The following is a 144179-nucleotide window of genomic DNA, read 5'->3' as shown; positions in this document are numbered from 1 at the left end:
TGAGTTCGGTGGGGTCCGCTATGGGTTTCTTGAGTAGAGCGCTGAGTTCGGCGTGCTTCCAGCTCTCAGGGAAGGTGGCGGTGTCGAAGGATGTGTTGATGATGTCTCGTAGGTGGGGTGCGATGATAGCGTCGGCCTTGTTGTAGACGTGGTGAGGGCAGGGGTCGGTCGGCGATCCGGAGTGGATGGAGTTCATGGTGCGGATGGTGTATTCGGTGCTGATCGGGGTCAGGCGTGGAGGGTGGTGGTGGGGGGTGGTTGTTCGGTCGTGGTGTGCGTTGGTTGGTTGTTGAAGCTGTTGTGTATGTCCGCGATCTTGTTGTGGAAGTATGAGGCGAGGGAGTTGCAGAGGTCTTGCGATGGGGTGATGTCGTTGTTTCCTGCGCTGGGGTTGGATAGCTCTTTCACGATGTTGAAGAGTTCCTTGCAGTTGTGTGCGTTGTTGTCCAGCTGGTCCTTGAATGCGGTTTTCTTGGCGGTGCGGATTAGCTGGTGGTGCTTCCGGGTGGCCAGCTTGAAGGTGGTCCTGTTGTCCGGTGTAGGTTCCCTTCTCCAGACTTTCTCGAGGGCTCGGCAGTTCTTCTTGGAGCGCTTGAGTTCGTCGGTGAACCATGGGGCTTTCTTGCTGCCGGGTCTGCTGGGCGGGGTCCTCAGCGGGGCGAGCTCGTCCGCGCAGTTGCTGATCCACTTCGTGAGGTTGTCGGCGGCCTGGTTGGGGTTCGCTGAGCTGGCAGGAGGGTGCTGGCTCAAGGAGGTGGCGAGCTGGTCTGCTGTGATCTTGTTCCAGCTTCTGCGGGCAGCCTGTTGCTGGTGGTGGTGGGTCGTTGTTCTTTTGAAGGTGAAGTGGACGCAGCTGTGGTCCGTCCATTGAAGCTCTGTGGCGTGGCTGAAGTCGATGTCTGTGCTGGATGAGAAGACTGCGTCGAGTGTGTGTCCGGCGAGGTGGGTGGGGGTGGACACCAGCTGCTTGAGTCCAAGATTGGCGAGGTTGTCGAGCAGGGTGCTGGTGTTGCGGTCGTTGTTGTTCTCCAGGTGGAAGTTGAGGTCCCCCAAGAGGATGTAGTCAGCGGAGGGGAGGGCATGCGGGCTGACGAAGTCGGCGATGTCCTCGCTGAATTGTGTGCGTGGTCCCGGGGGTCGGTAGATCAGGGTGCCTCTGAGTGTGGTGTTCGGGTCGGTGTGGATCTGGAAATGCAGGTGTTCGGCGGTGGTCAGGGTGTTGTCGGTGCTGGTCGTGAGACGGATGGTGTTCCTGTGGACGATGGCGATGCCTCCTCCCATCTTGTTGGCGGTGGGATCCCTCCGGGTGATCTTGTAGCCTTCTGGGATGGCGATGGCGATGTCGGGAGCTGAAGAGGCGTTCATCCAGGTTTCCGTGAGGAAGGCAACGTCAGGGGCTGTGGCGTCTAGGAGGTTCCAGAGTTCGATGGCGTGTCTGTGGACGGAGCGGGTGTTGAGCAGGATGCACTTGAGGTGGGTGCTGCTGGTTTTTGACTTGGCGGGTGCTGGTGCGAGGCAGGTCCGGATGCAGGTGAACTTGCAGGCGTGGCAGCTGAAGGGTCCGTGGGTGCGTCGTGGTGTGGCTTGGTGGCATCCTGGGAGTCGGCCGGTGTTGAGTGCGATGAGGGTGGCGGCGGAGTACGTCAGGCGGGTCGGTTGGGGTCTTCGTGGGCCAGGGGTCCTGGCACTGGGCGCGGTCCAGGCGCAGACGGGTGTAGACGGGCTTACCTTTGGCGCGCCTTCGGCGCACAATCGGCGCGCCCGCTGCGCGTGACCGCTGCGCGTTCGCACGGTCGCCATATAAGGCGAAGTGCGCGGGTGGGCGGAGCAGCTGGGAGGCGGGGAGGGTACAGAAGAGAAAAAGGGGCGGGGTAAGCGGCGGTGGCGGGAAGCGGGGAGGGAGAGCGGAGGGCGGCGAGGTAGACGGGCAAACAGGAAGGAAAACGCTAACACGGGCACAAATTACAATAAAACAGGCACAATGGAGAGCAAAACAAGACAAACAAGCTTACAACAGTTAAGGCAACCGGCAGGCGAGCACGGACCATGCCGCTCGGAGGAGGGGGCGTGGTCAGCGGTAGCGAGGCAGGCGGCGAGGCAGTAGGGCACGGCAAAGGGGCACACGCAGCAGCTGGTGGTCGTGCGGCGCGGGGGTGTCCCACAAGTGGGTCACACTCACCTGCGTCGCACGGTCGCCATATAAGGCCAAGTGCGCGGGTGGGCGGAGCAGCTGGGAGGCGGGAGCGGGGAGGGTACAGAAGAGAAAAAGGGGCGGGGTAAGTGGCGGTGGCGGGAAGCGGGGAGGGAGAGCGGAGGGCGGCGAGGTAGGCGGGCAAACAGGAAGGAAAACGCTAACACGGGCACAAATTACAATAAAACAGGCACAATGGAGAGCAAAACAAGACAAAAAAGCTTACAACAGTTAAGGCAACCGGCAGGCGAGCACGGACCACGCCGCTCGGAGGAGGGGGCGTGGTCAGCGGTAGCAAGGCAGGCGGCGAGGCAGTAGGGCACGGCAAAGGGGCACACGCAGCAGCTGGTGGCCGTGCGGCGCGGGGGTGTCCCACATACAGGACCCCCCATCCCCCGAACATGGAACAACTAAGAAAGACTTTAGGGGTTCAGAATATATCAAAATATTGCGGATCCTCATTTCACAGTGCCACTAGCACAAAAGTCGATTTTGAGAAGCACTTTACTACAATGTGGGGAGTGAAATGTATAATTTCACTAACCCCAGGGCATTTAAAAACCATTTTATAGGGATTCTCCTTATAAGTACCTGCACTCCAGCCCCACCCCTGTGGCACCTAGGGGAGACCTTGGGGGTACCCACCACGCCCATACATTGTAGTCTATCAATGCTAAGTGCTCCAAACACCATCGAGTTTGGGCACCATTTCATTTTAAAAACAGTCCTTCAACACAGGGCTGCTTTTAAACTGTCCTCAGGCTCCAGAAGTGCACACATGTAAGTGCAGAAAAGGCTGCTGGCCTATAAACGGGCCTTCCATATTCCACACTAGGTGGTAGTGGTGATGGTAGTTTTAATTCCCCTGCCCTATATTCAGCAGGACGTTATAGGGGAGTCCTTGCCAATCACAGGAGTCCCCTAACCTAGAGTGTACGTGGTTGTGTTTTCACTGTATTCTACATGTGTCTTCAGCATGGCACTGGCCCTGGGCATGGTTAGGCAGAGCCCAAGGTCAATCAGAGTCAGTTACCATCAGTACCACAGTCAGCAAAAAGTTGGGGAATGCCCGGAGCACAGGGTGGCATTGCAGCATGCACTCTACAAATCATAATGTTTTATTTAATGCACTACATATTGGGACTGCTACTAAAATTTAAAATATAACTGTAACATATTCTTCAGCTGTCTGGAGAAAGCTTAACACTATATGAAATTACTCAAATAACCTTAAAAACGACTTTTATCTGTAACTGTTCAAAACTGGGAAAGTATCAAATGAGCTCTATGGTTTTCTTTGAATTATTTATGTATTCATATATTTATACTGTATTTATATCACCGTTGCTTTCTGTGGCTGATGCAGTGCATGAGCAAAGGTGGGGGAGGGTGCAGAGAATCAGGTAGAGCAAACCAATCCTCAGATCCAACATCTAATGTCAACAGTTGACTCTTACATGAGTAGTCAGTTATGATGTAACTCAAAGGTGTGCCAGAACATATGTGCCTTAAGATATGTAGGTCATGGTTTAGGATGGCACACCCCATGTGCCGGAGAGGCTGTTTCAGAGAGCGCTGGATCCAGGATGGTAGCCAAGAGGATGAAGCTCCTGTTCAATGGTACATCATGATCAGAAGTAAGCTTGCACAGTTATGATATTAGTGGCAGAAAGGTTTTTGGAACAAGGGGGGTATCGATTTTTTTGCCAGACTTCTGCATGCTATTCGATGTCTTCAAAGCCATTTGGCATAGAGTTAAACGCTTTGGTCCTTTTAGCAGTCATATTTTCGTCTCAAAACATGAATTTCCTAGTGATTGAAATGATGTTAAAACTGTCAAAGCAGTGTCTTAAGATCCTGTTAGAGTGGTACCCACAGAAGTAATGTAGGTCAGCCTCTTATATCAAAGTGCATTGTCGTGCTGCAACTCATCATGTAATGGATGCCGGTGCCTCCTGGCAGCCATTAGAGGCATCAGAGGACTGGCTTGATGTGATTAGAGGATTTAAGTTGGAGTTTATTCTTGAGACACTCTTTTGACAGGTCTACACATTTATTTCCAAATATTACATAAAAAATGCAGATTACATCAGGACCAGCTTGGTGAACTTCACTAGCCTAGATTAAGGATTACGTTTTCTCAGAAGGTTCATTGATCTCTCAAATAAACTCCTGGAAGTAACTGCAGTTGTGCCAATCGTGGGTTTCCTTTAGAGAGCTGGCAGCATTTCTCCCATTGCTTGAGGTGCATCTGTCAATGATTCAGAAAAAATACTGAGCTACAACATTCCATGCAGTCTTTGCATGATGTTGATAAGGGTTAAGCACAGTCCTTTGACATGTTCAGTCCAAGAATATAGGTCAACAAAAAAGGGCCATGTGTGCACTTTGGTCCCAATTCACAAAGGCAAACTTAGACCTGAAGTCTAAGTTTAGGCTTAAAGTGTAAGGGCCCAATTCACAAAGATAAACTTGGTCCACGTTTATCTTTGTGAATTGGGCCCTTAGTCTAAATTTAGGGGCATATTAATAAGAAAATGATGCAGTGTGGTGCTGCACCACGCTGCTTCATTGGGAAAGTGCAGGGATGCGTCGTAATTCCAACAATACATCGCATCCCTGTACTTTCCCCTGAGTTGTTGCACAATTGACTGCCTAGTGCCAATGCAGGCACCCTTGCACCATGGTTCAAGGGTGCCTGCATTGCAGGGGTGATTGTGTTTGTGTAGGAAGGGACACCTTCCAGCACAAATCATTGATGGTGTTTTCCTCCATGTGTGCTGCAGAATGCAGCACACATAGCAAGAGCAAAACATGAGGAGAAATAAAGGTATTTCTCCTTGTTGTGCCACATTAATGCCTTCCCTAGGAAGCTGTTAGAATCTGACACATTCCGAAGTTTATGATACCTTGTAAATCTGGGAATGCGTCAGATTCCATGAATGTTGCATAGGAACACCCACAGCAACACCCATGGAACGCTCCTTTAACACAGAGTAATGGATGAAAGGGGCCTTATTAACAAGGACATGAAAAGTCACGCAGAGTGGCTTTTGGGTGGCCTCGTAAATATGGGCCAGCACACTGCGCCACTGGAGCTTCAAATAAGTGACACTCCTGTGACACAAGGGGCTTGTAAATATGCCCATAGACTCCAGGTCTAAACTGAGGGGCAGATTTGCAAGAACTGGTACATCTCTGCACATTTGCATAGATGCGCCAGTGCAATTGCGTGATGGAAAAATAGCCCTCTGCTTCCATGGATGTGCTGCATTTACAATGTGGCGCACCGTGGGGCAAAGACAGACAGATGTGTGACGCATCTTCTGTCAGAAAGGCAACACATTGCTGAAGTCGTGTTGTAAGCACGAAGCAACTCCACCAATGGTCAGAAATGGCTATTCCTACCATGCTGCGTCACTCCTTACGCCTGCTTCAAGCAGGCACAAGGTTTTGACGCAGTGGCATCATAAAAGTCATGTAAATTTCACTGCAACACTTTTACAAGGCTTCCTTGCGACGGAACGCCCACCATGCATACATTATACCTGATGCAGGTAAAATGTAGCGCAGGGAATTACAACGTGACACATCTCCCTAGATGCCTCATCATCTGGGATGGAGATGAGAGAACTGCCCAGCAGTTCCTCACGTGGTTGAATTATCAGGACGAGTTCCTCAAATTCAGCAGTGTCACCTCTAACACCAACTTGGTATTCCTGGACTTGAATATTTTCCCAAAGAATGGCAGACTCATGACGACCACACATTTTAAGAGCACCTCAAAGAATTGCCTCTTAATGTATCAAAGTTTCCACCCAAGACATCTGAGGGACAATCTTCCCTATGGGCAGTTCCTGCGCCTCCGCAGGAACTGCACCGAAATTGACAACTTCAAATCTCAATCCGACGACCTAAGGATAAAGTTACAAAAAAGGAACTATCCACAAAGGATCATCAGTCAAGCGTACAAAAGAGCCAGGAACAATTGTAGGGAGAGCCTACTCGAGGACAAAGTAAAGAAGGCGGACATACAGAGACCAATATGTATCACAACATATAACACGAATTCTGATCAAGTCACCAAAATAATCAATAAGAATTGGAAAATTCTGAACAGTGGTGACCTCGATATTCCAAAACCCATGTTCTCTCACAAAAGGGCTCAAAGTGTCAGAGACATCCTGGTACATACTAGACCAAAAGAGGCCAAGATCTCTGGCAAGTCCAGCTTGGCACAAGGACACTACCCCTGCGGTGGATGCAAGGTATGCTGTCTCACCAAGAAAAGTAAGAAACTGACTTTCAAGAATGGAACTACATGGGAGCAGAGAAGCTTCAGTAACTGTAACAGTTCAAATGTCGTCTATATGATCACCTGCCCCTGCAATCTCGAGTACATCGGCATGACGAGCAGGGCGGTGAAAATAAGAATAGGCGAACATAAGAGCACTATCAAGTGCAAGAAGTCAAGCACGAAACTGACCAACCACTTTCTTGAAAGCGGGCATAAACCTGAAGATATAATGTGGACAGTGATTGAGCAGATCGACCACGAGAAATATCTACTGGAGAAGGAACAAAGATGGGTTTTCCGTGTCCAGTCAAACAAATATGGGCTCAACGATGACATTCCGTGGGCCCAGCTGTAGACTACCATAACCACTTTATCGTCCTACAGCAGTGCCAATATGGGACCAACTATCATTTTGTATCCACCCTGAAGGACTGATGAATCTGATAACCATCGCACTCACAATCACCCTCGTTCCATCAAAGATTATGGGTGTACTTTTTTTAACATGAAGCGCGACCTTCGGGCTTAAGATTGTAAATAATTGTGAATTATTTAATAATGCCACTGCAGATACAAAACGGAATAGACATAGTGAAGAGACTACCTAATTTGCACACCCCGCGTTCCACCAGGGGCGGCCATCTTAGGTGAGCGTTCTAGTTTTTCCACACGTGTCCGGCGCTCAGGGAAGTCATAAGCAGCACTGGGCTTCTAACGCGAGCACTCTCCAGAGCGGCAGGACGGATAGAAGTAAGGTATTAACCTTGCGCGGCTACTGTAAGTAAAAGACGCTACCAGACGTCGTTAAACCCTGGTTTTAAAAAAACGGCAACATTGCAGTAAGGATGCGTGCTCTGACACTATGGGCGCGGCTCTTTTTCCTTACAGATTACCGCATTGAAACACCTATCGACTGCCAGCTCATGAGGCACATTCATTCCGCCTCAGCAGTATGTATGAATTTCCGTAATGACATCTTGTGTGTGTGTCATGGTTTTTAAACGAACATTGGTCATGATATCAGCACGGTAGATAATTTTGCCGGGTGACTAATTGAAAAACGAATTCCTCTTTTTAACCTTGTGTGTGAGCCTATGTGGGCATCGAGTTATGAATGAATGTGTGTGATAATATGAATCCGCCCTCAATTATGTGGGGCAACAATATGTTCGTTAAGCAAACGGACTCACAGGGGATGGCAGATTGCATCATCACTCTGTCCATAAAGCTTTAATTATAACCTTTATGAGTTGGGCATAACTTGAATGACCCGTGGGCATTGTGGCGCTACATATACGTCGTGTCTCGAATTGAATGACAATTGGTAAAGATTTGTCCTTTTTGTTTCCTCCTCTTTTCCTTACAGAGACCTATTTAGGTTCTTTTTGAGAATCTTAGCTTCCCTGGGCCAGCTCATGCCCTGAAGCATAAAACTATCAGTTTATTTTTACTGTTAGTTTTTAGGACGACAGGCTTACTATATTTAGCAACTGAGCTATTTTTTAGTAGGGGCCACTAGAAGGTCCTGATGAGTAAGCAGTAGGGGACTGCTTACGAAACATGTAGACCAGGTAGTGGCTATTTGCTCTACCCCAAAACCCCCTTCTTAACGTCCCCAGCTAGGGAAGTGAATAAATTGTTTTTTTCCACTAGCCAGAGGATTTTTAACTTTTTGTTTTTCCCACACATTATTAGGTCCCTACACTTCACTGACACACCTCACCTTGCACCATCACATAGCCTTGTCACATTATCAGTGCTCCCGCGTAGTTCGCCAGGTCGTAGCACGCCCCGCCCCGTAGAGGGACGGGAAGACCCCAATGATGAAGCATGACACTATTGGATTTTTTTAGTGTGTGAGGGGTATTTTAACAAGCACATTGTGCTCTCATCTTTACCACCTTAAGAGAGAGTGAATCTTCCCACAATTCACAGAAATTAATATTATATTTTTTGTCACTTCACATTGATAGAATCCATTTGTTTATGCATATCTAATTGGAGGGTGATTCTATCAGTACCTCTCTACTTCCTCCTGTGTTTTGGAATTAAAGTGTAAGGGCCCAATTCACAAAGATAAACTTAGTCCACGTTTATCTTTGTGAATTGGGCCCTTAGTCTAAATTTAGGGGCATATTAATAAGAAAATGATGCAGTGTGGTGCTGCACCACGCTGCTTCATTGGGAAAGTGCAGGGATGCGTCGTAATTCCAACAATACATCGCATCCCTGTACTTTCCCCTGAGTTGTTGCACAATTGACTGCCTAGTGCCAATGCAGGCACCCTTGCACCATGGTTCAAGGGTGCCTGCATTGCAGGGGTGATTGTGTTTGTGTAGGAAGGGACACCTTCCAGCACAAATCATTGATGGTGTTTTCCTCCATGTGTGCTGCAGAATGCAGCACACATAGCAAGAGCAAAACATGAGGAGAAATAAAGGTATTTCTCCTTGTTGTGCCACATTAATGCCTTCCCTAGGAAGCTGTTAGAATCTGACACATTCCGAAGTTTATGATACCTTGTAAATCTGGGAATGCGTCAGATTCCATGAATGTTGCATAGGAACACCCACAGCAACACCCATGGAACGCTCCTTTCACACAGAGTAATGGATGAAAGGGGCCTTATTAACAAGGACATGAAAAGTCACGCAGAGTGGCTTTTGGGTGGCCTCGTAAATATGGGCCAGCACACTGCGCCACTGGAGCTTCAAATAAGTGACACTCCTGTGACACAAGGGGCTTGTAAATATGCCCATAGACTCCAGGTCTAAACTGAGGGGCAGATTTGCAAGAACTGGTACATCTCTGCACATTTGCATAGATGCGCCAGTGCAATTGCGTGATGGAAAAATAGCCCTCTGCTTCCATGGATGTGCTGCATTTACAATGTGGCGCACCGTGGGGCAAAGACAGACAGATGTGTGACGCATCTTCTGTCAGAAAGGCAACACATTGCTGAAGTCGTGTTGTAAGCACGAAGCAACTCCACCAATGGTCAGAAATGGCTATTCCTACCATGCTGCGTCACTCCTTACGCCTGCTTCAAGCAGGCACAAGGTTTTGACGCAGTGGCATCATAAAAGTCATGTAAATTTCACTGCAACACTTTTACAAGGCTTCCTTGCGACGGAACGCCCACCATGCATACATTATACCTGATGCAGGTAAAATGTAGCGCAGGGAATTACAACGTGACACATCTCCCTAGATGCTTTTTTTTTTAAGTAAACAAGGGGGACCCACTTAATGGCTTTGGACCATGGGTATCGGCTATTTAAAAGAACAAAGGTCCTAAGCTCAAAACAATTTTTAGAAACATGAATAACATATGGACCACAATCGGAAACCATATACAGTTCTTCTAATACCCAGCCGGGCATAGAGTTTATTTTAGAAATGTTTGACAAGAAGTCAATTTGAATCTTTCAATCACATAACAAACATAATATTGTTTGAAGTAAGGCACAAGCCTGTACCAAACTCATCAGAATAAAGAAAAAGTTTGTGAAAAAGGGTGCAGAGGAAAGAATATTTTACATCAGGCAAAGGAAGAGTTGAGCAAAAAAGTGGTACTGCTTTAGAATTTAAATTGGCAGTATTCCCTGTAGTAGAACATACATCAGTAAATCACAATAAATAGCAATGTATGTCTACATAACAGTGTCGACGGCGTTTCGATCCTATGCTCTAAGATAAAAGGATCATCATCAGGACTTAATATATGCCTGGAATTAAACAATCAAGCCTGTAAAGGAAAACAGGAGAAAACAGAGAGACAAACATAAATTAGAGAACGCTACTCTGTCTTTTTTTCAAAGATATGGACAAGGAGTCAACTTCGTCACACACTACTTGACATGCATTTTCGAAATCGCAGTGTGGTGGAGGGTGTTTGTCATGAATGACGGCGACCAGAACAATGCGCAGTGGTTGGGATGTGCCTATTTTATAAAAGATAGTCATTTCCGTGTGCGTGAGGAGATGACATCTTGTGATTACACGAACTGCTGGAATAGCCGGTACATCACAAGTCAGTGAGGCATTGGTGGAGGGGTGCAGGTCTTACAATCTTTTGACGTGAATTGTGCTAGATTAAAACAACAATGGCGTACCCCGAAGTGGATTAGAAGATGCACTTTCATTTGATGTTTGGCCTCGAGATCGTCATCGTACCGCAATCTCGAGGCCAAACATCAAATGAAAGTGCATCTTCTAATCCACTTCGGGGTACGCCATTGTTGTTTTAATCTAGCACAATTCACGTCAAAAGATTGTAAGACCTGCACCCCTCCACCAATGCCTCACTGACTTGTGATGTACCCGCTATTCCAGCAGTTCGTGTAATCACAAGATGTCATCTCCTCACGCACACGGAAATGACTATCTTTTATAAAATAGGCACATCCCAACCACTGCGCATTGTTCTGGTCGCCGTCATTCATGACAAACACCCTCCACCACACTGCGATTTCGAAAATGCATGTCAAGTAGTGTGTGACAAAGTTGACTCCTTGTCCATATCTTTGAAAAAAAGACAGAGTAGCGTTCTCTAATTTATGTTTGTCTCTCTGTTTTCTCCTGTTTTCCTTTACAGGCTTGATTGTTTAATTCCAGGCATATATTAAGTCCTGATGATGATCCTTTTATCTTAGAGCATAGGATCGAAACGCCGTCGACACTGTTATGTAGACATACATTGCTATTTATTGTGATTTACTGATGTATGTTCTACTACAGGGAATACTGCCAATTTAAATTCTAAAGCAGTACCACTTTTTTGCTCAACTCTTCCTTTGCCTGATGTAAAATATTCTTTCCTCTGCACCCTTTTTCACAAACTTTTTCTTTATTCTGATGAGTTCGGTACAGGCTTGTGCCTTACTTCAAACAATATTATGTTTGTTATGTGATTGAAAGATTCAAATTGACTTCTTGTCAAACATTTCTAAAATAAACTCTATGCCCGGCTGGGTATTAGAAGAACTGTATATGGTTTCCGATTGTGGTCCATATGTTATTCATGTTTCTAAAAATTGTTTTGAGCTTAGGACTTTTGTTCTTTTAAACATCTCCCTAGATGCATCACGTTGTAAATAGGTAGCATCATGGCACATTGTTTACGACGCCGCTGTGTCACTGAAGTGGCGTAACAGTGGTGTAAAGTTGGCGCAAGGGGCTTGTAAATCTGCCCCTTAGACTTCAGTTCTAAGTTTACCTTTGTGAATCAGGCCCTGTGTGTGTTGTTGAGATCACAAATCTCATGAGTCCACTGTGGCCCAAGGCTTTATCCAATGCACAAATCGAAAGTTGAAATAGAAAAAAATACTTTTTGCTGCGAAGTGTGATAGGAAAAAGAAAGAAAAAATAAGAGACAAACGAGAAAATAAAAATAGTTAGCATCGTTTTATGTATTTATTTATTTTATGCAGCCTATATCCAAAGAGATACACATAGCAGACGCACAATAGCAGAGCACATACATTCAAGAAATGTTGGCAGTTACAAAATAAGTACCTGGTTTTGAGTGGGCCAAAAGCATTGGCGATTTAAAAGAGTATTGATTTTCGAGGGGAAGGGGTGTGTGAAAACAAAAAAGGTATGGACAGAGAATTTTTCAGCATTCTTATGGGGAGGAAATGTTGATATTCAAGAGGGTCCTTGTGGGGTTTGGTAAAAAGTCATGGGAAGCAGAAGTGTGTAGGATGGTAGTGAGAAATGAGTGATGTCATACAAGAGGAACAAGGTGAATGAGTGCAGGCACGGCACCTATTTTGGGGGACCGGCACTTATTTTTCCATATGAAATATTTACCGAGCTCAGGAGAACTAAAAACACAGGGGCATATTATCAAGGGGGTTTATCTCCGCTTTTTTGGCTTTATAAGCCAAGAAAGCGGACATAAAATTATCTCCCTATTACCTAGCTGTAGCTAACACCAGTTAGCAACAGCTAGTAGGAGATAGCGACCATCTTGGGCCCCACTTTGCATGTCAGTGATATTTATCACTAATGACATGCAAAGTGGGCGTGCCAAGATGTTAGCGCCTGGAAACAGTCGCTAACATCGCTATCTCCTGTTACCAATTTATGGAGATATTCGGGCTACGCGCGAATATCTCCAAAAGTTAACACCTGCCCTGAGCAGTTCTTGGCCATGTTATCCAATGGGAGGTGGATAACATGGCTAAGAGCATTAGCTCGGTAATGCATGAAAATCGCTGACTTTTCAGCGATATTCAAGCATTGCGGCCGTTTTTCATCGCATTTGCGATAAACCTTGGTAATACCAAGGTTTATCTGCGATAAAAATCGCCGCAGCTCAGCGGTAAATATCTGTCTCTAACCAAGCAATAGCGATAATTATCACTATTGCTTGGTAATATGCCCCACAGAGTGGCAAATTATCAAGAACAGCGTTAAAATGATCGCCACTTTAGTGGCAGGAAACTGCCGCTAAAGCGGCGATTAAGGGTGTTGATAATAATGGGCTTGAATTCCCGTAGAAGCCCAGGTTCACACCAGAACCTGGGCTTCTATGGGAATTCATAAGGGCGTGTTATCAAGCCCATTATCGCCGCTTTAGCGGCAGTTTCCGCCGCTCAAGCGGCGATAATTTTACCTCCGTTCCTTGATAATATGCCCCTACTTTCTTTCACAAATTAAGCTATTACATTAGGACGACAGAGGGCTGCAGAGCATGCAAAACGCATCTATTAAAAGAAGAAACAGGTTGAAAGCACAGTCAAAGGAAAGCACGCGGCACAAGGCTGCACGGTCCATTGATCCTAGAACATGGGGTGTGTTACAACTGGTGACTCATATTTTCGTGCTTCTAAATCTGAACTTGGCACCTTTACGTTCCACTATCTGAAAATCAAATAGGAGGCGCTGTAATTTTATAGCTTGCAGGCATTAAACCATGTAACGTGATGTGCTGTCTGTGAAAGTCAAATTGTAATTGGATACTTCCCGGCCACATGAAATCTCTTAATCCAGGCATTGTAAAAGTTATTTCTAGGGCAGAGGTTCTGGTGGGTTTAACCATGCCTCACAAAGCATGTGGAAAGTCAGCTTTGTTTAGCAGAGCATGACAACAACCGCTGGTATTAAAACTTTGTATCACAATAAAGAAGGCGTCTGAAGAGAGAAAGCTTACAAAAGCGTGTTTATCAAACTACTTTGTTGTGTGTACTGCATGGCGTTGATGTTGCTGAGCATAACACGCTTGACCTTCGCGTACTGGGAATTTCTCTGAAACACATTGCCTTTTCGGCAGCCCTTAAATGTCTTGGATGTCATATTCCACTGGTTTTCGAGTTTCTCATAGGTTATAACGGTAAATTCATTTTCTGTGGAAAAGTTATGTTTAGGATACATACTTACTTTTGATCTGTCTATCCAAACGGGCGAAATCAAATTTGTAAACTGTGGAGTAAATTATGAAAGACGTATACGTAATAAATTTCTGATTGTGGTATGTTTTGGCCCCAGTCCGAAATAATTTTGAAACTTTATAGGTCCCGAGGACTACTCCTGTGAAATTGCTACAGGCTGCTCAAGTGTACCACTGACAAACTTTTGAAAATCTCTATTTACATAAAGTAACTACATGTTCGCAGGCGTAATTGTATGTAGTGAAAAAGCTGAAATGTGGAAATGCCTCATATTTTTGCAGTTAGCACTTTTAGATTATTTTCTTTTCATCTCCCCTTAAAAATGTTTTTTCCTTAGAGAAACACCTTAGCCTGCATCCAAGCCTACTTCAAGGGTGTTCCCATTTCCATTCCCACTAGGTAAAAGATTTACTACTGACCTTCACGGGAATAAATCCCAAGCCATATCCTCAAAGGGAATGAGCTGAGAAAAGGTATGTGAATTACCCTAATCTCTCATTTTTTATGTACTTGTTGGGCACCCCACAATGCAAGCCCACATACCCCACCCCAAATAGGGCAGTTTTGTCTTCAACATTATTTAACACCATACATTCCCATTTTGTTAAAATATGAATGTGTGCCTCTAAACCTGGCCATTGGCAATTTCAAGCTGACCAAATGGCTTTATGAATTGGGGCTAAATGTGTCCCAAATAAGCCAGCAGTACTAACAAATATTAGGAAAGCCCAAAGGTCTGGGTTATAAATTACCAGATTTATGTGCATGGTTGTGTGGATTGAGATTGATTGACAGCTCAGAGCCAATGGTTGGATGAATGGATGGTTGAATCAGTGACTGATGTTATGGATAACTGAACAGATCGATGAAAAGGTGAGTGGTGGTATAGCTGGGGATGCATGAATGAATGAACGAGTGAATGAGATTGCCTGAATTGATGAATGAGTAAATACAGCGCTTGGTGGGCAGGTAAGTTGATGAGGGACCGCATGTACAGTCGTTATATTATCTACATTTGCAGAGTGCATGCAATTTTATTATTTTAGCCTGCCATCCAACCACTTTACCCACATGCAACTGGTAGAATATGTGAATTGATATAGGCAACATGCCAGGAATTGTGACCGTTAGGCAGGGTCAGCACTATGCAAGGAGTGGTGTAAGAAATTGTAGCATTTGTTGAGGACGGTAAGTGCAGAGCTCAAATAAAAAAACATAAACATTCGTCAATGTGAACCCTTAAAGTCTCCAAGTTAACCTGAGCTCATACACATGGTAGCACTTACACAGAGCAGACAAGCTTATTTTGGAGGCAATGTGTTAAGTTTTTATGCAATAGTCAATCAGTAATAAAGTAAAAACACAACACAAGAAGAATCCCAAACTAATTAGACAAATAGAGTACATTTTAGTAACTGAAAAAACATCAAAACAACAACAATCCAATAATGGAAACCAGGGGAACCGTTCCCTGGATCTGCAAGACCAGGACCTGAGGAAGATCCTTCTCCTACTTCTCCACTCATACCTGGAACACCTTTCCTTTAAACCTCTGCCTATCCCCGTCGCTAACCCTGTTTGGGAAGGATTTCAAGACTTGGCTTTTCGACTGAACCTCAGCACACAGAAGGACCTGCAGCCCCCGTGCCTTGAGACCCTAGCGGGTGAGTAGCCTCGCTTAACAAATACTGATTAATAGAATGATGAATTTATTAAGTTGAAGATCAAATATAACTCCAACCGCGGTCATATAGTTGTGTAGAAGCCTATTAATAAATTGATAAAAGAAGGGCAAGTATGTGGTAAAGCTTAAAGTAGGACTTTCGATCAACACAACTGTGTGAGGACAGCTTCTATAGGTGGCTGACCTAAAGTGCAATGATTCGCATGGGTTTTTATACATTCGGTACGTCTTGTAGAAATAACACAGCCAATCCGGCATGACACGGCATTGGGTCTTTCCAAACATTTATCTAATCAGTAATCGAAAACAGGCATTTAGCTATATTTGGATATTGACTTATGAAATATTCTGCAATTGAAGCAAAAAAACAGTTGAGATGTACACTCATAGTCTCATGACGTTCCTAATTTCTGAAGGCCGTGCAGTTATTGCAAGCTCAGTACAGGTCAAATGGCCAGTAGGAGTCACAGAATGGAACCTGAAATAAGATTCCACAGTTGCGCTTGACCTTTTTCTAGGCCCAAATGAAGGCTGACTCTGATAGAGGGAGGGTTGGATACAAAGACCAAGTTCCACTTGGTCATTCGTTTTACCTTCAGACATAATCTCTACAGAGCAAGGCAGCAGGCTGTGGCCAAAAAGGGTTCAGTGTTGTCAGATGGCCACTGAATGAGGTCTCAGAAAAATTGTTGACTTTTGGCTCTGAGCTGGAGAAAAGTGAGTTTCGTACCGAGAGAAGGTCCCTCAATAGACAGATACTTTTATGGTCTTTGCCCAGTTAAGATTTCTACTTTTGGATGTACTCACTTTTTTGGAGATTTGATTCTACCAGTGAAGCAAAGCTGCAGGCAAAGAGGGCTTCACGAGACCTGGTACCTTTCTGCGAGGTTCCTCTGACTGAGATTTGCTGATGCGAAAAAGTTCCAAGCAGGAGCAACATTAATTGGATCAGATAGGCTTGGCAGGTTGGTCCGGGTCCTCCAGAGGTATCTGGAGCTATAAGGTTTCTAAATCACAGGTTTCAGTAATTGTTAGAAGGAGTACACTTTGACATCAATCAAGAGTACAGGACTTCAGGGCCACACATGCAGGTTAAGTCTCACCCCAGCAGAGGCCAGCAGCATTATTTAGGGCAGGTCCAATTGGAACTAGTTAGAGGAAAATTACATAAAAGTCCTCTTTTAGCTTGTTGTGCCCCTGTAGATTGAAGAGGAGATGATCCTTAAGAACTATGCACTACACTTCTTTGTCTTCGGTACAAGCAGAGCAGATCTAGTCTTCAGGGCTCTTCTTAATTAACAGGTCTAATCCTCTTATGTTCTTCCATAGCTCCAGAAGTGTTCTGAGGAGGGTACTCTCACTGTCGCACATATATCTGACACCAGCTTGTAGGTGCCAATGACTCAAGGCTTACACTTTACTAATAGCGAAAAGTTCCCAGGGCAAACACACCCACTTTTGCAGCACTTCATGTGTACCCCACTTCAAACAATCCCATAGTGCTCTTCTTTGCCTAAAACCAAGATGGCAGAATCTTTTTTCCTCTGTGCTGAACTCCCATGCCCACCTTAGAAGTGTATCCAGGAAGTGAGCAAGCCCTCTTCTGTGGTCACTCAAAGCTGGTTCTTGTAATAAAGTTCCCTTCTTCAGCAGGCTCTGTGATACACAGATAGGTTCTGTGTTCATATGAATCTAGCTGTATAATGGTTGGTGTGTTCCCTCCATGCTGTTAAATCTTGATGTAAGGAAGAGGGAGGGACCCTAATCCAACCGGAAGGGTAGAGAGGATCTTGCACTTACTAGAAGAGTTACTGGAGAGATGCGTCCTTCCTGTTTTTATTATATATTATAGAGTGTCAGGGTTATATAAAAAAAAAGAATTGCTTCCTTTCCAGTCCATGAGTGGATGGTGACCACCTGATGAGAGTAGTGCAGGAAACTCAAATAACAAGGTGGAATACTTTTTTGTTTGCCAGTGTTCCCTCCATATACCTTTCTAATGTTCGCTCTTATCAATAAAAAAAAAACTAACATCATTATAAATATTCTTCATTTAGTCTGCACCTGAATAGTTTACAATCTATAGATGCATGATTGTGGATGCATACTGACTTGGGAGGTACTGAAATTGTCTTGTTGTTAACAGCGGTGATGGGATTAAAATGATCTCCTATCCTTTATGTGAATATTTATTGAGGGGGGGGGAAGAGTAGGATAGGGATAAATCTGAAAACAAAGTGGATGAATCACTGGGCCACGACACCTAGTGCTCGGGTCAACATGTTTCGGCCTTGAAGAGCCCCTACAGATCCATGACCTTCATCAGGACCAAATAAATATATACGGGGCCTTATACTTAAGGGATCCTTGGATAGTGTTTTAATAGTGAGTGGAAGCCCTCACCAGTCTTTGTCAGGGAGCACACTTTGCTCCAGATGGAACATAGATATAGGTCACTGGCAGTATTTATTGCCTGTCTCTATACCGACTCTATCTGCACTATAGCTTATGGAAGGGCCTGAGAGACCTATATCCTTTCTGTCCGCTCTGCAGGTCACATAAGCCTACAACAGTTGGCCAAGAGGACACAAGAGATCTACCTGGTGTGACTAAATCCTTGTAATAAATTAAAGCTAATGTAATAACAATGTCTAGTAGCTGATGAACAGGAAATACTTCACTGGGCTACTCCAAAATGTGAAATACGCTTTCTTCAAACAAATGCTGATATGGCTGACCCAAAGGAACGAATGGTAGCACTGATAGACAGCTAAAGCTGTCTCTACTACAGCCTAAAACAATTATGTTTGTTTAGCAATTTTAAACAAGCAAAATATTTTGCAAAAAATAAATAAACACTCTTGAAATAGTGAAAATTCGTCGGGTTCAAGGTGAATTTTTGTTTTCAGTCATTGGTTAGCTACATCTGTTTGTAATCATAACTATTACAATTGAGGGGAGAAATGTAACGTAAGGGGCAAAAAAGACATGTTAGCCTTATTAGCTCAATTTTAATCTCAGCTCTCTTCTAAGTGAAAAACAGCTAAACAGATTCCCACCAAATGTTTCTTAAATTAGATTTTTAAATAGGAAGTTTATGTTTAGTGGTTTAGTGTAAGTCCATTCAGTAGTTTTTGAGAAAGTCACATTTCAAAATGGTGTAGCGTGAGCTTAAAAGGGTTAATTCTTTTGCATATTTTGTCAGTTGTCTTTGCTAGCATGAAACTCAAGGGTTTCTTCAATCTCTTTTGAATGTTTAGAGACATGTGATTGGGTAATCAAGAGCTTGTATTTAATTGTACCCCATCTTGAAATAAAAAGTTTGATGTAACCCATAAGTTTGCCACGCTGGAATTTTGTTTTTCAGACTAATGGTCAGTCGTGATCAACATTGGTGGAGTTCAGCATGAAAGAAGATAGCCGTTGAAGTTGTGAAATTGCCTTTTTTCTTGAGGAAAACATATCTTTTATGCAAAAACATAAATTCCAGACCACCAATATGATATAATAAGGTAGTTAGTTATATTGTACTTTCCATTGGAAAATAATTGTTTCATTTTGTTTATAATGTTAGTGTTTATAACTTAGGTGCACTTTAACGTGAATGCATAACATTTGACAGACATTTAACATGTTTTTCTTATGTTTGGTATTTTAAGGAAGGGCAAAGTTTTTTTTTTTAATGAATCTGTATTAATCAATCAATTAATCAGGGGTTTATAAAGCGCGCTACTCACCCGTGAGGGTCTAAAGGCGCTGGGGGCAGGGGGTGGTGGGCAGCTCTGTATCAGTCGAAGAGCAAGGTCTTGAGGTCCTTCCTAAAGATGTGCAGGTTGGGGGATCGTCTGATGTTTTTTCGGGAGTTTGTTCCAGATTTTGGCTAAGAGGTAGGAGAAGGCCCTTCCACCTGTTATGCTCCCGCGTATCCGGGGTGTCTCTGCTAGGACGAGGTCTGCCGATCAGAGAGTTCTTTTGGGTGTATGGAAACTGTTGTTGAGGTATTTGGGTCCGATGGTGTGGAGGGATTTGTAGGTGTGGGTGGGAAGTTTGTAGGTTATTCTCTTCTCGACTGGGAGCCAATGTAGGTCTCGAAGGTGTTGCGTCATGCGTTCGTGGGGCCGTGAGGACGAGCTTGGCCGCAGCATTCTGGATGGTTTGGAGCTTGTGCAGCATGATCATGTTGATGCCGGCTTAGAGGGCATTTCCGTAGTCCAGTCTGCTGGTTATGAGTGCGTGGGTGACGGTTTTTCTGTGTTTAGGGGGAATCCATTTGAAGGTCTTTCGGAGGATGCAGAGGCAATTGAAGCTTGTGGAGGCAACGGTGTGGATCTGGCGTGTCATGGTGAGGGAGGAGGAGTCAAGGATAATGCAGAGGTTCCGGGCGTGGTCTGTCGGGGTGGGAGTATCCCCAAGGGCCACTAAGGTCGCCCCATTCGGAGGTCGAGGGTCCCAGGATGAGGACCTCAGTCTTTTCTGTGTTGAGCTTGAGGCAGCTTTCCTTCATCCATGTTGCGACGTCCTCCATTCCTTCCTGGAAGCTGAGCTTGGTGTGTTTTGGATACTTCGTGAGGGAGAGGATGACATTTGGAAGGCCTTTGGCAAGTTAAGTCTAGTGCAGGGTTCTCAAGTTTCACTCAGATCCTAGAAGGGGGAGGTTAAATAGGGAGTCAAAGGAACATAAGGTGAAGGCAGCACCTTGACTTATGAATATAATGTACTTTTAGTTTATGGGAAAGCTACTGTTAACATATTAGTGAGCCTTTCAAGTTAAGTTTTTTTAAGAAGTTTCAGAATTTCTTTTTGTACCTTTTGTGAGTTGGTATATGATGTTGGTTGAGTGAAATTATAATAGTAGATATGTTGGCCTATTATGATGGGTGTGTTGGAGTATGATGTGTTTTTTTTTAATGTGTAATGGTGGGTGTCTTAGATATGATGGTTAGTTCTTGAAGCTTTTATTGTATTTCCTGTAGTATTCTTAGAGGTGACATTCTCCTTTTCAATGGTGGAAAACAAACCATACATTTTAATTCGTTCAATATTTTTGTGATAGTATTGTATAAAAATGCAATTGTATCAACAAAACATATTATTGTATTAAGTAGGTTTCATATTTAATTTGGACAGGATATTTGTATATACTTTTTTACTTTTGTTGATATCTATGAACAGTATTTAATTATGAAATGCACATTGTTTGATTTATGGATAATGTTTATCAAAGTTGATGAACATTAAAATAATGTCACAGAACGTGTCTTTATGTGGCCAATATAAGAGAAGTAGCATGTTTTATAAATTGAAATCGTCAAGTACTCTTGTGCTATTTTCAGCCAAACAATTTAAAATGTTTCTTTCTATGGATATTCTCTTTTGAAGAGGATTCTATTTCATTTCAATTTTTTCATGAAGTTGTTAAGATGTCTTTCCACGGTCCTTAAGATGTCTCCATTTGTGGTTTTCCTGTGTGACATAAGGAGAGCAATATAATTGAGAAAGTAAATGGAGGCAGATTTTAGTTGTTGTGGTTTAAGATAAATGGGTTGGGATTTCATGCTACAAATTGGAAAGTGCTGGTTCAAACATTGCATGATCTGTCCAGTCATCATCATCCTAATGGAATTATTTTACAAGTAGGAGGTAATTGTCTTGGATCATGTTTGGGAGAAACAAAGATCTCTCCTCTTTACATTGTATCTATTGCAATGCACACATTATTGTTTCACACACAGTTCAATGTCAGAAAAGGATCTTCACTTACATCTGAAACTAAAAAATGCATTCCTATCAAAATGGTGTCTCATGACATTTTGAGGAATACCACTTTAATAGAATTTATCATGACAATATTAAGATTTGTACAATTTCCAACTGCTTCACAGAGATGCTGTTCATCTTACTGACATTGGCAATACTATCTTTGTGTGAAATCTACTAAATCGCAGTTATGTGTACTTACGCATGTTTGTTATGTTTGCTGTTCATTCACTCACTCTGTATCATGTAATGCACATGAGAATGCAACTACATACAAGCAGCCTCATGTTGACAAACTTTCACCACAATATACCTAGGCATGCTTTTACATGAGCATTACATTTCAGCTCATATCTCTAAAATGACTGACATTTTTTTCACTAAACCCAGAAAGGCATGGAAAGGGCTCTGTCATAAAATAATTTAGTGACCAAGAATTTGGGGTTTCAAAGTTATGTAAGTGATAACATGCTCCTGTGGGAGTTCTCATTTTGTAGGTGTGAGAAATTAGGTTATTGTTTGACCGGGGTGTGAGCCCTAGTCAAGCAACAGCCACAATCTCTTGCAGGGTGAACCACAAAAAGTCACTAAACGTACCTCTAGTAGCTTGGCACAAAAACAGGTATGCATAACTTCGAGGCAATGTGTAAAGTATTTATGCAGCACACAAACAGTAATAAAGGGGAGGACAGCACAAGAAAAATCCCAAACCAATTTAGAAGCATAGAGTAAATGTTAATAAACTATTTGACACCAAACATGAACTGGTTACCCATTCCCATTTGGACATTTCACTTGTTTAATGAAATAAGGTAGTTCCAATGTAATCCTATGGGAGAAATATGCTTTGCATCAGTACAAAACTAATTTGCGAGTGTTTCACTGCCAGGACATGTAAAACTTAAAGTACATGTCCTACTTTTAAAATGCATTGCAGCCAAACCTCAGGGCTGTCCAAGGACTACCCTATTACAGACTTATATTTATTAAAAAGGAAGGCTTGGAACTGGCAACAGGTGTGTTTTGCCAGGTCAAAATGGCAGCTTAAAACTGCACACACACACACACACAGTCTGCAATGGCAGGCCAGGGGCATGTTTAAAGGGCTACTTAAGTGGGTGGCACAATCAGTGCTTCATGCCCATTAGTAGCATTTAACATACAGGTGCTGGGCACAGGTAAAGTTACCTTCCTAGGGACTTATAAATAAACGTAATATGCCAATTGGGTATAAGTCAATTCTATTATGTGTTAAGTAGAGAGCACTGGTTAGCAGTGGTAAAGTGCACTAAGTCCTAAGGCCAACAAAAAGGAATTCCGGAAAATGGAGGAGTGAAGGCAAAATGTTTTGTGATGACCATGCAAAAAGGGCCAAGTCCAACGTGACCCCCCCTTTTCAAAAAGGCAGGGTAGACTAATCAATAAATTGATGAGTTTCCCTGCTTCACTGATAGAACATAGACAAATGCCCTGCTATTCAAGGGGAACTTGTCAGTCCTATGTCTCTCTGACTTCCATTGGATCCTTCAGTATGCAGTCTCCTGAGCCACTGAACTGACCCATGGGGAACCTTCCTCCTCATCTGTGTACCTCATTTGTGCAGTACCTAACCTTAAATTGCTGACAGATTCATCCCAGTAGGCAGACAGTACCACCATAGCACATTCCACTCCTTGGATCAGACTTCTGTCCCTAACCTAAGAAAAACTCTGCCCATAAGGACAGCAACCAACAGTTGCCACAGACAGGTATCAGTGTCAAGGGCCAGGCCCCAGTCAATCTAGGGTTCTCTGACCTCTAAGGTTTCTCAGAGTGGGGGACAGTAGCCCCAGGTATTTTATAACTCACTTCCACTGGCCACTCAGCTCAGTGTCTGTACCCTGAGGTTGAATATTTGCCTGGAGCCAGTACTTCCAAGGGGGAGCCATTGGCCCCCTCAGATGTGGCACACTCTGTGTCATTCATGAGTCTGCCTGGCACAGGTCTCAAGTCTCTGTGACAGTTCATAGAGTACCCCCTAGCCAGAAAAAGCCTCAACACTGTCAGTCTTGGGCTGCTCTGTGCTCAGAGCTTGCAACTCCTGATCCACTGGTCCTCCCACTGTGGACTGTTTCCATCTCCTGTCCCTACATCTGGGCCTCAGTACTCCACTGTGGAGTGGTACCCCCGGTAAGCCTGGCAGCCCCGTCCACCTACTCGGACACTGTGGAGTTGCTACCAGTGGACGGTCTCCTGGTACAGACCTCAGCCCCTTGCTTGTGCCCCTACTGAGCACAACCCAAGCACTAGGTCTTGAAATGCGGCACCCAGGGCCTCTGCCCACCAAAACATCCCCTCCTATGCTGAGAAGAAGCATGGGAACCTTCCTCCCCTCACCATACTTGGACCTGTCTGGTTCACTGTGCTCACACCCCCTCTTGTCGAGGGAACCTGAACCACCCTCCTTAGGATCACTCCCCAATGCATTTCCAGACACTCTATTAGTAACACAGAGGTCTGCCTCCTTTGCAAGCTACCTGGGGTCAGAGAGCTTGCAGTCAACCGGGCGGTGGCATAGCTCTGGAAAACAATGACTCTCTCCCAAGTCAATTGTACAGCCCTTTTAAAGTGTTTACCTCACTACCCTTCATATTTCCTTAGAACTGTAAACTTGTTTATCTCAGGGAACTGCTAAAGACACGTCAGTCATGATAGGATACTGAACTACAAACTGATGAAATATAAAGACTGAGAACAGTAAAATATCCTTGGAGCCATACTACCTGTCTTCGATGCTTTCATTTGCCATTGGTCCAGATGGAAACCAGTGGCTAGGGCTACAAATCTTCACATTGAAGATATATGGACATTGTATGTCGCTGTCATCACTTCTGTCAACCCACTTTTATTTAGCTAGGAAGGATGGTCATAAACAACAGGATTAGTTGTACCTGCCCAGATAAAGGACTTTGAAACATAAAGGAAACTGGGGGTTTGTCCAAGATTTCTCTTGTTATTTGGAAAGAATTCTTCTGAATTCCTTTGGCAAAAACACATTGGAGAAAAAACTCATATTTCTCGTGTCAAAACTGTGCAGTTAAATTTTGCTGCTAGACAGCTTGTCCATTGATAATTGTATAGTTCTGTTTTTTTCTCTGAATTGTATAAGCAATGCAGAAGGCTTTTAGCTCTCTCTTTTACCTTTCATAGGGGCATATTATCAAGAAACAGCGTTAAAATTGTCGCTGCTTTTGCGGCAGGAAACTGCCGCTTTGTGAACATGGGCTTCTATGGAAATTCTCAAGGGCATAATATCAAGCCCATTATCACCGCTTTAGCGGCAGTTTCCTGCCGCTAAAGCAGCGATAATTTTAACGCCCTTCTTGATAATATACCCTTATATTTCTAATGAAACCACTCTACATGGACTGCACTATGTTTTGTTTTAGAATATGAACCTGTTTTATGATTCTGTTTCACTCTGAGAACCCAGCTGCACTTCCAAAACTTCATTGACTGTATCTTTGCCTTTGACCCTCTCTAGAAGGATGCTGTCTTTTGGCTGGATGCTTGCTATGCAGAAACCACCTACATACGTACATACAGATATTCATACATACCCTAGAAGCAGTTCCTGTTTCAATTTTTGAAACAATGGTATTATTGTATTTCTTTGGCAACTGATCATGTCTTCTGCAAATATATTAATTTACCAGACCATGATTTATCCACAGCATTTGTTAAGTGTTTTAATTGTTTTTTTGCTATTGTAATTTCTAATTAAGGGCCTGATTTAGAGTTTGATGGATGAAGTTAACACCTTAGGATAATGGAGGACAATACTTTTGCCATTCCAAGGGAATTCTGCCTGCCAAATTTTTAGTTGTCCTTGGACCTAGCAGGCAACTCTCTACATAGATAGGAGCCTCCATCATGGTGGTACTGGCAGCTCCTCTCAATGTAGGAAACATTCGGCAAACAGTACTGTCATCCATGATATCCAACCGTCTCTTTTTAAAAGTTTTAGGCTTTTCGAAAATAGCCTCCCAAAGAAAGGAGTTTATTTACTACCTGGTTCCTCCTATCCGTGATCAACAAGAATAACAGAATTTACATCCTAAATATTGTGGGCGGTGTAAAATGCTTTCTCTGACAGCCCCTAACTCCCTCGGGCTGTTGACAGAAGTAATCCATGGACGAAATCACTGGGGGCTTTGATGATGACTACTCTAAATCAGTACAAAAGGGGGTGGTGATGGACGGAGCATCTGAACCAATCAAACACTCACACCCAGTCAACAGATCTGGGTTTAATCCATCACCGTTCTTTAGCCCTCTCTGCCACCCCAGTTCAGACATGGCCATATGCAAATCAGTCTGACCCTGTGCCTCATGGGAACAGTCCAGCCCAAACTGCAAAGCCATGCCTTCCCTGGACCGGAAACAAGCTTCCGAGGACCGGTTTTTGGCATTTCAACCGTCTTCAGCCCAGCTTGCTTGAATCTAGTGGCAAAGTGAGCAAGGGACTCACGTCTAAGCATACCCTGCCAACTTATGGCGAACAAAGCGGTACAAAAGGGGGTGGTGATGGACGGAGCATCTGAACCAATCAAACACTCACACCCAGTCAACAGATCTGGGTTTAATCCATCACCGTTCTTTAGCCCACTCTGCCACCCCGATTCAGACATGGCCATATGCAAATCAGTCTGACCCTGTGCCTCATGGGAACAGTTCAGCCCAAACTGCCAAGCCATGCCTTCTCTGGACCGGAAACAAGGTTTAACCCAGATCTGTTGACTAGGTGTGAGTGTTTGATTGGTTCAGATGTTCCGTCCATCACCACCCCCTTTTGTACCGCTTTGACTCTAAATCAGGCAGGTGGACCGAGGGTTTGGCAGACAGAGTATTTTGTTGTATTTGTGGCAGAGTTCATACATGCCAAGCTTTAAATCTGATCCTACGTTAACGCCCTTCTTTTGTTTTCCTATTGGTTAGGGACACAGATTATTTTTAAGAACAACCAGACGTGGTTCATCGCCTTTTGGAAACCTAAAGCAATGAGTTCACAGAAATATTTCTACATCTGCCTATTTGAAAGCCCATTTAAAGTGCCCATTTGAGGTGCTTGAGGGAGGTTCTCCGATTTGTTTTGCTGAAAATCAACCTTTTTATTAGTGTGCTACAGGTAGGAATATTTAAGATCTTTAGAATTTTGGAATAATAGTCAGAATCCAATAAAGCTAGTGATGGCTTACTGCTTAAGTCACCAACAATCACCAGAGACTTAGGACCCCATCATATTTGTGGTTACAAATGGTGAAATAAAAATTTCCATTTTTCTTTTCCAAGGTCACACCCCCTCAAAGACAGATCATGTACGTGTGTCTCGATATTTCTGTCTTGCTTGTCTTCAAGAGTATTCAGCTTTTTTTGATAGCATTCATTAACACTGGAAAATTTCAGTTCCTCTTTGTAAGTATGGCCAGTCCTCATTTAGATTCCAGCATTGAAGGTGCTTAAACCCGAATCATCCCAATTGATGGGTGCTTTAAAATTCAAGGAACAGTAAATATATTTTAAATGTCCAAGGTTTCTCACCATCAGAGGTGGGGAGAAGCAGGTTTGTTCATTTGTGAGAACTCCTTAAAAGGTACTTGTCAAAGTAGATTTGGCCTTATGTCATGATTTGGAATGAAAGTTTGAATCTTCCAAGAGACTCACTGAAAGCATTGGCTAATGTTTTCTTCCTCTAAAGATTCTATGTTTCATTGGGTCACTTGAAGAGATTTATCTCAGGCCTATGTGTAATTTTGTCACATTGTTTAATAAGATCAAGTGACCCACTTTTGGTGACAATCCAGCAACACTCCATGGTAACAATTTCAAAGACTGGAAGTGACTGGGAGTTATTACCAGTTTATGTTCTTAGTTCGGTGAAGCCTGTTTTGTCAACCTGTCTATCAATGATTGTGCAAAAATCTTTTTTCAAATAGGTCAGCAACCCTGTTTTTTGTGCAAATGATGACTTTGGAGAGTTCCTAAGTCTTGCTTGGATGTAGATTCATTACTCCATCCAGGTTAATGAGGGATTTATGGACAGACACCAGAGAAGTAAAAAAACAAGTGATATGAAAGTGAACTTTGATAAATTCAGTGCCCATAAACCTCAGCTTTTTATTGCTTCAGTGATCCCTTCTATCCCCACATATAACCTAACCTACAGGCCATCAAACAGAGTTGCTGCCAACAAGAGGATTCTTGCCTGTGCGGAAGCCCTGTATCTCTGGAAGGACTTCAACACCCAGCAGCCTCCAGCCAAGAACCCCCCTTGACTGTCACAAGCACGTCGTTGTCTCAGGCTAGTGTAGCCACCAAGAGAGGATTATTGGCAGCACAGGGACCTGTATGTCTGGGAGGACTACAACACCCAGCAGCCTCCAGCCAAGACCACGCCCCCTGGCACTCCTAAGTATGTTGTGGTCTTGTGGCCAGTGTAGTCGCCAACTAGAGGACTTTTACCTGAACGGGGGCCCTGTATTTCTGGGAGGACTTTAACATCCAGTAGCCTCCAGCCAAGACCACACCCCCCTTGTGCTCATAAGTGTGTCGTGGTCTCTCAGCTAGTGTAGCTGTCCACCAGAGGATTTGTGCCTGAATGGGGGCCCTGTATTTCTGGGAGGGCTACAACACACAATAGCCTCCAGCCAAGACCATGCCCCCTCACACTTATAAGTGCTTCGCAGCATGGGACGTGTCTGGGTGAAGAACCCGTCAGAGTCCAGAAGAGGCTGGGCTGTGCCAACACCCTGATACCTGATTGCCAAGATCATTAATATTGCCAGTATGGGGAAAAGAAAGACCAAGGAAACTGACTCGGGTAGGAAGACTATTATGACTCTTGATTCTTTCTTGACAAGGGCTGCTAATGTCCTTTCAAAAGAGATCGAACTTACAGAACGTAGGGTGTCCCATGGAGAACCTAATAGCAAGATCGCTACCAATGAGACCTGAGTACACTTCTGGACTTGAAACAAACTTGCCGAGAAAAACTGCTGTGCTAAGGACTGCCACTCTGCTGGACTGTTGTTCTTGAAGTCTGCTGCCTTACTGTGCTTCCCCTCTGCTCTCTCTGACTAGACCTTCATCACTTGACTCAGGGTGTCTACAATGACTAGCTGACAAGCCTTGTGTTCTCAGAAGACTCAGGGACATCAAAGTCTTCCATCCTGCTCCTGTGCCTGGTTCATTGGAAGTGGGATCAGGACCTTGTTTCAGTGGAACAGACGCATCCTGTACCACAGGAGAGAATCAAAGCATTGCTGCTGTTGTTGGAACAGAACTGGGCGCATCGCTTTAGGAATCAGCGCATCGCCAGAGAACCGATACATTGGCAGGGCCAGACTGGAAAACAAAGCCAGACCTGGAAAACTGCTCAGCCGGCCCCAGGGTAAGGGGTTGGTGCAGCCAAGCTGTATGCTAGGGCTGGTTTCTGACAATTTTGTTGCAGGGGGCCAATATCGTCGGCTCCTGGTAACAAAAATGGCTCCCCATGGGCCCAAAACTGCTCCCACCTTGGCGGCCTACTGGGGAAACACCTGGTGCCTGCTAGGGCCAGTGCAGCCCTGCACATCAGGACCAAGGCATCGCTGCAACTGCAGGACAATCAATGCATGCCATCAACTGCGTGAAGAAACCCAGCACATTGGCTTCAGAGCCAATGTATATCAGAACCGGTTTATATTCACGACTGCGGAAGTGACACCCACACATCACTCAACTGCACCCCGCATCTTGTTAAGGTACTATCTCTCAGCAGGCCTTCGTGGGTCCTGTTGCAGGCCTACCCTTCATCGCGATCGGGCTTGACTTTTACTTATTGGAGTTACTTTGGTCTTGTTTTATTTTATGAAATCATACTCTATTTTTCTAAACAGGAATGGAGTAATTTTGTGGTGTGTTCACTGTGTTACTGTTTGATGTGTTGCGCAAATAGTTTACACATTGCCTCTTAAGTTAATCCTCACTGCTCTCTGTTAAGCTACCAGAGGGTGAGCAAAGGTTAACCTATGGTGAATATTTGAATTACCCTGACTAGGATTGTGGCTACTGCCAAGGCATGCATTTGCCAACCAGAAACCCAATTTCTAAAAGATGCTCTCTTGCCATGCCTGTTATGTGCTTACAGGGAGGTACAGCAGAATGGGGTTGAATTCTGCCCCTTTGAGCTTCTGTACAGTCACCCTGCCGGAAGGCCACTGAGCCTGGTAAAGGAGGGTTGGGAGCATGCTCCCAAGAAAACCCCACGGCCTGTGGTCAACTACAAGCTGGCCTTCCACACCCAGATCAAGTGCTTCTGGAAGAAGGCAAAGGAGAACATGAAGCCAGCCAGAATGCCATGAAACTCTGGTATGACCAGAAGACCACTCTGGTTGAGTTTCAGCCTGGCCAAAATGTGAGGATGATGGAGCCAATGGAGCCCCGGGTCCTGCAAGACAAATGATCTGGGCCTATGAGGTAAAATAGCGTAAGGGAGAGGTCACCTACCTGTTGGACCTCAAGACCCTCAGGAATCCCTTGTGGGTTCTGCACATAAATGACCTCAAACCCCACTTTGAGAGATCTGAGGTTACCATGCTCCTGGTCACTGGTGATGGAGTGTAGGAGTGTAGTGAACCGCTGCCCAACCTCCTCCTTTCTTCCAAGGAGCTGGATGGGTCAGTGGAGGGTGTCAACCTCTACCCTTTCATTGCCCTTGAGCAACAGAAGGATTGTCCTCAAGGGAGAATTGATGTTGGCAAGATGAGTCATCTAAGACTTGATAGTTGCAGTGCAGCTGTCAACTACCACACTTGAATATCATAAAGGCTCTGCCTGAGCACACTCACAAAAGGTTTCACACTAGTCTTTTGTTTCCTCAAACAAGGTGGGGCAAGGGCAGGGAGAAAGGAAATTCCAAGCACCTCTGGTAGTTGACCCAATAGAAATGTCTCTTTCTTCAAAGCTGGCACCAACAATAAATAGTGGACCCTCAGACCCAAGTCTTCAGTACACCTCTGGACCTGTGGAAGAGTCAGAATGATTGCTGGGCTGCTCTGCTGCAAGAATGACAGCTACTCTGCTGCCCTGCTACCTTGCTACCCTGCAACCCTGATGCATGCTGTCCTGCTGTCTAAGTGAAAAGGAATGGACCTGCCTCTTGAACCCAGGACCATCAGAGAGACTCCTAGGGTTAGATGGCTGACCATCTGATCAAACCCTCAGAGAAATAAATGGCTTCAACCACCTTGAACCCATCACCAGGACTCTATCTTCGTTGAGTCTTACCTTTCAAGTGGTGCCACCCCAATCATGAATGCTTGGAGATGGGCCTGAAGGTGCTCTGCCAGCCATGCTGTGTCTCTTGGGTAAAAGAGATGCAGTATGATGTATCTCCTTGTAGCGATGCATCCCCAACATAGGACCTCAAATCGCAGCCCTCAACTTCACAGAACTGTTGCTGTGCGATGCATCCACGATGCAGGACTTCAGATCGCAAGTCTCCGTCAACAGAATCCTCAATGATGACTCAGGACATCACATCACAAGCCAATGATTTCATTGGAACGCAGCTGCACTATGTAACCTCTGCATGGGATCTTGCATTGCTCCGTAAAAAGGATTCAAGATACTTTGTTCAGAGTACCCAACTTTGTCCCTGTATCTGGCCCAAACTGCATCATGGTTGTTCTGACCTTCTGACTTTATTCCTGTCCGATGCGACCAGATGGCCACAGTTGGCAATTAACTCTTTAAAATTGCATATCTTCGGTCGTTCTGATTGCAGTGGTGGCCAACACATAAAATCAGTATTTAGGCGGGTGGAGAGGGGAACAGGGGGTGTGTGAGGGATAATAAAATAAAATCAAAGTACAAATAAAACTGACCTGATGCTGATTCTGCCCCTGGCACCTGCTTCCTGGTCTCAGCAGTCCCTGGGACAGCATCAGACTCCCCATCCAATCCTGTGCTGCTCTCAGGTATAAGAGAAGCACTAGGTTTGGCCTGAGCGGGCTGGTTTGAGGCTCCGCTCAGGACAGGTAATCTGTGCTGTTTTTCCAACTGGGCTGGAGAAACCTAAGTGCGCATGTCAGTTTGCCGTCCTGAGATGGACGGCCTGACATGCGCACTAGAATTGCACAACACTCCTCCTACCCCTTCCATGGACTGGCCCCACGCCTCCCTTCACACACCTCTGGCTCAGCCAGTAGCTGAGAAATAAAATTGTATTTATTTATTTATTTATTTATTTATAATTACATTTGTTAAGCGCGCAGCTACCCGGAGGTTTCCCGGCGCTAGGGCAAACTGAACGGTATAAAAGGTGAGTGGAACATCAGATCGGGAGTTTAAGTGTTGAAAAGCCAAGTTTTAATTCCTTTACGGAATGTCAAAAAGCACAATTCAGAACGCAAGGATTGGGGGAGGGAGTTCCATAAGGAGGGTGCTAACAGGGAGAACGAGCGACCTCCCATTTTGGCTCTGTTGACACGTGGAGTCCTAAACTTATTCTGAGTAGATGACCTGAGTGTGCGGGGGGAATATATTGCTGCACTAGAGCAGAAAGATAGTGCGGGGCTCTTCCAGTCATGATCTTGTGCATAAAGCAAAGTGCTTTGAATTTAATTCTGCTCTCGATCCGCAACCAATGAAGTTTACGCATGTGAGGTGCGGCCGAGGATCTAGCAGGTAGGTTACAGATAAGGCGAACTGCCATATTCTGTACCACCTGGTATTTCCTGGTTACCTCCTTGCAGGCACCCAGGAGTAAGATGTTCCCATAGTCCAGGCGTGAGGTGACAAGAGCCTGGACTACCGTCCTCAGGGTGTCAGCAGGCAGCATCCACGTGATTTTCCTCAGCCACCTGATGATGGTGGTACAGGTGGCGGAGACTTTCACAAGGTGTTGCTTGAAAGATAGTTGGTTGTCGAGGAGAACCCCAAGATTACAAGCTGTCACAGTTGGAGTAGGTAAAGGGCCCATCTCCGGTGGCCAATGTTGTGGGCCCCAGAGTGAGGTATCTGAGCCAAACAGGAGTAGTTCTGTTTTGTCCCCGTTTAATTTTAATTTGTGCTTAAGCATCCAATCAGATATTTGTTTCAGTCCAGATTGCAGAGAGGAGGAGGGAAGATTTTTATTAGTAGAAAGTGAGTAGATGACTTGAGTGTCATCAGCGTAGGAATAAATTGTGAGACCGGCCTGTTCCGCCAAAAAAGCAAGAGGTCTCACATACAGGTTAAAGAAAAGGGGGCTGAGGATAGACCCTTGGGGAACACCGTGAGTGGAGGGGAGTATGGACGAAACAGATGTAGAAGAGAAAACTTGAAACGTGCAATCAGAGAGAAAGTTAGCAATCCAGGCCAGGGCGGAGCCACCGACACCCACAGATTTCAAGGTGGACAACAGAATGGAATGGGAGACGGTGTCAAATGCGGCACTCAAATCAAGCAAGATGAGTGCCACGGTCTCCCCATTGTCCACCTGTCGCCTGATGGTCTCCGACACACCAAGGAGTGTGGTTTCAGTAGAAAAACCAGCCCTGAACCCGGATTGAGAACCTTGAAGAAGATTGGAAGTTTCAACGTAGGAATTGAGCAGGGAATTGACGTGTTTCTCCAAAATCTTGGAGAAACATGAGAGCAACGAAATAGGGCGAAAATTAGAAGGGTTGCTGGGGTCTGCGTTAGGCTTTTTAAATAAAGGAACCACCATTGCGTGCTTCCATTCATTTGGAACAATCGCTTCAGTAAGTGAAGCGTTCAGGATTTCTAAAATGATGTGGAGTGGGGCTGGGTCCAAAGAACTCAGAACTTGAGGGGGCATTGGGTCGAGGGGGGAACCAGATTTGATGTCTTGAAGATACTTTTTTAGAAGCGTGGGGGAAATAGGATCCCAAACGTGGAGTGGGGGAGAGGTGGGCGTAGAGCCGGTGATGGTAGCCGGGAGGGAATTGGGTAGGACATGGTCAGAATGAGTGGAAGCAGCTGGAGTTGAATTAAAAATATCATAAATCCTGTCAATTTTCTCAAGAAAGAAATTGGCTAAGGCATTGCACTGGGCAGTGTCCAGACAGGGGTCCTTGGGTACAGAGGACGCGCCTGACAGCTCTTTAACTATTTTAAACAAAATGATCATGAAATATCGAGTTATTTTTCAGCTGCTGGCTCTGAGCCAGTGGGGTGATGCTCCTACACCATTGTGGATGAGCTGCCGCTGTTTGATTGGATTTTTCTCATTTCTCATACTTCACAAATTGCCTCTCAGTTAAGCTTGACTGCCTTTGTGCCAAGCTACGGGAGGGTTGAGCACAGATTAGTTTCGGGTTTGCTTATGTTTCACCCCACAAGAAGTATTTTGCTGCGTGAGTAGGGTTTCACCCCCTCAACCAGCAACCCAATTTTCCATACCCCTGAATATTGTACCAATACTGTGGTCTCTCGAAGAGCCTCATTTGATGTGGCAGGGAAGGTGGACAGAAACTCCTGTATAAGCTTTAAATCACAACACACAAATTACCGTTGCATTAGAGGAACAGCTTTTAATAATGCTTATTATCACACACAAGTGATTGCACCTACGTATTTTGACCTTCCTGGTTGCCCCTTGCACTGTCCGAACTTCACTTTTTGTGCGGTGCTGCCCTATGGTAAAACCTCATAAATGAGGCGCTATGGGCCTCATTTATGAGGTTTTACCTTAGGGCAGCGCCACAAGCCTCCCTGCCGCACTGCCCTACTATAAAAGAAAAGGGCAGGAATGCAGCGTATCTATGCGATACAGTGCATTCCTGCCCTTTTCTCTTGTGCCGGCTCACAATGGGCTGCCGTGCACCAACGCAGGCCCCTTTGCACCATGGTGCAAGGGTGCTCGCATTGAGGGGATGATCGTTTTGGTGCAGGAGGGGGAACCTTCCTGTACAAAAAGAATCACCGGAAGCTTTTTCTATGTCTACTGCAAAATGCAGCACACATAGAAAAAGGAAAAACAAGGAGGATTAAAGATAATTCTCCTTGTTGTGCCTCTTCGGCACTGCATCAAGATTTACGATTACTCGTAAATCTGGGGCAGAGTCAAAATGTCATGGATGTTGCTGGGTACGCCCCCCAGCAGCACCCATTGAACACCCCTTTAGCGCAGAAAACTGTGTTAAATGGGACAATATTTACTAAGCAGCATTAAGCCAAAAAAAAGTGCATAATGCTGCCTCGTAAATATGGAGCAGGCTCCTGCGCCACGGAACATCGCAAAAAGTGACGTTCCGACACCACAAGGGGCCTCATAAATGTGGCTGTGAGTTTCGAATTTATCCAAATTGGTCCATTTTGGGACATGGAGTTTTGGCACACATTTTGTTGAATAAACATAAAACTCATAAAACAAAACAATTAAAAGTAAAACTGAAAAAGTTCATTAGAAATCACCGATTGCACACATTGTTTTCTGCCTGATGGCTTCTCATACACGATAAAATATTGTATCATGTAGAAGTTCACTTTAACCCACCTCTTCTTTTTCTGTCAATTTTTCTTTAGGCCCTCCCCCCATGGTCCATGTCTGTACCACCAACGCATGGTTATAGTATGTTGACTCCTACTATCTGGCTGCTTTCTCTGCTCCTCTGAGTGTGAATGGAGGTAGGCCATGTATTTCCTTGCAATGAGTAACAGCAAATGTAACTGCAAGGTTGCCTCCTCCTCAGTGAAGTTCCTCTTGAGTATGGATGCCTGCATCTTGAGTTTGTAGGTGTTGTGTGATGCCCTGCTGTTTGTTAGGCCGTCCAAGGGGAAGAGGGCAGAGCCTAGTGCTTGTACTTGTGTTTGATGTTTGTGATTTGGGTCGGGTGGATTGTGTTTCCCTATTCCTTCAATTCGGAGTTCTCCGCCTAAAAAGCTGAGATCTTCTCTCACGTGGTAGTGAGGAAGTGTCAAGTAGAAACAAGTGCCAGATAGTAATACGACTGGAAATGAACTGCTCAGTCATATTTGTAGGAGACTCCTCCTTCTGTATGAGAAGGTAGAGTTTTGTAAATCCTACTACTAGGTGGAGATTTCTGCCCAGAAATGGTGAATACATCCGGGTGGAGATCTTGACCTAGGCATCGACAGAAAAGGGGGGCTTGGGGGAGGGCAGCCGACCCCCGGGAGGTCTCCTCCCCCGGGCGGTTTGGGAGATCTGGGTGGGGGTTTTTATTCTAGCAGGTTCCATTGGGCGTTTTTTGGGCTGGTTTTGGTTGTATTGTGCGTTCCCCTATAAATGGGCGGGGCTCCTCGCTCCGGGCACCATTTTAGGCTTGGTGACCTGGTGACCGGTTAAGCTTAGAATTTTTTGTCTTGTTTCCTTGTGCTTTCTGATTCATGGTCATGTCTGGTGAGGATTACCGAGTGTTGGAGGCTATTCGCCTACTTAGTGAGGCGGGGCGTTTGGACCTGGTCATTGGCGACCGGGGTCAGACTGAGACCCCGCGCCCCCAGCGGGAGGCCTCTGCGAGGGTGTCGGCTGTGGTGGCAGCATGTTACTCTCCGAAACGTCGGAGGCAGGATGGGGTAAGTGAACGGGGTCGTTCCAGAACTCGGCGGGTGGGTTCTAGGGCCCGGCGGGGGAGTGATGCCAGTTCTTCTGATCCGGCCGTTTCTTTGGATTCCTCGTTGTTGGAAGTGGCTGGGGAAGGTGGTTTTCCTACTGTGGAGGGGGAGGTTTCTGAGGTGGGTTTGCGGGAAAGAGCAGCCTCTGCTCCCGTTTTGCGGGGCCGTCGTGCTTCCAGGCAACGTGGTTGCACGCGGCGTTCGGCTTCTGCCTCAGCGGGGGTGGGGACTGACGTCACACAGATGGGGCGGGCGGAGGCCATTTTGGATGTGGTTTCTGTGGCGCAGCAGCCGTTACGGGGTGCTTCAGGTCAGGACATGCAGGAGGTGGTCGCTCCTTTGAGCGTTATACGCCGCCATGTGGTTCAGGTCCCATTAACGGTTGACGGTGGTGCAGTAGGTGTGCCCATAGCGCGTCCTTTGGTATCGAATCCTGGAGTTGGCGGGCCTGAGGGCCGTGGCGTGCTTGTTCGTTCGGTGGGGAGGGATATGCAGAGTCCGTTATTGTTCTCTCCCTCGGGATCTGTTGGGGGGGAAGCTGTGTCCGGGGGTTGCAGTTCTTTGGGGGAGGGGGAATGGGCCCAGATGGGTTTGGGGGAGGGTGTTGGGCGGTCTGACATTCTTATACCTGGTGGGGATTTGGGTGACGCGGGCGGGTCGGTGGGGAGGTACCGCCAGTTGGAGATGGTAAGAGACCTTCCTATCGGGGGGGTAGTGAGTGGTGAGGATGTTGCTCGGCAACGTGAGGATGGAGAAGGGTCTTTTTATAGGCTGTCGGGGGAATTTCAGTGTCCTGGTATGAAGGTGGTTTCGGGGCCTGCATCTCGGGGTGCTGTTGCTGTTAGGGGGGTTCAGGATTGGGATGCTCAGGGAACGGCTTCGCGGATTATTCAGGCTGTGTTGGATGGTAGCTCGGATGAGGAGGTTTGTCCGCCGTCTCCTCGGCTTTGCGATGCTTTAAAACGAAAATCTGCTGTTAGTTCTGGAAGTTTTATGGTGTCTGGCAGGGGTGGCGGTTTTACGGTTGGCGGTTTGTCTTCTGCACATAGAGTTGGTTTTTGTGAGGGACCCGGCACACCAGTCCGGCCTTTTTCTTTACAGGAAGAAGCTCGACCTACGGCAGCAGACTTGGCAGGGCGGCAGGCAGCCCGGGTACGCCGAGGAGAAGTGCGGGTGGAGCCTAGCGCGGCACGTCCCATACCTTCGAGGGATCCCGCCGCGACCATCACACGCAGGTTTACTACGACCTCGATGGTCCCAACGAGGGATTTCAACATGGGCGGTGCCTCCGGGTCTGGCACGGCCTTCCCGTCCTCAGCGGTGGATTCCAGCGTTGTACATGGGAGCGGGTTACGTACGACCTCTCTCGTGCCACGTGGTGGTTATGCTACTGGTTTATCTTTTTCTGGAAGTCAACAGGTTGTCAGTAATCCTGGTGGGGGGATGTATAGACGAGTTCAGTCGTCCTCCCCGCCTAGGTCCAGAGTGAGGGCTGGTAAGGCCCATGGTCGTTCGAACACGGTGGAGTCAAGGCAGACTTCAGTGGTTGTCCCTGCCCCCCCTCAGTTGGAGGAATCGCTCATTTTAGACTATGATGAACATAGCCCCGAAGAGGGCGAGGTTCGTGAGTTGGTGTCTGGGGGGGGGCATGTTAATGTTTCTTGTGATATGTTACAGGACCAAGTGGTTCGGAGTCGTGTGGAATCGTCAAGGCCACGAGTGCTCGGCCCCTCGGTGAGGGCTCCTCGGAGGGCGGACGACGGTGCACAGACGGCGTGGAGGACGGAAGCCAGTCAACCGCCTCTTTTACGTCCAGGTGAGAATGTGGTTCAGGCCGTGCGGCCCAATATGGTTTCTATTGGTGTTGGTGTAGATTTAATATCTACTGAAAAGGATGGCAAATTACATAAAGGACGTGTGGTAAGAGATCAAGGTGTAGGTACAAACGGGGATGATATTAATACAAGTGAGAAGGTGGATAGTGGCACGTCCACTGTTGGTTTGGGTTCTATGAAAAACGTACTTCACAGTAAAGAGCTTAAAATCAAAAAGTTGCCATACATGGGTGTTACGAAGCCTTTGGGGGCTCATTTGATGCTCAGTACGAAGGAAAGGATATGGAATGGTGAGTATGTGGAACTGTTGAAATTGCTCCACAGGGAGGTCAGGGCTAAAGAGGGTTCCAAGGAGGAGGAGTTTGAATTGGCGAAACGCCCTAAAAAGCCTTTGACTATAGAAAATTGGACGGCGGCCTTTTTAATTTTTGCCAGCGTCTACTGTGAAAAGTTCCCTGAGCGCTGCGTGTCCTTATTTAAGTACATGGATGTTATCCGTAAGGCTCAGCTAACTAGGAATGATTATGCTTGGGCCCAATATGATGAGGAGTTTAGGGCGCGTATGGCTTGGGATCCTGAGGCGAAATGGGGAGAGTTGGACTCTGACCTTTGGCAACAAACGATGGGGTCGTCTGCCTCTGGTAAAACCATTTTTACAGCCAGCGGTCTTCCTATAGTATATCGTCCCTTTCAGTCCCGTCCCACCCGGGGAGGGGTGGGGGCCATCTCTACTACCCAGTCGCCTACCGGCACGTGTTGGGATTTTAATACCGGGACCTGTACTAGACAGTTCTGTAAATTCCGTCACGAATGTTCACAATGTGGGAGGAAGAGTCATCCGTTATCCCGTTGCTGGGGTCCTAGGACTCCAGGGCCCCAGGGTTCTCAACAGAGTTCAGGAACTTTCGTGCCACCACAGCAACCCTCAGCTCCCAGGGGAGGGAAGTCTTCATCCGGTGCTGGGCCCAAAGGCTCGTACGCCGGTTAATGTTACTCGATTGGCCGCTGCTTTGCGGGACTACGAGCCTGCCGAGCTGCGGTCGGTCTTGTTGTTAGGTTTTCAGGTGGGGTTTCGTTTGGGGTATGACGGACCACGTTTAAGACGTTGGTCCAAGAATTTGAAGTCAGCGAGCGAACACCCTGAAATTGTACAGTCGAAATTGGACAAGGAGGTGAGTGAGGGTCGAATGGCGGGCCCGTTTGATGATTGGCCTCTGGAGAACCTAATTGTATCCCCTATTGGTGTAGTCCCCAAGAAGGAGCCTGGTCAGTTCCGGCTCATTCAACACCTATCGTGGCCTGAAGGTGGGTCGGTGAATGATTTCATTGACACTGAAGCTGCATCGGTATCTTATTCATCGGTGGATGTAGCCATGCAGCTGGTTGTCTCTGCGGGCCCTGATGCTCTGATGGCAAAATGCGACATCAAATCCGCATTTCGGCTCCTTCCAGTCCATCCTGAAGACTGGTGTCTTCTGGGCATCCATTTCCTTGGAAAATGGTACGTGGACAAGGCGTTGCCAATGGGCTGTTCCATGTCTTGTGCGTTGTTCGAAACTTTCAGCACATTTCTTCAATGGTGGTTTACTACACAGAGTGGCCATGACCTTGTCACTCACTATTTGGACGACTTCTTTTTTGTGGGTGCTGCCAATTCATTGGTTTGCCAAGCGGCTCTCACATCTTTTCAATCATTGATGAGTTACTTGGGTGTGCCATTGGCCCCGGAGAAGACCATGGGTCCTTGCGCGACCATGTCTTTTTTGGGGATCGAGCTTGACTCTCATTTGATGCAGGCTCGTCTTCCATTGGACAAGAAACAGAAAATGCTTGTGCTGGTTGGAACTATGTTGGGGAAAGAGAAAGTGTTTGTGAGAGAGATACAGGTTTTGCTGGGACATCTGAATTTTGCCTGCAGAGTGGTTCGGGCGGGTAGGACTTTCTGTAGGCGGTTGGGCAGAGCTTTGTCTGGTCATTCCCTTCCACATCATAGGGTGAGACTGTCTGCGGGGGTGAAAGAGGACTTACGTATGTGGGTCTTCTTCTTACATTCCTTCAATGGTGTGCCTTTGTGTTGGGAGGTGGATTGGTGTTGGGAGGTACAGATCTTCTCTGATGCCGCTGGTAGTGAGGGTTTTGGTCTCTACTGGCAAGGAAAGTGGTGTGCTCAACAGTGGCCCCCGCAGTGGAAGAATGGTGGTAGAAGTATTGCTTTTCTGGAACTTTTTCCTGTGGTTGTTGCGGTCACACTGTGGGGGGCGGAGTTGGCCCACAAAAAGGTTCTCTTTCGGATCGATAATATGGCCGTGGTTCAGGTGATTAACAAACAGTCGGCCAGAGATCCCCAGATTTTGAAGCTTCTGAGAGTGTTTGTGTTGGGTTGTCTGAAACATGATATTTGTTTTCGGGCCCTGCACGTTCCTGGCGTGGACAATGACATTGCGGATGCTTTGTCTCGTTCACAGTGGGAGAGATTCCGTGGGCTTGCTTTGGAGGCAGACGAGGAGCCGACTCTCATGCCAGACCACCTGTGGACGGTAGGCAACACCGGGTCCTTCACCTGGTTTTAGGTTCCCTGGCTCCTTCCACGAGGACGGCGTATGAGTTAGCCTGGAAGGAGTTTTTGGAGTCGGGTGCTTCTTGGCGGGAACTGGATTGGCAACGGTCGGAGGATGTGGTACAGTTCATTTTGGTTTTGATGGATAAGAAGTTGTCTAGAATTACTATTTCCGGTAAACTAGCTGGTGTTTCTTTCATGGGTAAGCTTTTGTGGGGTTACTCTCCGTCGGCTGGGGAGTTGGGTAGGAGAATGTTGGAGGGGTGGTCTAGAGAGAGTGGTGCTATTCGCACTTTGCGATCCCCTTTGTCTTGGCAAAAGCTGTTTCAAGTTATTTCTGTTCTCCCGGTTGTGTGTACTGACCGAGTGGAAGCGTGTTTGTTTGCCACGTTGATGGTGTGGATGTTTTTTGGAGCCTTTCGTGTGTCTGAATTGCTTGGCAACAGGTCCTCCCCTGGCCTTCTGTGGGGGGATGTTCAAATATCGGAGCGGGGGGTCCACATCTGGCTCTCACACTCCAAAACGGATCAGAGGAGTATGGGTAAGGGTGTCTGGTTGGAGGCGGTTTCGCCTCCGGAAACGTGCCCTTTAAAATGGGCTATTTGTTGGAAGAAACTGTCGGGTGGGCCTTTGGATTTTCTAGTTTTTCGCCATACCAATGGTTCTTGTGTGACAAATTATCAACTACGCATGGTGCTGCGTAAAGCGCTGCGACATATTGGTTTGGATGGGTCTTTATACGGTACTCATTCCTTTCGGATTGGGGCGGCCACGGAGGCCTTCAACAGGGGCTGGTCGAGGGAGGACATCATGGGTCTGGGGCGCTGGACTTCTAATTGTTTTCGGCGCTATGTTCGTAATGAAGCTGCTGGAGCGCTGGCGTCTTCATCTGTTTTGCCTGTCTGATTCTGTTTTCTTTTACAGGTTCTGTGGCTGGTCCTCGGGCTGCTTACATTACAGTTTGGATCGTGGGCCATTCCTTCGTTAAGAGAGCTCAAGTTCAAGCTCGTCAGAGTTATTTTGGCTCATCGTTGGGTTTCAATGATCGTTTGTTCAATGTGGTTTGGAAGGGTAGGGGGGGTATGTTATGGAAGGAACTTATCCCTGCCTTGAATTCTTGGTTGGTAGGGGGGGTTTGCCCGGATGTTCTGGTGCTTCATTTGGGTGAAAATGACATGGGTTCTGTTAAAGGGGTTGTCCTGCTCCGGGCAATTAAAAAGGATTTGGCCTTATTGCACAGCCAGTGGTCGGGTTGTCATGTCATTTGGACGGAAATGGTGCCGCGGAGGGTTTGGAGGTATGCGTTGAAACCGAAGGCGGTGGATAAATCCCGGAGGAAAGTGAATCTGGAGGTTTCCCGTTTTTGTAGGGACTTGGGTTTCGGTCGCATCGTTCATAGTGACATTAAATATGATGCGGTGGAATTTTTTAGGGGGGACGGTGTCCATTTGTCCCTTATGGGTATGGACCTATATTTGCTGGAGTTGCGGGAGGTTCTATCTCGATGTTTGGCTGTGCAACAGTTTGTTGGTGAATAAGTGGGAGTCGTTGTTGTAGTTCTTGGTTTCCCCTCCTTTTCTTATGTGCTCTCCCTCGCCCCCCCCCCCCCCTGTTTTTGGTCGGTGTGGGGAGCAGAAAGGTGGGGCTCTCTCCGTATCAGTCTTTCACCCCACGGCTTTCTGGATGGCGGTTTTGCTATGTGATGGTCATTTTTGGGCCAAGTTTGGACCCGTTAGTTGTAATCGGATCTTGTTTGGGGATTTTTCAGACTGATTGAGGTGGGGTTCGGAGAATATGGGTCGGGGGATATGATCAGTTGGTTTATAGTCGGAGATGTGATATTTTATATTTGTTAGGTGATGTTATAATGTTATAATGTTATTGGGGTTTGTATGGTTTTGTGTTGGGTATGTACGGGTGGGGGTGGGTGTGATGGAGGGTGTGGGGTGGGGGCGGGGTTTGGGGTTTGAAATAAAAACGAACAAAAACTTGGGTTGTGATTTAGATTGTGAGGCGGTTGCCGAGTGTGTGTATTTGTAAATGTGCACCTGTTCCAATAAAGCGGCCTTTTTCACACTTCAATGGTTTTTGGGTCTGCTCACTCTCCCCCCACCCCTCTCTCCCAAGGGGGGCTTGGGGGAGGGCAGCCGACCCCCGGGAGGTCTCCTCCCCCGGGCGGTTTGGGAGATCTGGGTGGGGGTTTTTATTCTAGCAGGTTCCATTGGGCGTTTTTTGGGCTGGTTTTGGTTGTATTGTGCGTTCCCCTATAAATGGGCGGGGCTCCTCGCTCCGGGCACCATTTTAGGCTTGGTGACCTGGTGGCCGGTTAAGCTTAGAATTTTTTGTCCCCCCCTCCCTCCCTCTTTTAGGGGATTTTTTGTATTATTTATTTATTTGTTTGGCTGCGGTTTGAAACATGTGTTCGTGGGGTTTTACGCTGTTCTTTTGTCGCTTGGGAAAGGTGCGTGGCGGTTTTGCTATGTGATGGTCATTTTTGGGCCAAGTTTGGACCCGTTAGTTGTAATCGGATCTTGTTTGGGGATTTTTCAGACTGATTGAGGTGGGGTTCGGAGAATATGGGTCGGGGGATATGATCAGTTGGTTTATAGTCGGAGATGTGATATTTTATATTTGTTAGGTGATGTTATAATGTTATAATGTTATTGGGGTTTGTATGGTTTTGTGTTGGGTATGTACGGGTGGGGGTGGGTGTGATGGAGGGTGTGGGGTGGGGGCGGGGTTTGGGGTTTGAAATAAAAACGAACAAAAACTTGGGTTGTGATTTAGATTGTGAGGCGGTTGCCGAGTGTGTGTATTTGTAAATGTGCACCTGTTCCAATAAAGCGGCCTTTTTCACACTTCAATGGTTTTTGGGTCTGCTCACTCTCCCCCCACCCCTCTCTCCCAAGGAAAGGCGGGGCCGACATCTGCCCCGCCTCAGGTATGGCGGGTGCACCGGCCACCACCCGCTACCCGCTGTAGCTATTGGGGCACGCTCCCCGTCACGTCACCATGACGCGGCGGGCTCAATCACTTCCGGGTCACTATGGGACAAAGGCCAGGTCGGTTAGATCTGGCCTGGCCGAAGAGGGGTTAAAAAGCCATGAAGCGCTGGAGTCTGCCTCTTTGACACCGCGCGCCAAGGCCTGCTCCTCCAGCGTCTAGAAGGCTGTAATTCTGTTTCTGCAGCCCTGCTAGGGGGGCTGTCATTTTTAATTTGCCGCTCTTTTATTTCCTACCAGGTCGGACTACACGGCGTCGTAAGGGGAGGTGTAGCCTCAACAACATCATGTGTGATGGTGTAGCAACGTCGGTGGACGAATTGGTGGACGCTGTGTGGAAGGATCGACGTGGTGAACATGGCGGCGCCCGGCGGGACCCGAGGCAAAGCAGCTGTCGGAGCACGATTGGGAGGAAGCATGGGAGATGAGCTGTGTTAGTAGTGGGTTAAGGAGCGGCAGAAGTAGCACACAGTACCGCCCGTCTCGCAGCTTTGCTGGATGAACACACCGGGCTCATTGGGGGCTGAGACAAAGAGGCGGCAGAGAGCCGGCATGTAAGTAGCCCTTTCACAGCTTTGGCTTCGCCTTTGCAAGGGGTTTAAAAAACTGTTTGGCTGGTCCCTCACCTACCCGATGGCGCCGAGAGTCGGGTCCCAGCTGGTGGCGGCGCAGCGGCATGTACAGTGTTCTGGCATGGCCTTGCTCTCGTTCTTTTATTTTGCCCTCGATGTTGCTAGCTTGACGCATCTCCCCGCTGTGAATTTATGCCCCTAGAGATACTCGCACACTTGTTGACTCTCCCCTCTGGGTTGCTTGCATTGGCCGGCTCCCTGTGTTCTAATGTGGGCCCCTAGCATTACCAGCACGGAGCTGCTCCATGAATTGGGCTATTGAGGGCGCGCTTGTCTGTGTGTGCCCGTTGTTACGAAAAGTGACGTATTGTCTAACACGATGTTTGTCACACATGTTGGAGCCGGTTTTGGGGCAGCGAGTCCAGCATGCTTGCTGGCCAGGGTGTTTTTCCAGCTGAGTTGGGGAAAGTCGGGTAGCATTTCTAAGAAGGGGGTACAAGCGTTTTGGTACATAATAAGCAGTTAGTGGAACCAAGGTCACTCCTCGGCGTGGGCTCCGCATCCTGTGATCTTGGGCAAATCCTCTGGTCTTCCTGTATCTGCCCAAAATAAGTGTCCTTGTATAACGTAACCGGTGCTCTTATAAAAGGAAGCGTGCATGGGGGGCTGCTTATTGTTCTTAGTTTACCGCATTAAGCGTTTGGTGCGTAATAAGCAATTTACTTCAGGGCAGCTATGCACCGAGTTCTTTCTATTGTAAAATATAAAAGACTTTTGGCTATACGATAGTTTCGCACTAGCTTGCTGGTCTAAATTAAAAACACTTTGGGCAATTTTCTCCTGTTCGGTGTGTTATGTTCACCATAAAAGGAGCCAGTCGTCACCCCCTAGGAAGTCACGCTGGTTGCGCTAAGATTGGGAAGCCCCACTGCAGAGTTATCTCCCCTCTTCAAGCCTGGTATCAACAGTTTTCTTATTGCCTGGGCCAGGCATTCTAACAGGTGCTGTAATACTCTCTTGTGAACGGCAAATTACCAGTTCCTTGCGCAGTGCTTACTGCAGCCACGCCTGCTCGCTATTCTTGAGTACGCGCACCTTTCATTGCCTCATGATTCAGACTTCTGGGTCATTGAAGGTCTTCTGGGCAAAGCAACTACCACCTAGGTGTTAACAAGTGTTACTGTATGAGCGTTACTCTGTGGTATCGGAATGGATGTTAGAGCATAGAGGTGACTGCAGTGATGGCACCACATGAGCGTTTTGGGGTTTTACCAAGTCGGTGTTACTACATGTGTGTTAACACATGTTATAGCGCATTGTCATGTTCATTTTAGCACGACTGCATCGCATGATACACAGGAGTAAGGCAGGGGTTCACTTAATCTCCCCGTGCCTAACAAATAGGGATCTGTCCTTCTATAATGCGATTGTGCTATGTTAAATGCTCTCCACATAGTGTTGATAACCTGAGCTTTGGGTCAGCCGGTACTATGCTGGTCGCTCTCAAAGTCTCTCTGAAAATCTGTTTTAAAGGTTCTTCAGGTGATACAACGGGTGTTATGCTACGAATTTTTTAATTGGAATTTCGAGTTAGGAACAATGGAAAAGGCAGAAAAATAAGGGTCATATTCGCTTGTTACAGGCTTCATATCAATTGGGGACACATAAGGGTTAAACATGTAGGTCAATACTCAGAGCCTTAGCGGGCGGCCATCTTGGGGCAGGATGGCTCAGCGAGGTAACCATTCTGTTACCAATAAGGGTAGCGCCAAAGATGCTTTGCATGTTATCTATTACGCATGCAGGAGGGAAGGATCTTGAGGTTTTGGATGCTTATGAAGGTTCCTCCAAGCGGCAGACAGAAAAGTACTAAGGCAGGTCTCATGGAGTCAGGGTCACATCACTTGCTGCAAGTTTCAGAGCAAGGGGGAATGAATGAGCCTTATGCATGCAAGTCAGTTCTACGGGCCTTAGAGGCAGTATATGCATTTGTCACATTTCTGGCTGTTCTGAACTTCTTTTGGATGGCTAAGGCAATGCTTAGACCTGGGTCACAAGTACTTTAAGTAACACAGTAGGAAACTGTGTTAAGAGCATCTGCAGGTAATATTGAGAAATACAGTATGCAGTGATGGGCACAGTATATTATGGGATCGGTTTTGTTTCCTGGGGGTCAGCCAGAATATTCCTAAAAGGGCCTTTTGGGCACTTATCTGATTTACTGGTAAATCTCTTGGAAATACATGGGTATGTGACATGGCCTATAAGCCAAATGCTACTAGTGCGCTGGCACCCCAGTTGGGCCACCCGCAGGGGTTAGTCCTGTAAATGTAGGATCAGACCTGTCATTGTAGGATCTGGGCACGCAGGGGAAAAAATTGCCATGTGGACCCAAACCTCCTTTGCGTTACATTAATTTACCTCTAGGGCAGGCTCCATGATTCCACATGAAGGGACATCACTCACTGAGGGAGTTAGGCTCAGCATATTACCGCAAGTGTTTTCCATGGTTTGCAGTCAGGCCTTCTTGGCACTGGCCTTGGTGAGGGTCACTTAGGACGTCATAACAGTACATCTCAGGGCTTGTGGTAGCACCTTGAAGGGTATCCCTTGGAGCAGTGGGGGGTGATAGATAGGAATTAGGAGTCAAGGCGGTGTCAAGAGTTCTAGACACCATTTGCAGCTATGCGTAAGCGTTAGGAGTGCGTTATGTTACGCAGTGCCTCTGCAACGGCCCACTCATACACGTATGCATTGTATGCAGGGTTTTGCACACAGGTTCTAAGCACCCTTGTGCCCATTCATGTATTCACAATAAGGTATTGTCGCACAGTACCGCTACACTCATGTGCCTGGGCACTTGTCCGTGTGGCAACACACAGTACTGGCACACCCCTGTGCGTGTACATTGGGCCATTATATCCCTAGGGTTTGTCACGCGGTATCTCTGCACCTGTGTGCCTGTGCACTTACGCAGTGAAATGTCCAAGTGGGATCACACAGTTCTGACGTCCTGGGGTCTGTAATATTAAGCAGGTTATTGCTGTGTTGTTGCATGGGAACAATGCCCACTGGGGCGGGTGCTCATTTAAGGCATGTGGATGCCTATGTTTGATACTGTTCGGACCCAATGGTTCACAGGTATTGGCTAAGCACCCTAAGCTGGGGGTAGGTGAAGAAAGGGGGGTACAGTCTCACAAATAGCACTGACTTGCGAATTGTCTTTGGTCCTCTAAATGCAAAAGGAACTAATCATGGATGTTTGATTTTCATTTATGTATGACTGGAGCCACGCCTGATGCCCGGGAAGTGATCCACACCGCTATGACTGCAAGATGTGGACAGCCAATGGGTCCGGTAGACCCAAAACATGAGTTGCAAGCTACAGCATCGCGTGTGATGGGCGATCAATTCAAGGGCTTGGTCGGTGCCCGCAGGAGACGGTGCGGTCTATGCGCTATAGTTGAATTGTATAAATGTGTCAATCATTGGTGGTTGCCATTGGTGGTAAGTTAGCAGTACGTTGCCTTATATGTGTATACCTTGCTAGCTTGACCAGAACACAGGTATTACGAGCGGATGCAACACAGCAATACCCCTGGCGAGGAACGGTTATCTGCCATTACAGCGCCAGTGCTCGTGGGCGTCTTTCGTAGCAGACACTGCCGTAGTAGGAGGATAGGCTGTCACGGAGCTTATCCCAGGACAATAATAGTCACGGGCGGATAGTGAGTGCACGGTGTACATGATACACTTATGGTAGAGCTCAGGAGGTGCCAGCACTAAATTGGTTGTGTATAGGTATGTCACCAACTAGTGGAGCCAGCCGTAGTAATGTAGCAAAATGCTGCTTTACAGGAGTGTGCCTTGCCAGCTTGACCAAACCCAGGAGTAATAGGCTACACCTCAGCACCCCTTGTTGGGAAGCAGCACTCTGCTTTTACGGCGCCTGTGCTGTGTGCCTTGCCCACTTGGCCAAACCCAGAGTCCTGGGCGTAGGCAACACCTCGGCACCCCGTGTCGGTAAACAGTACTTTGCCTTTACGGCGCCTGTGCTCCCATCTGCCATCGTGGCAAACACTGTGTAGTGGGGATATTCCATAGTAAGTAAGTAGGCTTACACAGTACATTGCGCAGAACATAGTGGTCAGGGAAGGTGGTTCACGGACTTCTTGATATGCTCGTAGGAGATCTTGGGGCCTGTGGTTCCCTAAGTAGCATTCCAATTGCACCAACAATGAGTGTCAACGTCTGGGGTGACGTGGCTTATCGGGCACAGCGTGATGCCATCAGTTGAGCCCATCTAGTGGCCCCATGGCAGCGGGTTCACTTTCCCTGAGTCAGACAGCCCTAGCATATCTCTCACACACTTGGGAGGAGGTGTGGAAGGACTGGGTATGCCTGGTTAGAAGGGTGGGTACACCCAGACATTCCAGGGCTTCCAATAGGGGGAAGCAAGTCTGTGAGGCCATTGGGTCATTGGAAACAAATACCTAGTAACAAAAAATGGTGAGGCTAGCTAGGGCTTGATGCTTACAGAATATAGCCCAGAGGTGCATTAGAGGGGAGCCGTGCCTCTTAAAAGACGGCATCCATTTGTACACACCGGGGAGTGAAACCATCACAGGGAATCTTCTTGCCTAGTTAGTGGAGTATAGGGACAGGGCATGACCTTGCAGTGCATTGGTAGGGACTGATAGACGGACTATAAAATATAACAGCTAGGTTTGTGAATTCAAGGTTAGGGCATGACCTTTCAGTGTAGGTATGTGGGGGGCCAGATAGTCGGTCAACTACGCTGGCCTGTGGCAGTAAGGTCTTGATTGGTGAGCAGTAAATTTAAGGTCCTTAGGGGGCGGCGCCATTCTTGAATGGGGTCGAACAAACTGAAGGACAAGTGTCTGTCCTAGAACTCCAGGGGCAGTTACAGCCTGGTGGTTACATGGGTGCAGGGGAGGGGAGAGTCACGCTTTCTCTAGGCTGGTTGGCCACCCCACACATGCACAATGATGCCAGTAAATGGCACAGAAATGCAAGGGCCCCTTTTAATGGAGTTAATAGGGTGTACGGGGTAAGTGGGGGGCGGAAGTCCCCTCACGGTAAGTGGGCCCTCTGCGCATGCGCACTTCGACAGAAGGGCGTGGTTAATCAGACGTACAGGGGTAACTGGGGGGAGAAGTACCCTAACGGTAAATGGGCCCTCTGCGCATGCGCACTTCGATAGAAGGGCGTGGTTAATAGGGCGTACGGGGGTAGCCGGGGGGAGAAGTACCCTCACGGTAAACGGGCCCTCTGCGCATGCGCACTCTGACAGGAAGGAGTAGTTTAGTGATAAGATCTGAAACCAGTTAGTGACCTTGCCGTAGGCCCAAATAGGATACGCAGAAAATAAATATTGTATAATGTGATTGATATGTTAGTTTCGGATAGGAAATACCTTGTACTAGAAATATGTTAAGGTTAGCCATCTGATATCTGCATATATCAATTGTCACGTTTTCTGCGTAATTGTGTAAATATTGTTTATTTCAATTTTTGGGTTTATTTGTATGTTTTAATAAATATGTCCGGAGGGTTGTAAGACCCCCCACCTCCAAAGAAATCCCTCTCATGTCCTGGTTAATAATGTTTGTTAACGGAAGGGGGCGGTCCTCCGGCAGTCCCTGACCATAAGGAAAGGCGACATCGGCCCGCCACAGGTATGACGGGGCGCACCGGCCCCCTCCCGCTACCCGCTACCCGCTATAGCAGTTGGGGCACGCCCCCCCATCGCGTCACCATGGCGCTGCGGGCACGCCTCAAACGTAGATTTGACCCCGGGTCCCGGAGTGACCTGGAAGTGATTGAATCACTTCCGGGTCACTATGGGACAAAGGCCAGGCCAGTTACATCTGGCCTGGCTGAAGAGGGGTTAAAAGGCCGTGGAGCGCGGGAGTCTGTCTCTTTGACTCCGGGCACCACAGCCTGCCCCTCCAGCCTCTAGGAGGCTGTAATTTTTTTCCCCATCCACCATCCCCTGAAGCAGATGATTGGTATTGTGTGTTATGAAGGTTTTCCCAGTTTTGCCACTAATGTTTATAGATGACAAGAGTGTCTGACTAATTTGTTTCTGTTCCTTAGAACTTTATCCCATTTACAGGTCATCAATCGTCTTATTTATTACTATTCCTTGGTCAGGCGGTAAGGTCATGATTGGTGACAGTTAATTTAAGGTCCTTAGGGGGCGGCGCCATTCTTGAATGGGGTCGCCCAAACGGAGGGACAAAAGTGGTCTCTCCTAGAACTCCAGCGGTAGTTACAGCCTGTTGGCTCCTTGGGTGCGGGGGAGGGGAGAGTCCTGCTTTCTCTAGGCTGGTTGCCCACCCCGCACATGCACAATGACGCCAGTAAACGGCTCAGAAATGCAAGGACCCCCTTTAATGGAGTTAATAGGGCGTACGGGGTAACCGGTGGGCAGAAGTACCTTCACGGTAAGCAGGCCCTCTGCGCATGCGCACTTCGACAGAAGGGCGTGGTTAATAGGGCATACAGGGGTAACCAGGGGGAGAAGTACGAAGTACCCTCAAGGTAAACGGGCCCTCTGCGCATGCGCACTCTGACTGGAAGGCGTGGTTTAGTGATAAGGATCTGACACCAGTTATTGACTTTGCCGTAGGCCCAAATAGGATACGCAGAAAATAAATATTGTATAATGTGATTGATATGTTAGCTTTGGATAGGAAATACCTTGTACTAGAAGTATGTTAAGGTTAGCCATCTGATATCTGTGTATATCAATTGTCACGTTTTCTGTGTAATTGTGTAAATATTGTTTATTTCAATTGTTTGGTTTATTTATATGTTTTAATAAATACGTCCGGGGGGTTGTAAGACCCCCGCCTCCAAAGAAATCCCTCTCATGTCCTGGTTAATAATGTTTGTTAACAGAGGGGGGGTCCTCCGGCAGTCCCTGGCCATAGTTGTATGCACGGAGAGTTCTGAGCGTAGGTTTCCCTTTTTGAATCAGCCCACAGTATAGTATTGTAGTGTATGTATTTGACTCACATTATAAGTGTGTTTAGTTACGGTAAAATGCCAACATTTCAGGCACGGTTTCACTCTTTAGTGTGCTACTGTACGATCTATAAATATGGCGTTCAGTCATTTAATCACATGTGGGGCATTTCCAAAATATCTCTTCTCCTCTCGATATTTCTCCAAAATATTTCACAGTATTGACAGTCCCGAAATTTTGTTCTGTTCTTGACTCGTGATACTTATGGAAACAGGTTTTACAATTTTACATGCCTTTTTAACTCAAAGAAGGAAACAGAAAGCATTGCAATCTTAATTACTTTTCATTTGGAATGTGATTATTTAAATACACACCGCACAATATTGATTGTATGAATCACGTGGGGCTCACATTTAAGACAATGTTCCAGTCTCATTTACAAGGTGGCTGACGTGCCACGCGCAGGTCTTCTTTTAAAAGAAAGCAAAGCAGTGGGCTGCAGTTCCACTGTGTGGTACCATTGTAGGCCTGGCGTGCAGTCAACACGTGCAGTAAGTGACACACCAGAGGCATGCTGTTGAGCCTTCATGTAGCTTAAACAGGAGTATTGATTGATGGATGCTGTGACAGTGAAGCACATGGAGTTAGACTCCACAGCAAGCATGTCTCAATAGTAGTGTAATTACTATGAAGACCCATGTATTTCACAGTACATTTCCTGACTTCTAGTGTGTACATATAATTACAGCACACATATGCTGTGTAATAAGAGGATGCAATGAAGCAAACGGTGTAAAACACGATCAAATAACTAAGGAAACAAACCTGTATTATAATGATTTGTGTTATTATCATTAATATTGTTATTTGTATTATTACTGCTGCTGTTATTACTATAGTCTTGAAACAAGCTAATGCAGCGTTTCCAAGCATATGCGCTGGAAAAACACACCATTGCAGACCCCGCTTAACAAAGTAGATGGCTGCAAGAAGTATTGCTGCAAAGTATTTAAAATGTGCATAAAATGAGTTTTTGCTTAATCCAGGGGACTATTTAGTCCCCATCTCATACTATTAGCTATGGGGTGGAACATTCGACCTTCCAATACGTGTTTCCATTTTGATACATGAGAAACAGTTTTACATTTGAAAAGTGCAGGCAATCATCCTCCTCTTTGTCACATTTAGTTGCATTTCCTATGTTCATTATATACAGGGGACAGTCCTTTTTAGGTCTAGCTTCACAGCAAAGCTATTTGCAAGACATATTGCTACCAAGTCTTAAAAATATACATAGGGTGGACTTTGGCTCCACCCAGAGAATTATGTTTATAACATCGTTCGTGATAGAGCCACCCTATCTGAAACACCCTGCACCCGTTTTAAACCCTTTCACTTGGGCATCAATCTGGGGCCATCCTACCAGCAGTCCAATGGCAATGTCAAAGAGAAGGGGTGCTATTGGACATCACTGTCTGTACCCCTTCGTATTGGGGAATGGTCTGACGTTTCCAAGCCCACCCTAACTCTGGCTGACAAGTCTTTGTAAAGAGGTTGTAAATATGCAACATATTTGTTACCAAAATTAGGGGGCAGATTTATGAGCCTGTTGCGCCTCTTTGCGCCGCAATTGCGTCACTTTATTTGACGCCACTGCGGCTCAAACAATGCACCCTATTTACAACGTGATGCATCTAGGAGATGCATCACCTTGTAAAGCCCTGCGCCATAAGGAGGCGTTCCTGCGCAGGGGGGGGGGGGGCGTTCCTGCGCAGGAACGCCTCCTGAAAGTGGCTGAGTGAAATCTATGAGATTTCACTCAGTCACTTTCAGGGCAATGCTGCATCAAAAGCCTGCGCCTGCTTGAAGCAGGCGTAGGTCTTGATGCAGCATTAGTAGAATGGGGCACCCCCAAGCCTTGCTGATGCTGCGTCGCGCTTGAGACGCAACTCCAGCAATGCGCCACATTTCCGGCACAGATGCGTCACGCATCTGTGCCGTTTTTGCACCATGGTGCGCCGCATTATAAATGCGGCACACCATGGGTGGCGCACTGTGGTGCACGTTAACTGGCGCATCCCTCGGGATGCGCCAGTTAACATAAATCTGCCCCTAGGACTCTGAAGAAGGGTGAATAGGTATTACCACCTCACTAATTCAATGCCTTCTCAATGTTTGTTAGCAGGATCACTTCAGGGCCATCCAATCAATAAACCAAGGTCAGACCATCATGAGGCTGTTGTATATTGTGCCTAGTTGTTCAATGGGGCATGAACCCAGACTGATCCCACTGGACCAGAAAGGAGATGACCCTGGAAAACTAGTCTTCCAAAGCCTTTGCCATACACTTGACCTCAAGCTTCAGGGGGGAGATGGAGCAAGAGAAGGAGGACAGCTCTGGTGAGTACCCAGGTTTTGGAATCACCACTATTTCAGCTGTGGCCAGACGAGAGGCAAACGATTCTTGTCCCCAGCCTCACAAAGGGCATCCCCTAATGATTCCATGAGTTTAGCTGCGTAAAGTTTAAAGAACTCTACCAGGAACTCATTAGGATCCTCCATTTTTCCAGAATGAAAACGGCTCAGGGCCTCTGACATCTCAGAGGCTATAAAGTCTGTCTTCTTAGGGGAAGGTCAGAAACATACTCTTCCAGGATCTTAGTGGTCAGTTCCAATCTGAAGACATACAAGTCAGTAGAATAATTCACAGATTTTATGGACCATTTCTTTATCTATTGTAATCTTTGAGCCATCTGTCCGTGAAAATTTATACAATTGGGGTGTAATACTTTATATTGTGGCATGAACAATGGTGCATCATACTTATTTTGCCCCCCCTACCCTTGGTAAATGTGACTTAGGGAGGCCAGCCATGCCTTCTGGGCCTCCTTTATCACAAGCTGCTACAATAGCCTTGGAGTATGGTTTATATTCCTACAAATTAATGTAGTGGAGGGTTGAGGTTCTGCGACTCCTGGGCCAGCATGTGGGCCTCCAAGCTGGTCACTATTTGCAGTTATTTACATTAATTGCCCATTTGGAAACTTATAATACCACCACTCATGATTGCCTTCAAGGCTTCCCAGAATACTCCAAGTCTGATTAGGGACTACATGCTCAATCTCCATTACATTTCTGGCTGTTGCCACCCCAATTGGAGGTAACGCAGTAGGAGAATAGATAGTTGGTTGAAGGGGAGAGTGATTGTCTTGGATGAAGGTCTATGTCTTGTCTCTCAACCATCAACTGTCTTATCTCTGCCTCACTCCTTCAATTCCCCTTCTTCAGGTTCTGCAGTGCCAATGCCCTCCAACGTTGCAAGGATCTGGAGCAGCTTCTGCTTCTATGATGATTCTAAGCTACCTTAGGTGGGTCTCGACAGGCCAACTTCAAGGGAGGAGCAACGTCCAACTGCGGCGGAGAGTTGTAATGGATACCTACCTTCCAGTGTTGGAATGGAGATTAACCATCTTTGCTACCCCCTTCTGTACCTCCTCCGGAGTCTCAAAGAAGGTGCATGCCTAGAATATGACCTTGAGCTTGGCCAGATAAAGGAGCATATAATGAATATTGAGCGACAATGCTTTCTTTTGGCAACCACAAATTATTTTATTTGCTATTGGACAAGCCGGGTATATCTGGGAAGATTGTGATTTTATGGGAGTCAAAAAGCAGATTCTTGGTTGCATGCAAAGTGGAGAATTGTATACCTTTCATTGTAGTTTTCATTTGGCAGATACAGGCCCCTGGGTGTGGCCCTTGTATAAGCTGCAAATGGGCCTTTTCAGTAATGAAGTACTGTGAGAGAGTAGTCTGGCGGCATACAGAATCTCACCCAGTCATCTAAAAACCTCTCAGAAGAGGAGCCCTCAGAGCCCTCTGAAACACCACAAAACAGAGGGTGTTTCATTTAGCTCTCCCCTCTGCACCCTCCACCCGCTGAGCTAGCTACCTCGTAGTTGTTGATAGTTTAGACATCATTTGCTACAGATTCGTCACTGTGTCTTCAGTTCCAGATACCCGAGCCTCTAACATTCAAACTATAGCTTTTCTAAGATCTTGGCACAGCAACATGACAACAGTCCCAACAGTTCCAATGTTAGCCTTCATCATGTCTTGAAACTCATTAGGGTCTCAGGGATTGGGCAGTATCACTCATGTATCAGTCTTCTCTACACCAACATACTGATTGTCCGTCATCTTTGAACTGTGGTGTTGCAAGGGCTCCCTATATGTGTGTATTCTTTAAATGTCCCTTGCTTGCTATTTGGGAGCAGCTTGTCTTTGGCCATTTAATTTGTCAGAGGTTGGCCAGGAAAGTTATAATCCTATATACAGAATGAGCACCACACTGATCACCTTGTATATGGTGGATAAAGCAGTCAGTTGTAAATTCTGGGAGTTTTCAGCTGTGGTGTGCTTCCTCACCGGGTGAGTATACCAGTTGCGCATCTGAACTCCTGGGATAATAACCTGTTTTCTAGGATGGCCTTTCTAGGCTTCCAGCTCCTCAGTAGGTCAGTAAAACAACCTACGGATCCCCCCATTTACTCCGCCATGAGAGCATTTGTTTAGCCCCAGTCAGTCTCACCCCACCCACATAACTTGAAGGGCCCACTAGCAATAGCAGTGCAGCTCACCAAGAGACACCTGCCACTTCAAGTGCCAGGCTGCCCTTCAGCGCCAATCAGACTCACCTCATATGGTGGCTAAAAAGGCACATGGCCCCATGGTATCCTGGTGCCTTCTTTAATTACTCAGATGTTGAAATGAATGTTCAGAAAAAGTTTATCCATCTATGAAAATTAGGTAGCTTAGCATCCTTATATTTAGCATTTCGTTATATTTATTCGTTTACTTTTTTATGGGGGTTTTCCCATTCAGTATATCAGATTGTAAATTACTTTGCTGGCTTGGTCCTGCTACTCACTTTTACTCCCTCCATATTCTCTTCCATAGAAATGTGGGTATTATCAACTCTTGGATCATCGTCTTCTGCGGTCACACAATCGATCGCCATAATCACTTTACTCTTCTTGTAGATATTACCATGAGACAACTCCTCAACATGTCTACTATTTCTCACAATTTTAAAATCACAGAAATTGTATGTTATGGTCATTGTTACTCAAAAGATGCACTAAACACCTTGTTGGGAAAAATCAAAAAAGGACATAAGAGGGCGGGTGTTTTTATTCACAAATCCTCGACCACCCTTCCCTGCCAGGTCTTGGGGCCCTTCATGGGGTCTAAGGATTCACGAATTTGGTGAGGATTTGTGAATCCTTGAAAAAATTGAATGAAAAAAGCACTACAGCTGTGCTTAGTCAACTGCCACACAGAGGAGTTGGGAACCAATAGGGTTGGCTCCAGGGCCTGGTGTAGGGCAGGCTCTGTGACCAATCCCACAACACACACCCTTCAACCACTTCAACAGCGGGGTGGAGCAATAGGTGATCAGCAGCAGGGTGGGCTGTAGGCCAGGCCCTGTAGTCATGTGCTCTAAACAATAATACATTAAGTAAGGGTAATGTAATATGAATTCCAGCTTTAGGATTAGTTAGGACATTTGTAATTGTACATCAATGGTGAGGTTAGTTATAAATTCATTGCAAATGAGTGAACCTTTATAACGTGTTTCTGCTTTAACTGAGCCTTGCACATAACATCATACTGAGTCCTACCATTACCAGTGCTTCGAGTGATTGCATATACAAAGAAAATGTAATATACTTTGTATTGAGATTCCTAACATTTGAAAATCTAACAAGTAAATCAATTATGAATTATTCATTGCTTGTTTGATCTATACACATCGACACCTGATACAATGCAAAGCCAGCTGCACTAAGAGTGAAGTGAATTGCCTTTTTTGGCACAGCCCACCTTCCTCGGACCACAGCAGATGTTAACATCGCCAACATTCAAAAGCAAAACAACTGGGGAAGAAATCGGGCTGAGGAAATTTGTAACAATGCCATATTCCTGTAGTTGAATAATAGAGAGGTTGACTCTTTCTAATACATTGCTTATGTGAGAAAATCCTCTTTGTAGTACATTGCTTATATGAAGAAGCCTTCATTTGTTGCACCACTGACGATTTCAAAAGATGGCCCTTGACTGCCGCACCATTTATAGCACATTGTCCAAGATTCTTTTCTGCGTTAACCAACTGAAGTAATTGCCATTGCATTGGCTTATGACAAAAAAGTATAAGAGCTGTATCTGTAAAATGAAGTTAATTTAGCTCATCCTCTCCCTTAACACCAAACCCACAACTGTCAGAACCAGCTTCCACAACAGAATGAAGGCTGTTGCCACTTGGATGAAAGCCAGCTGCCTCAATCTCAACTCGCACAATACCGAAGTATTTATCCTGGGTCCCTCCCCTTCAGTACATCATTAAAATCATTATGAACTTAAAAACACTAGTTTTGTTAAAGAAAATAGTGTTTTAAAACCAATTAAGTTATCATTCTCGATTACAATGTCTCTACCCTATTTGTGAAATTGAGAGTATAAGTTAGTCTACACTGCGTACTTTGACTTGGCAGGACCTCCCCAGACTGTTCCTTGGTTGGCAGCTTGTTACTTGCTGTTGATCTCTGGACTTTGTAGTTGGGTAAGTCTTGTAGATACTATGTCAAAAAACGTTGGCAGTCTGCAGTTTAACTAGACCTCTTCGGGTTTGAAGCATAGCATCACAGCTTGCCTGCAGCTTGTTACACCTTTTTGATTCCAAAGTGATCGAAATAGGGCGCGCCTTGTATCTAACAGGTTAGGGCAGATACAGATTATGTGGATTAAATCCTCATTCCCTGATTTGCAAAGACGGCAAAGATGTTTGTCTGGCCTCCTTTTCCATGGTGCCAAGTGAGGTAGTATAGGTAGAATTCCGAACTGCAGGTTTAGGAATTTATCTTTTATCTTCCGCGTAAGGCCTGTTTTCAAATATTCATGCGGTTTCAGGGCATTGTATTCTTTCAGCACGGCCCCTCCGTCTACCCTCTTGGCCAGGGTTTCTTTGTCTTCTATAGATGATATTAGTTTAGTAACTTTTGTTACTACCTTTTTAAAACTGTTGTTGTCAGCTGATGACTCCAAAAGGCTGGTTAAGTCCAGATATTCCAAAGAGATTAAAAGGTATTTCTTAGCAGGTGAGTTTGATCGTATTGACAGTTCTGTCCATAAATGAGCGTTCAGAGTCCTAGTTCCACGCCTTTGATTTTGCGCCATCATTTTATATAGGCGCCTCTTCTCTCTATCGTTTGTTTTTGGATACCAAATTCTAGGCGAATTTGGGCGGGAGACACATAATTTGGCAGACGGAAGATTGCCCTATATGCTCTACTGATTATTTTGTCTAGGGCATTAGCGTCCTTCCCTTGCATGGGTTCGCTACCGTATGTGAGAGTCTACATGGGGCTTAGCACCATATAGTTTGTTGACCTCCCAGTTTGGATGCATTAGAGGCAGGATTTGAGCCTTTGTATGTTATTGGTTGAGGAGATTTTTGACACAGAGGTGGGTGTCATCAGCATTCTGATGGATCTTGGTGCTGCTGCAAACAAAGATGTCTTCCAAGAATTCCATATAAATGCTGAAAATAAAGGGTGATAGGATTGGAACTCTGTGTGATTCTGTATTATGTAGCTGGTAGTTTCTACCTAAAAGAGATGCTGTGGGTTGGTGTGGTAGGATGTGAACCATTGTAGGATTGTGCCACTGAAACCCATACAGGTTTTCAGGATATAGATCAATCTTGGATGATCTCCGACAATGTCCAAAATTCCAGAAATATAATGCAGGGGTTGTTTTTTTTCACTGAAGAAGACTTTGTGGATTTGGAACATCATGAAGAATAGTAAGCCAGTGGAATTTTGGGATGCTTTTACTGTTTGTTTATAAGAATCTATTTAACACACTCGTATAAGTAAACCAGTTTGAAACTCAAAAGAATTTCAAAGCTTTTAGTCAAAGTTGATAGTTGGCAGAATTATTGCTTCTCCTGACCGCCCTGATCTCTCCAACTCTGGATTAACCATCTGACACTAGGGCTGTCTGCAGTTCTAGCGGATAACACTACTCATTTGTACAGATCGCTCTCCCTAAACAACCTTACTGCACGTTTTCCCAAATGTTCTCTTTTTTGCGTGGCACTGAGGGGCATATTTACAAGCCCCTAGCGCCGCCTGAGCATAACTTTCATTGACCCTCCAGTGGCGCAGAATGCTTCACCATATTTCCAAGGCCACGCAAAGCCTACCTGTGTGCCTTTCCATGGCCTTGTAAATATGGCCCCCTTTCATGCATTACTCTGGGTGAAAGGGGTGTTCCATGAGTGTTGCTGTGGGTGTTTCCATGCAACACCCATGGATTCTGATGCATTCCAAGATTTACAAGTTTTTGTAAACCTAGGAATGTGTCAGAATCCTGTGCTTTCTCAGGAGAGGCAGTAAAGTGGCACAACAATGAAAAATACCTTTACTTCTCCTCGTTGTTTGCTCTTTCTACGTGTGCCGCACACATAGAAAGAAGGAAAACTCTATCAATGATTGATTTGTGCAGGAAGGTGTCCCTTTCTACACAAAACCAATTTTCCATAGTGCAAGGGTGCCTGCGTTGGCGCTAGGCAGCCAATTGTGCTCCAGCACAGGGGTGCGTTGTATTGCTGTAAATACAACGCATCCCTGCACTTTCCTAATGATTCTGCGAAGCAAGATCGATTGCAGCACCGCACTGCATAATTTTCCAGTTACTATGCCCCTGGGTGTGTGAACGCAATTAGTGCCACTTAGATAAGTGGTTGTGTGTGACTGCAAGAGCCATGATCTCAATCGCACAGAACTCTGCATCACTTCATGCAGCTGCAATATTCGGTGTGCATCAACACCATCCAAAAAACACATGCAATGCACATGGTGCCACAAAGCAAGTTGCCATCTTAGGTTGCGCAGAACATTTTTATACAATGCTGTGAAGATTTCTGACGCTGTGAAGGAAGCATTTGGTGACATCTTACACACTCGTTATTGGGTTCGACTACTCAAATGGCCTTCACTGGATGCTGAATAAGAGCGTTGTGAATCAGTACATCTGTATGTTTTGTCACGTCGTTTTGTTGAAAATATTTCTTATAATCATTATTATGGTAGTTGTTGTTCGTTCATCTTTGATAAAATACATTATATAAATATCCAGGCTTAATCAGGCACCACCTTTATTGCATCAGAGGCTACTAAACGTTTGGCACTTGTCCATCAACCTAGTTTTAAGCTCCATTTGTTCTCTCTGCAAACTAACTAAAGAGCATCTGTGCCAAAATTGAGCGCTGCCAAATTAATTTCTCTGTCACCACCTATTTTCTGATAATATCTTGCCTCTCTGGCTTCAGGCATTTCCAGATTGTTTGCTATGTTTCAGGAAATAATGTCACAGATATCATCTCTAATTCACCTGAGGCTGGGGTGCATCCACTCTTTTGGCCATCAAGTAACAATAGGATGAATTGAATGTGTGGCCAGTAACTGGACAAGGAACAAAAGTGGACTATATCTGAAGGACTCTCAATGTCAAGTGGAGATGGTGATTCGCGGTATCTGCCCAGCAGTGCAGTAGTTTTGTGTACTTTGCTATTCAGGCACTATCGCTGAACTGCAACGTAGAAGAGTCTGAGACTATCCGTCACATTTGCCTCCATGTGTGAACGTGCATCACTTACATGTTTGCTGTTATCTGAAGCCTGGTGTGATGGCAGCCTGCATGTATAACCACCTGCAGCCCTGGACCCAGGCAGAGTGAGGGCGAGGCGGTGGCCGCTACCACTTCCTCAGAGATGCACTGCCCTTGCTGGCTCGGGGCTGCACAGTGACAGAGAGTGTTGTAGGGCCCGTCGAAGGACTGTGTTCAGGCCAATAGTGTCCTGGCCACGTTGTACCCCCGATTGTGTGTCAGGCTATAACAGGAAAATCCTAATTAGTGTATTTTCTGGTTAATAGTTAGGTACAGGTCAGCGGCGGCCGACACAAACAAAAAGTGGTGGGATGGGGGAGTGGGTGCAGGGGGAAGCACAGGAGAGGGAGCGGGGTTGTGGTGATAATAAAAAAAGACTGAAGCTGCCGGCCGCCTTGCGCCTTGGTGTTCCTCTGCTTCCTGGTCCCAGCAGACACTGGCACAGTGTCAGAAAATCCATGTGCAATCCCTGAGCTGCTCTCATGCTTTACCACTCGCTCAGGCACAGGAAGTCTGTGCTGTTTCTCCAACCCAGCTGTGCAATACAGCTGGGTTAGAGAAATCTAACTGTGCATGTATGTTTGGCCATTCTAAGAAAGCCGGTCAATCAGACATGTGCACTCACACAACACAAGCTGGCTCAACCAGCACCTGAAAAATAAAATTATAATTAAATATTGTTTTCTTTTTCAGCAGCTGACTGAGAGCCAGTGGGGTGACGCTCATCCGCCATTTCGGAGGAGCCGCCGCTGGTACAGGTGCTTCCAGTCGGGTTTGATGAGGTGTCGGTCTGATTTCACCAGGTCTTTTTACATACACACAGACTAAAATGCATACACCTTCTCTCCATCTCTCAGTTTTGAAAGTCTTCAAAAATGTTGGTTATTTTACAAATATAGTGATTTCTCTCACTGAGTACAACTACCAATACACATTTCTCTGCCTTTTTACTGCCTCTGAAACCCCTCTCATGCACCCTGCTTGTGGTATAAATGTACTTTAACATTATATTGTTGGAAAACCTGAAGCTCACACCCACCAATCTTACTGACCAAGCTATGCCCCTGATTACAATAATGAAGGCCATGGGTGTGAAGCAGCACAGAGTAATTTCAGATAAAAACTAAAATGCTGTACATAACTGACACTGACCTGGGTTGTGGCTAGACTCGCACCTCTCCTGCCTGCTTGGAGGGAACAGTTGGGGTTCTTTAATCGCCCGACACGAGAAGCTGGGGTACTGCGGCCATTTCTCCTCTTGGGACAGCTAGAGCAGCCATTTTGATAGTGCATGTTCTAGCTTCCTGGTGACTCCACATGCACTTAAACAGGGTCGCCGTGCGGATGCGCCGATGTCGCGCTAAAGGTGTGCCAAAGACAAGCCTGTCTGCGCCTGTCAGCATCCCGGAAGCATCCAGCGCACTAGCCGCTATACTCTGACCCAGTTGCCTCACATGGAATTGGAGAAGGCAGAGATATTATGGTTCACTCTCTCCGTTTCTTCTAAACAATCAATATCTGAGGACCTTATATATAGACCTCCTGGCCCTTCTGGAGGGTTTGTATCCTCCTTCTGTGAAGTTTTTACTCCACTGGCTTTCAGATACAGGCATTGTGTCCTGCTGGGGGATTTTAATTAGCATATTGACTGCGACTATGTAAAAGTTTGCCAAAAACTCCTTGAGAACTTATCAGATATGGGTCCAGATGTAGGAAGGCTATTACCGGTGACTAAGTACAGAAATCGTCCGTTACCGACCGGTAATAGCATTTTGTGATGTAGGTGGCAAATTTACTGATTCGGTAAATAACGAATCAGTATTTACCGATTCGGTATTTACCGAATCGGTAAATGACATGTAGGAAGCACTTTAAAGAGTGCTTCGGTGCTTTAAGGATTCATTATTTACCACCAACTATTAGTTGGTGGTAAATACCGAATACCTCTGTAAATACAAATCTGTGCATTTACACCTGTGCCATGTGACAGACATACATGCCCTTAGGGCATGTATGTGTGCCACATGTGCACACCAGCACTATTCAGGGGTGCAACAGGGTGTCAAAGTGACACCCTGTCACCCTTGACTCTTTCCAAGTTTTACCGAATCGGTATTTACCGATTCAGTAATTGACATTCATTCCTATGGGCCTCCAGGCCCATAGGAATGAATGGCAATTACCGAATCGGTAAATACCGATTCGGTAAATACCGAATATTAACGATTCGGTATTTTTTACCGATTTTGTTTCTACATAGCATTTACCAATTCGAAAATACCGAATCGGTAAAATTCTGTATTTTCAAATCGGTAAATTTAAATTACCTACATCTAGCCCATGGTCCTTATGCAAACCATCCTTGCTCCTACCCCCGTGGCCGGTCACATGCTTGAACAAATTTTGACTTCAATACCGCCCGAAGCAGATTCCCCTATTCCACTAGTCTGGACCGACCACTATATGCTCAGGTTTAGATGGCCTAAACTTAGTAATGTCCCTCCTAAGGAAAGCTAAATACCCCGTACGGTTAGAGCCTTTCACAAAATTAAATCAGAACTATTAAGTAACATGTTTGATGCTACTAAGCCCTCTTTCACTGACAATATCACTGAGGATGTAGACTAGGTAGATAGCTGGATTGAGTCCGTCTTCCAAACCCTGGCACCAGTAAGGAGCACCCAACAACATTGTTCGAAATTGCCCAGTCCCTGGTTCACCCACTCCCTTAATAAAACAAAATTATCCTGCAAACGTAAAGAGAGGCTTTGGAGGGCAAACTACTGTCAAGAAGCCAAAGCTGACTATAAAGTAGAATTAGGGAAGTATCATAAAGAAATTACATTAGCACAAGAAGCCTTCTTAGAGTCTAATATTCTAAAGGTGGGAAACCACTCCAGAGAAATCTTTAAATTCGTTAAATCCTTTTCTGCTCCCGAAGTAGGCTCTAATCAGAAATCCCCCACAGAGGATTGGTGTGAAACACTCGCCTTGTTCTTTCGTGAAAAAATAGATACAGTTCAGGCTAGCCTCCCACCTCCCAACATGGGAAACGACATACATGAAGAGTGTTGTTGCTCCAAGGGCAGTAGGAAATCAGGACGAGCCGGGCCATGAGCCAACCATTAATGTGGAAGTGTGCTCTCTGAACTCCTTTTGTCCAATCCCCTTGGATAATTCCTTGCATGCCTTAAAATGCTTCAAATCACGTTCCCCGATGGACCCAGCCCCATCCTTCATTCTTGGTTTGGGGGTAGATGCTATTAACCCCCCGGTGAATCAGATACTGAACACCTCCCCCTCATCAGCCACAGTACCATCCAAATGGAAGCAATCGTAGGTTATCCCGCTGCTAAAAGAAAATCAGGCAGACCCCTCCGAACTATAGGCCGATGTCCCTCCTTCCAGTTTTCTCTAAACTTTTAGAGAAACATGTGAACCAGCAGCTAACAACATATCTCGAAATGAATAGAATACTACATCCCAGCCAGTTAATCTCTCACCCTAATTAAAGTACCAAAACTGCACTGCTGGAGGTAGTTGATTCCATCCGACTTGGTCAGGAAATGGGGGACAGGGCACTGCTAGTCCAGTTAGACCTATCAGCCGCCTTTGATACGGTGTCACTCCTGACTCATCTCCACTCGATTTGCATTGGGAGCCTGACCTGGAAATAGTTAGCATCCTTCCTTGAGGGGAGGAGTCAGGAGGTACGGTGCCATCCCTTCTCAGCCAGGTCCCACAAGCTGAACGTTGGTTCCCTCAGGGCTCTGCCCTGAGCCCGACCTTGTTTAATATCTCCCTTTCACCTATGGCTACTTTGGTTGAATCCTTAGGGGCGAAAATTGTGTCTTATGCAGATGACACCCATCTGTTGTTCACGTGGAAGAACAACAAGCCCAGCCCAGGCAAGGTAATTAGTACTTGACTCTCAGCGGAATTTGGGTGGCTGTCTATGAACTAGCTGAAATGTAATGGGGGAAAGACGGAGCGGCTCTTCATTGGTTTGGATGCAGGAACACATTTGCAGTCCTTCTGGCCATCAGATACATACTCCCATCATCAAAAATCAGGTGGTGAAAATCTCGGGCTTTGAATTTGATAATCAGCTTTTATTCAATACCCAATTAAATCCAGTTGTGGGCACTTGCTTTGCCCTCATGAGTCTTCTTTGGAAGTTTCTGTTTCTTTTGTCTGTGGCTGCCTGACAACAAGTGATCCAAGCCCTTTCGGGAAAAACATGGCGTCCGCGAATTAGGCGGTAGCGCTCGTCCTCGTAGGAGCTCCTTCTCTCTTACCCCCATGGAGAGAAGCTAATAAAGGGTTGGTGTCGGTGTCGGATGGTGTGAAGAATAAACATAAAAAAGCTCTAAAAAGAAGAAACTGCGTCTTTCCTACCCTTACACGGAATGTGCTTCGGTGACGTTAGACAGTATCGTCTCCTCTCCCACCTGCCGCGTTGGAAGCTAGCAGCCGTGGAGTTGAGGCGCGGCCGTAGAGCGGCGGCCTGCGGCCTCCTCTGGGGCGTTGTTGGCAGTGGCAGTACAAGTGGCGGTAGGGCGGCTGGAGCCCTCTGCTCGCTATTTTCTTCGGCGCCCACTGAGGTCTCGTCGGCTTCATCGGCAGTCGAAGGCGGTGTTTTGAGCACAATTGGTCCGGAGAGAATTTCAGCTGGCAAATGCAGTGAGAGTGGGGGTGCCGGTAATGAGAGAGCAGCGATTTCTGATCAGCAGGGGGGTGCCCACGAATGCGATTCCCAGGGTTAGAGCAGGAAGCAAGGGAAGGGGCATATGACTAAGAAAACTAAGCGGGGAAGGGTAAAAATAGCCGGCAGCCCATTTCCACTTTAACAGCAAGTGCTGAGGTGGAGGTCGACCCGGAGGGGGACCCAGAGGGGCTAAGAAGCACAGGCTAAGTCAATCAACTCAAGGGAAAGAGGGGAGTGTGGAAGTAGCAGCGAAAGTCCCTAATAGAGCATTAAAAGTAGGGGCAAAGAAAAGGCACAAGGAGAACAGTGCTACACGTATTACCCCATCACTACGTTCCTTTTTCAAGGTGCTGCCACAGGTTCTGAACATTCACAGTAGTACCCCCTCGTGCCAGTTAGATACAGGTGCCCCCGCTTCCACTCTGAGCAAAAGTAGCAAAAGTGCAATGTCGGATCCACCCATGGATTTGCCGGGTTCTAGCACAAATGGAGGCCAGGTGGTAGCTCAGCCGGTTAGTTCTTCTCCTACTTTGGCCAACACGGCTCAACTGGAAGAGGGAACTGTGCAACAGGGGGGGACCCCCACACAAACCCAAGTGTTAATTTCTGAGCCTCCCGTACAGGTCCCTGCTGTATCTGCTCCTGCGGGCTCTACCACGACTGGGGGGGAAAGCTATGCATGATTTCCTATAGAGTCCCTTTTTACTTCAATGAGGGAGGAGATCAGAAATGGGTTCTTGGTCTCAGCAGAAAATCAATCCAAGAAAAGGGCCGCTTGTGATGTCCTTGAGAAGAAGGTGGATCGGCTGTATGACAGAACAGAGGTATAGGAAGGGTCCGTAGATGCGCTCAAGGCAAGTCTGGGATCAGCTGAGCTACAAACTTCAAACACTACGAAGGGAGGGGGATGCAGTACGAGAGAGAGTGGAGTCCCTAGAAAATTCTTCTAGGAGGAATAACCTCCGGCTCTTGAAGATTCCGGAAGGGAAAGAAGGGAACGACATCAAGACTTTAGCGGTGGCACTATTAAAAGACACCCTAAACCTAGAGGAGTCCACAGACTTATTGGAGAAAGATATACAAAGGATTCATAGGGACCCCTTCCGTTTGAACCATGGGAGGGTAAAGCCAAGAAAGATACTGGTCAACTTTCTCACTTACTCAATTAAAGAAAAAATCCTAAATTTGGGCCTGACAGCTAAAGTTCTGAAAGCCTTGGACTTGGACTTCCAGTTTGAGATCCGTTCGGACCTTTCTATACTACACTAGATAGGCAATGGGAACTAGGCCAGAGGATTCAGAAATTTAGGGCATTGGGGGCCACGGTACAAATGAGATTCCCCTCCTTTTTACGAGTTATGTTCAACAATAGGATGCATAATCTTAGAACCCCCTTTGAGGCTGACGAGATGTTGGAGTCCATAAAGGACTTTTCTCGGGGGAAGGGGGGGGCAGGAAGCTGAAACAGTGAAACAACCCGAGATTGAGATTGTACCCTATGGAGAAGTGTGGCTCACTGGTTAGAAGCGGCAGACCCTGAAGCAGAAGTCGGCCCGGGACCAGGGTTCAATTCCCGACACGGCAGGGTCTTGGGTCAATGTCCACGGACTCTATAATTCTCGCCTAGGTGCCTACGCTAACCATGGGTCCCACTCTGCAACTCTGGGCAATAGCTTGCTTAATCTCCACAACGCCCTAGCAGCGCCGGGGATGCCTGGCTTCACCTTGGGGTTGCCCTCTCACAGGGAAAGCCAGGACGGGTTCCCCAGCGGTATACAGCGCCAGGACACCACGTGACGAGGTAACAGTGCGCTTTACAAGTATACTTACATTACATTACATATACATTACATTACATTAAGAAGGCAGCGTATACTCTCCCCACGACGCCTGCATGAGGTAAAACTCAATTTAAGACCCGTATCGGAATAATTTGAAAACAAATTAATCAAAAGACGGAAAAATTCTAATTTTTTTTAAATGGAAGGGGAAAATGAAAAAAAGGGGGGGGGAGGATAAAAAAATAAAAAAAATAAAAAAGGGGGGGCGAAGAATACGACACCTTAACAAATTTACATGTATTGACACACATGATTTGCCTGCACCGACTAAGTCACGATTTAGGGGTAGAGGAGAGGGGGTGGTTAGAGGACATAAAACTGGCCACACATCAGGCCAGTATAAGGAGGGATGGGTTTTCCACGGGGTGGGGGGCAGGGGATGTCACGCAGGGTGGTGGGGGTGAAAACAAAAAAAATCCTCAAATGCCAGTGCCAATACAGGTTGTTTTAATCTTTTTCCCCAAGCTACATCGGGGTTATTACCAGGTCCCTAGGTACTCTGCTGAGAAAAGAATGGAACTATGTGAGGGGGGTATGGAAGTAAGATGTCGCTGATTCGATACCTATCCTGGAATGTCAATGACTTGCGCATGAGGAGTGGAAGGAAAAAAATACTTCAATATTTGAGAGACTCCCCAGTGCAGGTCATTGCCATTCAGGAAACACATCTCCTCAAAGCTGAAACGACTGTAATGTTAAAGAAACAGAAATGGGTAGACACATCACCTATGCCTGTATGGACCAATCGGCTAATATTAGAGGCATCTTACTAATTTTTAAAAAAACAAGTGAAGGCCCAAATTGTGGAAGTTAAGGAGGACCATAGTGGGAGATGGCTCCTTTTGAGGTTCTTGATGGGAGATTTGATGTATTCTCCAGTTGGATACTATGGCCCGAACCAGGATGACCCTACATTTTTGGAAACCATTTATGGCCATTTATTAGTCTTGCAAGACCCTGTAGTTTGGGTAGGGGATTTTAATGTCGTGCTAAATCCTAAGCTTGACAAATCGCCTAACTCAAGAGCTTGTGTTCTCTCGAAATCTAGACAAGCCCTGGGGACAATAATGGCTCAGTTGGGGGTCGCTGATTTTTGGAGGGAGAGGGTAGGGAATAAATTAGGGGTCTCCTTCCAGAATCTTAAATATAAGCATCTGTCAAGGATAGACTATGCGCTGTTCAGCTATAGTCTTAAAGACCGGCTGGAAGACATAACATACCTTCCTTCCCACCTTTCCGATCACTCGGCTATTGCTTTTAGCCTAAAAGTAGAACAGCAGCCTGGTCACTCTTCCTGGTCTTTTGACCGGACAATACTATTACACGAGGATGAAATCACGTCCCTCCAATTTGAGACCCAATGCTTTCTTGACTCCAACATAGACTCTTCAAGCAGCTACTTTGTGTGGTATGCCTTGAAGGCCTTTTGGAGGGGTTGCATTACCAGCAGAGCCTCTTCAGAAGAAGAATCACCCAAAATCTAGGTAATCAAGTAGGTGGAGGTGGGGAACAAGAAAAGCTGACCTCACTGAAAAACCAGATTTAAACTATTCTGCAAACCAGGTTAGCTAAGAGATGGGAGGCAAGTAAACTTTCCCACTTTGAGTTTGGAGAGGCAGCAGGTAAGGTCCTAGCTTGGAAGAATAAAGCTGACCAAGCACGCAATTATTTCAGAGAGATAAGGGGGAGGGTGAAGCTACCTCCAGGGTTTCTAATTCAGGTATCGGGGAGGCATTTCAGGACTTCTTCCACAAGATCTACAAGGAAGACATTAGGGAAGATTACGAAGGGACAAAAGCCTGGCTTAATACAGTGTCCCTGCCCAAACTGTCACCGGACCACAGTAGGCAATTGGAGTTAGAGATTTCGGAGGTAGAGGTGAGCAGTGCCATCAGTCACCTAAAGCGGGGGAAGGCGGCGGATCCTGATGGTTTACCAGGGGAGCTTTATCGCGTCCTCTATGGAGTTATTACCCCATTCTTAGTAACCATCTTTAACATCATTCTGATGGAGGGTAGGGAACCCCCAAAGTCATGGAGTGACGCGACAATAGTCCTGATACCCAAACCCGGGAAAGATCGGACAGAGTGCGGGTCTTACCGCCCGATATCACTTCTTAATACAGACTATAAGATTTTTTCTGTCATTGGCTCTATCATACATCAAGATCAGAAAGGTTTTATAAAGGGGTGCCAACTTGCAGATCTGACTCACGACCTAGCAGGAGCTATTAACATAGCATCTACTTTCTGTCTTCCTTTGGCTACCCTTAGTTGGATGCAACTAAAGCCTTCGATAATTGGGCCTATTTGGCAGTGGTTATGGATAAATTCAACTTAGGGGAGAGGTTCCGTCGAGCAATAGCTCTCCTATACAAAGCACCAACAGCAAGACTACTTGTTAATAACTCTTTGACAGTGGCCTTTAACCTAACAAGAGGCACAAGGCAGGGTTCCCCGCTTTCCCCCCTCCTTTTTAATCTTTATATTGAGCCCTTTGCTCAAGCCCTAATAGAGGCGAATAACATTCCGTCGTTTAGATTTGGTGGGTGGGAAAGGCGGGTAGCGCTCTACGCAGATGATATTCTTATCATGACATCTGACCCTGACCTTGCATTTCCCACGGTTATCAAAAAAGCGGAGGAGTTTGGTAAAATTTCGGGGTATGAAGTGAATGCCAATAAAACTGACATCATGGCCTGGAACACTACCACTTCCCATCTTGCCGTGACCACCTCCATGCGATATCTTGGGGTCAGAATTATTCAGGAGGTGGGAAAAATTGCAGAGTACAATTTAGATCGGGTCTCAAAAGAGTGCCAAAAACAGCTAAAGTCCTGGGCTCACCTCCCCTTACCCATCCTGGGGAGGACAAATCTAATAAAAATGTCCATCCTCCCTAAATACACATTTCTTTTTAATTCCATCCCCCTGTCATTTGACACTAAACTTTTGGACAAATGTCAGCGTGAGATAAACTCATTCGTATGGAATTATTAGGCTACAAGAGTGGCATGGATGAAGTTATGGCTAAGAAAGGAGAAGGGAGGGCTGGCTTTACCTGACCTGCAGTACTACGCATGGGTCTTCCAACTCTCATTCTCTAGAATGCTCCTAAAAACACCTATAGACTCATCTCGAGGGGTAATGTTTCGGGCTATGCTAGAGGGTGCTGATCTACCAGCGGACGGTTTTCTCTTCAAGTTTGGGGACCAAAAATTCTTTAAGAAGGTGAAATTAAAAAGCCTACAATCCTTGGCCAAGAGTTGGTCAATAATTCAGAAAAAAATAGGGATAAGCTACGTTTAAAATCAGGCATCTATGTGGGACTAACCAGGCACTCCACCTTGTCTTAAGGATAGTCTGGCAACACCCTTAAGGGATGCCGGGATAGTGATCTGGGGAGACTTGTTGTCAGGGGGTTCTATGTTAACTTGGGATGATTTCTTGGAGAAAGCTGGGCTGGGCCTTTCTAGGTTTAAGTATATGCAGTTGAATAGCTGGGCCCAAGCACAATGTAGGAAGGGGGCCCCCCTGGGTAAAATCAGTAATTTTGAACATCAGCTGGTGATAAAACCAGGGGGCGGCAAGGAGATTTCAACTTAGTATTGGATGCTTTTGGAGGAGATAGATGGAGATTTTAAACTTCCGCATGAGCTATGGGGTGGAGAGATTGAGATCCAACATGAGCAGCTGTGGATCGACTCGTTTAATCTCCTGTACAAAACAGTGAAACCAGCTTGGATGAGGCGAAATCATCTCTTCACGTTACATCGGGCTTATTTGTCTCCCCTAAAGTTATCCAAGTACCAGATGGGAAAAAATGCAATAAATGCGGCCTGCCAGAGGCATCTGACATTCATGTGTTTAAAGACTGTCCAGCTATAGCTTGCTTCTGGGAGGAAGTGAAGGTCTCCTTGGATTCTATCCTTAAAATCTCCTTGAATATTACTCTCCCATTAATTATCTTTGGCATTGACGACAATATCCTTGGTCATGGAAGATCTCTCCTATTTTACGCTATCCTTTTGGCAAGGAGACAAATTTGTTTGTTTTGGGTCGATTCAGCTGCCCCAACACACGCCGGTTGGCTGGCGTCCCTTTATCAAGTCTGTAGGGTGGATATGGCCAGATCATGTAGCAAACAAAAAGTAGCCTTCTGGGAACTTTTGGTACAGTGGAGTTAGGAATTCCTTTCTTTTTTTTTTCCCCGGGTCCTATGATTATGCCTTATTGCTCCACGGACCTTCGGATTTGGGTTCCCTTTGGGAAATACTGCGGTCTAATAGGTGATAAAACACCTCTATGGAGTCATCTAGCTAGCCCTAAAAATGTTGGTAACTTCTTCCGCCACTAAGATACATTTGTCTTGCAGCGATTGGGACGAACCTAGGGGTCCAGGGGCTTATGCCCACGCAGGCAAGAAATGGTGGCTGGGGTTTTCCACACTTGTGGGTTAAGGCAAATGAGGACAAAAAAAACCCACAAAAAAACAAGTGATCAAAGCCCTGATCATATCTCGCCTTGATTATGGGAACGGCCTTTACTTAGGCATGCCTAGGTATCTGACAGATAGGCTTCAGCTTGTCCAGAATGCTCCTGCCCGAACTATCATCAAGCTCCCCCGGGATGCTCATTTGTCAAGCCTGTTGAGTAGTCTTCATTAACGTCCAGTAAGGAAAATAATTATCTTTAAGACACTACTTGTGACCCAGAAAACCTTATACGAATGGGCCCTAGCTACCTAAAATACAAGATCTTGCTCCATGTCCCGCTGAGAAATCTCCGCTTATCTAATATTTTCTTAGCCAGTACTCCATGTAGCAAAAAGACTAGGTCAGGAGGAAAGTCCCTTTCCTTCCTGGGCCCATCTTATTGGAACAAACTGCCTCTGACACTTAGAAGTGTTAAATCAACACACTTGTTTCAGAATAAGTTAAAAACATTTCTTTTCTCCTCCCCATAATCCCTTTCTACTCCGTCGCTACTTTTTCGGCATTTAGCACCAGGACACTCCTTGGAGTAGCAGCTGAGCTTTAAAAATACCCCAACATAGACACACATAGACATAGTGCACAGAGGGGTGCCTACAGCAACAACATCATCGAGAATGGCAGTTCTTCGGGCAGTGACTTTGGGGTGAAGTTGGAGGAGGACAGGGTCATGAGATTGTCTTAGGGCACTACAATCTCAGTGGCAGCAGTGACTTTGGTGCTAGGAGGTGATATAGTCTATAGGGGGTGGGGAGGGTTCAGCATGGAAATGATCTTGAGTGCATCTAGGATTTTTCACAATGCCAGATGTGCAGCAGGCACGTTCAGAGTGGCTAATGTTAGCCTTTGTGGAGGCTTTTATATATTATTCAAAAGAGCTCATTTTTAACCCCTTCCGTGCTCATGACGAGCTCAGCTCGTCATGAGGCACGGTGCTCGTGTGCTCATGACGAGCTGAGTTCGTTATGACCACACCCATTTCCACGATGGTCCAGCACAGCAGAAGAATATCTCAAGCAGCCAAGGTGTTAAAAGTGTGCAGAATAGTAATATACACTCTAATTCATATGTGTGCTGATATTAAACAATTTCAATATGACCTGTTAAAGTGTACTTTCCTGGCCTAGGCTAACTAGTCCCCAGCTAGACCGCAATGCCATCTTGTTCAAAATGGATGTCGTATTACTTGTTTAATATTTCTGCTGCACATATTTAAGCAATTCATGTTTGTTTATTTAGGAATTACACTGTTCTTGAAGAAGACTCTCTAACATGGGTACATTAATGTATCATTTCTCAAAGAATCTTCCTATTGCATGCAGCATTGCACTCATTCACCATGGTTCACTGTTGTTTTTGTAACTAATTTGTTCTGACTCCTCCGGATGATTATGTCAGATGAAGCTGAATCAATATTCATGTAGGGACATATCGTCAACGGCCAGCGATAATTATCGCTGGCCGTGTGTAGCATGCAGAAAATTAACGCCGCATATCGCCGGATTCTATCGCCCGGTGAGTGCACTATCAGCAACGCGCATCGCCGAGGCGATCGAAATCCAGGCAAAAGCTGCGGAAAGAGTATAAATCGCCGGAATTCCAGCGTTAGAAAAACGCCTTATGGAAAAACCTTATAGATAGGGAGACGTGGACTCAGGAAAACAATCCACCTCCCATTAAACATATGACTTACTAAGGAAAATAGCAGGTGTTACAAACCGGCAAAAAACCCGGTTAGTGCTGATTTTAATATCGCTATGCGTGTTATCGATACACTTGAAAATAGGGAGAATCTTTGTAAGGAATAATATCCCATGTTGTTTCACGGGACATGCCTCCCTTGCATCTCATTAGCGATGCCACTGACCACTGACCACTGGGCCACTGACTCCTCCGGTCATGACCTTCTTCTAGCCATCCCTGAGGGATACTCTCTTCAAAAGCTTGACAGACCTATACGGAGAGGAGGAGGTATTGCCATTCTTTTCAAATCCTCCTTCTTATGTTCGGTTAACCCTCTCTCCTCGCCCCAAGATCGCTTTGAGGCCTTATATTTTTGTATTACTTGTGCCCCCTCAGTCTCTTTTACGGGTATATTGATCTATAGGCCGCCTGGTTCTAGAGCTAATTTCGCCTCAGACATTTTGAGAATCCTTGAACCCTATTTTGGAAAACCCTCTATCACCATTCTAGGTGATCTCAATTTCCATCTTGATGAGCTTCACTCTAAGGACACTCAATCATTGGTCGACTCTCTTGGAGCCTGTGATCTTAGTCAGCTTGTCACTAGTGCTACTCACTCAGCAGGTCATATCCTTGACGGGGTATTCTCGAATGATCCAAGACTTTCTTGTGGCACCCCTCTACCGCTAGTGTGGACTGATCATTTTGCGGTTCCTCTTCACCTAGTCTTCTCCATTTCCAATCTCACTAAGAAGGGGACCACCTCTTTTACTCCTAGGAGAAATCTCAGAAATCTCACCAACGACGCTTTTGCTCCTTTCGTCCCTACTTCTGAGGTTCTCTCCCTAAAAGACTCGGATGAGGCAGCACAAACTCTGCATGACTCCATCTTGAATGCTGTGGAAAAACTTGCCCCTGCATCCCTGCGATATGTAGCCCGGAGGAAACCATCAGCTCCATGGTTCTCGGACCATCTTAGACTATTAAGACAGGGCTGCAGAAGCAGTGAAAGGAGGTGGAGGAAATCCTGGGATCCTGCGGATAGGGAGGCTCATAAGTCTGCCTTACGGGAGTATAAGCAAAAAGTGATATTGGAGAAGCAGGAATACTTTTCCAATCTCACTAGCTCACTCACTTCTTCCAGGGAGCTTTTTAAAATTGCGGATTCACTATGCTCCCTCCAACTTCCAGACCCCGTAGTTAGCTCCCAACGTCTGTGTGATGATATTGTAGACTTTTTTCATAAGAAAATCTTTGACATTCATACTTCTCTAGAAGTACAACGTCTCTCCCTGACTGAAAATAATCTCCCAGGTATAACCCTTTTGGAATCACTGGATACAGCCCCTTCCAGCTCTCTTTCTGACTTTCCACCTTTGTCTCTGGAGGGGTTGAATCTTCTTTTAGATAAGACCAAATCCTCCTCCCCACTTGACCCACTGCCTCTTAAAAAGCTAAAGGAGTGTAGGAACAGTCTCCTTCCCCCGCTACTTGAGGTGATGAACAAGGCAATTGCCCAAGGCACTTTTCCATTAGTCTGGAAGAAGGCCATTGTGAAGCCGCTTCTCAAGAAGCCTTCACTTGACCCAGGTCAATTGAAAAATTTTAGACCCATTTCCTTGCTCCCTGCACCTGCTAAAATCTTAGAAGCACACTTGAATCGCCACCTATCTTCCTTCCTCGAAGCTTCAGAGTACCTGGACATTACCCAGCATGGATTCCGAAAACATCACAGCACAGAATCTGCCCTCACCTATGTAGTCGATAACATCCGACGCAAGGTTGATGCTGGACAAACAACTATTCTGGTGCTATTGGACCTCACGGACGCATTCGACACCTTGTCTCCTGCCATCTTAACATCTCGGCTTAGGGAGGCAGGTGTCTCTGGTCCAGCCCTGAGTCTCCTTAACTCCTTTCTCCTAGATAGGGAACAGAGAGTGATGCTCGGCAACCACCTCTCCCCAGCAAAGTCTTTGCAATGTGGGGTGCCTCAGGGGTCGGCATTAAGTCCGACCCTATTTAACATCTACGTGGCCCCCCTTGCTAGACTTGTGAGATCGCTGGGGATGGAGGTGGTATCATACGCCGACGACACCCAGATTATGATTTCACTCACCCGGTCCTCTGTCATAACATCTGCCTCCTGCTTCAGGACCTGTATGCAACATGTTGCAGATTGGATGGTTACCAACTCCCTGAAGCTAAATGGCGACAAGACTGAGGTTCTGGTTTTTGGGAAGGACCAAGATATCTGGTCGAGTGAGTGGTGGCCTTCCTCTCTTGGAACTTGCCCCACTCCCTCACAATCCGCCAAAAATCTGGGTGTGGTGTTCGATACATCACTCTCGATGTCTCTACAGGTGAGTCGGACTGTCGCGACCTGCTGGGGCGTGATCAGGACTCTCAACAGAATTCGCAGCTACCTGTCCCCTCAAGCACGCAAGCAGATTGCAGTCGCCCTTGTTGGTTCCAGGTTAGACTACTGCAACTCTCTCTACATGGAAACCAACAAGGGCCTCATACATCGACTGCAAGTAGTGCAGAACGCTGCTGCACGCTTTGTCCTGGATCTTCCCAGGTCTTCCTCTGCTACTGCTGCGAGGAGAGACCTTCACTGGCTGCCTATCCAGCACAGAATTTATTTTAAAATTCTGTGCCTGACCTATAGAGCTCTCGAGGACGGACCCAAAGATGCGATCAGCTCCCTACTTACTCGCTATCACCCTCCAAGGTGTCTGCGTTCCTCGGGACAACTTCAACTTGTCATCCCTCGCTTTAAGCTTACCAGGTGGGGAGCCAGGGCCTTCTCCGTCGTTGCCCCACAGCTTTGGAACATCCTGCCGATGGAGATGAAGACGCTACCTTCTCTGGTGCTGTTTAAAAAGGCCCTAAAAACATGGTGCTTCTCTAGAGCCTATACAGGTTGAGTTGCAGAGTTCTTTGTTATGAGCTGGATTTGGAATTAGGCGCCTTGATGCCCACTGGGCTAAGTCTGCGCACGATAAGATCCCTTTATTATTATTATTATTATGCAAGACGATGCGATGTTAAAGCAAGGGGTAATCCCATTGAACACACATTAGCGTACTCTTGTAAATAAAGCAATATTTTTATTGTCGCATTTCGTCCGAAAACGGTTGCAAACACAGCAATAAAAATATCGCTGGCCCTTGATAATATGCCCCCTAGTGGGTTAGTTCTTTGAGAGTAAGGATGTATGGTGATTCTAAAGTCTTTTTTCTGATTTGTGAAAATGTATATCTTTGCTTTTAGCATGATGATTCTACTTGTTCTATCCTTGTCTATGGAGACATTTTCTATACAAAAGCCTCCAATTTGGGGATGAGCAACAACCTTTCAAATGCTCCTGGGGTGTTGTCCGATTTCTTACTAATTTGCCGCATTATTGCAACTTTGTATATTTTTGATTTAGCTTTTTTTTGGATTGTATTATATCTGAGAGCCTTCATGGTAATGATTTTATGCATTTAAAGAAGATATTACATCAACGCTTTAATTATCCGTGATGTAACTTGTACATTTTTGCAATAGATCTCTATAAATTTCTGATTCCACCCTAGAACTTGCGTATTGAGTCAATCTTTCTCATTTAACTGTATTTTTGATATGTTACTTTGCATCTTATCATGAGACACATAACCTAATGTAATTGAGGTTAACACCATCCCTGATCCACCCGATTCCTTGGCGTGCCCAACGGGCTCCCAGTACAGTTCTATCCCAAATACTTACATATACTGGCTTCTAGACTGCTAGTCACATATGAAGAGGCATTCACAAAGGGCAGGCTGCCTCCGTCTACGTAAGGGGCCCTCATGATAATTCTCCAAAAGCCAGGAAAATCCCCAACAGAGATGGATTCCTATAGACCTCTCTCTTTAATAAATACAGACAATAAAATACTGACTACGCCGTTAGTGACTAGATTACAACCACTAATTCCCTTGTTTATCCGACCTGATCAGACAGGGTTGTCCCTGGAAGATCTACTTCAGATAATCTCAGGACTCTAATTGCCCTATTACACCAGCTGCGCCCCAACTGTCAGGCGGTCGCAGCCTTTCTAGATGCCCGAAGGCATTTGCTCATATAGCCTTATGTCTTCTAAGTGCTGCAACGTATGGGCATTGGAAGAAAATTTCTGCGCTGAATCCGATTGCTTTATGAGGTACCCACTGCTCCCTTGCAACAGAATGCACATCGCTAGTGACACGAGAAAAGGATGCTTGATGTCCCCCATAATAATTGCTATAGCCATGGAGCCCCTGGCTACCAGCTTGTGTCACCACCATGCAGACAAGGGGCTAAGGCGATTCAGAAAAGGGGGTGGTGATGAACAGAGTGTCTGAATTAAGCAGACCACTCTTACCCAGTCCAAAGATCAGGGCTTGATCCATCACCGTTATTTATCTCACTGCCCCATCCCAGCTCAGAACCTGGCTATATGCAAATCAGTCTGTCCCTGGCCCAGTGCATCATGGGAACAGGGCAGACAAAACTACCAAGCCAATTCTTTACCAGAAAGGAGACAAGCTACCGGGGACCGGTTTCTGGCATTCCAGCCGTCTTCGGCCCGGCTTGCTTGAATCCTGATGGAGCAGTGAGAAAGGGACTCATGTCTGAGTATACCCTGCCACACCTATAGTGGCCAAAAACGATTCAGAAAAGGGGGTGGGGGCATATTCACAAGGGACTTGTGAAGCATGGCATTGAGCAAACATTTCTAACGCCACGCTCCGCCATTCTGAAAATGCAGGGATGCGCCGCATTCACAAGAATACGGCGCACCCCTGGATTTCTCCTAGCGCTGGTGCTAAATCTAGCTGCCTAGCGCCAACAAAGGCACCCATCTGGCCTGGGGCTTCTTCAGGGCATAGAAATTAATTAGTAATCTGTACCAGAATTTATCTGGGTCAGTCACAAGTCGTTTACCAAATCTTCTTAATTCAGGCTTCAATGCCAGGATCAGGTTGGGTCTCCGTAAATGGCAGCAGTGCCTCCTATTTACGACACCCTTGTAAATAAGGGGCGGCGTCAAAATCAATGGGTGTTGCGGCAGAACGCCCACTCCAATTCCCATTGCCCACCCCTTTCACCGTAAGTGTAGCATGAAATGGGGCCTTATTTACAAGAGGGCGTTAAGCCACATAAAGTGACGTAATGCAGCCCTGTAAATAAGACACAAAAAATGTGATGTGAGCCTCAGTAGGTGACTGACTACCATGCAGCTTACCACTATGAGAGGTCGAACCCACAAAACACCTTCATCCCACTCGAAATATTTATGACTAAGGAGGACTATAAACCATCTGACTTTTTGATATGCTACAGACTCAGTAGCGGATGCTACTGGATCGAATGGAGAAAAAAAGTTAACTTACCTGAAATGGACAACATCTGCCTCTCCTCCGTCCTCGTCATCTTCCGGCCCCAGTACCGGCCAGCAGCAGCAGAAGGAAGCACCCGGGCTGCAGGTTCTCCTGAGTCATTGTGATTGGTCTGAGTGACGTGATTTGGCACTCAGACGGGTACAGGGAGGCGTTGAATGTTCCTCACCAGGCTGTGTAATGCAGCCTGGTGGGGAACATGCATAGTGCACAGGACTGCTTGGCCGGTTCAAGACGGCCGGCCAAGCAGTCATGCACACTTAGGGAGTGTGAATCACTCCTCCCTGTTCTGCCCAACCCCACCCCACCCTGTGAAACCACTGACTTCCATAGGAATAATATAATGATTATAACAATACGTTATTACCATTGTGTTTTTCCTTTGGAGCAGTGGGGCGACACTCCTCCGCCTTAGCGAAGGAGTTGCCACTGTACAGACTCATAGCGGCATGCCTTGAGCTTGGCCGGGAGTTTCCAGCCCCACCCAGCCACCTTCAACACCTTAGAGTAAGTGCCGGCCTTCCCCTCAGCTAAGAGACTGATGTCACACATTTATAACCTTGGTCAGGGAGAGACCAAGACGCTTATCCTCCCGTAGAAATGGGAGGAAGGCCTATAAATGGCACTCTCTGATGCAAAATGGGGCTATTGCAGTAGTCAGAATGGAGAACTATGCGTGATCTACAAGCAACAGCTTATACAGTTTAATTTTATAACTTGAACATACATCACATCTAACAAACTACACAAATTAAGGCTCAGCAGTGACAGGTGTGGGTGGGAGCCTTTGGAATGCTGACACTTAGCATGGTTGTGCCCACTGGTGCAATCCTACTGGAGGGCAGAGGGATGTTATGTTATGTTATGTTATGTTAAATGAGCTTGTAAAGCGCACATACACCAAACGGTTTCATGGCGTTTGAGTCCAGGGGTTACGGACGATTGAGAGGTGTAATCATATGCCTGGCGGAAAAGGCAGGTCTTTAAGTGTTTCCTAAACTGAGCGTAGGAGGTCAGGGATGGGTGGTTTCGGACATAGTAAGTGAACCGATTACCCTTCCCACTCTTGAGGCACTCTTAACCCCTTCGCTGCAATGCCGGAGGGCTTTAAAAACTTTCCTGTTTTAGCTGCTTTCATGTTTTTAGTTTCCTGTTGTGTTATGTTCTACCTTGTCTCTGCGCCGGGACGCCCCTTGGCTGGGGTATCTGTGCGCATAATAAATCAATGTAACATAACATAACATAACATAACCTTTCCCCCTGTGCTAAGTCTTTTTTGGGCTATTTAGGGTAGTTTGTGCTTAATCCCTGTAACTTTTTGACCACATAAGGTATCCATGCCAAATTTGTGTCCTTTTCTTCCAGCCTCATGCGGATTCTAAAGGTACCCAGGGTTTGTGGATTCCCCTGGAGGAGATCCAAAAATTAGACAAAATACAGCAACATTTTTGTTTTTTGGGAATAAAGTGCTGCAAATGAAAGTGTCTGGGCTTTTCCCTGCAAATGGTATCAAAAAAGGGTTTGTGGGGCTGAAATCAGCATTTTCCCAATGTTTAGGGAATGACAGACTTTTGTCAGAAAACCTAAAGATTTTACACAGTTTTGGCATTTTTCAGGGACATAGCATATTTTTGCTATTTTTTGTGCTTTCAACCTCCTTCCAGTTAATGTTAGAAATGGGTATGAAAGCAAGAATTGATCCTCAATAGCTAAACATTTTTTAAAGTAGTCAAAATTCTGAATTCAGCAAGGGGTCATTTGTGTAGATCCTTCAAGGTTTCTTTATAGAAACTAACAGTTAAATATAGGAAAAATTGAAAATTAATTGAAAAAAACAGCCTTTTGTGTGAACTTTTTAACCTGTAACTTCTTCTAATTATGACAGCTCTTTGAAAGCAATATACTGTTACATCCGCGGGACCTTACTTATTGCGGGGATATATAGGACTTGTAGGTTCGCCAAGAAACCAACGAACCCAGAGCCAAAAACTGAGCAGCAACTTGCTGAGGTTTTTCATTATGTAGCGGGTCTATTGCAATTACTCTGGGAAAATGTATAAATGGAAAAATTGGTATGAAAGACACCTATGTATTTATGAAATGGGAACAAAATATAGAGTTTGGAAACAGTAGATATTTGCAGATTTTCGAAATTGGGAACAGTCATACTAGCATGATAATTATCGGTTATTTTTCAAAATGACTTCTTTTTTACACATTGACTTTCATTTGGAAGGCAGAAATGCATTGAAAGTCAATAGGTAATAACAGTTGCTTTACAAATCTAAATTACCCCAAGTCTCTCGATACAAATTGTATTTCACTTGTGTGGGTAGGCATAGTGCCCACGACAGGAAACGGCTCAAAAGACAACGTGAACACACCACATTTTCACAATGAAAAATAACCCTTTTTTTACAACGTGCCTAGCTGTAGTTTTTAACCCTAGCTCTGCCGGCACCTATGGAAACCTAGCAAACCTATACATTTTTGAAAACTAGAAATCCAGGGAAACACAGGATGGGGTGACTGGACTGGCTCTCACCAGGTTCTGTTACCCAGAATCCTTTTCAAACCTAAAAAAATGGCCCAAAAATCTAATTTTCCTCACCTTTCTGTTGTGAAAAGTTCTGGAATCTGCGTGGATCCACAAATTTCCAGCTACCCCGCGTTCTCCAAAGTCTTCCAAGAAAAATGGTACCTCACTTGCATGGGTAGGCATTATTCCCGTGACAGAAAATGGCGCAAAACGCACCGTGGACACACCACATTTTCACAGTGAAAAAGGACCCTTTTTTAGCAAAGTTCCTTACTGTAGTTTTTGAACCCTAGCTCTGCTGGCACCTAGGGAACCCTAGCAAACCTATACATTTTGAAAACTAGACACCCAGGGAAATCCAGAATTGGCTGACTTGACTGCCTCCCACCAGGTTCTGTTACACAGAATCCCTTGCAAACCTAAAAAATTGACAAAAAAACAAATTTTCCTCATATTTCAGTGGTGGAAAGTTCTGGAATCTGCCTGGATCCACACATTTCTACCCAACCCGTGTTCCTCAAAGTCTTCCAAGAAAAATAGTACCTCACTTGCGTGGGTAGGTATAATGTCAGTGACAGAAAACGGATCAAAACGCAACATGGAGACACCTCAATTTCACAGTGAAAAATGACCCTTTTTTAGCAAAGTTCCTACCTGTAGTTTTTTAACCCTAGCTCTGCTGGCACCTAGGGAAACCTAGCAAACCTATACATTTTGTAAACTAGACACCCAGGGGAATCCAGGATGGGCTGACTTGACTGCCTCCCACCAGGTTCTGTTACCCAGAATTACTTGCAAACCTAAAAAACTGATAAAAAAACAAAATTTCCTCACATTTCAGTGGTGGAAAGTTCTGGAATCTGCGTGGATCCACAAATTTCCACTCACCCCGCCTTCCACAAAAACCTCTAAGAAAAGTGGTACCTCCCTTGAGTCGGTAGGCCTAGTTCCCGCGACATGAAACGGCGCAAAATGCAACGTGGACACACCACAATTTCACAGTGAAAAATGACCCTTTTTTAGCAAAGTGCCTAGCTGTCGTTTTTGAACCCTAGTTCTGCTGGCACCTAGGGAAATCTAGCAAACCTATACAGTTTTGAGAACTAGACACCCAGGGAAATTCAGGATGGGGTGACTCGGCTGCCTCCCTCCAGGTTCTGTTACCCAAAATCCCTTGCAAACCTAAAATATTGTCCAAAAAAACCATTTTCTCACATTGCTGTGGTGGAACGTTCTGGAATCTGCATGTATCCACAAATTTTTACTCACACCGCATTCCCCAAAGTCTTCCGAGAAAAATGGTACCTCACTTGTGGGGGTAGGCCTAGTGCCTGCGACAGAAAATGGCCCAAAACACAACGTAGACCCAGCACAATTTCACTGTGAAAAATTACCCTTTTTTGGCAAAGTGCCTAGCAGTAGTTTGTGAACCCTAGCTCTTCCAGCACCTAGGGAAAGCTAGCAAACCTATATATTATAAAAAACTAGACACCCAGGGAAATCCAGGATGGGGTGACTCGACTGTCTTTCACCAGGTTCTGTTACCCAAAATCCCTTGCAAACCTAAACAATTGCCAAAAAAACACATTTCCCTCACATTTCTGTGGTGGAAAGTTCTGGAATTTGCGTGGATCCACAAATTTTCACTCACCTGCATTCCCCAAAGTCTAGCAAGAAAAATGGTACCTCACTTGTGTGGGTATACTTAGTACCCACCACAGGAAACAGCGCTAAACACAACGAAGACACACCACAATTTCACAGTGAAAAATGACCCTTTTTTGGCAAAGTGCCTAGCTGTCGTTTTTGAACCCTAGCTCTGCCGGCACCTAGGGAAACGTCCCAAACCTACACATTTCTGAAAACTAGGTACCTGGGGGATTCCAGGAAGGTATGGCTTGCGTTGATCCCCTAACATTTCCTTACCCAGAATCCCCTGAAATTTAGTGAAAAATACACTTTTTTCACAAATTTTTGTGTGGGAAGTTGTGGTATCACTGGGCTGACACAAATGTCCTACCACCTAGCGTTCCCCCAGGTCTCCCGATAAAAACAGTGCCTCGCTCATGTGGGAGGCTGAAGTACCCGCGGCAGGCAAGGGCCCAAAACGTAGAGAGGCGACATCAAAATTGCCTATCTCAAAACGACCTGGTTTTGCAATGGGGGTCCCCTGGATTTTTGGCCCCGTGCTTGGCGGCCATCTAGGGAAACGTACCAAACCCACACATTTCTGAAAACTAGACATCCCGGAATTCCAGGGAGGTATGGCTTGTATGGATCCCCCAACGTTTCCCTGCCCAGAACCCGTACAAACCTCAATTTTAGCTGAAATAAATCAATTTTTTCACAAAGTTTTGTGTATGAAAGTTGTGGCATCCATGGGCTGACACAAAGTTCATACCACCCTGTGTTTCCCCGGGTCTCCCAATAAAAATGGTGCCTCACTCGTTTGGGAGGACCAAGTACCCGCGACAGTCAAGGGCCAAAAACGTAGTGCGGTGACATCAAAATTGCCTATCTCAAACCAACCTGGTTTTTCAAGGGTGGTCCCCTGGGTTTTGGACCCGTGTTCGGCGGCCATCTAGGGAAACCTACCAAACCCACACATTTCTAAAAACTAGACACACAGGGAATTCCAGGGAGGTATGGCTTGCATGGATTCCCCGACGTTTCCTTACCCAGAATCCCCTGCAAACCTCAAATTTAGCTGAGAAAAATCACTTTTTTCACACATTTTTGTGTGGGAAGTTGTGGCATCACCGGGCTGACACAAATTTCCGACTACTTAGCGTTCACCCCGGTCTCCCGATAAAAACGGCGCCTCACTTATGTGGGAGGCCCAAGTACCCGCAACAGGCAAGGGCCCAAAATGTTGTGAGGCAACATCAAAATTGCCTATCTCAAAACGACATGGTTTGGCAAGGGGGGTCCCCTGGGTTTTTGGCCCGGTGCTCGGCGGCCATCTAGGGAAACATACCAAACCCACACATTTCAGAAAGCTAGACACCCGGGGAATTCCAGGGAGGTATAGCTTGCATGGACCCCCCAACGTTTCCTTGCCCAGAATCCTGTGCAAACCTCAATTTTAGCTGAAATAAATCACTTTTCTCACACAATTTTGTTTTTTATAGTTGGGGCATCCACGGGCTGACACAAATTTACTACCACCCTGTGTTTCCCCGGGTCTCCCGGTAAAAATGGTGCCTCACTCGTGTGGGAGGACCAAGTACCCGCGACTGGCAAGGGCCTAAAACGTAGTGAGGTGACATCAAAATTGTCTATCTCAAACTAATCTGGTTTTTCAAGGGGGGTCCCCTGGGTTTTGGCCCCGTGTTCGGCGGCCATCTAGGGAGACCTACCAAACCCACACATTTCTAAAAACTAGACACACGGGGAATTCCAGGGAGGTATGTCTTGCATGGATTCCCCAACGTTTCCTTACCCAGAATCCCCTGCAAACCTCAGATTTAGCTAGTAAAAATCACTTTTTTCACACATTTTTGTGTGGGAATTTGTGGCATCACCGGGCTGACACAAATTTACTACCACCTAGCGTTTCCCCAAGTCTCCCGATAAAAACAGTACCTCACTCATGTGGCAGGCCCAAGTACCCGCGACAGGCAAGTGCCCAAAATGTAGTGAGGCAACATCAAAATTGCCTATCTCAAAACAACCTGGTTTGGCAAGGGGGGTCCCCTGGGTTTTTGGCCCGGTGCTCGGCGGCCACCTAGGGAAACCTACCAACCCACACATTTCTGAAAACTAGATACCCGGGGAATTCTAGGGAGGTATGGCTTGTTTTGACCCCCCAACATTTCCTTACCCAGAATCGCCTGCAAACCTCAAATTTTGCTGAAAAAATCACTTTTTTCACACATTTTTGTCTGGGAAAGTTGTGGCCCCACCGGGCTGACACAAATTTCCTACAACCCAGCGTTCCCCTGGGTCTTCCGATAAAAACAGTTCCTCTCTCGTCTGGGAGGCCCAAGTACCCGTGACAGGCAATGGCCCAAAACGTATTGTCACCTCAATATGTTTTGCACCAGTCCACACACAATCCACCAGCTAAGCTAAGGGGTAGGTGGGCCTAGGAGTATAAATAAAATATTCACCCCTGTAAAAGGGGAGCAATCCTTGCCCTTGAGGCCACTCCCCAATTCAAAAATGTTAAAACCCCTGTTGTCTAGTGGCTTCTGCTCCTCTTGGGGCAGATGGGCCAAAAAAAGATGCTGCTGATATGCCACCCAAAGAGGACAGAAATGGCCACAATCATCCTCCCATAAAGGAGAGTGCCCCTTGCTCAAGGGGTCACTCTCCCCCCAAAAAGTCCCTGGTGGCCTAATGGGCCCTAGATTTAAAAAAAAGCCAAATTTCTGCCATCCCCAAATGGGGGCAGACAGCCAAAAACATAGCCTCCGAAAGGGAGTGACCCTTGCCTAAGGGGCCACTCCCCGCAAAGAATTAATTGGTGGTCCAGTGGGCCACTGTAAAACAAATGGTGAAATCTGCTCACCAGACAAAGCCAAAAAACATTGCCCCCATAAGGGTAGCATATCTTGCCCAAGGGGCCACTCCCCACAAACAAATCCCTGGTGGTCTAATGGGCCAAGCATGGGGAGACACAGCCCCCAAAGGAGAGCCACCTTTGACCAAAGGGTCACTCACCCAAAAGCAATTCACTGGTGGCCTAGTGGACCCTAGATAAAGAAAGGCAAGATCCAACCCCCCCATGGGGCAGACAGCCAAAAACATTGATGACATGGAGGAGGGGCCAGAGGGAGGCAGAGGAAGGGCTTCCCCTGCCTTCCCTGAGAGAAACGGAATGATCGGCGTCCCCTGGGGAAGCGCCAGCACTTCCACCGTGGATAGGTATCATGATGGCCTGGAGCCGTCATGAGCACACGCCCACTGTGCATCATGATGGCTACAGGCCGACAGGAGCACCAAAGTGGTTAAAATTGGTGAAAGACTTCCCGAACTCTAACAGGAAGTTGATTTCCCTTCTGCTGGTGCTAGCTAGGCACAGAGTAGCCATGAAATGGAGTTGGGGCCCATCGCTAAAGAGCGCCTTCTGACTCCGAGATGTAGTGTATTGTAACGACCAACTGTCAATCTACTGGGACTTAATGCCCCTAAGATCACGGCTGGAGGATATTCAAAATTTCGTTAAAGCTCAGACAGCGGATACTCTAGATTTATGACTGAGTAAGTCTATTGTTGATATTGGGCAGCTGTTCATATTGTGGACATTAGGCAAGAGAGGTGGTGGAAGCATGATAAGGCTCCACATGGGTTTTTGGCTGGGGAGTCCAAGCATGTTTTGCATGCCTCAACTCTCATGCCCAGTGTAAAAGATGATGTCACTTCTCAATCTATAACAAAAGATTCACTGCTGTTGTGCTTTAAATTAGACACACATATTCATTACACAAGTGGGTTAAACATTTAAAAAAGACTGGTATACAGCACCTCCCAAGGTACTCACATGGAAACCATTAATTTGAAACCTAGCTATATCCTCATGCCATTTAATGTGCGCCTCCATATGATCCCACTTGAATATGATTTTGTTGCCTCCAATATAAACAGCAATGATTCCTCTAAATCTGGTAAAAATCATGCCTCTTTATTCTCTATGGCTGATAACCATTTGGCTGTACTTGCTCAAAGATCTGTGAAGGATGCCGGACTAAATAAAGTTCTGGGGCACTTGTACCATTCAGGGCTGTAAATATGAGTATGCACTGTCAAACGTTATAGCTACTGGAGCTCCAGTTCCTAATTCTTGGAAAGGAGAGGAGATCATTTCAATCCACAAGAAGGGTTATCATAATGTCCCTGGCAATTACCGCCTTATCAATCTAATTCATAATATCAAGAAGATTTTCTGCAATCAAGTCCTTGATAGACTCACAGCATGGAAATCAGAGTACTATAGTTTTAGCTACTTCCAGCACTGGGATGGTGGGCCAGGATTTCCGTTTCCTTTTGATTAGGTGGAAGGCAGTGGATGTAGGCCATGGCAGCCTTTATGTGGCTTTCATTGATTTGAAGAAGGCTACGTTTGATATGGTCCCTAGAGGAAAGCTCTTGTAAATATTAAAGGAGGTGGGAGTCCCAACTGATTGATTAGATAGTATACGCCTACATACAAATAATTTTGACAAGGTATGTTGGGGACCAAATGATGAACTTACTGACAAGTATTCCAAGGATGTGTCTTGAGCCTACTCTATTTCATCTTTTTGTAAATGGTTGTGTTGACTACTTAAACAACTCTGAGAATGATTCATCAACTTTGGCTGCCTTGAAAACACTGACACTTTTGCTTGTGGATGACACTACCTTGACATCAAAAACATGGAGAGGGCTGCAGATCTTGGTAGAGAGGTTTACCTCAACTTGTATTACACACGGTCTAGAGAATAATGCTCCATAGTTAAAATTCATGTCTATTAACTTCCATAAGAAGTGGAGGGACAAATTATTATTTGGTGACACATACCTTAAGAGAGTATCTGAATTTGAATATTTAGATGTTAGATAATCGAGCTCCCACTCCTAGCCTTCACAAATCTCTAAGAGCACCATTTTGCTCAACCAAAGGGCTTCAGTCATACTTAGGTTTGCTAGGTGGTAACAGTTCCACTATCACATCTACTAGCACAATGTTGTGAAAGAAAGATTTTGGCATTGTGATGGGAGAAATTGCAAAGAGTCCCAGCCTCAGGCAGTCAGTCATGTCAAGTCTTTTCTTTTCACTGACAATCCAGTTCAACAGACAGAATGTCTGTATATTAAACTGAGGATGGAAATGTTACTATTAGCTTATTTCACTAATGTGTGATGGTCTTAAGAAATAAATATCAAACAGTGTCCTGCTTCTCTCTCAGCTGAGGAAAGTGAGGAACATTTTCTTTTCTTTTGCAAACCTTATTCAACTTAGACATCAAGATGGGTTGTTTCTCTCTGTTGTTTGTTGGGAACCAGGCATTTTAAAGTGGCATTGATGATTTTTAAGTATGACACCAGCCTTCTTGTGGTATTTTCTTTCTTAAAATGTATAGAATCTCCCTGGCATGTAAGATCTAAACTACGCAGAATTAATTGTTGGACAGAAGTATTCCTTGTGTCAATTCTATTTGTTAATCTCATTTAATCATATGGTATGCATCATATTGAAGGCGCCCTAAATGTGGTATTCTCTTTTAAGATACACCTTGTAAATGAACAAAAGGATTGTAAATATGTGTTTGTTTTATTTGTCTTTGTTGATGTATTTTATCTGAGGTGACAAATAAAGAAGGGAGCCATGTAATGATAGCCACTTCAGGTGTTGGGCATCTGTGTCTGGGGAAGGCACTGCATGACTTTAGTTGTGTACACAGTGAAGGCCTTAGGGTGATCTATTTCCCTTCCTATTCTGGAAGGGAGTTATTCCTACCCAGGGTACAAGTCGTAAAAAAAGAAGTGGCGGGAAGTGACATCAGGACAGGAAGTGACGTCACAAAAGGTGCCGAGCTCCTCGTCCCAGAGAGGCCAAAGAGTGAAGTCCAGCTGTTTGGCAGGGGGGACGGAGTCCCCCCTGTTAAATAAGTGGGGGGACTCCGTCCACCCGTGTGGTACCCCGACTCGAGCCCTGTTCCTACCCTATCCTGAAGTACTTTTCTTACCCTTTCCATGGTGCAATGAGGTCGGCAAGGAGTTCTGAAATGGCCACAAATGTATGTTTGTGAGCATTACTACATTTCTAAGGTAACTCATGCCTTTGAATTGCTATGTCTTGCCCTCTGAGTGTGAATTATGAGTGCAGATTTCACTGCACTCAGAGCAGAGAGATCCACACTTGTGTGACACGTACTGTGGCGTAAACGTGTTGGACCACAAATTTCTTTTTACTACTGAATATATTTTCCCAGTATAACCTCAGCTACCAATTTCTGTTCCCTTAGGTCCTCCAATAGATCTTGTTCTGTGCTGAAAGAGACTAGAATATTTGGGAGATGGACTATTATAATGTGAGAATCTGGAATAAGATAATAGCATGTATTCATTACTAATGGACTTGTTAAGACAGAGACTGTTCAGGTCAAAAGAATTTGGAAAACAGATTAAATGACCACAACAAATGAATGAAATAGAATCATCACAATAGTTATCTCAATTGGTATCTTTATCACATCTAATGACATTTCAATGCCAAATTTAATTTACTTTTTATAGAATTTTAATAAGCATCAATAAAGCTGTAAGATTCAAGTTAAAAGGAAATTCTGTCTATGCAGAGGGAGATTGTATCATGAGAATTGAGTCTTTTAAAACAAATAACCCTTAAACAAACCCTATAGATGTAAGTTCAGAAATCACCAAAATGACCAGTCCCATTCCATGAACAGGATTGTCCGCCCCTATCCGCTGCAGCATCAAATGCCACAGCTGTTGTCGGGAAACCTTCCAGCCGGAAAGGTTTCATTTACGCAAGCATACCAGCTGGCAGCAGACACAGTAATATGTCCCAGTTTGTGTTAGTTTCTGGAAGTCCAAATCATCAGTCTCTGAACAACAAGATGGGTTAAGAAGGTGGGTAAAATAGGAACCGCCCCTATCCTTACCTTAGGCAATTATACTCCATTGATTTCTGGTTGACACCACTTGATATCATGAATTTGATTGGACCATTCTATTCCATTGTTCAGTTTCAATAGGATGAGATGATTTAGTAGGTAAAGTACACAATTCCTGAAGATTAGGTAATCCATTACTCTGCATTTTCCATAAACCCACTGATTTTTATTAATCCAATTTGTTATGACATCTAGGAAGTAGGCAAGTCCATGCTCTCATCCTTTGTCAGTCCTTTCACAAGCATGTACTCTAGGAAGTAACACATTTGTTGCAAGTCTGGTCAAATAAGCTACAAGCGTGAAAGGACTTATTGAGTGTTAGAGCACAAGTAGAAACTTTACGAAAGGTTCTCATAGGCTTCAGACTATTCAGTTCATTAGTTCATGCTAGGAAGGAAAATATGTTTGAGGCCTGTACGAAACACATCCTATGTGCACTGCGTTGTGCTAAAATATGAACTTCACAATATTGAATACACTCCATTAGTTTTTCATTTATGTTAATTAATAATTGTACTTATATTATGTAAGTATGAAATACTTATTACAAATTTTTTATAACACTTTATAGCCAGCTCGTATATTCGTTTTTCAATACTCTTTGTGTTACAAGCTTATTACATCATTTAGTAATTCGAAGCATTGCTAGATTTTAACCTTTACAAAGCACAAATTATTATAGCATTTATTTTTCTCATGAATATCAGTGATTCACATTACTCATTCTAATGTAAATGTCATTTTTCTGAATACCTAAAACAACTTTATTTATACACACATATAAGGGAATTCATGTTATTGTTTGTCTGTTATTGTTCACTGATGCATAAAGTAAACATATTGTCATATGGTTACTATGTTTCTATATATTGTGTTAAGTTAGCATGTGCTTATTAAATGTTTAAACGCCATATTTTCTTTCTGCTTCGGTTTGCACACGACACCTAATTGTTATTGTAGCTTTCAACCTAGACGAAAGATGTGATTTATTTGAGAATAATATGTTATTGCCTTGGTATCAGTCGTGCTTGGTACACTTGGTACAACTGTCTGCACACTGAGAACTGCACACTCTAAGAATAACCTAACACAAGGTTGTTGAAGGCCTGATCCTCGCACCACGTTAGTCATAACACAAATAATGTTGCTGCCAACATTGGGCTCTACGTGGTTTTAAGATAGGGTTACAGAGAATGAAACAACACACTTGATGCTTCGCATGCTGAGAGCTGGTAGCGGTTGATGTGATCTCCTCCTACTGAGAATTAGAGGTATGGGTCCGCCCTGCTAAGAACCCAGATGAGACCTTCTTAGATATAATATAATATGCTAATTAGGGTGCGCGAAATATAGGTGATACAGAATTATATAGATCTTTGCATCATAACATGCTATCACCTTTTGCTTATTATGGATTAGTGACTATGCTGCTAACTCTGATTTTTATAATATGTATATTGATATTATATAAGATACTGCGTTTGAGAATGTTGCATTGAAAAATAAACATTTCAAACTTGCACGTGTGTTCTCTGCCTCCCAGTTTCGGTTTGTAATGATTATATAACGAAAGAGTGTTCATGTGTTCCACGATACCTGAGGTATTCTAAGTTTATATTCTGGATTGTCTAAGTCATTGGGAAGTATTTACTACAGATGAGACACTGTAGCTAGCTTGGTAAGGGGATTTCTGAAACAAAGGTGAGTTCTGGGTCACCCTGACTCACCCAGGTTCTAGATCTCTGTGCACAGTTCTGTGGGAGAACGGAAACCCTGCTACATGGCGCCCGTACGTTGGTTGGCCTTATATCATGACACTCGAGTAGTATAACATTCAAACCCTAACGCCTTCATTCCCGTTTCCGGAAAACGGCAGTGTCGGAAAAACCTACCTATTTTTGAAATAGGTCTTTTTCAAGCTTGAATCTATCTGTAAAAGGTTTCTTTGAATTACTACCCAGTTGTGCTACAAAGTAATCTTTGTGTTTTCACTTTTCTGTGCTGGCATGGCACAAGCCGTGGACATCCCGCAGCATAGTCGCATTGCGGTGCGTGACCATTTGCGGATGTATGATGTTCCTGTGGAAGGCTTGGCTGTTGTTCTGGTAGTGAGTGCGGAACATGCTTACCCTTACGAACTGTTTTATTCGTGGGTGACGTTTCCGCCAGTGGACGCTATTTCTGGAGTTTTCCATTCATACACTGCTACAGCTGTACCGGCTGCGTATGCTCCGTACAGAGCACTGGAAGTTCCTATAGATGCATGGCAGCATGGAGTTTGGTTTGGTGGCGCCCTACCACACTCATTATCGGCTTCGAGGTTAGGTCCTTTGTCCATTCCGGGCACACCTTGGCCCGCTTTGGCTGGGTTCACTCCTCACCCTCAACGCGCCACTTGTAACGTGGCTGATCTGCGGCGGCTTCATGAAGTCGCAGTGGCAGTGATTAGAGCGCTTGTTCATTACACTAGCCGTAATGTTCAAGACGCTGCCCCACGGGGCGCACAGCTTAGGGCAGAACATGCTGGTCTGAAAATCAATCCGGTCATGGTTAATTCCTTGATGGGTAAAAAGCCCCAAGAAAAGGATGATTTTCCTTTCTGGCTTGCTGAGAAATTCGGCCAGCTGGAAGATGTGTTTCCCAACACAAGTCCGGGTGATAAACACCGGATTCTTACACTAAGTTTGCCGAAGGATTTGGCTCCTGAACTTGTTGACCGTGAGACCTGGGGCAAGACTTTTGCAGCGGTCTATTCGAGGTGCTATGGCTCCCCGTCTGTGACCAATCTAGGTGGGGTCCTTAAACGTGTTCAAGACGAACACGGACCGGAGTCGGCTGTTGAATTAGGTATGCGCCTGTGTGGCTCCTTTGATGTAGTTTGCGATCTGATCCTTGAAAATGTCAAGGGGGATGCAGTGAACTTTCAAGTTGCTAACGCGTTGGCGTTGGTTCCCGAGGCCGAACGACCCCGACGGTTGGCAAGGATAATTGTAGCTGCTTACAAAATGGTTGGCCGCAATGCAATGGGGGTTAAAGCTTTTCCTGATAAGGAAAAGAAACAGCCCCAGGGTCAAACTTCGGAAACTAGTGGTCAACAAAAGTCCAAGAAGCAAAATTGGCCTAAAAAGCAGAATCAGGGTAAGCAACAACAACAACAAACACAGGTTTCTGCTCCTGCGTCTCCGTTGCCTGCGCAGTCGGATCGTGTTTATGATTTGCGCGACCGCGCGATGATTAAATCGCCTGAGAGGTTTCAGGCTTCTGACCAACGCTCTCCTCGTTCCTTTCAGGACTCATCGGCCCCGTCAACCGGTGGTGGAGGGGGCGGCAGGGGCAGGGGTGGCCAGCAAGGACGTGGTCAGCCCCGCCCGCGAAACGGTGGAGAGCAGCAGGAAGGCTCTACGCCCAAGAGACCACAGTTTGCCACGAAGAAAGTCGCCGCCCTGACAGCGCATCGTTATGCCCCAGATAGTGAGAACGCGGCTTCGGAATCTGACGTGGGCTCTGACCTTGCTGGACAGCGCAGCAGAGATTACCATAGTGAGAGAGGCCCTCCGTCCACTGTTGAAGGTGACAGCGACTGATTCTTATGTTGTGATTGAAACTGCTGACACGCATGTTGCTCCCCCTGAAAGACTTTTTGAAATTGTCCTGTTAATTGAAGGTGACATGCAGCGAACTGTAAAAGGGGTATTTTGGGAAAATCTCTCATCTACATATGACATTTTGCTTTCGGAGGCTGACTGGCCCCCACCTTTTGTTCTCGCAGCTCCGCGAGGGGAGGAGGTAATCCTGCCCAGTTTCGCGCACACTGTACCGAGAGTGGAAGCGCTGCATTTTGCAGAAGAGTGGGCTCTGGCGTTTGCGCCGGCTGTGTACCGTAATCAGTGTGGCTGGGATAAATTGTCACCAAGCCACGAGATTCCTTTACGGTCTCAACCACAGCCTCAACCTCAATATCCCATACGACGTGAAGCCAAAGCTTCAGTCGCGGCTATCCTTGAACAATTGGAATATCAAGGTGTAATTGAAACGTGTGTGTCACCGATGAATAACCCACTTTTTACTGTAAACAAGCCGGACGGCTCATATCGTTTGGTTTTGGATTATAGGCATTTGAACTCGCATTGCCGTAACTGCGCAGTACAGAATACTCATGGCTCTGCGTTAGTGAATAGTCTTGAGCGTAAACGGTTCAAAACCACGCTTGACATTTCCAATGGACCAGTTTTACATGTGGCGGTGTGCAAAAAATGTTTTGGCGTCTTCCAATGGGCTATAAGAACAGTCCTGGAGTATTCTCTGCCCGCATAGTCTCTCTTTTGGAGAGCTTCGACCCAGTTGCTTGTTCATATGTGGATGACATTTATCTCACAGACGACGATCTTTGGGAGCATCTGTGTCGAGTAAATAGCATAATTTGTAACTTTGCTGACATAGGTTACAAGTTTAACTTTGCAAAGTCGCACATTGCAGAGTACACAGTGTTGTTTCTAGGTTACGAGCTTAGCAACGAAGGGAAGGGTTTAGCACCTCACTTCCTGGAGAAATGCGCACAGTTGCGTTCTCCGACAACACTGAAAAAATTACAATCTCTGCTGGGATTTTTGAATTTCGGGAGGACTTACATTCCGGAATATGCCCAGCGTATCAAGCCTTTGTATGCTTTGATACAACCATCTTTTTCCAAATCATGCTGGCTGCCTGAGCATTCGGCCATTCTGCAGTCTTTGCAGGCTGATTTGCTCGCTTCTGAATACTTACAGACTCGTGATAACCAGACCAACCTGGTGATAAGGATTATCCCTGGGGCGGTGGGTTTCACGTACCTGACTTTTAATGAAGGAGATACAGTACCTATTGCTTACAAGTCACACTTGTACACTTCGGCTGAACTGCGATTTTCCACTGTAGAAAAAGTTTTAACGGCTGTGCAGATGGCGATTCTTAAAGAACGTGCCCTGTCACAAGGAAAACGCATGTTGGTTGTTACCCCATGTCCTGCCTTAGAGGCGGTTACTAAAGCCAGTGTACCTAATTCTAAAGCTTTGCACCCTCGGTGGATTCAATGGGCTGCATCCTTGACGTCCCAGGATGTCACGTTCATTTTTGACACCACGTTACGGTCGCAGGAGTATTTACAGTATGAATTTGTTCATCCTGCTCCTTTAGCAATGCGGCCGTTGGAGGATTTCCATTGCATCATTTACACTGATGGTTCGGCGCAGGTTGCGCATGGCTCTAAACATGCCTACGTTTCCGCTTGCGCCATTGTGGTCGGTGCCATGGTGAACGATGAGTTAAAGTCCAGTGTCGTGCACACGCAGACGCTTGGGGACTGCACCGCACAATTAGCAGAGCTTCGTGCTCTGATGCTTGCATTGGAGTACGCAGATCCTAGTGTGACGACTTTGATCGTAAGTGACTCTTACTACTGTGTCCAGTCTTACAATGAAAACTTGTTCTTTTGGATTCAGAATGAATTTCGTGACTCCAAAGGTAGCACAATAAAACATAAGACGATCTGGGTCCGAGTGGCGGAACTTAAAGAGAAATTGCCACTCGTGTTTGTGATTCATACTCTCGGTCATCAGCGCGTGGGGGTCCACGCTGTTGGCAATTCGCTTGCTGATGAAGTAGCGAAGTTAGCAGTATCGAAATACTTAGTTGCAGCAGTCACGAGATCCAAAAGCAAAATAGATGATGACATCTTGGCAGCAGTTGCTACAACAGAGAAGGGAAGTAAATATCCTGCGGGGTTCCCTTCTAAATACACATACCACTTAAGTCCCGATAAGGTTCCTTATGTGAAAATCCCTGAAGTTGGCGAACGTCTAGTTCCCAACTCGGATCGCAGGGCTGCTTTGATTACAGCGGCTCATGAAGGTGTGGCGTCTGCGCATGCGGGCGTCTCAGCCACTGTAACTCAGCTACAACAGAGGTTCTGGTGGCGGGGACTGTACAAACAGACGCGCGATTATGTCCTTCAATGTGACATTTGCCAGCAGATTAAGCCTTCAACTGCTGCGCGTCCGCCTCAGACACAGTTGTACATCTCGAATAAACCACTGGGGTGCGTTTATTTGGATCACTGCGGTCCATTTTCTTCTGATACTGCGTATAAGTACATCTTAGTAGCAGTTGATTCATGCACACGCTTTGTGTGGGTTTGGCCTCATCGGAGCGCTGATTCACGTACTGTCATTAAGAATTTGCGAGTCTTTGTGGGAATTTTTGCCTGTGGTACTTTCCATTCGGATCAGGGTCCGGCTTTCGCATCTAAGGCATATAAGGATGCTATGGTTTCGATGGGGGTCCAAGTCAAGTTTTTGAGCCCCTACAGACCTGAGGGTAATAGTGTAGTTGAACGAATGAACCGCGACTTAAAGCAATCTTTGACAGCTCGAGTTATAGGCACTGGCAGAAACTGGTTAGCCCACCTCATGGGCGTGCAGCGTGCGCTTAATCTCCCTAGAAGGTCTCTGGGTGGGCGGACCCCATACGAAATGCTCTTTGGTATCAAGATGTATGTACCTGACCTCGATGGGCTAGACTCCAAGGCCCAGGCCACGGCCTTTGACGTAGATGAACATTGCAATGTTTTACAGAATCTACAAAAGACCAGAGACAGTCTTGCAAAGGAACATTTGCCCTCCACATCGGATGATGCGCTGCAGATCCCGGTAGTTGGCTGGCTACCCCGAGTTGGAGAACTGGTTCGAGAGAAGATCGATAACAAGAAAGAGTTTGGTCCCTCATATCGAGCACCGGTTTGAGTTCTTGGAGTGAAGGGCACAAGAACAGTCATTTTACCACCACTTCCTGGTCGTAAGGAAAACAGATATTATTATTATTATTATTAAATGGGATTTATAAAGCGCACTGACACCGTGGGTTTCCTGGCGCTGTGAGACATCAAATTCCAGAACTGAGGGTTAGTGCAGGGTTAGCAGGGTGGGGGGAACAGAAAAGTTTTTAGCAGCTTCCTAAAATGGAGGAGGGAGCTGCTAGATTTGATGCACAGGGGAAGGGAGTTCCAGAATTTTGGGGCCAAGAATGCGAACCTTCGTCCGCCGAATTTATTGGTTCTGGTTTTAGGTATGCTGAGTGATTTGAGATGGGTAGAGCGGAGGTTGCGATTTGGACAGTAGGGGGTGATCAGAGAAACCAGGAAGGCAGGACTGGGGCAATTGAGGGCTTTGTACGTGAGACAGCCCAGCTTAAAGGCCACCCTTTGTTCGATGGGTAGCCAGTGCAGTTTGTGTATCATGGGTCTGGCAGATTGCCATTTGGGAAGTTTGAAGATGATCCGGGCTGCCTGATTTTGAACCACCTGGAGACGGTGGAGGAGAGTTTTGGGGAGTCCATGGTAGATGCTATTAGAGAAGTCTAAACGGGAGAGCACAAGAGAAATGATGACCTGTGTCAGGGCCGGCGTGGGAAGGAGATGGCAGACCAGATATATTTCTATTGACAATGTCAAGACACACAGGGTGGCCGATTCTTCATAGCATGACACCGGCTGTATCCTGTCCTTCCATGGTGAGGCACTCTGTACTAGCAATAACATCTGGTGCAGAACAGGAGGTGTCCCTCGAGATGCCTGCCATATCCAGTCCTTTATTAAATACTATTCCTGTCACTAACATTGATGAGCTGACCTACACCTATCCTGCTGATTTATCAATGCCTGATTTGCAAACCCGTTTGGCCAACCAGTCCAGATTCTCTTTTGATTCTGTTTCGGAACTTTCAAAGAAACCCTCAAACATTGCAAGATATGCCACGTTGTTTAAAAACATTGTTTAATTCCCCCTTGGACATACATTTGGTTGATCTTATTTTCATTTTATCTTTTTATGTCAATTGGTTTTGTGTTTTATTTTTTCCGTCTGATTGATGGTCACTACGTTAAAGCAAGAACAGGAATTCTGTACCTTAATAGAACATTAGCCCCTCTTTCCTCTTCACATTCAGCGCACAGACTGAAACGAAACTTAAATACAGTTAACATTACTGCTTGGCCTGTCCTTGATGGGATTGTGTGGGATGCGGTTAGGTTTCAGATACATGGGCCCACTGAAGTGATTAATGTTCCAAATGTGCTTAGAGTAAACATGGGAGATGTGATTAAACAAAATATACGTTCTGATGCTTGGGATATTCAGGCCGTAGAAGCATTATTCTCTGATTTGAAGTATTATGCTGCCTTCAATGCTGAGGATCTGTATACAGATTCTATTAATTATGGCGATTTGTTTTGTTTTCAACACTATGGTAATCATTTTTTACATAAAACAAATTCCAGGAGGGTTGCTGTGAATTATACACAATGGGAACACTGCCCTGCTCCATTCGGTGGCAGCTCCAATACGTTTCTGAAAAAATACACCTATTTTACAGACTTTAATCAATCAAATCCCGAGTCATTCTATTTTAAAATGACACAAAAGCCCATGTCCAAAGTTAAACTTACAGATACAAAAATGCTGTATTCGGCGTCCTTTCTAGACAAGTTGGCTGTAGATGGCTACGAGTTTTGGAAAGGAACAATTGACCTTAAATCGGTTTGGGGTACCAAAGATTGGCAGGTACAAGGCACTGAGGCTTTGCACCGTGCATGTCTCATCCCGCATCACATGTTGTTTTTAAATTCAACCAATTTCCAAACAACATGCTTTGGATTGGCTACTTCTAAAAAATTAAATACACCGACCATCCCAGATCTAGAGGAATATACAGGTTGGGGTAATTTTACTGATTTGTCCATTCATGAGTTGCAAACTCTTTTACACAATTCGTCCTTTAACATTTCCAGTTTGGATTCCAAGGGTTGGCTGGTGTGGCATAGGAGTGCTGATTCTTGCCAACGCCGTTTTCTGGGTTTGGCTGAGGGGTTCACAGAAGTCAGACTCGATCCCCGTTTTGAAGAAGACTATACTGTCACGACTTATTCTGTGGGGAAGCTGTGTCAGAATTGGTTACAACATTCCACATTAGCTGCAGTTAAACTACATCTGTCTCTATTGAATGATAATGTGGATTTGAACGATTTTATAAAAGGCCCAGCTAAAGGTAGATCTAAACGATGGCTGTATGCGATTTACAATGAAATTTGGAAAGTTACCCAGGTTGAGGCTGCTAAACGCCTGAGAGCTATTGATCAAGCAAATTTAGAAAAGGTGCTTGCAGTTGTTGATAACAGTATTAACACGCTTTCTTCCCGGATTTACACGTTAAACAATATTGTGTCTTCTGTTGTTGACATTGTACATGATGAAGTGTCTGTGTTATATCATGGTCAAAATCAATTACGTTCTGTGATGCAGTTTGCTTGGACACTACAAACTCCTAAGAATGGTCGAGTGCCTTGGAATTTTATGAACGTCTCATCACTATTTGCCCCATTTAATCTGACTGAAAAACAGCGCATGCTATTGAGAGAGCGCAATTTGAATAAAAAGTATATCCGAACCATATTCACAAGCATATCGCATAAACGTGGAATCTATAACGTGAAGTTAACACTTATAGCGTAAAGTTAGCCGATGTAACCAATGTAATAGGAAATGTATGTATTCTATAAAGTGTATTATAATTAGAAAGGCCTGTATACATAGTGGGCTAATATAGAAATGTATAGTAATGCTTACGAACAGTAGAACGTGCAAAACTGTATATACGTGTGTAATCATGAAACAGAGAAAACGGCGAAACATAAAGTGATGAAATGTGCAGAGAATGTATAGCACGGTGTAAGAACGAGAATATAAATATTGCGTTATATGTAGAATGTATTCGCGTATAATCATTGCTTTACTAAAGTCGATTATATATAAATGTGTGTTAAAGGTTATACTGTGTAGAAAGCTTTTGTAGGAATGTTAGAAAACGTTTAGTCATATGTGATTTTAACCTAACTGACCAAGAGTTCGCAGGAGTGTAGTCCGCTGTATGTAATTTAGTGGGCTCACAGGAGTCGTGAATAGCCTTGATCTGAATGTGCGAGACAGAGTCAAAGGTCTTGCTAGATTTAAGGTGACAATGCTGGACGAAGTTTATGGCCTAAACGTGATAAGAGACGCTTGGAATTTGAGTCTTGTTTAGAAATGACCGTTCACAGGACCAACTAAGGTTACGAATACAGTCGTAAAGAGTAGAGTTCTGCTGAGGTGATAGACTTTTGCTCCGAAAGTGTCAAATGAAATGTCAAATGAAGTCACCAGCAAGAAGACGAAGATGGCGTCTAAGGAGAAGGGTCAACTTAACGGACGACGCGAAGAGATGAAGCCATGGAAAGAGCAAAGAATGACATCATGGGGAAAGTACGTGGTGGGCGTCGAAGGGGCGTTCCACCCATACTGTGATTGTGTATTTAGGGACAGCACCCTGGGGAGAAGTTAGCGAAGAGCTCAGAGCGCAGAAAGAAAGAGCAGAGCGCAAGAGAGCAGTAGGCCGAGGACCCTTAGAGAGCGGATGGGTAGGCAGAAAGGGTACTGCTTCTTAAACTTAAGTTACCATTAGGGGTTAAGAGAGTTTGAACTTCTTTGGAAGTCAAACTGCTGACACCTTTTTAGGTAAGGAACTTGCGAAGTAGGGATGTCACTTAGTACAGAGTAGGGACAGAATTAACTTGTTTATTCTTTTTGTAGATGACGCAACGGGACCACATTGTGTCGATGCTTTTAATCTGCTGATTCTTGAATTGACTTTAATTGTATTCTTTTGTAGACTGAGGTTCTTTAGGGAATTTATGTTCCTTCTAGTTCCTGTATACTTATTGAATCTTATCCTGAGAGGATTGTATATGCACTTAATTCTGATTTTATATTAAACTTTTAAAACTTCATCAGTCGTAAGTGGTCCTTCAGAGTTGCGTCAGTTTATGGGGTTTATCTAACCTATGCGGGGTTTGTCTTTTACTCAATGACAGAAAATAACCGATCCAAATTGATGAATGAGATTAGTATCTAAGTGATCGAAAAGGGTATCAAAATCTCATTCCCCGCAGTTGGTAGCAGAGGATGGTTTTCTTCTTGAGGAAGACAACCTAGGTCAGGTCTAGATTACCCCAAGGTCCCTAGTCATCGACGACCAGAAGAAGAATCCCTGCCGAAGAAGGTGCTGACGGTGCGTCGAGAGAAAAGCAGCAGAATCGGTCGAGAGTGAGTATAAGGGTCATGCGTTGTAAGATTGCGGTATTTTATGTTGTTCTTGTGTTGTAATGTCAAGCGGAGTTGAATGCCTGTAGTGTGATTGAGGGAAGGTTGTGAGCGCGCGCAACCGGATAAAATCTTAAGTTCAAGGAGAGCTTAAGTGGTTCGGGTGTATCGAACACCCAGAGTAATTGTTCAGCATTGAAAGGGGGTCATGAGGTACCATTGATCGCCCGAAGGACCGATGATAGGGGGAGTGACAGAGTGAGTGTATGAGTAACGGACGCTGGTCGGACGTTTGCTGTGTGTAAGTAACCTATCAGTTAAGGCGAGCGTCTGACCGTGTAAGGAAAGACGTCTCGTCAGTTGAGGTGACAATTACAGTTAGACTGTGGCCGTACAGTCAGAGAAAAGTGATCGCTTGGACGGAAGTAGTCATTTTTCAGCGTATGAATGAAAACGCATGCAAGATCGTGAGACGAGTTGAGAAAGTTAGGGGAAATGCTGCAGAGGGGACGAGTGACGTCAGCGTAGAGCCGCGCTGAGATTGGTCGGTCAGCGTAGAGTCACGCTGGGATAGGCTGATTAGCGAGAACGCGTAGGGATTGGTTGTTTGTCATCGGGACGTAAATAAGGAAGAGAAAAGGAAAATCGTAGATTATCGAAAATGAAGTGTTTTAAACGTTTAAGGGTGATCTTTAAGAGAGATAGAAGAAACTTGTATGCCGGAGAAGAAGCTCCACCAGAAGGCACACCAGCTTATCATATGGCAGTGAATGTAGGCTTACACTCGATATTATGGATCTCCGAGTGGAATAAGCTAACAGAAGGGAATAAGGAACTGACGTTTCCGAGATACGGGACGTTTAAATTAGAAGTATTGAACCAACTGAAAGCGGTAATGCTTGCAACAAGACCTCTACCGAGGCCAACACAGTTCGAAGCCCTTAGTGCATGGTTTAGAGCAGCACACGAAAAGAGCTTAAAGAGACGTCAAGAAAGAGTGAGACGATCGGTAAAAGCAGTGCAGGATGCTAAATGGGACGATGAAGCTAAAAAGTGGAGGGTGCAAAAGATAGAAGCAGACAAATTGTTCACAATGCTAGAAGCTACGGGAGAAAAGAAACCTCTAGAAGAAGATGAGGATAGCGAGCCAGATGAGGATTTGATAGAAAGACTATTAACAGATAGACCACCTCCGTACAACAGAGAAGCCGAAAGTCCCGCATTACAGCAAGGGGACGGAGCTAGATGGGGGGAATATAAATCACTCCCAGTAACAGAGTGGGATGCCAAGAAAGGTGAGGAAGTACCTCAATCTAGTCCCGAACAGAGAGTAGTGGGAAGATTTGTGGTCCAGAAGGTGCCAGAAACACAACATGCAAGGTCGTATCAAATGCCCGACGCTTTACAAGTTCCTGTTACCATAGGCCCTATAGTGTCAATCTACAACCCAGAGGGGGTCCAGCAGGAGGAACAGGCACGATGGGACAGAGAGAGGGCAGAGATAGAGGGAAGGAATAATACGATCAATTCCCAGGGGCAGTTGCTAGGACCAATGAGTCGGAGTACCCCACTAGATTCCGCAACGGGTCCCTGGATAGAACAGGGGGGCCAAAGAGGACAGATGGATTTGAGGGGACCGAAACCGAAATCCTATAAGGAATTAAGGGAATATTTGAGAGAATGGGATGCTGCCGAAGAGACTCAGAATAAAAGATTAGAAACAGGAGCAGAATGGAGTGACCAGGATAACAGGATCCTCTCTCACTGCGGAGCTGGCGAAAGCAGCCCTGAGTGGGAGGGAGGGAGTCAAGGAAGCCGAGGAGATACTTGCCATACTGCCAGTGGCAATAGGCAAATGTGCGACGACAGGAATGCAGGGTGTGGGGGAGTGCCTCGCATCATCTTTAGTGAGGGAGAACGAAGGACGCAGGAGTACCGAAATAGTTTCAAGTGCACTCACCATGCCCCGGACAAAAATGTGCGACATTGGGATCACGGGAACATGGAGAGTCGCGAAACGTCTCGCCATGCATCCGGTGATCACGGACGAAGTCACGGGAACATGGAGAGTCGCGAAACGTCTCGCCATGCATCCGGTGATCACGAACGAGATCGCGGGAACGTGGAGGACCGTGGAGGACCTTTCATTTTATTGAGCGACACCAGACAGCAAGGGATTTGCAGTGATACAGAACAGCACGGAGGATCCTATATTGTATCTAGAGAGACCGAGCCGAAAAGACAGAATGTAGTAATGGGGAATAGATCAATGTTCCACCATACCCCAAGGGAAGATGGAAAAGCTTGGGATCTAGAGAGGTGGGAACAAAGAGATGGAAGAAGAACTCCTCATAACTCACCTGTGCTTAGACGTAGGGCGCATAGTGGAGATGAGAGGGGTGTGAGTGAACAACCTAGGACTGACGTACTGAGAGCTGAAATAAAAGCAAGACGGCTTGATGTAACGAGTTTAAAATCAGACTTGGATGAGATAATTGACGGCACAGTGGCAATAGAAAGGTTAGAGCTGTACGAACCGGATGAAATACTGTTTTTATCTAAGGATGTTACTCGGAAAGCAAGGGCAGCTCATGAAAAATTATCTGAATTGGCAGACAGGTATATGATAGACATGTCACGAACTAAAGCGTTACAGGCCAACCATAGGCTAAGTTGCACGGATCAGGATCTAGATGAGCGTAGGACGATTGGGCTAAGAGTACACATAAGGGAACTAATCATGTGTATCAGAATATGGAGGGATCTGGATAGATGGGAGGAAAGATGGTCCAAGAGGGGGTCCGTCAGAAGGAGTACACTTGCGAAGTCCCAAGATGGAGAGCCAATGTGAATGGAAGCTTTCCCTTTGCGAGAAACCGCGAACGGAAACTACGTGCATGTACCCTGGAGTAGGGGGGATTTAGCGGCATTTACTAATTCTTTCCCCAAGTTAAGAGAAAACCCCGTTGAGTGGTACAAGCAGGTAGAGAGGTTCGTGAAGATCTCTAAGGTACTGTGGATCGATTTGAACACCCTGTTTGATATCATAGTACCCGGAGATTTGTGGACGGCATGCAAGCTTAGTGTCGAATGGCCCGCTTGTGAGCCTCCGAGAGATGCCCGGACAAACGGTCCATCAGATAGAGTCATGGAAAAGTACGAGAGAGTAATTGCATGGCTAAAAGAGAAGGTGCCAGTGCAAGACATAGACTGGGTTAAGATAGATCGAACAACTCAGGAACCTAAAGAGACCGTTCACGAGTTCTATGAGAGATTGCTAAAAGCATTCAAACAGTATAGCGGGTTGGATGTCATGGATCCCAAAGATATAGGACAGTTTGTGTCGAAGTTTGTTCTAGGATTGAGACCAGACATAAGCCTAATGATTCAACAGCATTTGATTTGTTGGCAGAACAAACCGTTAGATGAGATTCTGAGGTATGCGAGGTACTGTAGCGATGAAATAGATTCAAAAGCAAAGAAACTTAAAGAAAAGCTGATGTTGGTGCAGATGCAATCAGCTGGAAAGGGTGGACAACGGCAACAGGGAACAGGCACACCAGTAAAGAAACAGAATAATCAAAGCAGAGATGAGGAAGAACGACCGAGACCGAGAATAGATATCGCGACACTGAAAAAGACAACGAGGTGCCATCAGTGTAACGAGGTGGGACATTGGAGACGCGAGTGTCCCTATAATGTCGAGACGGGGGAGTTAGAACAGGAGGAGGATGAGGTTCAACCCAGCATGGTAAAGGGAACAGCAGTCCCGAAGGGAAAGTTTATCAAAGGGGGGAATCAGACTCCTCGAGCGCCATTCCCTCAACCGCCTCGCATTACCAATGGAGGGAAAACCTATAGACAAATGCCATTGTTCGTAGGAGGAGAAGAATGCTACTACGTTGATCCTCTTACAGGGCAACGAGTGAATAGGGAAGAAGACTGTACCCTAGGAGCGGCCCTGGAAGTAGATCAGAGAGGACCATACGTAGAGGCTGAAGTAGCTGGATGTCCTACGACCTTTTTGGTGGATACGGGGGCCACTCGATCCACGTTGAGATCAGCGGTAGTCCCGGGTCTGCCAATGTCGGGAGAGACGATTCAGGTGGTAGGAGTCGCAAACAGGAGGATGACGAATCCTCTGACAGAACCAGTGTCAGTGAAGATAGGGAATTACAGTGATGAACATCAGTTTGTAATCTGTGATTCTAGCCCTGTGTGTCTGTTAGGAAGGGATCTGTTGTGTAAACTAAATTGCACAATACATTGCACACCTGAAGGAGTAGAAGTGCAGACCAACGATGAGGATGCTGATTTTAAGGTTGTAAACTCGCAGGAATGTGTGGAACTATATCCTACCCTAACAATGGAGGAGCTTCCACAGGACTTGAAGGAGACAGTGTCAGCTGAGGTGTGGGATTTTACTGGAGAAGAAATAGGATTGATCAAAGGGGTAGAGCCAGTAAAGATCATGGTAAGACCCAATGCTGAGTATCCAAGAATACCACAATATAAGTTGACACCGGAGACGATTGCAGGAATAAAGCCTGTGATCGAATCCATGATTAAACAAGGAATACTGAAGGAGATCGTGGGAAGTCCATGTAACTCCCCGATTATGGGTTTGCAGAAGCCTAGTGGAAAATACAGAATAGTGCAGGATCTTCGAAAGATTAATAATATCGTTGTTTCATGTTGTCCAGTGGTACCGAATCCATCAGTGATATTGTTTCAGATACCGTTCCAAGCTGAATGGTTCACAGTGATAGACTTATGCCAGGCTTTCTTTTCGATTCCTTTAGATGAAGAGAGCCAGTATCTTTTCGCTTTTAAGCTGGAAAATTGCGTTTTAACATGGTGTCGTATCCCTCAGGGGTATACAGAAAGCCCATCGATTTTTAACCAGCTGCTGAAGAAAAATCTTGAAAGTCTAGTACTGCCCAAGAACTCGGTTCTAGTCCAGTACATAGACGACCTCCTAGTTGCGTCAGAAACTGAGGAAGCTTGCAAGGTAGACACCATCACCTTGTTAAATCACTTGGCCGAGAACGGACACAAGGTGTCTCCAAGTAAATTGCAGTATTGTCTGACTGAAGTGCAATACTTGGGCCACAGGATTGAAAAGGGAAAACGGAAGGTGTCTCCAGACAGAATAGAGGCGATCATGAAAATTAACGCGCCTAAAACACAAAGAGAAGTCAGGATGTTTTTAGGCATGGTCGGTTATTGTCGGCAGTGGATAGCCAACTTTTCACTGAAGGCAAAACCTTTACTACAACTGACGCACAAAGGAGTGGGTGATCCGGTACCATGGGACAAGGATTCTTTGATGGCGTTTTTGCAGCTGAGGGAGGACTTATGTCGTGCCCCGGCTTTAGGAATGCCTGATTACACAAAACCATTCTTGCTTTACTGCTGCGAAAGAGAGGGTTGCGCTTTAGCAGTTTTGGCCCAGATACACGGAGATGCGCGTAGGCCAGTTGCTTACTTTTCGGCTACATTAGATCCAGTAGCCGCAGCGTTGCCCGGATGTCTCAAATCCGTAGCTGCAACGGGTGTCAGCATTGAACGATGTGAAAGTGTGGTAATGGGACATCAGTTAGTGGTGTACGTACCGCATTCTGTAGAATTGTTAATGACCAGGACCAAGACTCAGCATCTGACGAATAGCAGGCTCACACGCTACGAGCAAGTCATATTGGCTGCCGAGAATGTGACCCTAAAAAGATGCTCCGTCTTGAATCCTGCAACTTTGATGCCACTTCCAAATGAGATTGATGATGAAATTTGTACAGATCATGACTGCCTTGATGTGACTGAACTATGCACCAAACCGAGACCAGATATCGTAGATGAGCCATTGACTGACCCCGATGAAATATTCTTTGTTGATGGTTCATGCGTAAGAGACGATATTGGTCAGCTGAGAGCAGCATATGCAGTTTGTACAATTACCAGAGTTGTGGAAGCCGCTTGCCTGGAAGGAGTACACTCCGCTCAGGTAGCTGAAATCATTGCCTTGACCCGTGCCTGTCTAGCAGGTAACAAAATTCGAGTCACAATATACACCGATAGCCAGTATGGTTTCGGGGTAGTTCACGACTATGGGCAGTTATGGTCTCAAAGAGGTTACATGACCTCCTCGGGTTCTCCAATTAGAAATGGAGAATTCGTGAGATTATTGTTAGAGGCATTGCAAGGTCCGTCAGCCATAGCAGTTGTCAAATGTGCCGCGCACACGAAGAATGTAGACTTTGTGTTCCAAGGCAACCGTTATGCTGATGAGGTAGCACGTTACTGTGCAGAACAAGGTTATTCTCACACCAATGTAGAAGTGGGGGGAATACAGGAAAGAACTGAAATGACAATGTTGTTAGATACTGTAGATACATGGGATGAGTTGAAATGTGTTCAGGAAAATGCACCAGATGATGAGAAAAAGGGCTGGGAGACAGCTGGATGTACAAAAAGTGAAATGAACTTTTGGATTTCTGCAGATGGGAGAGCAGTTTTACCAAACGAACTTGTTAGTCCAATGGCAAGGAAATTGCATGGATCAGCACACATAGGTAGAGATGCTATGGTGAGAGTATTCAGACAAACGTGGTTTAATCCGAAGTTTAGAGTAGCGGCAGAAGCAGTATGTCAGCGTTGTGCGATCTGTCAGCAACTAAACGTAGGAAAGAGAACACCAGTCACACTGAGTCACATTGGGAGGTCTGGGGGGCCTTTCAATAGAATGCAGCTTGATTTCATTGAAATGCCTCAATGCAATAGACTCAGATACGTGTTAGTGATTGTCTGTATATTTTCTAGATGGGTTGAAGCTTACCCGACACGTAGGTGCGATACACTCACAGTAGCAAAATTGTTGCTTAGAGAGTTGATACCGAGGTTCGGGGTGCCATCCTCTTTGGAATCGGACAGAGGAACTCATTTCAATAGCGAAGTAGTGAAGATGCTATGTTCAGCTTTGAGTATTGACCAGAAGCTCCATTGCAGTTATCGACCAGAAGCTTCAGGGATTGTAGAACAAATCAACAGTACAATCAAGTCCAGACTTGCCAAAGTTTGTTCATCGACATCCCTGAATTGGCCTGATGCACTTCCATTGGTTCTTATGAGTATACGTAGCACACCAGATAGGAAAACAGGTCTGTCTCCACACGAGGTGCTAATGGGAAGAGCTATGAGATTGCCATCGGTTCCGACTGCAGCGTTGTTGAACATCACAGACGATTTGATCTTGGACTACTGCAAGGGACTATCTGATGCCATTAATTCTGTGTCCCTCCAGGTCCAGGCTGCAGAGGTTCCATCAGCACAAGACTTGTGTCATGACCTGTGTCCGGGGGACTGGGTCTTGGTGAAGAAGCACGTCAGGAAGAACTGTCTAGACGTGCGCTGGAGAGGACCGTTCCAAGTTATACTTGTTACGAACACTGCAGTAAAGTGTGGAGGTTTGCCCAACTGGATACACGCCTCACACACCCGAAGAGTGCCAACACCTCTGGAAGAAACAGCTCCTCTCTCGGATGAGAATCCAGCGGAAAGCGGAGAAGCCACAGAGGGGGAAAGCCAAGCTGTAGAGGTGATCGAAGAGACTGAGCCGGTGTCGGAGCAGGCCGACGACGGTCAGGACACCAGTGGGACCGAAGTCGTCTCAGAAGAAGAAAGTACATGGGAGTTCGAATCAGATAACGAACAAGCTGTGAGTGATCAAGAAACAAGTCCAAGAACAAGGAGCAGGAGGACAAGGAGTGACGAAGCTAGTTGGCCAGAGAGGAGGAGAAGGCCAAGCTTAAAAGCCAATCAAGAAAGAGCCCTTGTCCCGATCTCTGAAGAGTCGGATCAAGAAGAAGAAACTACAGATTCAGGTTCTGAGAGTCCGAGAAGATCAAGAAGGGTACGTGTGCCCTGCAGAAGGTACGCCACCCCAGAGTGGACTTATCTAGCAGATGTCTTGGGGACAGAAATCTGGGAGAGTGAAAGAAGTGAAAGTGATCGATCTCGATCCATTTGTGGCAGTGGCAGTGGAGATATGGATGTTGACGCCTGGACTCGAGACTGAGGGGTTACTGACTTTCACACTTCCCATACCCCCATACCTGAGTCGGATCAAAGATCTAGTGCTAAATCGATTACAGTTTCCGACTTTTGGTCATCAAATACCAGAACAAGAAGAAAAAGTCATTCGTTTGGAATTATTGGAACATGTTATTAAAGCTGCAGGTACGAGAATAATTGTAGATGCATAAAGACTTTTTGTGTTTAAGCTATAAAGAAGATAACCTAGCGCCGAGTGGAAAGAAGAATAAAATTAGGGATTACATTTAGAGGACGGAGAAGGGTTAGGGTTGTCTATTACTGAAGAAAAAAAGGACATTGTTGTGAAAAGAGATTTTGTTGATAAAGAGCACTTTACAGATTGAGAAGGCAAATAAAGCAAACCAAAGACTTGAAAAGAAACTTTTCTTCGCAAAAGAAGGAGTTACGCTGTTTTGATAACATGGAGAACGGCAACCCAAACCGAAAAGCCAAATGCATAATAGGTACACTAATAGCAGTAGTAATTTTTCTCTTAATTACAGTAGTGACCATATCATACATAATAGGACATGAAACTGATAAAGAAACAGCAGATGTAAAGCCTGTAACGACTTTGAAACCTGCTCTTGTTGGGAAGAAGGAGGAGAGCAATGTCATCCGTGAAAAGGCGTTACTGGCAAATGAAGCTCGTAGGTTACACGTAGACGAGTCACAGGGAAATTTTTGGTCAAATGCATATGCCAAGCTATTGTATGAGTATATCGATGCCATGGAGGCCAAAGAATGCTATGTATGTATGCAATTGCCGGCTTCCGTAGATGAAGGCATCCGATATCATCATCTCCCACTGACTTATGGGATAACATGTAGTTTACTGCTCAGTATATTTTATGGTAGAGAAGGATTTGAGTACTACTTTTCAAATTATGATTCGGTACTGCCTGAAGTCCCGAATTATAAACAAATGAATAAGTGGGACTATTATAAAAAGGAGGATAGATTAGCCAAGTTCTTTCTTCCTTGGGATACACTAGATACTTCATATGCACGCAGAAATAATCTGACTTGCAAAATGTCGGAGGTAGAGAAAAAGTTCATAGGACAAGTAGATGACCGATACAGAAGGCAGAAGATTCTAAAAATGTCAGGACAGTGGAAAACAGATTGGACCGAAGAAGAAAAAGCGCACAAGAAGAAAGGTAGCAATGGTCCAATAGCTTTGGATAGAACGCAGAAAGGAAAGTTATGTTTAACTCGAAGCAAGACATATTATGAGAGTGTATTCGTAGGTGAAGTAAATTGCGAACATGCTTTTAGGTTAGAGTACTATACGAAAGATTTTATGAAAGGGATGCAAGCTATTCCTAATGTATATTTTGTATGTGGAAGAAATGCCTATGTAAAACTGCCTGACAATTGGTATGGTTCGTGTTACTTGGCAATTGTCTTCCCCAAAATATATCATGCAAAGGATTTAGTGATCATAGAAGGAAAGGCTTCGACAAGAGCGAAAAGGGAAGTAGGAGATGCAGAAGTAGTTGGAGACATATTTGGAGCAATGTTTCCTATGTTAGGTTTAATACTTAACGATGTTAAGATCAGGAGACTAGCTACAGTTGTAGATAGATTATCTGCAAGTACTGCAAGGTCATTAATGCTAGTAGAAGGAGAGATGCAGTCGATTAGGGCAATGGTTCTTCAGAACCGACTTGCTTTAGATGTACTGCTAGCAAAAGAGGGCGGAGTCTGCAAGGCTTTGAAGGTCCAAGAATGTTGTACTTACATTCCTGACAATTCAAAACCACTTGAGAAAGTCATACAAAACATTACACAGATACATAAAGAAATCGAGGATTTATCAAAAACAAATGTTTGGGAAAAAGTAGGTCATGGAGTAGGAAAGGTTGGAAGTTGGCTTGCCAACCTTGGTAAAAGCATTGTGTGGTACATACTAAAACCTGTATTGATAGTATTGATTTGCATAATCACATTATTAGGGTTAGTGAAATTGTATAAATGGTATAGGTCGAACCGGTTACAAAGATCCATGAGAGAGCAGGAAAGGAGATTAGCTGCGTTACAAGATCAACAGTACAAGAGTTTAAGAGCTCTCGAAACGATAAAAAGAGGGAATATTGTAACTAGTTCTGTGTAGGGTGTTATTCAAATTGCATTTAGTGATGACTCCTAGAGGTCATCAAAGGGGGGAACTGAGAGAGCGCAATTTGAATAAAAAGTATATCCGAACCATATTCACAAGCATATCGCATAAACGTGGAATCTATAACGTGAAGTTAACACTTATAGCGTAAAGTTAGCCGATGTAACCAATGTAATAGGAAATGTATGTATTCTATAAAGTGTATTAGAATTAGAAAGGCCTGTATACATAGTGGGCTAATATAGAAATGTATAGTAATGCTTACGAACAGTAGAACGTGCAAAACTGTATATACGTGTGTAATCATGAAACAGAGAAAACGGCGAAACATAAAGTGACGAAATGTGCAGAGAATGTATAGCACGGTGTAAGAACGAGAATATAAATATTGCGTTATATGTAGAATGTATTCGCGTATAATCATTGCTTTACTAAAGTCGATTATATATAAATGTGTGTTAAAGGTTATACTGTGTAGAAAGCTTTTGTAGGAATGTTAGAAAAGGTTTAGTCATATGTGATTTTAACCTAACTGACCAAGAGTTCGCAGGAGTGTAGTCCGCTGTATGTAATTTAGTGGGCTCACAGGAGTCGTGAATAGCCTTGATCTGAATGTGCGAGACAGAGTCAAAGGTCTTGCTAGATTTAAGGTGACAATGCTGGACGAAGTTTATGGCCTAAACGTGATAAGAGACGCTTGGAATTTGAGTCTTGTTTAGAAATGACCGTTCACAGGACCAACTAAGGTTACGAATACAGTCGTAAAGAGTAGAGTTCTGCTGAGGTGATAGACTTTTGCTCCGAAAGTGTCAAATGAAATGTCAAATGAAGTCACCAGCAAGAAGACGAAGATGGCGTCTAAGGAGAAGGGTCAACTTAACGGACGACGAGAAGAGATGAAGCCATGGAAAGAGCAAAGAATGACATCATGGGGAAAGTACGTGGTGGGTGTCGAAGGGGCGTTCCACCCATACTGTGATTGTGTATTTAGGGACAGCACCCTGGGGAGAAGTTAGCGAAGAGCTCAGAGCGCAGAAAGAAAGAGCAGAGCGCAAGAGAGCAGTAGGCCGAGGACCCTTAGAGAGCGGATGGGTAGGCAGAAAGGGTACTGCTTCTTAAACTTAAGTTACCATTAGGGGTTAAGAGAGTTTGAACTTCTTTGGAAGTCAAACTGCTGACACCTTTTTAGGTAAGGAACTTGCGAAGTAGGGATGTCACTTAGTACAGAGTAGGGACAGAATTAACTTGTTTATTCTTTTTGTAGATGACGCAACGGGACCACATTGTGTCGATGCTTTTAATCTGCTGATTCTTGAATTGACTTTAATTGTATTCTTTTGTAGACTGAGGTTCTTTAGGGAATTTATGTTCCTTCTAGTTCCTGTATACTTATTGAATCTTATCCTGAGAGGATTGTATATGCACTTAATTCTGATTTTATATTAAACTTTTGAAACTTCATCAGTCGTAAGTGGTCCTTCAGAGTTGCGTCAGTTTATGGGGTTTATCTAACCTATGCGGTGTTTGTCTTTTACTCAATGACAGAAAATAACCGATCCAAATTGATGAATGAGATTAGTATCTAAGTGATCGAAAAGGGTATCAAAATCTCATTCCCCGCACTATCAATGAGAGATGCGACATTTTCTATGTTACACATTGAAAAATTAGAATCCTTGCCTTTTTCTGTGGCTGAAGTGACCGCTGCTACATGGCTTATCCATGGTGTGATTACCTTACCTTTTGCTTTGTATAAATTCACAAATTGTATGAAATATATAGCCATTGGGCGATATGAACCATTAGGCAGTGCTTTTCTCCATGAGACATGGTCTTCACCATACACTTATAGATGCCTAAAAGAGGGAAATGAAGTGAATCTGAATGGTGAAGAATGTACACAGTCACCTGACCACTCACTAATATGCAGACACATCCAGTTGCATGGTTCTTGTAATCAGGACAAACCTAATTTGGCCTGTGTTTTGAAAGGGACACCAGTTCCTGCAATAGTTCCCACGTTCACTTTGTTGTCCAACGGTAGTTATTTACTTTTGAATAACGAATTTTGTTGTGGGTTAGAGGCCGGTATCGCATATGTGGTTACCGTGTCAGAAAGGGTGGTTTGCTGCAAGAATGTGTTATATCCACCCACGCATGGGAATTCAGATGTTTTAATTTGGCCAAGAATACCAACCTTGAAAGCTGAGTTCAATGGTTTAGGCCGTATAAGGGCCCTATTGTCTCAAAAGCAGGTGGCCCTGAGCTCTGCCCGCGAAACTTATGTCCTTCACATAGCAAACACACGCACAGAAGTACAGGCACTTTTAAGTACTGATTTGCCGTTTCATTTCTGCGAGCTGGTTCATCAAATCTTCAATGCCTCCTCCATAACTAGCCTGGCTCATTTTTTTAAAATGGTTAGCAGTGGTCTCGTGACTACATTTGAAAAAGTATTTGGTATTATCCCTGCGTTCTTTCATTCTATATTCGCTAGCCTGTTTGGCGGATTTCCTGTTTTGCTGGCTTTGGCTGCAGGCGTTCTGGTGATATTTTACTTTATAAAACATGGATGCCCATCCTGCGCAAGGAAACGCTCATCACCTACTGATGCAGTTTCGCAACCGGATGCTTGATTACTATGGCTCCCTGCCGCTTGCAACTTTAAGCACGGCTTTTGGATTATCCTTCAGATTTTCCTATTTCACATGTGTCCAGCCCGTGTTTCATTGCCTGAGCTGTGATTTCGACTGGGCCATTGATTTGTGTCTCTGTTTACCGACTTCTCCTGACGTCAACTTTGATCAGCTGATGAACCCCGTAGTGGCTCACGAGCTGGTCTGTTCTGGCGAAAGGGTTATGGCTGTGGCAGCGATGCATGGACTAATGGGTCAGTGAGACATATTCGCAGCGGCGCATGACTTTCTGGCACAGAGCGTTCTCGAGAACCCACTGAGTTGTCCTCTGATGTTGCTAGAGGAATCGGTGTTGGAGGAGCACGTATGTTCTTTCCCATTGCTTAATTGGATGGCTGAACTGTTTTCGGATGATGACAGTGATTTCATGTTGGAAGCTGTGGCTACCTATTTTGCATATTCATTCAACCCATGAGTGACTTTGAAGACTTCCATCATTATGGCACGTGACTTTTTAGTAATTCTGAATGGTGCCTCTTTCAATACGAACATTCGATTTTTTCAGATGTTCCGGGCCTATTAACTGAGAGTAGGCCTCAAGTTCGACTTTTTATACTTTGTGTGGCCACTATAGGCATTCATACATGAATTTCATTTTTAAATTTTACATACATTTACATATATTTAGCTTGGCTCAATATCATTGAACTCTGCTTTCATGTCCTGCCTCTCATAGAGTATTGGCTTATAATTTTTCTTTTTTAACTGTCCTCGGATCATTGGGGGGGTGTCATATGGTTATTACGTTTCTATATATTGTGTTAAGTTAGCATGTGCTTATTAAATGTTTAAACGCCATATTTTCTTTCTGCTTCGGTTTGCACATGACACCTAATTGTTATTGTAGCTTTCAACCTAGACGAACGATGTGATTTATTTGAGAATAATATGTTATTGCCTTGGTATCAGTCGTGCTTGGTACACTTGGTACAACTGTCTGCACACTGAGAACTGCACACTCTAAGAATAACCTAACACAAGGTTGTTGAAGGCCTGATCCTCGCACCACGTTAGTCATAACACAAATAATGTTGCTGCCAACATTGGGCTCTACGTGGTTTTAAGATAGGGTTACAGAGAATGAAACAACACACTTGATGCTTCGCATGCTGAGAGCTGGTAGCGGTTGATGTGATCTCCTCCTACTGAGAATTAGAGGTATGGGTCCGCCCTGCTAAGAACCCAGATGAGACCTTCTTAGATATAATATAATATGCTAATTAGGGTGCGCGAAATATAGGTGATACAGAACTATATAGATCTTTGCATCATAACATGCTATCACCTTTTGCTTATTATGGATTAGTGACTATGCTGCTAACTCTGATTTTTATAATATGTATATTGATATTACATAAGATACTGCGTTTGAGAATGTTGCATTGAAAAATAAACATTTCAAACTTGCACGTGTGTTCTCTGCCTCCCAGTTTCGGTTTGTAATGATTATATAACGAAAGAGTGTTCATGTGTTCCACGATACCTGAGGTATTCTAAGTTCATGTTCTGGATTGTCTAAGTCATTGGGAAGTATTTACTACCGATGAGACACTGTAGCTAGCTTGGTAAGGGGATTTCTGAAACAAAGGTGAGTTCTGGGTCACCCTGACTCACCCAGGTTCTAGATCTCTGTGCATAGTTCTGTGGGAGAACGGAAACCCTGCTACAATATACAAATAGCTTTATTTACTTCTCAATAGTTTGATCTGTGGTTAGGTATCATTACAAATCTACGTCTGACATTCTGCATGCTTTTACGATGCAGTATCTAAAGCAAACTTCAATTTATGCATTTTCTCAAAACATAACTCGACTCACATTTGGCATATACGTAAATTATTGTCACAATCAATTTTTCCAGGGTGAATTCATAGAGATCAGATGAACAATAACATCCAGGCTCTATCACAAGAGTGAAAAATATGAATTTGATCATAAGGCAACACAAGGACAATGCAAAGGCTTCAGTAATATTTACAAAGCCAAGCAAGGGGCGATGTACTCCACCTTCGTGGCTTTGTAAAGAAATGAAAAGCAATGCAGCTGCTTGCTCTGCGCTACATTACATTGCAACTTGGGCAGCATTCCATGGGTGGAGCATTGATATTCCCAAGCATTCACAAATGGATGTTGGTGCATTCCCAGATTTACTGAAGCTAGTAAACCTGGGCATCCATTAAAATGCTAAACCTTCCCCAGGGAGAAGTAACAATGTGGACTATCTTTAGTTCTCCTCGCTATTTCCTCTTTCCACGTGTGCTGCATTCCGCAGCACATGAAGCAAGACCAAAGGACCTCAAAGACTTTTTTTCTTCAAAAAGGTGTCCCTTTCTGCACAAAAACAATCCCTGCCTGTAACACAAGCACCCTTGCACTATGCTGCAAAGGTCTCTGCATTCGCGATAGGCTACACAAAGTGTGCCATCACCAGGAGAGAGCAGAAACGCTCCAAATCTTTCTAAATATGGAACATTTCTGCTTTCTCCCTTTTCTGAACGCAACACAGCAACTTTTATTTTGCTCTGCATTGTGTAATGTGCATCCCCACTTATGTTGGAGGGGGCACTGGAGCATTGTCCATGATGATCCACAAGATTCAATCTGGGACAAACATGCATCATCAGGATATATTCCGGGAATTCTTCTTTATATTGGATTAAAAGAGAATGTCAGTAAGAAAAAAGTCTCTACAGCCTAGTTTCTCTTGTCCCTTTTTGACTGTCTACCCGTATGTGTCTCACTTTGTCCTCAGTGTCACCGTCACCCATTATCTTTGCCTGCTCAATTTCTTAGTTTGTCTCCCCGCATCCATGCTGACATATTTTCTTTATATATTCTTGTCATTCTTCCTGTCACATTGTCACTGTCTCTGCGCGCCAGGAAACAAGTGTCTAATGAGAATATCCTAAACATATTAGAAAGTAAGCAGCCATCTGCATTGAGCATACCAAACACCCCATCAACAGTGAGATCTGTTAACGCTGGAAGTGGGATTCATAGCAAAATAAAACTCACAGAAGAACAGAGATGTAGGGGTACAAATTAGGGAAAGCAAGTTATTGATTACATTTCAAAACGCATTGTCAAAGGCAATTGGTCCAGCCTTGGCAAGCCTGAAATATTTATTTTCCAAACATATGCAATACGTGTAACCGTAAAAAAATAGTAAACATTTTGCCATTTAAATTGCTCTGCATATATTCGCAAAAATGTCAAACATTATGTCTTGATTTAATAAATTTAAGAACATGACGGGAAGGCAGACGTGAAGGTAAAAAGTGATTGGTTGTAATGCTAACCATAGTAATTGTTATTGGCTTAAACCATTTAGAAGCATTTCTTACATCGCCCTTTGGATGTTTGATGTAATGCCTGAAAGGGCCAAGCATGGGCCCAAATGTGGGTCCGTTGCTCGCTGTGCCACAGAATCCAAGATATACCTCCATGATGAGGCCTAACAAAGCCAAAACGGATCTGGGGCTGCTTCTGTTTTCATCTGTCAGTGCAGGATAGACTTCCCATAAGAAGCAACATCAGTAATGACGGACATTAAGTAGGCCTATGTCTAGAATGACACATTGAGCAAAAAACAATAGGCTGGAATGCTACTCAGAGGGACTGCCTGCGGTTCAGCCTATTTGCAAGCATTCCTCCAATCAAGGTATCTGTGTTTGAAACCTGGGGGTACACCAGTGAGCTTGGACCCTACAGAAACGGATGTACTGAAAGTGGCTTGCCAATCACCCCTAAACTAATGGACTTGGCATTTGGGTTAGATTTCTGTCTGGGACTGTTATGGTTGGCATGATGGACCCAGAAAGAACAGATGCTTATGGGAATGGTGTTGGGAGGGGCCACAATGTGTTTCCTTACAACACAGCTGGCAATGGCCTGGTGTCAGAAACAGCACAGTAACCCACACTATAAACTAGGCTGAGCGAACCATGAGGAGAACAAACCGGACATCCACCATTTTTTGGCGAACATCTCTTGTCATCCCTCCTCTTAACCTAGATCGCCAAGCTTTTCAAGACACCAACACGCTTGACTCTCACATTTCAGAGTAAGGCACGATATGATATGGTCTGGTTATGGGATTTCCCATTGCTAAAATGATTTCCCATCAGTGTTGTGAATGTCAATATAACATATCCTCACATGAGTTTCCAAATAGCTCTGAACAGGTGCAGGGAATCTCAGATTTTCACACATAGGAAGAAATACAGGTACTTGAATTGTTGAAGAGAGACAACCCAGAAGTCTCTGTGTTAATTAGTGCGGTGAGGTAAGTTGGATTTGAGGTAGGTTGGGGGAAATGAATGCAGGTATCTGCAAGGTAGTCTAGTGAAAGTGAAGGAACAGGTTGCTTTGATGAGTGTCAAATGCATCAACCACTGGGCATGAGAAATACGATCAGATTTAAGGAAGCCATAGAGGTCCCTGACAGTGGACTGTGATATTTGCTTTTTTGAATGAGCTGAAAAGGTAGGTTGGTGTAGAGAGACAAAGTCCATTGCAACCATCAATCCTGAGGAAACAAATGGATTTGTTAGTCTTGAATAAACGACAGATAATCCGCTTAAATATGAATTTTTCCCTAATCTACCCTCCAGTAAAGACTGACCTTTCCAGCACACTCACTGCAAAACACCGTCAGTGTTTAAAGTCATAGGCAGAAAGGGACTCAAGTAGGAGCCTGGTCTAGCGGAGAGTGGTAATAGAGGATGTGTCGAAATTGTGGACAGTCCAGCCTTGAGTCCTGGTCTGAGTAGTCTTAGTAGTGGGCCCAGCTGCCAGCACAGACACCCCATCTCTGACATCCTCGCGACCACCACGGCGCAATGCAAACTCCACCAGTTACGATGCGTTTCGACCGCCCCAACTCCAGTATCAGGTGGTCAGAGATAGAACGGGCAAACACTGGTCCCTGCACTGATTGTGGGTCATTCCAGATGAACAGGGTTATATGTGCAAGACTCTGAAAACCCACAATTTCTACTGTTTTATCCATGAATTCTATTGCCATCTATTGACCTCTAATCGATTGCCCCTTTTGAGCTCTGACCCAAAGTCTTGAATGACGTCTAATCTCCTCGCACTATTCTTTATTGCACTGATAGGGATCACTACACTACAGGCACTAAACATAAAATAAATAAACTATAGCATGTGTTACTTTTAGAATTATGCCTGCTAAAGAACTTGCACAGCTTGTTTGGCAAGATGACTTGCTGCTGCTTTCCAAAATTCACAGGAGTTGACACAGTTTGAAAAGAATGTAAATTGCCCTTTAGCTGACAGCTTGTGCTTTGTGAGACCAGGTGAGCACAATCCGATGAGCTTTGCAGCGCTAAAATAATATAAATAATATATAATTGTTGAAATGAATATGTAAAGAAAGAGCCTGTCATCCATGCAATATTTCAGGAAGAAAAAATAACAACAACACAAATTCCATTTTTAGCAAGACGGGTTTGGCACAAAATGTCAACAAGACAGATTTTGCAACATGCTGTTCCCTGTCCTCTGAGATCTAGCAAGAAGGCTTCATAGCAATGAATTGTAATTAATATTGTAAAATGAGCTCGTATTACCATTTTCATGTGAAATTCCACTCAGTTTTTGTGATAGATGTGTTTAGAATTTCACAAGACGGCCCAAGATCAATAATAGCAACACATTGTATCTTAGGAAAATGAAGTGCTCAACATAGGTTATATTTTTTAGGAGAACCAGTGTCTACAAAAGGGTCATGTTAGTTTGCAACTAGATATTTTTTGCATACAGTAAAAATTATATGCAGAATCGCAAAAAAAAGTGTGTTTGTAACAAATGTTTTAAAATCTGGACATCTTGTGGGGCAATGGACGCAATAACATTTCATATAAAGTGACCGGCATTAGATGTAACAAAGAATATTACATATAACAAAGAATCCTTTATACACTACTATTCAGGGGCGATGGGAAACAGCCCTATGCTTTCCTGCTCGAATGCTAAAATCAGTATACACATCTGCGCCAAGAAGTCCACGTGCGTTGTGTCAAACTCCCTTGAGGGGGATGTTTCAGCACATTATTGCATTTGCAGAGTTGCCAACCAGTTCTGCCCACAATACATACGTACATGTAACGTGGGCAGAGCTGTTTGGCAACTATGCAAATGCAATCAATAATAATACAAACTGATTTTTTTAGAAGCAACCTTCTATTGCCTTACATAAAGCATGAGCAATTAGCGCAAATGATGCGCCACTCAAAAACCGGTGCAAGCCGGGGGCGTGGCTAGCAGCCGATCATGGCGGCAGCATAAGGGACGTGCTCCGCAGCTGAAGCGGCCTCTTTGTCAATCCGACATATAATCCGACACAATTTCTAAGCCCTACAGGAGGGTACCAGAGCCCAGGACCGGGTGGAGTAAGCAGCGACAAGCGGCGACAAGAACCGACGTCTGGGACCGAGATACGTCGAAGCTGCGATTTGGCCTACCCCGACCTCTTAAGCCGGGGCCTCCGCTGGTCGAGTGGCCCAGCAGGAAGTACAGGCGAACCTGGGAATCCAAACAGGATGTGCCCGCGGGCCGCGGGAGACGGCAGAACGAGTGCCTCCCGGACAGTCAGACGCAGTGAAACACGCAGACCACGAGGGTGTGGCGACCAACAGCACTATCACCGGCATCCCGGCCGTCCCAGCGGTCGACACAGGCGGCCCTGAGTGTCATGGCACCGGAGACAAAGGGGACGTCCGCCATTTTCTAGATCGAGGAAGGTGCTGCGCACTTGGCAATTACCGGCGCTCCTCGCCCTACGGCTCACCCTACTAAGGCTTGAATACTATATAATTGGTTTGGACAGTGCGTCCACGCCGCTCCGCACATCCTGGAGCGTAGGGGCACGAGGAGCACGACATTCAGCGGTATGGCGGGGAAAGGTCCCAAGGGCGGCGCCACACAGACCCGCATCGAATGGTACACCTCCGACAAGCCAACCGCCTCCCCGGCGGGGAAAGATCAGGGAGGCAAGACGGCCGAAACCCCAGGGGGTAAGAAGGCGACGCTGGACGATGTCATGCTTGCCCTGGCTCAGCTACAAACGACAGTGGGTACGATTTCCACGGATGTCACTTTGCTCAGAGCGGACCTCCACAAAATGTCGGAGAAAGTTAAGAACATGGAGGTGGTCACGAAATCTCTAGTGGAGGACGTCTCCGAACTTCAACGGGAGATGGGGAAGATGGCGCAGGACAATAAAATGCTCCGGGAGAAACTGGATGAATAGGAAGGACGTTCGAGGAGGAACAACATCCGTATTATTGGAGTACCGGAGTCGGAAGGAATTAAAGCCATGGACCTCTTTGTGGAGAGCCTGATCACGGATGAACTTAAGCCAAAAGGGCTGTTCAACTTTTTCTCAGTTGAAAGGGCCCATCGGGTACCAGGAGGCCAACCAAAGCCGGGGGCAGCTCCGCGGCCCATAGTAGCCCGGTTGTTTAATTTCCGTGACCGGGACGCCATTTTGCAGGCGGCCAGATCCTCTCCTCCTCTTAAGATCCAGAACGCCACCATCGCCATTTTCCCCGACTACACAGCGGAGGTCGCCCGTCGGCGACGAACGTTCTTTGATGTGAAAAAGGAACTAAGGTCAAGAGAACTACTGTACTCCATGCTCTTTCCTGCAAGATTGAGGGTGGTAGCAGAGAACAAAACATGGTTCTTCGATAACCCGGAAAACGTGCAGGAATGGTTGGAAGGCTGGAGGCCGGGTCAGAATCAGAGACGGACGAATCGACCCAAGAAGGACCGAAATGGAGGTCACCGCCAGGACTCCCAGGCTTCGGGAGGGGGACCAGAAAACAGCGACTCTTTGGGGGCGGAGGGCGGCAAAGACGAGTTCGAGGAACAATGAGCATCAGACTCTATTTTTGTTACAGACATTTAATGCTGCGTAAGCGCTTCCCGCCATTGGACACTGGGTGAAGGGCCTCCGAGGGTGTGAATGAGAAACTGCCGGCAGCGGAGAGTCCCTCACCCCAACGCGCAAGTACACTGTTTAGGGGATGGGGTATGCACTCTGCTCAGTTGGGGGGGCGGGCAGTTTTGAGTCCGTGCAGCAGGGGGCAGGGGGGGGGGAGAGGGACTTGGGTGAGTTTGCACTACGGGACCCTTTGGTCCTGCGAGTTTTTTTTCTATGCGCACATATGTTTACTGGTATGTTTCATCCTACTGAGAGCATCTGGTCTATTTGGGACGATGAGGGATTGGAATGTTGGAAAGAGTCACACCTGCCCTACACCTGTCTCCGCATGCCACCTCACATACGGCGAGGGGGCTTCATAATGGTCCACCATCTTTCTCATGGCTGGAACAGATAACCACACCACACCGAACCCATTGCTCGTCATGTCATGGAACGTTAGAGGTCTGGGAGACAAGATTAAGAGGGGATTGGTGCTACAGGGAATTAGAAGACAGGGGCCTGCTCTTGTTCTCCTACAAGAAACACACTTGACGGGGGCGACCACGAAGGCCCTAGACAGGAGAGGCTATCAAATGATAGTGCATGCGGAATTCACTTCAGGGTCCCGTGGTACGGGTATTTTGCAGAAGAAATCCTCCCAATTTATCGTGAAGTCAACAGCAGTCGATGCTCATGGCCGCTTTGCGGCAGTTCATGGTCAGTGGGAGGGGAAATTGTTAAATGTAGTTTCCGTATACATACCGCCAGCACTACACTCTATAGCCCTGCCGGACCTTGGCAGATTCTTGTTGGACCTCCCTGATGGGGACCTACTCATAGGGGGGGACTTCAATATGACAATCACGGACACCCTCGACCGGTTTCCCTCCTGCGCACACACAGCAGGTCCCAGCAGGCTCCAGACCTTTCTAGACGCACAGGGATTGGTGGACATATGGCGTACACTACACCCTGGCCAGCAACAATATTCATATTATTCGGCCACTCACAATAGTCTCTCCAGGATAGACTATTTTTTCGTATTGGGCAACGGGCATCCTACTGTGGCCGAGACAAGTATACAGCCGAGGGGCATCTCGGACCACTTTCCGCTCACTCTGACAATCACTACCACAGACACTAAACGACAGCGGTTGTTCCCGATCTTCCCTGGATATCTTAAAGTCCCACAGATGAGTAAAGACCTGAAGAAAGCTACCCGGCTTTACTTCGAGGAGAATCGGTCCTCGGTAGACTCCCCCTCTACGTTGTGGGAAGCGTATAAGACCGTGTTTAGGGGCCAAGCCATTGCCATTGTTGCGAACCACAAAAAAGCACACAGGAGGGAGGCATTAGACTTAGAATTGGGCCTCGAGAGGGCCAACACCGCCCATATGGCAAATCCTTTGGACGATACACTCCACGACCTACAGGTCCACCAACATCACCTCACCGACCACTTAAGGAGGGTCACGGTGTCAGATATTGCTGCGACACAACACAGGGTCTACGACATCGGGGACAAAGCTAGCAAACTATTGGCGTGGCTAGACAAGAAGCAGGGGGGAGGGAGAAATATCCTACAGCTCACTGACTCGTGTGGCGTCGTCCACACCCGCCCTGGCGAGATAGTGGAGGTCCTAGCTGATTATTTTAGTGAAGTATACACCCCTACGACAGTGGTGGCGGAGGATGAGGCCCGTGTTGCCCTCGAACATGTGCCCCTGCCGAAATTGACGGACGAAGCATCGAAGGACATCGACGCGCCCTTGACAGTGGATGAGATTCAACTAGCCATTGACTCCCTTCATTCGGGTAAGGCCCTGGGCCCCAATGGAATACCCATTAAATGGTTTAAAACCATGTCAGAATCCTTGGGTACACCCCTTATTCAAATGTACGAGGAATGTAGGTTGCGGGGGATGTTGCCGCCGGACCAGCGGATGGCGACTATTGTAGCCATCCCGAAACCAGGTAAACCCCCCAGTGAATGCTCGTCATATAGACCCATCTCCCTTTTGAACCCAGAGGCCAAAATTATAGCTAAAGTGTTGGCGAATAGGCTCTTGCCGTGCTTAACTCAATTGATTCACCCAGACCAATCCGGCTTCATGCCGCATCGAAGTACGGCCTTAAACCTCCGCAGGGTGCATGGGGTTGTGGCGAGACTCTCACTACTGCGAGAGCCAGCTGCGATCCTCTCACTAGACGCCAAGATGGCGTTCGACATGGTGGAGTGGAACTATCTCTTTGCAGTGCTCGCACGTATGGGCTTTGGTCCGGTGTTTATCTCCTGGATACGCATGCTCTACAAAGACCCCGTAGCCAGAGTGGTAGCTAATGGCCATATTTCTAGAACCATACATCTAGGTCGTGGCACGCGACAGGGATGTCCGCTTTCACCCCTCCTTTTTGCTCTGGTTCTGGAACCGTTGGCGGTTACTATTCGCACCACGCAGCTCCTGAAGGGGATCCAATGGACTCCGCAATGGGAGGATAGAGTGTCCCTATACGCGGACGACATGTTGATATACCTCACTGACCTAGAGGACAGCCTTCCTAACCTCCTGGCTCTCTGTAATGCACATGGGCGAGTCTCGGGCTACACCATTAACTGGGCGAAATCGACAATTTTCGAGCTACAGGGGCCACTCCCGCCACTCCCGGACTCCTGTCCGTTAGAGATAGCGCCCACTTCTTTTAAATATTTGGGGATCCATATTACCCGAGACGAGGCAGAGTTCACACGGCTTAATTTGCAGCCTCCCTTGTTCCGACTCCGTAATGATGTGCAACATTGGAAAGAACTCCCATTGACACTACTGGGAAGGGCAGTGCTCTTTAAAATGATGGCCCTGCCGCGCTTCCTGTATATTCTTGAAAATGCTCCACGTTTGATACCGGACAGCTTCCTCCAAAAGATAACGGCACAGATCACGGGCCTGCTCTGGGGGAACCGGCCAGCCCGGATCTCGCACATAAAGTTGAATAGGAGTTGGTACGACGGAGGCATCGCGTTGCCCAACATACGGCTGTACTACTGGGCGGCCCAGCTTAAGATCCTTAATCAGTGGATACACGCCCCGCAAGAGGACCCAGCGTTCAAAGCAGATAGGGCACAACTGGGTACGAACAGTTTGCTGGCCCCTCTGTACCACAGCGGTATTGCGGCAAAACTCATTGGGCCCACGAACCACACTGTTCGTCTATGGTATAAGGCGCATGCAAAACTGAAATGGGATGGGACCATCACAAAACTTACACCACTATGGGACACGAAAGCATTGGGACATTTACGACGCACTAAGGGCTTTACTCAGTGGGACAACATCGGGATCTCAACTGTGGGGGACCTATGGACGAGGGAGGGGGTGATTCCTTCTGCAACTCTACAAGAGCAGTATGAGCTGGGGGATAATGAGCTGTACAGATACATACAGGTTAGACACGCCCTACAAGCGGCAATTCCACCAGACACATCCCCACCAGAATCCTCCCCGCTAGAGGACCGCCTACTCACAGACTTCCTCCAGGAAGGGGCGACTTCGATGACATACCGTAAGTTGATTAATAACATGCCTGACCCACTAGAGAAGCTGAAAGACAGGTGGACGGCGGATGTCAGAGATTTAGATGAAACCGACTGGAACGCAGCCATGGCGTCCCCTCGTGAGGCAGGCATATCTTCCAAATTCCGCCTGGTACAGTTAAAGATTCTGCATAGGATTTACTACACTCGCACGACACTACATAGACTGCACAGGGCGGATCATCCCTATTGTCTCAGGGGTTGCGGGGCAGAGGGCACGTTTATACACACGTTATGGGAATGCCCGTTGATTGTTAGCTATTGGCAACGGGTTCTACGTACCATAGCCCAGGCACTAAACACCTCACTCACTTTGGACCCGCGGATGTGCCTGCTGAATGTCTGGAGCCTACTGACCTTACATTTTATGCAAGGGCATGGACCACAGTGGGGCTGGTCACGGCCAAACGAGATATAGCACAGAAGTGGGGGTCGGCTGATCTCCCCACACTGGCACAATGGATCCGAAACATGGACATGCTCATGCTGACTGAAAGAGCAGTATATAAATTGCGGGATAATCCGCGTAAATGGAATGGGGTTTGGCAGCCTTGGAATTCCTATAGGGGGGACATATGTGACCCACTGGATGAGGGAGATCTTGAGGGTTCTGAGAGTGAAGAAGAACATTGATTGGGTATGGGGTTGGTTGATGGGCAACGCATATGGGAGCGGTATGGTTTTGTGCTGGGAGTTTGCTGGGGGGGTTGGAGTGGGGCTTGGGGTATGGGAATGTCTGATTGGTCCCTTTTATGACGACTGTGATGCTAGATGCTATCGAAGCTACCTCAATGACATGCCGATTTATGTGTGTAGTTTTTCTGGTTTATGTTCGCTGTTATTTAAAAAAATATATATATAAAACGCAAATTGTAATTTTTACGTTGTACTTATATTCCCTACTCATCAGATCACCCTGAATAACGACTTCGTTACACGACCGTTGGGAACTATCACAATGCTTACCGTTGCACATTTACCTTGTGTTATGAATAGGCCCTACGAATGTACGCTTGTATGTGACTGATGATGATGATGATACTATTTGTATTTTGCAACAAAAATAAAATTTAAAAAAAAACTGTGCAAGCCGGGGGCAATTATGCAGCCTATAGAAAATCGGTGCTGGAACATCCCCCTCAAGGCGAACAATAGGAGCAACTTTGGATGTTATCACATGTAGGAATAGAACAAAACAGCAGCACATTACAACAAATAAACCCAGAAGAAGCGAGCGCAGTGAAACAATGGACAAACGGAGAGGCACATTCATCACGAAAGGTGCAAATTAAGGAGTGCAATCATTTCAGACATCGTCCAAAAAATACCTGATTCTTTCAGGCAACAACAAGTAGAACGCATAAGATTCCTGCATATGTAAAAACAACTTGATGTACTCCTCTTCCAGAGCAGATGGGCAGTATTTCTGCATATTTATTATATGCTATTCAGGCTATGATGTTATTAGAGACAGCGGTCCCTATCAAGTAAAAAACCAAACCATAACCACAAAACTACAATCAGAGTTGGGTACAATACTGCGCAAATGGAAGTTATTGTATTTATTTACATCTTCTACATATATAAAAACGAAAGTATGTCTGTTTGTCCTTTATGCATTACTACACCATTCATCCGATCGCCATGAAACTTTGGGAAGTTGTTGAGTACACTCTCGCGAAGGTTTCTGGCAAAAAGAAAATAATAAATTGTTAAATATCGGCCACCCAGGGCCCTCATAATCTTTCCAATACTGAACGTTTACAGTTTACAGTGCGACTCGCTTTTGCAATGACCATCAACAAAGCACAAGGACAATCGCTGCAAGTGTGTGTACTACATTTGGAGAATCCGTGCTTCTCACATGGACAACTGTATGTGGCCAGCTCACGCGTCGAAAAACCTTCGGATTTATTCGTGTACGCACCAGACAGAAAAACAAAAAATACTGGGTATCCACAAGCACTCGAATAAATAAACAGAATTAAAACAACACTTTAAAATGTTTTCCATATTAAAATGAATACGTTTCAATAAAAATAACACAATGTAAATAAAATGTTATCATAACAAGTTTCCTTAAATTTCCTTTCTTCTGAGATCGCAGCAACGCGCGACGGGTAAGCTAGTATTCAATAAACATGAAGCAACATATGTAGGGGAGAGGAGTTAGCCTAACGGCTAGGGTGGTCGACATCGAACCTGGAGAACTGGGTTCAAGTCTCGGCAGTGACGCTGAACATCCTGTGATTCTGGGCAAATTACTTAATCTCCCCGTGCCTAACAAAAAATAAATGTGTCCTCATGTAATGCAACTGGTGCTATGTAAAGCGCTCTGATACCAATTTGGGTCAAGTTCCGCTATATAAAACTCTGCAAAATAAAAAAATAACTAAAAAATAGTGTCAGGAAGACAGTGTTCTGGAAATCAACAGATTTCCTGACCTCAGGCATATAACTGCAAAGTGACTTTTGGGGATACAACTGCTCCCCTTGCTCCTTCCTGACTTACAGGGCTCCCTTATCCTTTGTTCGCACACATTCGTGCTATGATAGCCATCACACGCCACTGCTCTGAAGAGTCCTCAAACCTAGGTCCCAAAAGGCAGCTATGGAAGAATAGCTTATTATATCCCATGACCGATTTCCTACCTGACATTGGGGCAATAGATTGTACACGTCTCATTTGTACCTCCGATCTCATTGAACTCTTTCATTTATTTATTTTTTTTACATTTTTTTTTGTTGGCCCCCTGAAAAGTTGGAATGGGTGCCATTGGTATATTAGTCAGGGTATGAAGTATGCAAATGTCATTAACCACAATTATGTTATTTAGTGCATCTCCCTGTATGGGGTGCTTAAAATGTGCAAGGGGTTGTTCGTTAATGTCAAATAGCCCACAAGCATGACTCCCACTATATGGACATAAAGTGCAATTGAAATCCCCTAGCCACATAATACATAAGGGAGAGATTTTTTCAGTCACTTTAGTGATTTCCACCTGCAAAGAGTCAATAATAACGGACATATGAGTGTCAAAAATGTTATAGTACCAATTAATCAGAAGCAGTGGTACAGCAATCAAATTAGTACACAAAGTCATTTGGTACCAAGGACAAAAAAATATTTTTTCTATCTTTAAAAACATATTCCATATTGAAATTGAAGTCATTAAACCACCCTTTGCCCTCCCAGAAAGGGACGGTTCGGCATGAACGACCATTGTATTATAGCCATCTAAAGAAAGATCCTCTCTGCTCCACGTTTCTTGGAAACAGATAATATCAAAGCATTTAATGTACTCTTTCCATGCCTCATCCGATAACCTACGTGAGATGCCTGCTACATTCCATGAAATCAGGCGAAGGGAACAACCATCAGACTGGCTATCTGCTAAACCAGGGGGTTTACTGGACTTATACTCTTCCACTATATGTTCAGCTTGAGTCATATTCTGTTCCTCCTCACTGTCTTTTATTTTGCCCTGAATTTTATTAATAATGTTAAGAGACAGCTGCGGATCACTATTAATGCCCAAAGAATCAGGGAGAATTATTTCTATGGTGGCATTTTCCTTAACATTCTTTAATTGAAGTCAATCGGCCTCTTGCCGGGGTATTCAGGGGGTCAAAACGATTTGGATGGTACCATGGGGAAGACTATGGATATGACTTTGATCTTATTTGGGATGCAATTTCTGTTTGGCAGGGGTCACCATATTAAATGACGATAGAAAAACCCCAAGGGCAGTATCGAAACCCAAGACTTATCCATATTTTGATCATTCACCCTGTCGATTATAGCTCTTACCAATCCAGGGAGCCTGAAGGTCAAAACAATACAGTCTCCCTCCATTGTTTTCTCAGTGGGGCCAACCCATCTAACCATACGTGCCATCTTAAGTTCTGAGATCAAGAAATTTTGGTTTATACCAGTCTTGGCATTTATAAAATGTAAAGATTTATTCCTCAGAGATGGCCAGTCTTCACTCTCTCCAGGGGCTAAAGGAGGGACGCTTGCTAAGACAACAATATAGGGAGTAGTTTGTGGGGGCAGATTAAGAATCGAATCTGGGCTACAAATGGTGTGAGTGGTGTTCCACAGCTGAAGCTGTGTTTAATGTATCTTTATTTTGAATATTTTGCTCCCTTTGGGGTTTATTAGTGCTTGGGGGTTTGCAGCCTGGGGGCCATTCTTGGTCTGGCCATCCGGTGTTATCAAGATGGTATTTAAAAGGGGACTCGCCTTACCAGAATTCCCCCTCGAGTTCCCACCATATGCAATATTTTTCCCCAGGGGATCTGATTTATCTGCGCCCACACTAACAGTTTTTCCTTTGGGCTTATTCGAGCGAGTTCCTATTTCAGGGTGTGACACACAGGCACTTGAATACTGGTTCTCTAGGTGCGATAATCTATTATCAATAGTCATCAGTTTATGAAGCACAGGTTTTAAATGAGAGCAGATTACCGCTACCAGTTTAGTCCAAAAACTCCCCTCCAAGCCCTGTTCTATGGTTGGTAATGTGGGTGTAGTTTGTAAGTCTTCCACAACTGTATCTTGACTTGCCTCAAATACAGGCTCAGTTAAAGGTTCTGGAGCCTCTTTTGTAGCCTTCCTTGCTAGGGGCTTGGGTATGTGCTGTGTCTGTTTCTGAGTTTTTTTTAGTGCTTGGCTCTTTCGTTTTTTAACAATCGGGACAAGACGGCTTCCATGTCTTTGCTTGGTTTTTTGTGCCCTTGTAACTACACTAAGTTTATTGTTAGGAACAGGGGAAGAATCTGAAATCTCCTGAGCACTAGGTGATTTAGGCAATAGTACAACACACCCATTACTTTGTGAACCTCCATTAACTGGGCTGTCATTTGAGTTAGGGCTGGCGATAATGTGGCCATTTTGGAGCATTTGAGAATCCAAGGACAATCTATGCTCTGTTAGCTTTATTTCATGGATTATGGCTGATTCAGCTCTTAGTAAGAAGGCATCCAGTGTGCCAACTACCCCCTTCCCTTTACCATCCTTCTGTCTTGCCATTCCAAATATGCCCCCACAGGACAGCAGCTTTTACCAATAGAAATGACACTAAACAGTTTTAAGCCCTACAAAGGTGACATAGGCATATATACCACTCAACAAGCTAATACCGGTACTAGATAGTACACCAAGTTTTTCCAGTTCCGATATGCAAATGAACGAGCAATGTCTTACATGGTTCAGGAAGTGGATGTTGATGCCGTGGCCCAGTCCGGCCTCCTTCGGCCCCTGACGGCCACAGACGGCCCGCCCTTTGCCCGGGCTTAGCCTGGCGGCGCCAGCGCGTGTCCCGCGAGGCGGGAAAGATTTGTTGGCTATATCCTTCCCGGTGTCAAGGGGGAGGGGCTGCTGGTCCGCTACTCACCCATCAGCCTCCTGGGGCGTGGAGTCCTGTGCACAGCGTCCCCCGCTCTCCTGAAAACAACAACTGCGCCAGTACGATGCGTTTCCTGCAAAGCAGGAAGCGCAAGGAGTTTTTGAAAGTCTCTGGTGTCAAGGGGGAGGGGCTGCTGGTCCGCTGCTCGCCCCGCAGCCTCCTTGGGCATGGAGTCCTAAGCGCGGCGTGCCCCGCTCTCCTGCCAACAAATGGGCCAGTATGAAGCGTCTCCCGCGAAGCGGGAGGCGCTAGGATTTTTTTAAAGTCCCCGGAGTCAAGGGGGAGGGGCTGCTGGTCTGCTGCTCGCCCCGCAGCCTCCTGGGGCGTGGAGTCCTGTGCTTGGCGTCCCCAGCTCTCCTGCCAACAAAAGCTGCGCCGGTACAATGCGTCTCCCACGAAACGGGAGGCGCGAGTAGTTTTTGAAAGTCCCATGCATAAATCCTAATCGACTGATTGTCACCTTCGAGTGTTTGCAAAATTACAAAAAATCTTGTATTGTACAAAGGAGTAAACCAGAATACCTTCAGCCATAAACAAGATTAATGTGTCTGACCATTTAATAGATAAGTGTCGAAAAATCATTAATAGAGGAAAGCTGAGCCTGAGGCTCACCTCTATTAATGATTTTTCAACACTTATCTTTTAAATGGTCAGACACATTAATCTTGTTTATGGCTGAAGGCGATCTGGTTTATTCCTTTGTACAACACCAGATTTTTTGTAATTTTGCAAACACTTGAAGGTGACAATCAGTCGATTAGTATTTATGCATGTGAACTGTCTCACCCATAGACTGATGTTAGATGCAGACGAAGTTTTAGAAGGTCGAAGCATATTATGATTTGTTGATTTCATTTTCAGATTAATCTCCTGAAGAAGGGCACGTAGCTGCCCAAAATGCATCGAGAAGTTTTTTTGTTTAAAAACAATGATGTACATTTTAATAATGATCATATGAGAGGTCCATCAGATTGAGAAATTCATGAGATTGAAATAAGAAATTCCATTAAAATTCTTTTTTGAAACACATCCTGTTTGGATGCAATTTAATTTGTGGACTGTAACCTTTAAAGCTTTTTGAAGCTCATTGCTGTGCACTAAGGGACATCCCCTAATCAGGGGCTGCTATATTGTTTTCATTTTGTTTACTCTCAAAGGATTGGAGAGTGAAACCTTGGGAGCACGCGACAACTTATAAGATCAATACAGGCTGTGTGCATCACAAATCCATTTTTAAGATACCAATGACAACATGGCCCTACTAAGGAGGGACTAACAAACCTCATAATGAATCAGAAGACAGCATTTACAAAGGACAAACAAGCGAAGCTTCTCGCCGTAGTGAAGTACCACAGATCTTTGCAGAACAGCGATTGCGCACTGGCTCGGGCTCGACCTAAAAAGACCTCTTTCTAGACTAAATGAAACTATTATATATAGACCAAAGACCAGGCAGCACATCAGGAAGAGAAAGTTGGAGAGGACAAACCCCCAGACATGTGCCTGAAAGAGGAAAAACAAACAGCCAAACAAAAGAAACAGAACTAAAGTTTTTGAACAGAGGATACAAACAAGCATATGTCAATGAAGGGAAAAGAAAAGCAGACATGATGACCCGAGTACAGATTTTATTAGATAAGGCTAAGGAAAAGAATAAAAAGGTCAATGAAAGAGATAATACGAACTTAGGAATCAGACTCATTCTAACTTACAGCAAAGAGAATTAGGAAATCATTAGGATTATGAAGAAACATTGGAATATCCTTGTGAAAGATCCAGACATTGGTTGTAATCTGAATAACAGACCTATGATAACCTACAGAAAAGCACCATCATTAAATGATAAATTGGTGCACAGTCGTTTCAATCAGCCACAACCTAAGACATGGTTACAGAAACATCAAGAAGGCTTTAACAAGTGGGTAAAATGCAAAGTGTGTTGTATTGGAAAAAAATGTCAGCGAAGTGGTGGATTTCAAGGGACGTAAATTCTTCATCAACAAGAAAATCAGTTGTGATTCAACATATGTGATTTACATGCTAGAATGAAATTGTGGCCAAAGATATATTGACAGTATCATTTGCCAACTAAAGAAATCAATCTTGGAAGATGTCCGAGCTATTCAAAACAATGACCAAAACTATACGATGACAAAACATATGACAATTCATCCCAGATATAGCTGGCAACAAAAGAAATACTGGGGCATAGCAACAGTTCTGCATATGGCAGGGGCGGTGATAGGGCAACAAAGCTCAGATGCCTCGAATCCAGACTGATAATAGGGTTTTGGACCAAACAACTGTATGGATTAAAGGGGACGAAGAGTTATATGTACATCTCTAACTGCATAAGAATCCCTCCACTACAAAGACAATAATTAAATAACTTATATTCCTATTGCTAGGATCACATTAGTTGTAATGCTAATGCGGTGGCACTCAGCCCTTATATGAGCAAATGAATATCCAGGGGACTACTAAGTTGAACCATTCACTGACTGGTAAAAATAGGTGGGAAAAAGGGCACTTAGCCGGTGATTCATCTACAATAAAATATTGTAATACCTAAAAATAGTGTAACCCAAATAATCACAGTTGTCGAATGAATCAAAAACGATTTTGAAAGTGACAGAGTGACTAAAAGCCAGAATGTAGTCCCAATTAGATATGCTTTGCAAATATCATTACAACAATTGTGTAAACATTTTATATTATTCCTCCCAGTTAGAATTGCTACATATGTGATACCTTGAAACTTGTATTTTAAAGAAGCAATGTGTTAGAGAACTGCAATTCCCACAATGCCTTATTGTGGGCTAAATTATAAATATAGAAACTGAAAATGGACCAAGCTAACCATGATCAAGACCTCTGGCTTGCAACTCGTTGGTTTAGTATGGTGATGGTGGTGGCAATAATGAAATAAAATTGCCTTGTACAGTGACTTCCTGGAGTGCGAATATTTTCTTGTTGGTAAAATTGTCATGTGGAACTAGATCCATTCCGCTATTCTCACCGGGTCGAGCTGCGCGTAACATGGCGGATCAATTGTTGATTAGAAAAATAAAAATAAAATATATATATATATGTATATATATTCACTGAATAAACCATAGGTTTCAGGGACGTTATAGTTAACTTACCTAACTACAATGACTGAATTTCTCAGGTTTTGTACGAGTGAAATGTCCAACTAACAATAAAGTCCTTGAAACCTATTGTTTTTCCAGTGAATTGCTATGGTTTTCTAAATGCTAATTTCTAACTATAATGTCCCTGAAACCTATGTTTTTTTCAGTAAATTTAAAAGGTTTTTGAAATGCTCATTTCTAAATATAACGTCCTTGAAACCTATGTTTTTTTAAGTGAATTTCAAAGGTTTTTTAAATAATAATTTCTAACTATAATGTCCCTGAAACCTATGTTTTTGTCAGTGAAGTTTTTAAATGATAATTTCTAACTATGCCTACAGAAGTAAGACATGTGAAGAATGAGGAACACAGGCAAAGAAAGAAGCAAGAGAAATGCAGAAAGAGGCAACAGAAGTCCAGAAAGACAAAGAAAAGTGTAGGAAGAAGCAAGAGATATGCAGAAAGAACCAACAGAGGTGCAGAAAAAGGCCTTGTTGCAAAGTCATCCTGTGCCCAAAAACTTTTTACTGACTGCTACTGGTGGTAACTGACTCTGACTAACCAGCCCCGGAGCCAGTGCGATGCTGAAAAACAATTAGAATACAGTGAAAACACCTACATACACTAGGGTATACTATGGTTTGGGGTACCCCTGTGATTGGCATGACCTCTCCCGTAAGGACCTAGTACATATTAGGACAGGGGGATTAATACTATCTCTAACTCAGAGGTGCGGAAAGAGGCAAAAGGAGTGCATAAACAGGCAGGAAAGGTGCAGAAACAGGGAACAGGGGTGCAGAAAGAGCAAAGTGAAGCGCAGAAATAAGTAAAAACAGTGCAGAAAGAACCAACAGAGGTGCAAAAAGAGGCAAGAGTGGTGCACAAAGAAGCAGGAGAGATATATAAGGACGCAGGAGGAGTGCAGAGACAAGGAAGAGAAGTGAAGAAAGAGGCAGGAGAAATGCTGAAAGAAGGTTTAAAAAGAAGCAAGATAAGTACAGAAAGATGAAAGTGAGGTGCAGAAAGAAGTAGAAGCAGTGCAGGGAGAACCAAGAGAGTTGCAAAAAGAGGCAAGAGGAGTAAAGAAAGAGGTAGGAGAGATGAACAAAGAGGTAAGAGTGGTATAAGTAGAAGCAGGAGGGGGCAAAAAGGAAGGAAGAGAAGTGCAGAAAGAGGCAGGAGAATTGCTGAAAGAAGCAACAGATATGTAGAATGAAGCAAGACAAGTGCAGAAAGAGGCAGGTGAGGTGCAGAAAGAAACAAGAGCAGTGTAGTGTGAGATGTTGGCCTGGTATATGAGGCTCACTGGTTCTAGTGATCACCTTATACCATGCCAAGCAACCCTTATGATGATTGGTTGTAAGTCAACCTTATAGACCAGCTATCCTAGTAGCGTGGACAAAGCAGTCTTAGGCTAAACTCTGTAAAGGCATGTGAAGCAAGCTGTTTTACCATACACATTCCCCTTGAATACCAAATGAAAGCACATCACACAGATATATATTGAAAATATATATATATTTATTTACTACAAAATCCCCTATACTCTTTATGAGCACAGAAGCAAATGCGTTAAAACAAAACACAGTTTAAATATACAAAAGTTGCACAATATGGATGAGCCCTAGGGGCCACCTAAGCCATATACTAAAATAGTGGTATAAGAACCACCTAGATGAAAGGAAATAGGCCTAGGGCCTGAAGAAGTCGGGAAAGGCCCGCGGGACTCGGGTGCAGTGCGGAAAGTGCAAGCATATACCAATGTAAGTCGATGGTGCGTGAAAGTTACAAAGTTAGTTAATAAGGAACCTTCCGAGTGACCTAGAAGAATGAAAATTTAGACACAGACACTAGAGGTGTGTACCAGTGTAGGAACACTGGCGTTGCTGAGTTACCTCACCCACAGGAAGCAAGTGCACATGTGCAAAGTAGTGTCGGGTTTCGTCACGCAGGTCAATGGTGCTTGGAGCTGAAGATGCTGCAGGCGGCTCGATGTGAAGAGTTCCGGTGGACCCAAGGGTAGATCTGAAGTGGTGAAGACCTGAAATCAGAGGGGATAATGTTCAAAGTCACTAGCCAGTGACTACCGTGGAACCAGGATGGAACCAGGCGAGGTCGGGTGCAAACAGGCGATGAGGTGTAGCTTCTCTCTTCAGCCACGTAGACACGAAGAGGTTGAGGACGTCCAGGAGTCGATCACGAGCTGTCCCACAAAGGCTCTAGCTGATGGCGGTATCGGCAACTTGATCGGAGCAAACAGGCCTTGGCTAATGCAAGCCACGCAGGAAGTGGAAAAAGCGTATCACTCGGACCAGCAAGGTCAGAGCGGGTGCTCCCTTTTACAGAAGCAAGGGCAAGTCTGGAGCAACCAGACCCGCAGTGTAGATTGTAAGTTTTGTTGCCAAGATAGCCGCTGACCACGTGGCAAGTGGCCGGGATGGCGCGTCGAGTGGCACGATGCAAAAGGGCCCCACGCAGATCGTGGAGATGCTGGGGGGCTGATCTTCTGTGCAAGGGCTGCTCGGTTGTGGAGCTTCTCAAACCCCAAGGCACAGCATCAAGGGTGCCTCGGTGCTGCACAGTCAGCTTCTCGGGGTCTTTCGAGATGTCCGGTCTAACATCTCTCGGTGCCTCCACGGGTCCCTTCTTTGCAGGGACTGTGGATCGGGCTGTGAGAAGTCTGGGAGTCTGGGTATCGTCAGGCTCTGGGCTCCGGCTCCGGCAGGAGGTGGCGACAAAGCAGACGTCGAGTTGCTGGATGGTGCCTGTGTTCACAGGGTGGCCACTCCTAGGCCACAAGGGAGATGCTCTTCAGTCGTCTGTGCAGCAGAATGTCGAAGTCCAGTCGTCTTCTTAGTTTCAAGTTGATTCAGGATGATCTGAGGTGCTATGGCACTGCTCCCACTCTTATTCCCAATCTGAGGGGTGGATCACCTGCTAGGTCCCTCCTCTGGGTGGGACCAGGAAGGGGGGCGGTTAAAACCCCCTTTCCTTTGTCCAGCTCCTCGCCAGGCCTGGGTCTGGAAAGTCCCGGGACCGGTTTGGACTGGCTTATGCACAAGGACACCTTGTGTGCCCCAGGCATGTCTGATTCTATTCAGCCCTGTCCTACCCAATACACAAAATCCTGTCTGGGGCGGTGCTCGCACCTCCCAAGGCAGGAAACCCTTTGTCCAAGCCTCCCTCGCTGGAAGGACTCCCAGCAGCAGGAGGTCAGACTTGTGTCTGTGGTGGCAGCATCCATTTTGTGATGCTGAGGCTCTGGTTAACTTTAACCGGGGTTAAGGCTATGTACATGTCATGTCCCTCTAGAAGGGTGGAATGCTATCCCCGTCGACAGAATTGTCGAGGGGATAGTATTCCAAATCATATGACACCTTACTCGACATGTTTTGATAAAGCCAAACCAAAGTTAGCATATAACCGCGAGGATTATAATGCACTTAAGAGTATATGGTATGGCAATATCCCGGCAATATCCCGGAACAGCTAAGTGAGTTGTTCCCGACAGGCTCAGCTCATGCTAGAGCACCATCTCACATGAAACCACGCACTCTGCCCCCAGGATTTCAGGGGCCCTCCGTAGGAATGGCTTATAGGTTAACGTGGGTTAACATGTGTCCAGTTAAGGTTAGATATAGGGATACTATATCTAAGCAAGAGGTGATAACACCAACTTACCCCAGCTGAGTGATCAGCCAGTTGTGTCAAATAAGGAGGCCTATGGTACACTGTTACAGGGACCTATAAGCTGAACCAGTTCCAATTCGTAATGCACCTAGAGTGCATTGGCAGTAATTTAGAGAGAGAACATCAGGCTGTGGGTCTGATTAGCAGGCCCACAGCCACATTAAGCCATAAACCAGTGAAGCAAAAAGCAAAAATTTGGGGTGACCATAGGATAGCAGACCCTACTCTCCTACACAACCCCCCCCCAAACGCAGGGACATTAGACTAACCTTGACCAGTTGTGTCTTCATGTTCTAAGTGGAAGTACCTGGAGAGATCATCTGCGTTGCCATGGTCAGTCCCTGGGCGGTGCTCCACTGTAAAGTCAATCTCCTGTAGGGAAATGGACCACCTGAGTAGTTTGGGGTTTTCACCCTTCATCTGATTAAGCCATAAGAGGGGCTTATGGTCGGTCTGAATCTTGAAGTGAGTGCCAAAACAAGTGTGGTCTCAACTTCTTCAGGGGCCACACCACAGCAAAGGCCTCCCTCTCAATAGCTGACCAACGTTTCTCTCTGGGGTCAGCCTTCTGCTAATAAAAGCAATGGGCTGGTCTTGACCATCTACATTAAGTTGTGAAAGCACAGCTCCCACTCCCAACTCAGAAGCATCTGTTTGGACAATGAACTCTCTGGAGTAGTCAGGACTCTTCAGGATAGGTGCAGAGCACATGGCCTTCTTCAGGTCATCAAATGCCTTTTGACAGTTTACTGTCCACTGAACCTTTTTGGGCGTCTTCTTGGATGTCAGATCATTAAGAGGAGTCACAATGGACCCATAGTTCTTAACAAACTTCCTGTAGTACCCAGTTAGGCCCAAGAAAGCTCTGACCTGAGTCTGGGTAGTTGGAGGGGACTAGTCCTTTATGGTCTGGATCTTACTCTCCAGTGGCTGAACTTGGCCTCCACCTACAAGGTGGCCCAAGTACACAACCTTACTCTGCCCTATATGGCACTTGGTGGCCTGGATAGTGAGGCCTGCCTTTTGCAGAGCCTCTAGCTCTTCCTTCAGGTGGACCAGGTGATCCTCCCAGGTGGAGCTGAAGACAGCAATATCATCCAGATATGCTGCACAAAAGTCATCCAACCCAGTAAGGACTTGATTCACCAACCTTTGGAAGGTGGCAGGTGCATTTTTCAGACCAAAGGGCATCACCACAAATTAATAATGCCCACCTGGGGTAGAAAATGCAGTTTGGGCTTTAGACTCCTCAGCTAACCTGATTTGCCAATAGCCAGCTGTCAAGTCAAATGTGCTCAAATATTTGGCAGAAGCCAACTTGTCAATGAGCTCATCTGCCCTTGGAATAGGGTGTGCATCTGTCCTGGTGTCAGCATTGAGTCCTCTGTAATCCACACAGAACCTCCTCTCTCTCTTGCCATCTTTGGTGTGAGGTTTTGGGACCAGAACCACTGGGCTAGCCCAGGGGCTCTCTGAAGGCTCAATAACACCTAATTCCAGCATCTTTTGCACCTCAGTCTTTATACAGTCCCTGATGTGGTCAGGTTGCCTGTAAATCTTGCTTTTTACAGGAAGACTATCACCAGTGTCCACCACATGGGTACACCAGTTAGTCTGACTGGGTGTCAATGAGAACATATGTCTGTATGACTGCAACACTTGTCTACAGTCATGTTGCTGATGTTCAGTGAGGCTGCCATCTAAGGCCACACCATCAACTGAGCCATCTTCAGGGTTCTGAGTGAGCAGGTCTGGGAGAGGGTCACTCTCTTCCTCCTGTCCCTCATCTGTAGCCATGAGAAAGTCCATGTCTGCCCTGTCAACATATGCCTTCAGTCTGTTGACATGGAGCACCCTGTGGGGGCTCCTGGGAGTTCCTAGGTCCACCAAGTAGGTAACCTCTCCCTTTTTCTCAACAATTGTATGGGGTCCAGACCATCTGTCTTGGAGTGGTGCTGGGGCCACTGGCTCCAACACCCATACCGTCTGTCCAGGCTGATGCTCAGTCAAGACAGCCTTTTGGTCATGCCAAGCTTTCTGTAATTCTTGGCTAGCCTCAAGGTTTTTGGATGCCTTCTCCATATACTCAGCCATCCAGGAGCGGAGACCAAGTACATAGTCCACTATGTCGTGTTTAGGCTTTTTGAGAGGTAACTCCCATCCTTCCTTCATCAGACATAGGGGTCCTCTTACAGGGTGCCCAAACAACAATTCAAAGGGGCTGAAGCCAACCCCCTTTTGAGGGACCTCTCTGTAAGCAAACAGAAGACAGGGTAGAAGGATGTCCCATCTTCGCCTGAGCTTTTCAGGTAATCCTTTGATCATACCCTTTAGGGTCTTGTTAAATCTCTCAACAAGCCCATTACACTGTGGATGATAAGGAGTGGTGAACTTGTAGTTGACACCACATTCCTTCCACATAGCTGTCAAGTATCCTGACATGAAGTTGGCACCTCTGTCAGATACTACCTCCTTAGGAAACCCCACTCCGGAGAAAACTCCAAGTAAGGCCCTGGCCACAACAGGAGATGTTGTGGTGCTAAGTGGAATTGCCTCTGGGTACCTGGTGGCATGGTCCACCACCACCAGTATGAATCTGTGCCCAGATGCTGTAGGGGGATCCATTGGACCTACAATTTCAATCCCCACTCTCTCAAAGGGAACCCCCACCACAGGTAATGGTATCAGGGGGGCCTTTGTTGTGCCACATGCTTTACTACTGGCTTGGCAGGTTACACAGGAGCGACAAAACTCCTTGGTGTCTTCAGACATGTGAGGCCAGTGAAAGTGAGGCACAAGCCTGTCCCATGTCTTATTCTGGCCTAGGTGTACTGCTAAGGGAATATCATGGTCCAAGGTAAGAAGGAAGCCCCTAAATTGCAGAGGTACCGCTGAGCCTGCTCCAGGCGAGGTCGCCCCCACCCACCGCTGCTCCTGCCCGCTGATTGCCAGTGCGCTGCCTGCTGCCAGCTGACTGCGTTGCCTTCTGTGTTCCCCCCCCCTCCTGCTGCCTCAGTTTTTGCCGCCTGTATTCCCTTTGCCTGTTGGTTTTCTGCCTCGTGTATTCACCTTCCCCTTTTGCCTTCTGTACCCCTATTTCCCCCCCTTCTACTGCTCTCCCCCTACCTCTTAGCTCTCCTCTTCAGCCGCCGGACCACCCAGCCGCCGCTGAGCCGCCCTCGGCCCTCCTTCCCGCCACTGACCTCCAGCCGACTCCGCCTCCCTCTGCCCACTGGCCGCCCCGCTCCCGCCACCCAGCTGACCCGCCCTCCCGGCGCATTACTTATGACGCCCCCTGAGCGACCGCGCACGGACGCGCGCAGCGGGAGCACCGTGGGAGCGCCGAAGGTGCGCCAAAGGTAAGCCCATCTGCGCCTGGACCGCGCCCAGCGTCAGGACCCCTGGCCCCCGCAGATACCAGCCCACCCGCCGGACCTACAACTCCACCAAACTCCACGCACTCAACACCGGCCGAATCCCGGGATGCTACCGAACCACCCCAAGACGCACCCACGGACCCTTCAGCTGCCATTCCTGCAAGTACACCTGCAACCGGACCTGCACTACACCAGCACCCACCAAGCCGAACACCAGCAGCAACCACCTCAAGTGCATCCTGCTCAACACCCGCTTCGTCCACAGACACGCCATCGAACTCTGGAACCTCCTCGACACCCCATCTCCAGACGTTGCCTTCCTCACGGAAACCTGGATGAACGCCTCCTCAGCGCCCGACATCGCCATCTCCATCCCGGAGGGCTACAAGATCACCCGGAGGGACCGCACCAACCAGACGGGAGGAGGCATCGCCATCATCCACAGGAACACCATCCGCATCACGACCAACACTGACGACACCCTCACAACCGCCGAACACCTGCACTTCCAGATCCACACTGACCCCAAGACCACCCTCAGAAGCACCCTCATCTACAGACCCCCGGGACCACGCACATAATTCAGCAAAGACATCGCCGAATTCATCAGCCTGCACGCCCTCCCCTCCGCTGACTACATCCTCCTCGGGGACCTCAACTTCCACCTGGAGAACAACAACGACCGCAACACGACCACCCTGCTGGACAACCTCGCCAACCTCGGTCTCAAGCAGCTGGTGACCACCCCCACCCACTACGCCAGACACACACTCGACCCCGTCTTCTCATCGAGCAAGGACATCACCTTCAGCCACGCCACCGGACTCCACTGGACGTACCACAGCTGCATCCACTTCAGCTTCAGAAAGAACACGATCCACCACCACCAGCAACAGGTTGCACGAAGAAGCTGGAACAAGATCACAGCCGACCAGCTCGCCGCATCCCTGAGCCAGCACCCTCCCACTAGCTCTGCCAACCCCAGCCAGGCCACCGCCAACCTCACAAAATGGATCAACAACTGCGCAGATGACCTCACCCCACTGAGGACCCCGCCTAACAGACCCGGCAGCAAGAAAGCCCCATGGTTCACCAACAAACTCAAGAGCTCCAAGAAGAACTGCCGAGCCCTCGAGAGAGCCTGGCGAAGAGACCCAACTCCGGACAACATGACCACCCTCAAGCTCGCCACCCGAAAGCACCATCAACTGATCCACGTCACCAAGAAAACCGCATTCAAGGAACGACTGGACAACAACGCACACAACAGCAAGGAACTCTTCAACATCGTGAAAGAGCTCTCCAACCCCAACGCCGGAAACAAGGACATCACCCCATCGCAAGACCTCTGCAACTCCCTCGCCTCCTACTTCCACAACAAGATCGCTGACATACACAACAGCTTCAGCACTCAACCAACGCTCCCCACGACCACACCAATGCCCCCCAACACCACCCTCCGCACCTGGACCCCGATCAGCACCGAAGACACCATCCGCACGATGAACTCCATCCACTACGGATCTCCTACCGACCCCTGCCCTCACCACGTCTTCAACAAGGCCGACGCTGTCATCGCACCCCACCTGCGGAACATCATCAACACCTCCTTCGACACCGCCACCTTCCCGGAGAGCTGGAAGCACGCCGAACTCAGCGCTCTACTGAAGAAACCAACAGCGGACCCCACCAAACTCAAAAACTACCGCCCCATCTCGCTCCTCCCGTTTCCAGCCAAAGTCATCGAGAAGACCGTCAACAAGCAACTGGCCGCCTTCCTCGAGACGAATGGATCCCTCGACCTCTCACAGTCTGGCTTCCGGGCCAACCACAGCCCGAGACCGCCCTCATCGCAGCCACCGATGACATCCGAACCCTGCTCGACAACGGAGAAACAGCGGCCCTCATCCTCCTAGACCTCTCCGCGGCATTCAACACTGTCTGCCACCGCACCCTAGTGCAGCGCCTCAGCAACGTCGGAATCCAGGAGAAGGCACTGGAGTGGATCATCTCCTTCCTCGCTGGAAGGACACAGAGAGTCCGCCTACCCCCGTTCAGATCAGAGGCCACCGAAGTCATCTGCGGCGTTCCTCAGGGCTCCTCGCTCAGCCCCACCTTCTTCAATGTCTACATGAGTCCCCTTGCGGCCATCACACGCCAACACAACCTTAACATCATCTTCTACTCCGACGACACCCAGCTGATCCTCTCCCTCACCAACGACCCAGCCACCGCCAGAGCCAACCTACACGAAGGGATGAAAGACGTAGCCGAGTGGATGATGACCAGCCGCCTGAAACTGAACTCAGACAAGACGGAAGTCCTCATCCTGGGCTCCTCGCCCTCCGCCTGGGACGACTCCTGGTGGCCCCCCACCCTGGGCACCGCACCCAAACCGACAGACCACGCACGCAACCTGGGCTTCATCCTGGACTCCTCCCTCTCCATGACCAGACAAGTCAACGCCGTCTCCTCGTCCTGCTTCAACATCCTGCGCATGCTACGTAAGATCTTCCGGTGGATCCCCACCGAGACCAGGAAGACGGTCACCCAGGCCCTCGTCACCAGCCGACTGAACTACGGCAACGCCCTCTACGCCGGAACCACCGCCAAGCTCCAAAAGAGACTCCAGTGAATCCAGAGCGCCGCAGCGAGACTCATCCTCGACATCCCCCGACACAGCCACATCTCCGGACACTTGAGAGACCTGCACTGGCTCCCGGTCAACAAGAGAATCACCTCCGGCTCCTCACCCACGCACACAAAGCCCTACATAACCAAGGCCCGAGATACCTCAACAGCCGCTTCAACTTCTACGCTCCCACACGCCAGCTCCGATCGACCAGCCACGCCCTCGCCTCCGTCCCCCGCATCCGAAGAGCCACAACAGGAGGAAGGTCCTTCTCGTACCTGGCCGCCAAGACCTGGAACTCCCTCCCGACCCACCCACCCCCGCCTGACCCAAGACCACCTCGCCTTCAGGAAGCAGCTCAAGTCCTGGCTGTTCGAGCAGTAGCGGACCCCCCCTCCCAAAGCGCC

This window comes from Lissotriton vulgaris, chromosome 4_1 (genome assembly GCF_964263255.1).
Source record: "Lissotriton vulgaris chromosome 4_1, aLisVul1.2, whole genome shotgun sequence".
NCBI classification, from domain to species: Eukaryota; Metazoa; Chordata; class Amphibia; order Caudata; family Salamandridae; genus Lissotriton; species Lissotriton vulgaris.
The sequence above is the reverse complement of the archived record's forward strand: the minus strand, read 5'-3'. Positions refer to the sequence as shown.